Here is a 132,500-nt window from a genome sequence, read left to right as displayed (position 1 = left end):
GAACATTTATTACATTCGTGGCATCAGTTATATATAGCTTAGAGCCAGAACGGGACAGATGACATTATAGTAAACAGGCAAGTCTGTTATGATAAAGGAAAAACTCCTCCTCATCCTTTGACTGATGTAATCCATATCTCCAATTGGTTTGAAGAAATAAATAAAGCATTGAAGATTAACTGAACCTACTTCTCAACTAGTCTTTGCTGGAAACCTTTGGCACAGCAGTACACTATATACATACTTGCAGTTCTCAAGAATCATTTTCACCGAAAAGGAAAACCCTCATACATGTTGTACAGTATTACCGGTTTCTGTTGTTTGTTAATCACATTAAGTAAACTAAAGTAGTTAACTATCTGTTGTAAATTGTAATGTAGACATTATAATGTATAATGAGGAACCAGGATATGGAATTAAATGTTAAATGCTCAGTACTTGAATACAGAACTCTTATAGTACTGTATAGCTAATTAAAGAATTACTAAATAACAAAAAGCATAGTAGTTGTTGGCATTCTTTCAGCTAATTCTTACACCAAGAGAGGAGCGGTAGGAAGAGAGGAGCTGTCAATATAATACAGTAGTAACATAGTTTACACTTAATCCAGAGAAAGAATAGCTGCCAATTGTGAGTGAACAAGTGCCTCCCCTTTTGCAGGAAGTTCCCTATCCCAGTAATGACATACAGTACTCCCACTATAGTGACTTCAATTTCTGATTCTATGTTTAGAACCTATGTACTTTTACATTAATAGTTTTATGGAATAAGGCAGTCTTATTTGTGTAGGAATGCATGATTCAATTATAGCTCTGCAGATTTTTATGTAAGTATCTTTGAGCCTGAATGACTGCCAGAAATATGGCATAAATGCAAGAGTGTCATAATAAAGAAATGAGCCACAATATTTACATGAAAGACTCGTCATATAATTAAACTAAGAATATTTATGGCAGCACTGAGGGGCGACATGCATTATCCAACTAAAGCTATTTCAGATATGATTGATAACGTGGAGGGATTGTAACGTAAATTTAAGGAGTATATACACTGGTGGAGGGTTACTATAGGTATTGTACCTTAATAAAGATCAGCATGAAAGTTCTGTGAAATACAAATCTCTGCAATTTAAAGGATGAAAGAAGCTAACTCCAGTTATTATTGCAAAAAACTTGGATTCATGATAAGGTGAAACATGCTATACTAAACACTAGAAGTATATTGGAATTATGGAAGAATGGGCAAAGAAGCAAGTGAAGTTTACAAGGGTTTCAGGATGAGTGATGGTTGGCTTAAGCTAATGCTTTCATGGTGTCAGGCTGGGTAGTGGTAAACGGGTCCTCTGGATAATTGTTTTTCAAATATGTTGATTGATTGTTAGCAAGTAACTTACGTAAATGCTTGCTTTTCTGGATGAGAGAGCTTTTCCTTGCTAAAAAATATAAAGTACTAAAAATAAGACTAGAAGTAAGTCATGAAAATTTAACAACAGAATGCCAAAGCCTTATATATGTTTATTGATCGCTTATATTGTTTATGTTTTTCTAGCTTTCAGTATGAGATGCATTGTAGTTTTTCATCGTTCTTTTCAATGTTAAACAGGAATCAATTAGACTTAAATGTGATTCACATCACCCACAAAAGTACAAACTATGTACTACTGTTGATGTTATTTTACCATACTGTAATTTCAAAGCTATAAAAACTAGAGTATGATATTTACTTTGCAATTACAAAATGATATTAATGGAATGCTTTTATTCTGAGTTTCATGCTGATAATTATAGTTAAGCTTCATTTCCACCTCCAGGGATCATGGACAACAGCTCCTTAATGCCAGCCTTTTACCGGGAAGAAGCCAATGCCCTTTTGGCCAAGTATTACCCAATAGAGATAGATCCTCACATGACTGAAGAAGAGAAGATCCCTTACATGATAGAGTGGTATGGTCAAATTCACAAACTCATTGTGAAATGCAAAGTTAGTCAAGGGTCTTTGGCAGAGATGGTTGCTGCTAGCAATGCAATGTTAAGGTAAGAGCAATTGACCTCATAGTTATTCATTACTGTACTGTATATATGTGTCAGATTTCAGGACTCATAGGATTAGCTTGAAGGATTCAATCTTTAATGGTATGAGAATTAAAAAAGGAAAAAGGATATGAACATTATCAAGCAAACATTAAACTTTTGATAAGAGTGAAGCTAGTGTTAAAAGTTACACTTTGTGTCCATTACACTCGGTAAGAGAAACCCCCCAGAATTGAAAGCATATTACTGTGAAATTTTTTTGAAGTATTGAGAAAAACTGTAAAAGCTCGGGAATTAGAAGGGGCAGCAGGCTGCTCACAGTAACATGGCCCACTGAAACTCACTAAATACTAGGCTTGACATTCCAATTTTGAAGAAGTGAGATTAAAATGCACTAATATTGATAATCCAAGAAATGCACAGCACAATAAAAGCAGTTAACACTTGATGTTCTTGGGATGAAAGGCAGCATGTCTTAACAACAGCCAGGCTCACAGAAGAATGAAAAAGCTTGGCATTGTGGACCTGATGGAGTTGGTTAGGCATGTTCCATGGGAACTGCCTTTGCAACATTTCAGTTGTGTGGGTCAGGATGCAATTTATGATGAGTGGGTTTGTAATAAAGTAAATGTAGAAAAAAGAAAGACTCATTTTATATTGTACTGTATTATAGTAATTTGTTGTATCTGTTCAGATATACATGTAACTGATAAATGTGGATACTTTAATATCACAATTTAAATTAAATGGTGTGTGAAATGTTTCTCCTTGTTCTTTTTATAGGAATTTCATTATTGTAGTTAAGATTTCATTTTTTTATTTTTGAACATACTGTACTTTCAATTTTACTGTGAGTCTTTTAGTACCTGTAGCAGATTGAAGCATTGGGTTCCGAAAACCATGGAATTTTACCCTATGTTTCCTATTAACTTATGATGGTAAAGCTTTTTGGTTCAAAAGTTTATTGACTGATTTTGTCAAAGAGTAAATACTACAGAACACCTAAATTAGAGCCATCAGCTTGTGTAACCAACAACCATCCTAAAAGTTTTGAAAAGTTTAGGTGCTCCTCAGAGTTAGCCTTCTTTAAAGTAAACTTTGTACATTATATAATAGGGTGAATAATTGTAAAATAAAAACTAAAACCTAAAAGACATATAAAATTAACATCCATGCATGCTTAAAATCTTAATTGGTACTACTAACAGGGGTTCAATGAAAAAATAGTAGCTGCATAGATAAAACAATAGAGGCAAATTAGAGAAAGATTACATTAACTTTTGCCTACCACAGTCAATCACAGTTTCCCAAAGCAGGCATGGTCAGGAAGAATACATGGTCACTCTAGGAGATGCAGATACTTTAATCAGCTGAAAAGGTTTGCCTTTGTTTAGTGGGTTAGGACAATGTTGTATGGGTTGCATTACTCATTTGAAGGTGCTTTCAGTGTCCCTGGTTAAATTGAGATGCATGCTTGAACAAAGCACCCCTTGTAGCACGTGTTACACTTCTGATCTTCTTATCAGTTAAGCAATGCTTAGTTTGGTCAGTACTAGGATTGATAATCACCAATGATTACCAGGAACTAAAAGTTTGCTACACCCCTAGTCTGTCAACCATTGAAGTTGAGCAACATTGATTCTGACTATTGGAACTTTGTGTAGGTAATCAAAAAGTTGGAGTTCTAGCTTTGGTTTTTAAATGTCTGAGATGCCAGCCAGGAATACATTAGCTCAGGAAAAAAAACATTGATTTGGAACTTGTGACAGATACAATGGCTTTGTATCCAGTTCCAGCTTGAGGATTATGCTTTTATTCAAAAGAATCAGTCAGTGTAATGAGAAGTTCTATGTTAGTGTTTTAAAATATTTTCTGTTAATGATATGACAACTGTTAAAAAAAGGAATACTAGTTTTCAGGAAAAAAACATTGATTTAGTAACTATGGAAGGTCTACTTGAGGAGCTTGATTTTACAATGCTTTTGAACTTTTTTCATTCATTTACCATTTTCCATCCCTTGGGATGGAATTAAGACCTTTAAAAACCCAAAAGAAGTGTTCCAGTATGGTCTTTTCAGCAGGAATGAGAACAAGTGTTACAGTTCAAGTGTGATAAAATTATTTTCTCTTTAATGATAAATGACAAGGTTGTAATATATGATTTTTGTGGAAAAAAAAATTTATTTTCAGACTTGAGTTTATTTTACAGTACTAAGTGTTTTGACATCAGCTGGTATGAAATGGTTACAGTGCATAGTTTTTCTGTGACAAAAGTGCCTTGCTGTGACAGCTGCTGAACGTATTTTTATTTTCATTTATGAATTTTTCCCATTTTTTGGGCTGTTAGGGATGGAACAGAAGATCCCATTCTTGCAAAAATCTGTCACCCACACTCCTTGTGTTCCAGTGACTTCTGTATACTGTCTTAACATGGTTAATGATGGTGACATCCTAGAACATTAGTTTTGAGACAGTTCAAGTCACCTATGTCATACCTTCATTTGCAAGAAAATGTGACATAAGTTTTGTTTGAACTCAATTTAATTAGAATATAATGAAGAGGTTAGTAAAATATGATTTTAAATGATGCAACCTAGTTTGTAAGCCAGCCCAGTGCTGTTTTACAGTATTTATGGATATAAGTACTGTAATGAAAATAATATTAAGTAAGGAAAATAGTACTGTATTAAGTAATGAAAATAGTATTATTTTGTAAAATGCCAAATTATTTTCAGTGTAGAGAACTGACTTGTTGAAATTTATCCTTCATTATTACACACTAATTTAATATTTCAGGGTGTTATGATTGGATTCAAGGGAGACTTGATACACATGTTTAATAAGAATGAAAATGCAATCCACTCCTCAAACTATTTTGACAAGCTGAAAGGCCGCAGCAACGTCATCCTGATGGGCGATTCAATGGGCGATATAAAGATGGCTGTTGGAGTACCTCAACCAAATAATGTCCTAAAAATTGGCTTCCTTAATGATAAGGTATTCAGTGAAGTATTTTTGCTTGTGTGATATAGTTTATACTTTAGCTGTTTCATTCTATCTGTTTGCATTTGGATTTTATTATTCCACTTACTGTATTTTGAACATTTACATAGTAAAGTCCCTGTTATCAGAATACCTTGATACTTGAACGGTGTTGGATAATAAAAGTAACACAGTGGAACCTGGGTTCTCAAAGGTCTCTCATCTCAAGACAGTTCAGTTCTTGAACATATTTGAGAAAAAAGTCACAACTGTCAAACTTACCCTTGGTTCATGGTCAATCAGGTGCAGTTTGCTTGAATGTTTTTTTGCATTTTGGAACCTGTATGAGATGGCCTTCAGTCACACTTGCTAAGACAAAGGCAAGTTGGAGCAGTTTGCCCATTGCAGTTATTCAGTGTATACCTCCGCTAAAATTTGTTGTAAAGCGTTCAAGTTTTTCTTTGCATTTTTTTTTTTTTTTGTAACAATAGACATTTTAATTTTAGTTCAGATTTTTTTATTTGGAAAGGCAAAACCTTACATATAGAGCTTTTTTGGTGTTGAAGCTTAGTAACAAGGTAGTTAACTGTCAGCAGAAAGATGAATGGTTAGGGAATAGCATACTCTCATGGCTCTTTGGTGGTTTTCAAGTCAAGAAAATTTTGTGTTTGGTCATGTACCTTGGCTTGGCTGTGAACTTATTATTACAATACTTTTATTTTCATTGTTTGGTGGTTGTTTTACTATGTCAGGGGTATTAGCACAACAGTCTAGGTGTGCATTTGTGTTTCTCTTGTGGGAACCTGTATAGAGGTAGATTTGTTATTTTGCAAGACCTTGAGGTCATAGTAATTCAAAAACACACCTCTGACGTGCTTCTTATACAACTATGTGTTTCTTGAACAAAGTTGGCTGTTAGAAACTTAAATAATATTAAATGTAAATTAAATTATTTAAGTAAAATATAGACAGGCATAGTAGAAAGGTAAAAGTGTATGAGTATGTAATGGCATTTGTCTACAGACCTTGTCGTATGGTGTACGTGTTGCAAATACTTAATTACTGTAGTCTCCAACTTGGCATTGAAGTAAAGTTGCTTTATCAGTTATGCTATTTGTAGCATTTTCATAAGTCATCTTCTAAAATCTTTATTGTTCAGATGAATAAGCCATATGACCAAATCCCTGAATACAGTGCCACCCAGTTTTTTCACACTTCACATTTTCCGTGCTTCATTTTGTCACGGATTTTTATGGAACATCTTTCATTTTTCCACTGGGAAACTTTCACTAATTTGTGAATTTTTCTATGGACCTTATCTCTAAAATTATCACTACATGTCATTCAGAAATAAAAATACCAAATTATACTGTACTACACTGTACTTAAACAAAATTTTTACAAAGTATAAAGTAAAGTTGTTTACAGTACACTACCTTCAGTACAGTACTGTACATACTGTATACTACTTGAAGTTTTGACCCTTGTCGTAGCTTTCTTGCAGAACTTGCCACAGCTACAAACAATGTAGAATAAAAAAAATAAGGTAAAGTAAAATGCTTATAACTGCCTATTTTAATAGTTCAAACAAAGATACTGTATACCTTGGGCTTTTAAAGTTTAAGATAACTGTTAAGATTAAGTCACATGGGTACTCTCCAACGATGAATGTTAATTAAAGATGATGATGATGAATTAGCTGTGCAGTGCGATGAATGACAGTGATGATACTGTATGACTGCACAGCAAAGCAGAGGAGTTACATCTCCTCTGGGGGTGCCTCTTCCCTTTTTCAGGAGGCTCTTCTTCCACCAATTCCACCACTTGCACTTCAGGGGTTTCAAGAGGCTTTGGAGGGTCCTTCCTTCCTCTCGAAAAACATGGTGATAGCAGTTGCTGTCGCTGCTTCTTCATGCTGACTTGGAGGCTACTGTAGGGCAACGTTGCCACTTCAAGTGCATTCTTAAACTTTAGGGCGTGTTCCATATGAGTAACAAGGGATAAAAATTTATCCTCCACCTCGAGTGTCCTCAAAAGTTTGGACAGAAATTCCAAAGACAGGCTCTCATCCTCCTCCACTTCGTCCCCTGAACTTGGAATAGATACAGTACGGGCAGTTCCCGGTTATTGCCAATCTGGTTTTACAGCACTTGTCTAGCGATGACAATAGCTGAATTTTCGGCATCGGTATGTGCCGATCTCTGCTTATTGGTGCGCTGTTCAACAAACAAACAAAAAATCATAAATATTATCCTAAAAAATTCCATACAGCAACCATTCATGACAAAACCCCAAGAAATAAAAATTGATTAATGATAGGTGAGAAAGGGAAGGTGTGTGTGTGTGTGTAAGGAAGTTTCTTAGCGTTCTCTCTCTCTCTCATGTTGTGCATGATTGTTATTAAAAGTTAGTATGTTCTTTAATAAAATGTGAAAAACATAGAAGTGAAAAAAAAGTATTCTTGCTGATTAAGTTTATGAAACTTGAATGTAAACATTGGGATTTGCAAAACAACATTAAGAGATAAAGTTAAAGATTAATGATTGAGCTGAAATATAAAAGATTAATGATTGAGATGAAATATATCAAGTACTAAAATATTCTCTTGTGAGCTGTTATGTCTGACAATCATATTGGTAAAAAGTAAAAGAAGCTAATGGTGACATCTCTGATGTAGCTGTAAAAGCACACACACATGCGTAAAGCTTCCATATTATGTGGTGAAATGAAAAATCATTAATAGCAATAAAACAGATGATGAATTATTTTTTATTAGTGTTCTTAAAATGAATTTGCCTTGAAATCATCAATATTGAAAAACAAGATGTCAATGTGGGGATGTTTTACAAACACATACACACAGTTTCTGTTAAAAGGCAAAATGAGAAATGTGTTCATAATAAAACAAAAGGTTAGTGATAACTTTTTACATAGTGATCTTAAAAATTTTGTATTTAAAAGGGCCTAGCCTATGGCACAGTATGAATTATGTAAGTGAAACAAGTAAAATATAATAGAGTATGGTAACAACAAATAAGAAAGTTACTGTGTAAAAATACATTGTGATAAAACAATGGTAGGCTGTGGAGTACCCCATTTGTGTGTTTCATATAAGAAAAAACAAGCTTGCTTTTTTTATGAAAAATGTTTCTTAAATGTTATACAGTATTTTTTCACAATTAGGCAAAATACAGTAGTTAAAACAGAGAGAGGCCCGTGTTACTTGGTAGTGTACTTTACATTAAATACAGTACACCTACTGTCTTGTAAGTTGTCTATGAGAGAAGAAAAAAAATTTTTTTTTTTTTACAAAGTATTTATAGAATATGATTTGTTAGCAATATGGGAAAATAAGCTAGCTAATTGCTTTTTACATCAAATTTTCAGTTTAAATGTGATGGCTGATGTTTATGAGCATACTTAGTGTTTATGTTTATTAGGTGTTGACAATGTAGAGGGGAATAAGGGTATTGATTTTTCATTTTATCATCTTGACCTTATCCAGGTGGGCCTTGGTATATACAGAGGTAATCATTAAGCTGTACCATTTTTTCCACATTCTTTTTAGCTTAACACAGTACTTCATTTACCACAAGCCTTTGTGAATTGTAGTGCATACCCAAATAAAAAAAATATATATGGTGCAAATTATATATTTTCACCATATATATATATTCTGGATAAGAAATTTACATTAAACGGACTAAGAATTCTGTTTATATTCTTGAGGGAGACTTCAGTGCAGCTTTTATCTTTGCTGGTGCTTGGGATGGTTCTGCCCTGTTCTCTATATGGAAACTTTAGCATAGAATAACTGGACTTCCATGCCTGGTATAACTTCACCACTTCTGTCAGGCCGTAGTACCTCTATTGCTTCCTCTTTCATGCACTGGCCAACTAGAAGGAGCTTTTCCGACCAGCTGGCTGAGAGAGAACTGGTTGATCCACAGATCAGCATGTTCACCTGCTTCCGGGATGGAAACCAGTACCTGCTCCAAAGGAGAGACCACTAGTAAAACTGAAGCTCAAGAATGTGTCCCGGATGGAGACAGCATAGCTGATGGACTCTGAACTGACAGGGATCCTGACAAGATGCAGCTGAGAGCAGGGGAAAAGGAAAATCTCAGTGCAGCACTCCTCCATGGTGGGACGATGGTCTCGTCCAAGAGCGGGCACGGGAGGACAGATCTCTCCCAAGAAAGGGACCAGTCCCTATGTGCCCTGAGAGCAGTGAGACCGTCCTGAACAACGAGTCCAACAGTTTCACCAAAAAGAGTTCACAAGGGAGTACTGAGACTCCCTCTGCTTCCAAAGTCCACGGACTGGAAGTGATGGTAACAGCAAGAATGCCGATCCCATGTTCCTTAAGTGGTAGTAAGGGCTCCAGGGGGAATGACTCTCCCTCAAGGAGTATCTGCTTTGAGAGCATTGAGAGGAACAGAAATGCCTATGGTGCCTGGATTCTGAAAGACCCCATGACCCTGCTCAGAGGGGCAAAGGAAAGTGATTTCTCCAGGAAGGTCAGTCACTGGACAGAGACCGGCTGGATTTGCTCCGGTTCCTGGGAAAGAAGCAGCGATAGGGAGAGTAAGTTCCCCTACGAAAATGCTTGGTCACCTTCATATTAGCTTTTCACCTCTTTCTTGTCTGGTGAAGGTGTAGCTGGCTTCAAAAACTGTGCAATGGGGGAAGGGGGATAAGGTTGCAGGAGGTAAGAATGTTCTAGAAGGACTTGGCATGGGGTCTCTTCTAGACTTAGCACCTGTCTTAGCTTCCTTCTGTTCCTATAATGTTTCCATTGTGAAGAAGACCATGCAGCACATTCAGGGCAGGGGGAATCATGAGTGCACTCTGCCCCTGCAAGAAATACACACATCTACCACAGTAGGTGATAAAACAATTACAAGGTCAACCTACCACCCTCTTGCATCAGTCACCAGGCTGTAAAGATGTTACAGGAGTCAACCTTCCTCTGCTCGTGTACTGTATATGACTGGGAATTTGGCATTTCTGGGTGGGTGTTTGACTGTCCCTAAAGTCTTTGGCTGTAAGCACAGACATGACAGGACATAGCAGAGGTCACAACCTTTCATATTTATTCCTGTTTTAGAACAGCACCAGTCAGTCTGGGGTGACAAAACCTCCCACCAAAAGAGCAGGTCTCTTAAATATGAAAGTTGCTATTCCTATAAGAACATAAATACAAAGGTTTGTATCCTGTATGAACATATATCAAATTTCTAGAGATGCAAACACAAGGATTTACACATAATTCGCACATTTGTCCTTGGTTTCAAAGGAAAAGGGAGTTAACAGTAAAGTTTTGACTACCAAACCAGCTGTTGCTAAAGGATACTCCCATGTAAATACTGTACATTGGTTTGTATACTGAGGAAAAAAATTATCTTTTAAATTTATTACATGTAATAAAGTATATAGGCTTGGTAAATTTTTAATTGTAATTTTTCTTATTTCAGATTGAAGAAAGACTTGACACTTACATGAATGCTTTTGATATAGTTCTTATTGATGATCAGACAATGGATGTTGTGAACAGCATAGTAAATTTGATGGCATAGTTTTAGTTCATCCTAGGCAATATGACATTATTCCAGTAATGAAAAACCTATTGCAGACATAGTATGATTGATGTTTTGTACGGTTAAGACGTTAAAGATAAGTTTATGATATCTGTAAAGTTTCTAACTATCACACGTAGAGAATTTTAAATAAATTTATGTAAAGTTTTACACAAGTCAGGGTATCATATCAAAAACAAATAAAGTAGGAGTTTGAGTTTAACATGGAAACTTGGTTGTAGTTTTATTTTTATAAAAAAATACTTATAGTGACAATTGTCAAAACCTAATGATTAATAAGGTAGAGTGTAGTCTTGAAAGAGTAGATCTTTAATTTAATTTGTGGTTTGTGGGTTTACCGGCTTTATTTTTTTTATTTAATTTAAAATTTAAATCATCTCTTTATATTGTTGTACGTAAAGGTAAATTGTATAAGAGTAGAAAATATATTTTTTCATGTTTGGTAAAGTCTTAAGTTTTACCAGTACAGTGTAGACGTGGATTATGTATGCATTTTCCCAAGTACTACAGAACCTATTTTAATTTACTTTCTTTTACATTGCAGTCACTGATTTTTTTATACAGTTCCAATATCTTTTTAAAACTACTTCTGTTCAACATTTGAGTGTAGCACTAGAGGCTTGAAAGACCTGTATTCTAAAACTTCAAAATGCATATTTTTTAATAGAAATGTTTTTGTATACGTTATTTTATGTCAAGCATATTAGAAATTTTCACTCTGCCATTGATTTGCATCAAGCCTACATAAGTTTGACTGTAGCGTAGCAGCATAAGATACTGTACTTTTACATAAAGAATCCATACCATTAGTAATACTATAAGACCTTTATTTTTTTTTTTAAATAAGATTGGATGTTAAGTTTTTCCTGAGTTGATTTTTATAACAATTTTGTTTATGCACACGTTGCCTAACTTAAAATGGCAAATTTTTTGTCTTATTTAGTGAACATTAATTTCAGAATTTTTTTCATGCATATTTTCCATCACTGTTCCTTGTATCACCATACGAGGCATTCATTCTTAGTACAATTTAGCTTGCAGATTGAAAAGCAAATAAAACTGCCACTGTATGTGTAGTAATGAAATTGTTAAGTTAATGAGAAAGAAAAAAATTAATATTGTCATTTACTTATACCTCCAAAAATATACTGTACAACAAAAGAGACCCAATACACTGAACAAAACAATAAAGGAGATAGAATTTCCCTAAATATAAATCTCTTAATGCTTATACAAACTCACTGATCATACAAAGCTCAAATGGCAGTGGTGGTGTCTGCAAATCATGTTTGTAAACCAGCGGAGGATAGAAACTATGTAGTTCATTCTCTTGTGTGTCACAGTTGCAGTCACTTTTGCCCCCAAGCCTTGCTATGACAGTCTGGAATTGTATAGTGTGTTTCTTTTAATACAGTTTTTGATTCATTATTTTTCCATAAAAAAATTTTTTTTTTACGTAACTTGTATTTTTCCTAGGTAAAAAAACCAGAGCATTTTGTATAGAAGCATCCTCAGCATGACATGGAGCATTCATTGAACTTGGTTTGTTAACTGGTGGTTATAGGGAATGAAAGGGAACGCCCCTCACTCACCTTACATCACTAACCACTTCTCCTTCAGCCACAAGAACAACGTTGGGTGGTTGAGGTGATATTATAATAAAAGGCTCTGGTTTGTATACCTATGAAATATACAAATTACTTTAAAAATTTTGTAAGGAAATACTTATGAGACATATTACCTCTGACAACTAACTGGAATTGGGTCCTTTCCAGAAATTTTCATGCTCCCACTTGTGCATGCAAACAGGCTGCAATGACTCCTGGGACCACCTACTTGGCCTGGCAAATGGAGTAACAAGGCAGTAGGGCCTTGGGCATGAGTGAGCCTCTGAGCTAGGGAGAGGACTCAACTGAGTAAGGAAAGACATTTGGAGATTCATGAAATCCCCCAAAGGGAAACTGAAATTTGTAGGTAGATAATTGTGCTTAGTATTATTATTATATTATTATTATTATTCTTCAAAAGATGAACTTCATTCATATGGAACAAGCCCACAGGGGCCACTGACTTGAAATTCAAGCTTCCAGAGAATATGGTGCTCATTAGGAAGTAAAAGATGGTAAAGGGAAATACAGAAAGAAGAGACCTTGCTTATTAAAAAGAAAAAATAGAGAAAAATGTATTAAAATGCAAGGAGAATAGCATTAGGGTTGTAATGCACTGCATCTTTGCTTGAACTTTTAAAGTTCCAATTGCAATACATCCTCAAGAAGACTGTTTCACAGTCCAACAGTGAGAGGAATAAAGGACCTCTGGAACTGAAGTTCGACAGCGAGGCATATTTACCGCATATTGGTGCTGCTGTTCAGCAAATCTGGTTGCTCTCAGCAGGGAAAGGGAATCGCGGATCAATTGTGAATGTGAAAGAACAACTTACGAAAAATTGACAGACAAGACCATCCATTGATGGTTCAAGTTATAACTGCTAACATTAGGAAAGAGGAACCTACCAATATTAACCACTCTATGTAAAAGAGGTAAATCTTTGGCGGAAGCAGACGTCCTTATCAGAGAACAGTATTCTGGCAAAGGAAGCACAAAGGACCTAAAACAGGGGGGGACTCTCTTGGTGCCTCGAAAAGAAGAGCTAGCAAGTCCGGATACCATATGGCATGTGGCCATTTGGGAGCCACCAGGGTCATTCTGAGATTTGGGGTGATCATTACCCTGTACCGTCCTTCAAAATCCTACGAACAGATAACACCTTAAAGGCTAACAAAGGGCATAAACCCCAAATATCATGTGCTCTTGCATGCATTGTGTTAGAATTAGAGGTTGTAGAAGAGCTATAAGCATGAATAATAACCTCGCATAGCCAGAAGATGATACTCTTGGAAACTTCCATCTTGTTCCGGCCTGTTTCTATCTTATTTCCTGTCTTCAACACCTTGGCCTAAGCTGGCGAGTCCTTTTCAGATAATCATGCAGTGCCCTAACAGGACATAAAGTAATTTGTCTGGGTCGTTAACAAAATCTCTTAAGGATGGAATGGAAAAGGATTCAAATCTGTCATTATGAACTGAGGGATTTTGAGTTTTAGCGATGAATTCCAGGACAATTTCGAAGGCTACAGACCCCCAACCCCTCGAGTGTTTAACATTAGAGGAGAGACCATGGAGTTTGCCCACTCTCTTAAATGAAGCTAGAGCCAGCAAGAAGACCGTTTTAAGGGTCAAGTCTCTGACAAGGAGAAATTTAGCCAGAAATCAACAAAAATAACAACACTGATTCACATGTCTGTGGAAGCAAACGGCAAGAAGAATTCTGACTCAATTGTTTACATTCCAACACCACCTGGTGGGAGAAGCGACTAAAGACAGTCCTAATGGGTCGGCCAAGTGTAATTTGAATTTTTTAAAATTCTGATCAAACCTGATGGCACAAAGATGTAAGCTAACTTTAACAGTAGGTAAGATTCATTCCAAATAATACTACAATACACTTTCTACATTACTTGTCCAAGTAGCTGATGAAACATGCAAAGATTGTAACTTACCCTGTTGATGGTACTATATAAGGCACTTCTGATCCTCTAAGTTATTGATCTAATATGTAATGATGCTTGCTCACCAATGTGTATCACAGATGAAGCTCCTTCAACATTCTGGACTTGAATATGTGGCTTCTAAAATCAGAATTAAGTATTAACTTATTAACACTTTACTAATTAATCAACAAGAGCAGGGCATTTCTGCAAACATGGAAGTCTTGATTCCTATAAAGCTGACCGTTGTTGATTAAAGAAGGATAAACTGTTGAACATCAAACACTAACAATGCACATTAAGAGAGAAGTGAAAGCACACACAATGCATGCAATGTAATTAGAAAAAATTTGAATAAAAAGCATTTTTCACATAAACCCATTAATAACACAGCATGCCTTTTACCATGCAACAAGCCAGTTGCACCTGCTTGTCTTCTACCACATAGAAAATTTACCAATGAAAAATTACTATTCAAAGATGAAAAGGACATGGAAAATGGAGTGAACAATGGAAAATGAAGGAACACTAATATAAATCACTTGGAGCAAAACCTTGTGAGAGCACTAAAACCAAATCATCACTACAAGGAGTCACATGAATGAATGATTGGTAGCTGCAGCATCAGACTCGGGGTGTGCACAGGAAATTTTGTATATTAATCACAGAAGTGGTGCAACTGGCTCCACTGCATGGAGAAAACAAAATAAAGATCATGAGCTTGTTATGACTGAATACGCCTTTGCAAATAATGATGATAATATTAAGGAGGAATTGAAGAACCAAGATGAATTAACATGCAAGATAGATTCATTCAACAAGAAAGCTAGAATCTAATGGTGTAGATTTTGAGAGGCAGGATGAGTTAAAAGAACCCAAGAACCAGAGGCAGGATGAGCTACAAGAACCCAAGGATCAATCAACTGACATGATTTATGTTGTGATGATGACCAAGATGCAATTAGATATTTCAGATGTAAGGGGGATTTATAAGTATATATCCAGCAGCAGGGAGCTTGATTTGCTATCAGCTATACAACAAAGCACATTACAAGTAATACAGGCCCAAGCACTCAACTGCTCAATTATTTCTAGTTTATATTATGAACTCAGCAACATAAGCATGGCCTCTTGTGTTGCTGTGGAGAGTCTTCTGTTTTAATGCCTTTGCAATAATGCTAAGCCCATGCACACGACCAAACTTAGTCCGCCGGCAGACAAAATCTGTAAACAAAAGTCTGTTGTCCACATGGCCATGTCTGTCCAAAGTCTGTGCGGAGGTGTGCACAGTACAACTGCAGCATGGCTCATAGCCAGAACAGAAAGCGACAGCACTCTATGCCTTATTGATAGGCAGATGTGTGAAAAAGAGAAGAGCACTGGGTAAAAGGGAATTGTGTAAAAGCTAGCTCATGAAAAGGAAAGCTCTAGGAAGTCATATGACCCTTGTAAAAGAAATGGAGAAGGGACCAACAAATGCTTCCAAAGTTATGAAAGAATGGACACTAAAGACCTTCCATTCTCTACTTGACAAAGTTACCCCCTAGCATACCAGTAAGGAAAAATGAATAATAGTATGATAATAGAAAATTAATAGAAAGGAAAATGGATGTAAAAAATGAAAAAAATAAATATTTTTTAAATAATGCTTGAAGATCAAGGACAATATAAATCATAATTTCATAAACCAAATAACTATATATACAGATTAAACACATATATAAAATAGCTAACATTTAAAATAGAAAATTATAAGAATAGATATTCCCATGGATATCAAGCAATATTTGATTCCAATAATAGATTATAATCCTTATACTCATGACCTCTGCATATTCCTGTAAATATTTTCATTCATGTATAATATATACTTTAGCAATATAAATATTACTTTTATGCTTGTCATATACATGTTTCTTATAATGAAACTAATGCATTGGCTCCTTGCACTTGTCTCTGTCTTTGGTGTCTTTGAAAATTTGTTTCAGTGAAATTCAGTAACTCCAGTGAATCTCGGTAACTTTTAAGTCCATGTAAATCTACTTTGGTGTTTTTCTTTCACCTTGCTCTTACTGAGGTTTTTGTTTGCTCAGTGACGTTTAAATCTTTTTCCACATTATCGGTTGCCTTTGGTTCTCAGTTCCTTGTTAGCTTATTGTCATTCTTTTGTATTAATGTCTTAATGTTAAATTAATGAATTTCTTGCATCACTGTGTTCATTATGCCTTAACATACTTGGGGTAAAGGCTTTGGTCTTGTAGTATGTTATGGTGGCCAGTATGTACTCTCCTGGTTTTTTGACCCCAGTGATTTCACTACCGGTATTTTGACTCCCTGTAAACTGAAATCCAGTTTCGTTAACACCCGGTAATTTGACACCCAAAATAAACATAGTCTATTTAGGAAGGCTATTTCTTTGAAATAGCATAAGGCAATTACCTTATTTTGGAAATGGAAATGACAATTTGATTGTTTCATAAGTTGAAGGCTTAGTTTGCGTATTTTTTTTTAAACACTAGATGTGACTTGTTAAAAATGTCAGGAAGAAGTGAGTCACTGTCTTGCAGGACCTTTCCAGGTTGCTAATTGGAGCAGTGCTCTGCTCTCTGTGATGGAGCTCTTGGCTCCTGATCTCTTCAGAAGACTTGGTTCTTGGGTTGGGGAACAAATTTACCTACACTGCTTTTATGTCTATGACAGCTCATTCCACTTTCCAATCTAAGCCCCCTTATCATCAGTGATTTCCCTTTAAGTAGTATCACATTTGTGCGCCCCATGTTCTCATCAGCATCACTGCTTTCTGCCCCATGGATCCAAGTACCCCTTTCCAGCTTCAAGTTCCCTCACATAAGATCCAGCAGATGAAGTCCAGTTGTCCCCCTGTCCTCTCCTTCTCAGATCAGGAAACTGCCTTCAGAGGTTCTGAAAGGTCTGGAAGTTTATTGATGTGGAGCCTTGGGTGCTGGAGGTCCTCTGACACGGTTAACAGTTGCAATTTTTAAATGTGGAACCCCATTCCCAGCAATATCTCATCCGATTCTATTCAACTCCTACCTCTCCCATCCTGCAAAAAGGCAGGTTCTTAATGACAATAGTAGTATCCACTGTGCAGAAGTGTGCCATTGAGGAGATTCTGACGAGTTGATAGGGTTCAACAGTCTACTCTTCATTACAAAGTGGCCAGGACTGTTGATCCTGGCTTCCTTAAGATGATCTGAAAAGATATCTACAGCTTCATCTGGAGTTGTGTTGGTCCTTGAGTCTGCAAGACAATTTGGATATCAGGTGTGTCTCCGTTCATGCAAGCTATCAACCTGGGTATGCTCATGGACACTTTTGGAACTGGTCTGTCCACTGGAGAACAGGGTTCACCATTTATGGGAGATCATCAGTCAGTTCTTTTTCCATCCTTATTCAATGGCCAAGTATTGGCAGTGTTGATCAGCCACCTTACTCTGGTTAAATTGGTTCCACACAGTTACTTTTGCATTCACTCTCTCCAGCTTCAGTTAGCCAAATGTCAGAGTCCTGACCATGGATTCCATCCTACTTGATCTTCATTGGTGGCAGGATCATTGGAATCTTCTAAAAGGGGGTTCTTGATCTCTTGCTTTTGTTGGATGCCTTAAACAGAAGATGGGGGAGCACATCTGTTAGTCACGAGCATAGGGATTTTGGTTTAGGGAGGAGCGCTGAACACACTAGTTTTAATTTCTTCTTAGGCCTTCTAGCAGTCACGGTCATCTTGTTGGGTCAATGTGCCGGGGTCATGGCCAACACCACAACTGTCATAACTTACCTGAGGCAATTATCAGTAGTAGTCTCATACAGACTTTTCAGTGCAATGAATAGGGAACTTGTCCCTTTGGGGCCTCTATTCCTGCATTAGAAGACTTTTTCATGTGTCTGAGAAATGTTAAGAATTTCTTCTCTCTCTCGTCTTCAATCCTTCTCCAAAACAATTTAGAGCATGGAAATGACAAACATTTTTTTATATCTTTTGTCATTTTAGCAGATCTGTTTCTTGAGTTTCTGTGAAACCAAGTTGTAATGCAATGCAGCATTACATGGCATCCTTATGACCCTCTATGGGATGCCTTCTTTAGCATCTGGTACTGAAGACTGTGTTACTGATAGACTTGGCCTCCTCTAAGCATGACAGTGACCTCTATGTCCCTTCTGGGCGGGGTGTCACATTTGAGTTATTAGTCTTCAGTGGGTCTCTTTCCCTGAAGTTCTCAGCCAAGATTCAAATCTTCTAGCAGAGTTGGATATCTCTTCATTCCTTCTGTATACTGCGAGAGCTTTCAAGTTATATTGTTTCAGCTATCTTATTTGCATGTAGGGCTTACAGAATGGCATCATCTACCTAACATGTAAGTGGGGTTTGAAGTATAGTTTAAAAAATATGACTGATTTTCTTTCTTCATTCTCTTGCATATCTTCTTCACTTTATCAGGCCTCTTCTTTTGATGCTACTTGCTATCAGGTCATGAATGCCACATAATTCCTTTAATGACTCACTCTAGTAAGTGATAACTCACCAATTTGACAATTTTTTGAGGCAAATTCATAATCAAGAGTGAGAAAAGTAAATTAAATTACATGACTCCCAACAATAGAAAATATACAATACAGAGAAAGAACATTTTAAATTTCTCACTGAGCATTTTTATCATCACTCCACTGACCCAGATTTCATATACAACTATACCAGTTACACCTATTATGCATACAATCCCAATAAGGCACTTCATAAAAATAACTTTTGCTCAAACGTAACTGTGTAACATTTGTCACTAACTGCAAAGTATAAGCAGATTCACAAAACATACAAAATGGATGCAATGGAAATTAACAGGTTTGTTTCATGACACTTTTCATAAAAGAGGAAATAAAAGGGTGCCACTTCGTATCCCAGTCAAGATTTTCATATCTGAGCTTATGCTTTTAAGTTTAATTTTTTAAACCATCCCAGTTGTTTGTTTTACTTCCAGCACTTCTCTTTATGAATAAGCAAAGATCCATAATTTACAGTAAAATGAAAAAAAATCTTTAGCTGTACATTATATATTTTGACAAACACGGAGATTTCCCCTTTATACAGTAAAGTATATTCACAAATGACACATGGAAAGGATATACTTCATACAAAAAAAGAAAATTTGTTGGCATCATTTAGTGTTAAGAACTTACTTACCCACTTTCATTTAACATGATTCTACTGATATTTCAGGTCTTACATTCACTTTAACAATAAATACAGTTTTTAAATTTTGACAGTCAAATTAAGCATCATATACAGATGCCAGAGCTAGTTCTGGTTTGTCGTAACCCAACTCTTCTGGAGTGCTGATTCCCAACTGAGCAAGCGTTGGCTGAATCTCCTGCGAATAAAAATAAATATGAATTTTGGTTGGAGCTGACCAATCTCCATATCTGACAATCACTATCCAAAAGTACACATTTTTGTTCATGGTAAAATGAAAAAGGCAAATATATACTGCAAATGAACCTAAACATTGAATATGCAAATCCTGAACAAGTACAGCTTCCCTACCTTCATAACATAAGGGTAAATTTCCTTTACTTTTGGACCACACTTGTCCTTAACACTCTCGAGAAATCTCACTGCTAGAGCAAAATCATTTAATCGTCGGCAAGCATGAAGTGCAGCAATAATGATTTTAGGCTCTGGAACCAAATCCATTCCACTTAAGTCATTCATGGCCTGAAAGTAAAACACATGTCAGGCCAAATTTGGAAAAAGACAAATCTTCACAAAGTCAGTCTTCACCAATCTCTATGGCCCCTCCTACATCTTTACAATCTCACTGAAAATCAAAAATTACAGTAGACCAATAATTATCTTTTTTCATCTCTCCTTCCATCTTTACGGAGGCAGACAACTCACCTTGCGGATTTCCCATCCATCAATATCAGGCCTGCTGAAGTAAGCAACATATCGAGCATCAAACTCATCATCAGTCTCAGTGGATACCTTGGACATGCTACGAGTCGTCATAGCTGTAAAAGAAGATGATGATGATGATGTATCATAATTAAAAACGTTTCTATTATTACAGAAAAATTCCTAATTATTAGTAATGAACAACTCCAGCCACCCCAGTTCAGCTTCTGATATTATTTAGCTGTCTCAGGTGAGTGACATCACGAAGAGCCTTTAGTCCCTACCAGACATGGTAGCTGATCTACATCTGACGGATAAATGACAACATAGCTCTATCACTCTTATGAAGCAAGAATGCTAGTTCTAGTCTTACTGAAGATGTATTGCCTCCAATCTTGGATGAGTGAATGCTGCAGTAGGCCTTTACAATACTGCTGTACCTCTATTTAATTTTGTGTTGAACATCATTTCTGAACTTCCAGTAAACTTTGTCTCTCTTGTGAGAATTGTAGTTTTTTTTTAAGGGCTCTTCAAGATAGTAAGCATACCAGGATAATAAAGAGGCACCCTAATAAAGTACAAGATTACCAACCTCTACTCACAGATTTAAAAAAACAATATGATATTTTTATGGTAAAATAAAGTTTTATATATACAGGCAGTCCCCGGTTTACGAAGGGTCCGGCTTACGACATTCCGAGGTTACGACGCTTTTCAAATATATTCATCAGAAATTATTTCCCGGTTCACGACGCATGTTCCAGGGTTATGACGCACCGTACGCTGATCCAACGGAAGAAATATGGCTCCAAAATGGCAGAATATTCAAAATTTGGAGGTTTTTTTATGAAAAACTCAATAAAAATGCAGTTTACATAGTTTTCAATGCACCCAAAGCATTAAAAGTAAGGTTTTCTTAGGATTTGTGATGATTTTCGACGATTTTTCGGCATAAAAACGGAACCCGGCATAAAAACGGAACCCCTCAAGTAATTAACATAGCTACTAGGGACATGCCAGTCTAACAAAATTCAAAATTTTCGCAGTGGCGCTACCATTGCTTGTGTAGGTGACAAGGCCCTGCCCACATTCGGGACTGATAGGTACAACTCAGCAGAGAGCTTCAATTTGTTTGATGCCCTATGTCCATTGAGGGGAGGAGGGCAGGCTCTGATCATGTAATTACTTGGAAAGTATATATAAAACCTTATTTTATCATAAAAATATTTTTATATGAGTGACTTACCAAATAATTACAGAGCTGATTCCACATTGAGAGGAGGTGGGATATATGGACATATTCTACTCCAAAACACTAATAAGAGTAATGACTTTGAAATAGAAAAGTTGCTAGCATTAGTTTAATGCTTTTCCTTACCTGGTAAGAGAGCTGCTTCATCCTAACCTGTTGGTTGCTTTTCTCTTCCTATCCTTCTCTGGCTTTGACAAATGAGAACTCAAAATTTTCCACTGTTTTGGATCCCAACCCTCACACTCAGTACATGGTTTATCTTTTGAACAAACCTGACCAACACAAGTCATGCACAAAGTATGAAAATCATATTTAGCAGAGATTGATCTCATACTAAAGCCTTTGCTGCAATACTGAGTACTAGTCGTACTTGTGTCTGACATCGTAGCTAAACAAGTCAAGAACTAAAGTACAAGCAAGTCAAGAAATAAAGTACAGTCACAATCAAGAAGTCAAATCTGTGAAATTCCAAGGTTTTAATAAAAAACCTATCTAATTGCCAAAAGGCTACCGAAAGTAAAAAATACTTCACCAATCAAGATACAACCAGAAACCAGCTAAATATTGAGTTCCAAATCCAGCTGCTGTTCACAACCTATGTTGTAAGCCAGCAGAAACAAATTTGATATCATTTGCTCAGTTGTTCCTCTCTTCCCTGAAAGTAGGCAGGGTTAGACATCTACACCAAAACATAAGAATCACTACCGCGACTTTCAAATTTTAGCTGCCAATACTAGAAACGTTAGCTATGTAATTACTTGGTAAGTCACTTAGATAAAACTTCCCAACAGCATTAACATCTGTCCTGCAAGAAAGTAATAAACAATGGGGATCCACCTAAAAATGGAAAGATCGATGGTTCAATATATTCACGCTAACACCTTTCACACCTCCGAATATTACACTATATTCCTGCATTACGAAACATTCAAAACAAAAGTTCAACAAAGCAGTTAGGAGTGCAGGAATACATCCTCACTTGATGTATGCTTCAGAAAAAGGGCTTACTGACAGCAGGTGAGTGAGAGCTATTTCCCTGACTGACCCCCATAACCACCAGTTAATCACCTAGTTCAATGACTGTCTCCAATTCTCACTCATGTATTCTCCTACATAAAGGATGATTGGCTTGTATTTCTGCAGGAGCAATTATGGATGGCTAATTATACTGTGGTCAATAAATTTTCCAAAGTCCCAATTCAATGTGAACTGTGACCACTAGCGCACCTCTCCAACAGACCCTAAGATTCTTCTTTGGTGGTGCAACAAATACTCAATGAATAAGCCACATGAATTTTAAACCTGGTCAACTTTATGCCTAGGCTCACTCAGGCCACACCCTAAGCATCAAGATTTTTTTGTCCAACCAATCAGAGTGATATATGTCCTTGCTTTGATATAAATGATTCTTTCTTTTACTTTCATACTGACACAATGGAAATAACCCAAGCACCATAAAATTCGACCATATCACTGACTGACAAAATGTTATAAAGAAGTGAACATTCTACCAAATTTCTACTGTAAACCATAATTGTAATCTAGAAATTAAAACAGATTTTCCTATGTTGTAGTGTACATATTTTAAATGTTTACGACATTAATTTTAGTTGCAAATTAGTGGGCTTGGCCTGACTTTCAGAGATACTGGCCCCATCTGATATCCTACAATTATGGGGACCACAGTGGGAAAATGGGACTTTTGGGTTGGGGAAAATACTAAAAGACTGAAATACAACAATGTATGCTAACATGTCCATGATACTTCTGCTAGTTCTGATTGTGATTAAGGGAAAAACTACTGAAAGTTTTCAAAGTGACATATGTACTAGGTAAGGATGTACAGTACCTAGTAACCTACATTATGGCAGTGGTGGATAAGGTGAGGGCCAAGTGCAACAAGCTAGGTTAGGCAAGGTGCATGTATATTATCGCAAACCCTATTACTTTTTTACAATGCCTAAATTAGGTTTGGTGGGGAAGAGGGTCTAAGAGGGGATAATGGACCCTCACCCCTGCTAAGTAAGGCCCCAGTACTCTAGGTCTGGTTACATTGCAACCCTATCATTTCAATTTACAGCAAGGTAAGACTGCAGCACCCTCACTTAAGGGGGGGGGGGCTGTCTAGTGGGCCAAAGCCCCCTGGCTAGGCAAGAACACAGACCTCTCCTAGGTTAGGTTAAGTCTACCCTTGTATTTCACTAGCTTTAACACTGCGGTCTCCCAAACTGCAGGGTATACACGGGAGGGTGGGAGGTCTCATATCTCTAAAGATACTCATTTGCTAATGAATAAACCCCAGGAACATTAAAAACATCAAAACATGAGAAAATCATATTTTTAACTCTGGAATACGAAAATTATTTCAACTAAAAATTGCCACTACTGTACTTTAAACCATTTACTTGATATTGGAATTATATGGTTAGTATGAAATTCATGCTTAAATATTGCAAATTTCCTGTTTTCTAAGTTATGTTACTGTTTGCACTATAAGAAGTAGAGCTCCCAATCTGCTTTTGTTTCTCCTTATTGTCACTGAGGTGCAGTAATGTTTTCCGCTATTTTCACCAAGAGGAGCAGGTACGTGGGAAATGCTGCAACCTCATATGTTTCTTTTATTTAAAGTGCCAGCAATCAGGTAGATTTTGGAAGTCTGACACTGCTGTACTTTGAAAAACCAACTTCATTTTATAGTCATGCTTTGTCCAGTGCAGATATGTAAGTTTTGTGAATTAGTACCACAGTGGGAAACTGGTGATTTCTGGATGAGGATAATACAATGGAGGATAATACAAAAGCGAAAAAGTAGGTTATCTGACACCACCATGATAAGTGCCTAATGTAAGTTTTGAATATGATGACGGTGGTTATAGAAAGTTTTATAGTTTGCTAAATTTTTACTGTAAACCATAACTGTATTCTGAATTTGAAAATATGATTGTTGCTGCCCTATTATTTTAGGTAAAACTTTACTTTAGCTGCGCGGCCTGATTCCCGCCAGTCGTCGGCTGGGACAGGTTCATCACACATAAATAGACAACATTTCTTTCCTATTATGCCAAGTCCTGACCTAACCACATCTGACCCACTTAACCTAACTTACAGTTTCATGCCCTGACCTGGCAGTAACCTGTCCCCGACTGGCAGAAGTGAGGCCATGCAACTAAAGTAAAGTTTTACTTTATTTTAATTTACAGTTTCCTATATGAGCCTCTGGGTCAGGGTGCCAAACTTTGGCATTCTTAGGAAGTGCAAGGTGAAGGGGTGACACATTACGGCCATCTTAAGAGCCACAGGAGTGAAGTGCTGGGTGATAGGGTTAATGTCGGCGGCTTAGCCTAGACAAAACTAATTTTCGGCTGCAAAATTGGCTGTCGACGATATTCCAGAATCGACTGGGCGAGTGATTTTAGGACATAATAAACATATTTTATTCTGGTAGAACTAAGTATTAGCTCCGTGTTGGGTATTACCTTGGAAATTGACTTTTCCTATATTATTTTGGTTGTTTATCAAGAATTTACCGTTATTTTTTGTTGCTCGACTGTAATTAACCTCAGAAATTATTATATTTTTGTAATTGTGCATGCAAACTTATAGGGGAACTTTTGGTAAAAAGTGGAGTTTCCTTCACTGGCTAAGTAACATGGTCTACTAGGTTAGGTTAGGTACATTAGGTGAGAAAGGTTCCTTTTGTGATAACTCTCCTTAGCCAATCCCTTCTTGAACATAATGTGTCTCGTATTCACAGAACCGTTCCATATCCCCACAGCGGAGCTAATGCTTAGAAATACCTTTATTCTATCCAATATTCCATTTGCAGACCTAACCCCCTTTTATTCCATACCTATTTTGGAGGCAGTAGAACGGAGATGAGAGCCTTATTCCGTCGTTCTATCAACTACCTGCAAAAGCTTGCCCCAGTGCCAACGTGAACAATACACTGGGCATAAGCACAGAGCTATCATTTCGAGAGAGGGGGGGGCGCTGAAGAAGTTTCTGGGTTACCTCTAAATCCCTATGCTACCCAATCTATACCAAGGTATCTTGGGCAAGCCAATTCAAATGTAAAATGTACGTGGGGTATTTAAGAGACGCCTAAACCTACTGGATAAGGGGTGCGACCCACTACAATCGGCCTCTGAACTACCCTAGGGTGCAACATCCCAGGAAGGGGTCACTCGAAGGTAAATCACATAAAAACCTTATTTAAAAGCTCAGAACTCACCAGCTGGGACTCTGACCGATGCATCGAGGACTGTGCATCTTGCAGCGCCGTTTAACCTCACAAGGGCTGAACGAAACATGGTTTTATTAAGTTCAAGAGAGTCAGCCGGTTGCACTAATGGAGGGACGGTTGTCGAGAGTCAGCTGTGTGCTGGGAGGAAAGTCTCTAATAATCCACTGCTTGAGATGCGATGTTGCGCAATTGACTTCCATTGCTTCTCGCTACATTACTATACTAAAAAAAGGCCAGTCAATGTTGTAGCTCTCGCATATACTTTCAAATATTCTACAGAATGTTATTCTCGTTTCATTTATCTAGAGTAACAGCGTGATTTCGGACAGAGATGCCCGATGCTAGCGACGGAATACGTGATTTCGGACAGAGATGCCCAATGCTAGCGACGGAATACCTCCTGTCGTTTAAATTTTCATCCAGTTATCACATACCTTTCATAAATAGTCACTATGAAACAAAAACAATAAATGATTTTGCCTAGATGCGTATCATTCATGTTGAACATTTGTTGGAAGGGTTTTTACGGCGAGAAGCCACACTATAATTTCCAAAGGTAGAACTTCGAGAACCCAATGACGAAATGATGGACCTCTGCTAGCTATTGTATTTCGGAAGAATTTTGAACAATCAATCTCACTGCGTTAATACAGTCGTTTCCCAGTGGTTAACATATATTCTTGATACAGAATAAGTGGCAATGCAAGATAATTTACATAACCAAAACTTCTTCCGTTTTAATCAATTTCTAGTACATACGTGACTTGCGTCACCGTGTTTATTTTGGTAGACCTCGACTCTAAACAGTACAGATTGTACCCAAGGCCCAAGGAATCATCATTGCAAAATTTCACAGGAAAAATTCTGCATTTGTTCGTGCTAAATAAATAATTCTGAAATTTTCAATAGAATCATTAAACAACTCGAAATCACATCATGATATATATATATATATATATATATATATATATATATATATATATATATATATATATATATATATATATATATATATATATATATATATATGTACTGACCAACCCAGCACTGCCCGGAAAAACTTGAATAACAACCTACAAGTAGGTCCGTGAAAACTCTAAACAACAGTCTACGGGTACTGGGAGGGAAGAGGGGAGGGGGAGGGAAATGGGGAGGAAGGAGGGCGAAGGGGAAAGAAATGAAAATGTAGAGGAAGAGGGGGAATGGGGAAGGGGAGGGGAAAGGTAGGGGAAGTGGAAGGGGGAGAAGGAAGGGAGGAGGAGGGAAGATAAGGGGTTAGGGGAAGTTATGTTCCCCTATCAGAAAAGAATAAAAGAAATCACTGAACAAAGACTATAAATAAAAAATCTTATACTTCTACAATACTTGCTCAGGTGTGTCTGCGTATTTGTGTGGGGCAGGGGGGGGAGAAGGTCTGCCTCCCTTTCAACAGTAGATGGACTTTTTGTCAACTGTGTGAAATTCACTGCACAACAAACCAAAGAAGATACATTCTAGATATGATGATGGTGATGCCTCAATGTACTTAATAATTTGTAGTTTATTTGCAGTGTGTAATTAAGATATATTTGGCTTAAGATGAACACTGAAAAAATGTGGTAATTTTGTCGTGAGTAACTTTTTAATGAGGGGTAGGTCTGTCACAGAAGCATTTGGTTTTGAGTTATAAACCTTTTTGGGGTGACACAGGGGCCACATGCAAAATTTTGTCTGGGTCTGTCAAACAGTTCAGAATTCTATAGCATCCTAACATACAGACATTCACTTTTATCTATATATTATATATATAAATACAGATAGATATAGCTATATCTATATTTATATTATATATGTCTATCTATCTATATATATACAGTATATGTACATATATATACACACCTACTCATAGAGCTGGAGGAAGGAATAAAGCAAGAAGTCTACCAAGCGCTTTCGTGTTCTCACACCTCCTCAAGGTCACTTGACCCTGAAAACACGAAAATGCTCGGTCGACTCAAGGGGGTCGACTCCTTGTTTTATTCCTTCCTCCAACTCTACAACTGTATAAAACACTGCAAGTTCTAACGACAGACTGTTTATATATATATATATATATATATATATATATATATATATATATATATATATATATATATATATATATATATACAGTATATAGCAACGATTTTCGTCATTTTCTTGAAGATAAGAAGAATTATAGGAAACTGGAAAAGTATTGTATCAAAGTGATTAATGCCTTATGTGAATTTCAAGAAAATTACTAAAATCATTGCTATGTTTTCCATCTGTTTAAAGTCTTCAGTTGTTCCAGCCACTAACCAATGGCTTTCTTCAGTCCTATACTAGCTTTACAGTGGCTAAAACAGTTTTCGGCTTTAAATAAATGGAACAACGCAGCAGGGTATTTAATGAGGAAAATGAATGAATTTAAATGACCTTATTAGAGACAAAAATTGTTCACTAGGAGGACTGCTATGATTGGCTTGTGGTTTAAACATCAAGGTGTCTTCAGATTGTGACCTCGCAGCCGTTTTACCAACCAATATCTGAAGGATTAGACTTATTTTACGTGGCTAAGAACCAATTGGTTACTTAGCAACGGGACCTACAGCTTATTGTGGAATCCGAACCACATTATAGCGAGAAATGAATTTCTATCACCAGACTCCGCCCATCTTCTCCAGCAGGTGGAAGTTCTGCACAGACCATTAGGACTCGCTGGAACTTGAAGAGCCTGGCTTGTATAGCTTCACGGAGAATAATCTGGATCTGTGGAATTTTTCTGTGTTGATTTTTCCTTGTTTCTTTTCATCGAGATTTTGTTTATGTGTTAATCCTTAATTAATTTTGACTCTACTAAACTATATATTGTAGAAATGATGAAGGCCATGAATGAAACAGCTTTCGACAGAAGGAAATAGATAGAGCAGCATAACAATGCTTTTTTCTTTTCCTTTATAGTTTTGGTCCTTTAAACGAAAGCCAATCAGATTAGTGAGGTGTCTTAATACAGCGAACGTTATGTGCATCAGCACTCAATGAGAACTGCTTAAGAGAAAGAATGAATCTGAGGGCAGTGTTTGATATTCCTTTAAGGCCGCACATGCTGTGGTGGTTCCCATGGATTCTAATCGGGTGTACAGACACGACTAAGGTAAATCTGGCTAAAATAATAATGGAAACTGCTACTTACAAGACAGAAAAAAATATATTTTCAAAATACAGATATTTCGCCGTTACATTTGGGTGGTAGACTGACGGGATGATATATATTCAGTGTAAGTGGGAAGCCATAACACATCATGAAACGACAAATTATTCCCATCAAACACAAATCAGTAAATATAAAGGCAGATGGCACTATGCCAAATAAATCGCCAGGGTAAACTGCAAAAAAAAAAAAAAAGAAACAGTTGTTTTATTGGCTCACAATGACGCCATTTCTTCTCAAACCTCCCCAAACATCCACTAATCAGCCCCAGCTATGTCAGGTCCGCGTAATCTTAGATTTTTCTATTCCATACAACCCTATTTTAAATCTCTCGAGACCTTCCTTCTCTCCTGATGACAGTACTCGGTGCCAGAACCAAGAACCAGATTTTAGCGAGTCACTCATCAACGCCTGCAGCTGTTTGCACTGTAAACAGAGAGGTCTCTGCCAATTCCATAATCGAAGGCGACGAGAGAAAGATGCCCACTTTTTCTACCTTTGACGCGATATAACCTGTACAGGTTATTTCCTTAATCCATCTGTAAAACGATATCCTTTCTTTGTAATACATATATATACATATATATATATACACATATATATATGTGTGTTGTGTGGTTTAAGGTGTCACTGTAGTCACGAGTTGTTGTTCTTCCGTGGTTCGAGCCCACGAGACGACGAACTTATTATCAACTAAAAAATTCCCCTTCGGGTAACATAATGAAAATATATTTCTGAGGTAGAGCGAACTGGATATTAAAGGACGTGTGTAGCTTAATGCTTGTATATGAATCACGGTGATGCGATAAAATTCACACACACACACACACACACACATATATATATATATATATATATATATATATATATATATATATATATATATATATATATATATATATATATATATAGGAAGATTCTATTTCTCCTAAGAAACTTTTCACCTTATCTGCATGAAACCACAATCTTATACAATAGTGCGTGAATTCTCATTAATCACCAGCTTTTTGTTAAGTTCTCATGTCCACACTTTCTGAATGGCAACTTAAGAAATCCCTTCAAGAAAAGGGAATTTGAAAACATTCGACCGTCCTAGAGCAGCTTAAGGTTATATCTGCTCACCACTAAGATCTTTGGTTTGAGTAAATAATAGAGAAATATAATTAATTACCTTTATGAGCAGAATAGAAGACATCTTCTCTAATGCCATGGACACTCATTAAAAATTCAGGTTCAGATATGCTCATTTCTCCACGACCGAGGAACATTACTGATGGAAAGACTCCCTCCCTCGTTCGGTTTGCTTCTCTGTTTCATTGTGACCCATCGCCACTCACACCAGACTTTAAGGCCTGTTGCAAGTTTCCATGTATTGACGTTTGGTGGGAAGTTGCTATTATGTCTAAATTCGTGCTTGAAAAGACAGCTATTACTGGTCTTCCTGTTGTGCTAAAGGAAATGTAGACAAAAGCCTATCATCAGAGAGAGAGAGAGAGAGAGAGAGAGAGAGAGAGAGAGAGAGAGAGAGAGAGGGTTTGTTTGACTATGTAGCTGTCTGGCCACTACGTTCGTGTGTGAGTGCAGTCGTGTAGACAGAGCAAACAGCGATTCTTTTATGAACGTCATGGAGCAGACCAGGCATTGTTGATTGGCCCCCTTGCGGACTCCTCGTGTTATCTCGACGATCGCATAATGCATTTTTCATACGTGTCTTCTGACTTGCATCCAGCGAATCTCACGCCATTTTATTCCTGTTATTCTTTGGTTGAGAAAGAAATACGGAGATGCTTATGTTTATCCGAAAATTTGCGGGAATCCAGCACTCTTCTGCAAGCTAGGCAGAGATATCAATCCGTGGAACTGATGTCATTTTCCAAGACGCTCCTCTTATGGTAGGGTAGTCACCTGGAGTTCCTGGTTTGGTTGTTTCGACAATTTTTTTTTTTCATACTAAATAGTTAGAGGATGATGAAATGCTGATGGACTGTGAATGGAACCGACTATGATGGTTGAATGAAAGGAAGTCAAGTGGTACAAAGATGGAAAGCCATCAAGAGTTGATGTTTTGCTAAGGTAACATTTTAGCAAAGGGACTTACTTAGAATTAAAAAGTGAGGATAATCAAGGGAATGGTTCTTTCAGTCCACGCACACAGGTACAAGGGAAACTACAAGTGAGGAGAGATCAAGGACTAAGTGGGTATATCACTGTAATATTACAAACTTACTTTTGACTAATACAGTAGTTAAAATAAAGGTATATATATACATATATATATTATGTATATTCTATATATATATATACTTAGCAGAAAATGGCTTTGTAATAAAACACCGTTATACCCACATAGTTCTAGTGCTCTCTCGCCTGTAATTTCCTTATCTTTTTATACATGGTTTGAAAGAACCATTACTCTGATCATTATTATCTTTTACTTCTTTGTAAGTCGTTCTGCTGAATTGCTCCCCTAGAATAACATTAACCTCTGATGACTTTGCATCTTTTGGTCATTTAACTGCTCTTCCTTCAACCATGACAGCCACCCTGTCTCTCTTCCAAACATCCTCTAACTTTTTACCAAACCCGGAAAATGCTACCATAAGAGCTGGAGAACATCAACTCCATCGATAAACATCTCTTGCTTGGTAACGGTAAATTCGTTGTTTAAAAATGATATTAATTTAATGATCTGGAAATGCGAGAGAGGGCAAAGAATTTGAAATTGTTCAAGTCACAGGTGATAACAAGTGTTCAGAACAACTGACTTTGAGTGAATAATTCCCCGCCAGATAACCCTGAAAATTTAAAATTTATATGTGCATCACATTGCCGTGGATGAGGCATTCACCAAATGAATATTTTAGAAAAACAATAAGTTGATTTGTGTCTAACTTTACTTAATTACATATGGCCAAAACGACGCGTAATTTTTCGTCTATCCAATGTCAGTGATGGAAATTACATCTTTTGGTTGATTTCGTGGGGGGGAATGACCAAGAAGCCAAGGTCCTGGAAATATCACACGGGCCAACTTTCGGATTCACTGGGCGAAAGCTAAGAATGGAAAAACTATGTAACATATATCGTCATATGAATATATGCAGTCTACAAAACATGCCAGTGTTTCTTATTTTTTTATTTATTATTTTTTGCACGCTGGCAATTAACATTTCAAGGTCTCATGAATTCAAAATTCCTAGTCTCAGTTTCATCCGCACGCTCCCTAATCGCTGGTTCCTTGAAGCTCGCCCCATAAACACTTGCTGGCAGAATACATTTATAGAGATACTGCAGAGCTCATGATTCATGATGATTCATACAAGACGACTGTTTCAAGTCCACATCAATTTTTCAAGTTTCTTTCAATGTTCAGTATTTCATCCCTTCTTTGATCTATCACTAATTTCAGTCAGTATCTATTCCTTTCGTTTCCTGATTGGGAATTTCTTGTTAACTTTAAAGGCTGATTTATCTCTAGTACTAAAATGGTTTTGAAATACTTGCAATCGCTGCACGCCATTACACACTCCTGTAGACAATACATCTTGCCGGTTATTCTGTGTCAATACATAAATCCTTAAGTAAAATAATTCTGGGCCCTTTGGGTCTAACCCCTTATCCAATCTTTTTTCCTCTTCTTCTTCTTCAGGTGCTTCAACTCCAAAGGTTATTAGCCCCTAAGCCTCCCACCTCATGAGTTGAACGATAAAGTCTTCATGGAGCCAAACATTGGGAAAAAGGCTGAATAACTTGCAACCATCATCTATAAAAACTGAAATAAAACAGTTAACTTTCACGCATTACTCCTACCGATTATAGAAATGTTTTGTTGGTAATTATCATGCGCTTACGTCTGATTCACCAATTTTTTTTTCACAGAGACCAGAGAAATTCCGAACGCAAGAGAAGCGAAGGTGATTGGTCGCAAACACTAGAGAAAGACTCAAGGCCAAAAGAATCCACTATGTAAATAGAATGATGATGCGAAGAAAAAACAATATCATGTGTCCTATCACGTGTACACAAGATTGAAAGATAAACAACATGCTGTCAAATATTGATTCATGTTAAATATTAAAATCAGATGTGCGAGGATAAGTGGTACTCGAGCCAAAGGTTAGGTCCTTTGGTACTGTACCGAAGAGACATCTATTATCATCGAAAATATTCGAAAATATTCTAAAGGACGACATTTTATCCTCGAGTAGGTATTAGTTCTCGAAGTGAAGTGGCGCTTGAAAGAACTGAAAATATTCTTAGATTGTGTATTTTTAATGTTCCTTATCTCTTCTAAATTACTGGACACAAAAACAAGATAATTACTTTGAAGGGCCATTTAATGCCCTTATCTTGCCAGGCTGGGAAACGACACAGTCCCCCATGAAGAATGGAAAACCTGTAAAATTGGGGGAATATTATAGTAAGAATCAGGGAAACAGAAGCAGAAAAAAAAAGCATTCGAAAGCATGAGAGCAGAAAGAGAGAAAGTTACGAAAAAAGACTTTTTCAGCTCGACAGGAAACTGAACAAATTACTACCAACAGGCAAGAAACTGGGAGGATCCTAGACTTATGTGACAGACTATTTTTATCTAACCCAAATAACAGATAGCTTTCGCACTGGTGAGTCATTTCAAAAGCTTGAAGTAGCAGCTATAATTATGTGGTCTTCCCAGCTCAAGTCTGGAGCAGTTTGAACTCAAAACAGGAACAGAAAAGAGGTCGGACTTCACTTTCATCCAAAAACAGAATAATGGGTGTCAAGAGCCAAAGCTAACTGGTCAAGTGACGCCAACCTCTACTCACTATCCCGAGTACAAGGGGTGTGGAAGAGAGAGTCCGGGACGTGATTTTGGTCCGTCTCATGACAAATCTATGGAATTTTGTTAATTTAAGCAGTGAAATATGTATCCAATAACTAGCTGACTGTTATGAGCAGCAGCTGCGACGGAAATGGACGGAGTCATAGCCTCCTTCCAAAATACTTGCTAAGAACTGGAAGGCTAGCGCCTGCTGAAGCACTCCTAAAAGTGAAAGGTGTGTACACACACACACACACACACACACACACACACACACACACACACACACACACACACACACACACACACACACTGTAAACTATATATCGTTTCCCAGGTAAAGTGGAGTGTTTTAGGGACTCTGTTAAACCCCATTGAGGCCTCGCTGATCAAGCATATATGGTGGTAGTTGCTCAACTGTGGCAACCAGGGGGATAAGCATGTGAAGTGCAAAACTTGAAACTATGCCCTCTAAGGGAAATGGCGTTGGGTAATACATACATATATAGTACGTACATACACACATACACACTCACACACATATATGTGCTGAAAAAATGCTCTCAATGAGTACTTGAATGCTCACATCATGTTAAACGTTGCTTGAAGTGCTAAAAAAAAATTCACTTTTTGATAAAAAACTTTCTCAGTATCACAAAAAATTCCAGAATATTAATAATAATAATTTCATTGCTTAATTTTCTTCGTGATCATATTTCCTCCAGTGCGAACAACGATTCTCATTCCAGCCTAATGTCTTCCGGTTTCATGCTGTCCCTCCATCTTTCCTCGCGTTTCTCACCTCTTCCCTTTTTCCACTGGTTCTTCAGGTCAAGAACCCCCGAAAATGTTTGAATGGCAAACACTCTTCGGTACCCGGCTGCTTTCTTTTCATCTATCCCACGCCGTGTCAAACAGGCCCCTCCTCCTCCACCAATCCTCGGCGTCTCTCCTTCGGGCTAACAATGAGTGGAACAGACAAACACTGGCCTCCAACTCCACGAGTCACCAGTGCTACGCTCCCGCCGCTAAAGCAAATGGATTACTAGTTCGCTGGCCCCTGCAAAGAAGAAGAAGAAGAGGGAGAAGAGGGGAGAGAGAGAGAGAGAGAGAGAGAGAGAGAGAGAGAGAGAGAGAGAGGGAGAGAGAGAGAGAGATTTGATGGGTTTGACCTGTGGTTGAAAGCGGTTGGTCATGGTTCAGATTGACGTTCATCCACTCCGGAGAATAATAAACCATTTACGTGACTGTTTAAACTATGATCCTAACGTTTAGGAATGGTATTAAATACATTTTACTTTACGATTATCTTCTGCTTTTTGTTTGTCTCAGGAAGGAATAATGAGTTTAGGTTCTTAACGGAAGTTTCAACAAGAAAATGCAGGCCTACTATTGCTTTGCTCAAAACTTTTTCTTTATATTTATGTATAAAAACTTTGAATCAGAATTCCAGTGTCTAAATCTCGGAAAATACTGTATTTAAGAGATCTGCTCAGAGTAAGAATGATTATTTTCTACTGCGTGCCTGATTTCTATGCAGGAATTTAGGGTTCTCAAGCTACAATTCAGGGCCAATGTATTTTTTAGTTTCTCACATAAAATAATCCATAAAGGTGCCTTTCAAAAACAGTTACATTTCAAGGGCATATTACAAAATCCTGTTCCATATCATAGTGTACAAATTATTGTTTCTGTACCAGTTCTGTTAATGTACAATTTTCATGCAGTTCTTCTGTTCTTTTTGAAACTGTTATTTTTTTTCTGTCAATTTATATTACGCTACTACTATCGATGGGCATTTTTGCTTTGATATTTTCTAGCAATTAATTACTGCGATTTCTTCCTGCGATAACCAACAACTCTACTTTTCAGGTAAAAGAAGGTCACAAGAATCTTCTCTTAAGATTTTCAGTTTGTTCACAAAGCTAACAAATAAGAAAGGACCACTGTCAGCTAACCTGCCAGTATAGATCCCTCGGCTACGTACACAACTTGTAGAAACCTTTGCAAGGCAATTGTATTATCGCTTAAAACTCTGAACGTATTACTGACCAGGGCTTAAAACGCTAAACATATTTCTGACTTCGCTTAAAACGCTAAAAATATATTTCTGACTTCGCTTAAAACGCTAAAGATATTTCTGACCAGCGCTGAAAAGGAACTTAGTATTGACAATGAACTAATTATTCTCTTTTTTTCAGTTTCGTCTTACTCACATATTCGGTTGACTGCTAAGGGCGCATTTTAAATGATTGTGCGAGAATTTTCTTACGGGATATCATTCACAGCAGGTTGTTCATCATCAATGAATACTTAATAAAGACAAATGAATAAAATACGTGAAATGGAATAATTTTGCCAGTAACATCTGTCGCTCTCTGCAACACACCATGAACTTCAGACCTAAATGCACATAACAACAATTTCCTTGAGAATAAGCCTTGTTATTATGTCTGAAGTGTTTGTACACGCATATACACGTGAAACAGCGGCAGGAATGTTAAAAAATGACCGGAGAGGTCACCTGCTTAACTTATATTTACGGTGATAAAGTAGGCCTAATTTTGTATAGAGTATCATTTCTTATTTAGTCTGTGTATACTATGGTTATTCAAAGGAATGCTATCTAGAAGAAGAAGAAGAAGAAGAAGAAGAAGAAGAAGAAAGAAGAAGAAGAAGAAGTCCAAAATGAGGAAAGGAGATAATGGTCGTACGTTAGACATTTTAATGTCCTCCCATGAGGGTAGAGGACGAAGCATTACAGGGCAAAGAAACTTATTAGGAAATATGTCTGTAGGTGATCTTAAAGGTCAACTAGGATTAGAAAGAGAGAGAGAGAGAGAGAGAGAGAGAGAGAGAGAGAGAGAGAGAGAGAGAGAGAGAGAGACTGCATGAAAAAATAAATAAATAATCTAGTCCTGGAGAGATGGGAGCATATCATCTGGTTGTCATACCCAGTAAGATGCGAAACGATGACGGGATATCTTAAATCGCCCGTAGGGAGAACCGCGGAAGTACGAACGCCCCCTTCCCTACAGCCCAAGAGCAGGGGTCAGCGCCCTGAGATGTGTGCATACAAAAGGCGTCCCGCTCGGGAAGTCCTGGTAAACAGTCCCTCAAACAGACGTGGGAAGGTGGGGCGTTGCAAAGTGTAACAAAGAGTAACTGGCATTCCGCGGACTAGGACGTAAGAAGAAGTGGCTTAGTGTCCTCGAGGTTGAAAGACTTTTGGTTTTCAGGATTCGGTGGAAAAAAGAGCTTTTTTTTTCCTCTCGGAAAGCATGAAAAACTTGCAAGACGAAATGGGTTTAAGTATATCGAGTGTATTAGAAAACGCTGACACACAGAACACTTCAAGTAGACAGTAGAAAATGGAGTGAAGTATTCAAAATCAGTGGTTTGATTCTGAAATTTAGGCCGTTAAACTCAGGACTGGGGAACTTTCAGTGCTTTATTAAATGGTTCTGCACTTGCCACTTGCCTGAATAAGGTTTAGTGAAAGAGCACTCGAAAATCTAAATGTCGAAGCATGAATTAAAATCCGAAATTATTCTTTCTGGATACGTTTTTGCCGGAAAGTTCAAAAATGAAAATGTTTAAGCTAATAGGTAAACCGGATCTATTAGTCGTGCATGTATGCATGTGGAACAATTTCAGTTTTTCATCGAATAATCTAAATTCCTTGTGTCAGTTCACGGTGCTCATTTTTATTTATTTATTTTTTATTTTTATTTTAAGTGGAACCAATTTATGGTTGAACATTCTCAACTCTTCTAATTTTAAGATGTTATATTTCAAAATCTATACACGCTCACAAGTATATTTACATATAATTATTTATATATATATGTATATATATTATAAATATGCATATATTTATTTATAATATATATACATATATATATTATATGATATTATATATATATATATATATATATATATATATATATATATATAATATATATATATATATATATATATATATATATATATATATATATATATATATATATATATATATATGCCACACTTCCGGTTTTCATCAAGCATTTTTGGATGCTGTTAACTCCATGACTTGTCCACCCTGGGTGAGACTTACAGAGCGGATTATCAAGCACATAATCCACCGCTTAGGTCAACCAAGGAGAAATGAGACTGAACTCTATATTGCCAGGAAATCAGACACTGGCCCTTGCTGGTGAAGAGTGTCAAGACTATTTTGACATTTTATATATATATATATATATATATATATATATATATATATTTATATATATAATTCGATAGTTATTAGTCATTTGTGGCTTAATGCATACAAACACACACACACATATATATATATATATATATATATATATATATATATAAAGCCACAAATAACTAATAAATATCAAATTAATTTTACTTTGATAATAGCTTACATCCAGAGATATAGTAAATATATATATATATATATATATATATATATATATATATATATATATATATATACATATATAATATATATATATATATATATATATATATATATATATATATATTATAATATTTGTCTGTAGTCTTAATAGTGCAAATACTATATACATGATCAGATGATAAGTTAAAACTTAAGTGAAGACACAGACGCATGCAAATTTAGGCAGTGATGGGACTTCTTTCACAATTTTGCAGAAAAACAAATAATTTGATTGGGCAAGAGCAAAAACAAGAAACGCAAAGGGACCCTTAAATGCTGAATGCTATCGCCTTAAATTTAAGCAGCGACTTCCGGAATGACTTCCGACAGACACAACTGAGCACAACACACCGCTTTGAATCTAAGACTCTGAGGAAGAATCGCAACGCAGAGAACTAAATACTCCCGGCAGTCTGTTTCAATCGCGGCTGCTAAGACGCCCTCGCCAACCGCGACCATGCACTACGGTTCAGTCGTCGCAACTTCTATGCGCCTCGTCTCATTCGCCATTGTGCCGTGGCTTCTTCTTCTTCTTCAGTGGTCAGTCCCGGCGCTCTCTAATCCCACACCTGTCGCCCAGGGTCAACGGAATGCATTCGCCCAAGGGGGTTCCCAGGTGGCAAAGAAGGATGTGGACAATACTCAGGTAAGTCTTGATCGGTTGGTTTTTATCCAGTCAGCTCAGAGAGAATATGTTGTATTTAAATTGGGTTAATCAGAGTTAGTATCTGAGAATATCTAACTGATACATACATATATACATACATATATATATATATATATATATATATATATATATATATATATATATATATATATATATATATATATATATATATATATATATATCTGTAGTGTGGTGCTTCTGTCATATGGCAAGAATGGGCTACGACAGGTTGTTGAAAATGTATAATGCACGGGTATTAAGGAGGCAGGAAGGAATATCCAAAAAAGAAGCTGGACAGGTGGCCTGAGAGAAGTACTGGAAATGACGGTCCTTAATTTCCAGGAACCCCAAGAATACGTGCAAGTTGGGGGTGAATGACGAAGCGTGTTATATTTCAAAATTAACGATGCCCGCTGATGAGCTATTGGTGTAAATGTGTGAAGTGGCTACTGTTTTGTAGAAGTCTTACAGACCAAGGGTTATATTATCCCTTTAGGGTTTATTTTAATAATGAAGCCAATAAGACGAAATACTTATTAATGGCCTTCTCATCCCTATAGTCATATGAAAGAATTGCCTTTTAGGGAAAGCCAGTTTTAGCTTTCTGTAAAAGAAAACTATTGAGATGGCTTTGTCTGTCCGTCCGCACTTTTTCTGTCCGCCCTCAGGTCTTAAAAACTACTGAGGCTAGAGGGCTGCAAATTGGTACGTTGATCATCCACCCTCTAATCATCAAACATGCCACATTGCAGCCCTCTAGCCTCAGTATATTTAATTTTATTTAAAATTAAAGTTAGCCATGATCGAGCGTCTTGGCACCGCCGAGTCCAATTCCGGAGGCTTCGCCAACGGACCTCCACTTGACCGCATCTGGGGAGTAACTGAGCGCTCCCCGGTCGTAGTTGTAGTTGGGAGTTTCACACTGCAGTAAATCGAGTTTCATACAGCTGTACAGAAAACTCGATTGCCTTCGGCGCATTTTTTTACTTGTTTATTGTTGGAGCTAAAAAGCAGTGCCAAATGTGAGTAATAATAAAGAAAAGCTCTACGTCTTTTGTTTATAAGTTCAGACCTTTCATTATTTTCCTTCGGTCCACTGTCTGCTCTGCACTGGCGCGCGCAGGCACACAAACAAACACATATTTATATACGTTTGTCTTTATTTATGTGTGTGTCTTTGCGTTGTCTGTATGCGCAACCATGCAGGTTTATATCTCCAGGACAATCCTATTCTTTTCAGAGGGCTAATTGAATTAACGAGGACCCGGGAAATACGACAAAGTAAATACACCTGACTCTGAACACCTAACCGCATTAGCCGCAAGAACGCCTAATGGTCACAATGCGATCTAACGAAGTGAAGGATAAAAGCAAGATACCTCTTTCTAAAGAGCTTTCGAGACTTCTCGGTACTCCCTTTTTTAAGAATTAAAAGCACGCTTGTATAATAATCCTTTAACCTCCCTGCAATTATTTCCATGTGGAATGGGAAAGTCAACTTTGTTTAGTTATCAGTAATCATTCCTCCTCCCTTGATAAATGTCACCATCGCTAGATGCTTGTTGCGGTATATTTACATAAAAAAAGCGATGCGGATTCCATTACGTAGTGGCCCGAGGTAGAGGGTTAATAATGCAGTTGGATAACCGTTGGCTTTAATAGTATATATCTTGCCACATCATGTGGCCATCAGATTTGGCGGGGCTTCTAATCACAACCCACAATGCACCCCAGACAACAGCGCTTCAACATGCGCAATCTGTTACCCATGGTTAATTACACAACAGATTCCTTCTCTAATACTTCACCACTGATTTTCTTGCACGCATATGCACACTATACTATACCGTACACGAAGGAACAGTGCGGCTGTCTATGAGTATGGCACCAAATTGATAAAAATGGGGAGAATGTATTTCCTTGGGGATATAATATCCGTTAGTACTGTGTTAGTACTAGGTGCAGAAAAGGTGTTCTTGAGATAGCCTCTGCATTATAAATACGGTGCGTCAACTTTCGCCATTTTAAAACCTTTCAAAGCGTTTTCCCCTCTTCAAGAGTTATGAATTATTACGTTCTAAGCTTTTTCTCGAGACTCATTGGTTTTCTGCGTGATTAGTGTTTGCCTTGTGGTTCTTAATCTTACGACAAAATTTAGTAAGTTTCTCCTCTCGAGTCATCAAGTTTTTACTAGTATCTGACAGTGGATCAACGTTCTCTCTCTATTTTTGCAAATATGCTTGAAAAACGGACAAAGAGTATATTAAACCAAGACTTTATGTTTTGCACAGCATCGAGACTTCATAACCTAAGAATAGATAAGGTTTGTATGTCAGGTCTACAAAGCTTTACAACAGATATAATCTTATCCACTTACCTGAAAGGACTGATGCCTAATTGCAGCAACGTTCAGAAGTGTACTGCAAACACTGTAAAAAAATTAAATTAAATTAAAAAGCTGGAATACGTATTTTTGTAATAACCTGATTACAAAAAAAGAACGTGACTTTTATCATTTTTTTGTGACGAACCTCTTTTCATTAATGATTACCGGCACCTTCACAACACAAACAAATTTGTTAAAGATGGCACTTGAATATTTTATCAGATATATATATATATATATATATATATATATATATATATATATATATATATATATATATATATATATATATATATATATATATATATACTGCTTTTTCAAAAAAGCAATACCATATAGGACGTATTGAAACTACAATAAAAAGCATTCTTAAATAGACAATGCTTACATACAAATATATTTACACATTAGCAGATAATAAACTATTTTTTACATAACTAATCTGACACTCATTCATCAACTTGCAGAACAACGAGTGCTTACCCACATGCATCCAGGAGGGAGACCGCTTCCCAGACCGTACCTCCTGCATCCACTTCTTCGTCTGCACGACCGTTTCCAAATTCAACGGAAGCGAGGACACTGGCGTCACAGCTACGGAGGTCAATTCGCCCTCTTCCTCCCGCCGTCAGCTGGTTCTCCTGAGATGCTCCTGCCAGAGCGAGGGAGATGTTTATAATAGGTAACATTTTGATGTCTTCAGAAAAATGCTTCCGTCAGTCTGTGCTAAAAATCAGCATATTTTCCATACTGCAAAGATACAATGAGAATATTGTCAATAAATCAGATTCACTGTGAATTACGTATATATTTGATCCACTTTCTACCTAAGGCAACCTCCATCAAACAATATTGCCAGAGTACTGAGAGGAAACTTTTATTTTTAAGTAATCTTTCTCATTTGATATTTATCCGTTTTTAATGGTGATACATTCCAGTTTCAATGATATTTTACTCTTTGATATTATGGAACATCTATCGATAATCGTCCTCTTAAAACCTCGATTTCATCTCACTTTTAGTAGGCTATACATCCATTATTACGAGCCTTGAACCCAAATAAAGAAACAAATTCTTAACTCCTGTGGTGGGATTCAAACACTCAGTCCATCAAGAAAATGGTTATAAGTGAATAAAGCCGTATAACAAAACGGTTATAAATAAATAAATAAATGTTAAGCAAGGGTTTCCTCTTCCGCTCTCCCAAATGTTTTACGTAATCTCCTCATTTACTGGAAAAATGATTAGTTCATGAATTATCAACCTTTTCCTGAATAAAAGGCTATACTAGAAGCCAGACACATCCAAGCTTTGTAAATGCTTTCTGCCTTCAAAGACAACGTTGCAGCTTAGAAAATGTTATGTCAATTCAATATCAAAATAATTTATGGCACATAGTTTCATCTGCGGTTTGACAAAAATTGGCGTTTTTCCCGTGGTATGGCCGATTACTGTTAATGAACTCTTCACATATCCACCTGATTTTTTATTTATTGCTTCTCTTACTGCTTAGGTGTTTACACTTTCTCAACTTGTATTATAAAACAGGCCAGTGAGTCAATATGAGGAACAGTCCAGTTCTGAAAAGCTCCAATAGACAAAAGCTCGACTTTATACCTATCTCTGCCATTCAGTCTTTTTTGCCTGTAGATAGGCAACTTACTTGGAATTTTCAAATAAGGTTGCCAGGGGTTTAATCCTGCCGTCACTTAAGAAGTCGTTCTTTTCATATCACAAGGATAGGATTGAAGTGGCGTTTAATGCTAAAAGGAGCATTCAGAATTAACGTATCGTCTAAGCCTGTTCACTACAAAATAATTAAATAGGTTTTGGTATTTGGCATAAATTCCAACATTCTTTTTTTGTCGCATGCTACGGTTAATCTAGATATATGGTCTATGCTTGTTAGACATTACTGTATTTATATACTTGCACTCCTGCTGACATATCTAAAAACTAAACCTAAGAGTGAATAAGAGAAACTTTAAACGGAACTATAAAAGAACAAAATTCAGATTACTTGAACAACTAATATTAGTTGGTTTCATCAACTTCATTATATCTTAGATAATACTATCTTCTTGAAATTTTCATGTTTCTCACAGAGTTAATTTTTCTACCATTATTATTTAGTTTATTTCGAACAGGTAAGCTTCTTTACATTTTTGTTAACGAATCATTTACATTGTATGTTTCAGGTACCTGCAGAGGTGCTCACGGAGAGGCCACTGTCATGTATCTTGCAGTGACCACAGTCTTTTCTTCAGTGCGTGGAAAAGTGTCAGATACAATGGCCATCATTGTTCTGCAATGCCACTACTTTCTACCTCCTTTGATGCAGCAAATAAAGACCATCCACTGGCAAATCCCCATGTTAGGGCCAATGATGTTATTACGAAGTTAATGCCTATTCGAAGAAGCCCAGTGCAGTCAGTGACTAATGTGCATCTTCTGAAGGAGAATGAGTCTTCAGACTTTGCATATTCGGTAGCGTCTCTCCTCCCCTCTGTGAGTGTAACAGACATTCCAACATCCACTTCCTCCAATACCCAGGCTCCTCTTTTGGCTACATCTGCATTTTCAGTTAATATATCGGGCACAGTTACAGCAACAGGTCCACAAAGTAACTGCAACACGACCTTGGGTCACGGACAAACAGGTACAGTCGAAAGCACTAATAGCACTGGAGGCACTCACGTCACTGACACTTTGCCAGATACAGCATCACAAATATCACAGAACAACAGCTTTATAACTGGGGTGACTCAAATGCCTTTTACCATGACAGATGAAGTCCCATCACAAACCTCCCAAAGTTTTCCTTTAATTACTGGAGTCACTCAAATGCCTATTCCAACAAACGAAAGTCAGTCACAGTCACCTCAAGGTTTTTCTCCCATTACTGGGGTCACCCACATACCTACATTAACAACTGAAAGTCAGTCACTGTCATCTCAAGAATATGCTTTCATTACTGGAGTAACTCACATGCCTTCTTTAACTACTGAAAGTCATTCGCAATCGTCCCAAAGTTATTCTTTCATTACTGGGGTCACTCACATACCTACTTTGACCACTGAAAGTCATTCGCAATCGTCCCAAAGTTATTCTTTCATTACTGGGGTCACTCATATACCTACTTTGACTACTGAAAGTCAGTCACAGTCATCCCAAAGTTATTCTTTCATTACTGGGATCACTCACATACCTACTTTGACTACTGAAAGTCATTCGCAATCGTCCCAGAGTTATTCTTTCATTACTGGGGTCACTCACATACCTACTTTGACTACTGAAAGTCATTCGCAATCGTCCCAAAGTTATTCTTTCATTACTGGGGTCACTCACATACCTACTTTGACTACTGAAAGTCAGTCACAGTCATCCCAAAGTTATTCTTTCATTACTGGGGTCACTCACATACCTACTTTGACTACTGAAAGCCATTCGCAATCGTCCCAGAGTTATTCTTTCATTACTGGGGTCACTCACATACCTACTTTGACTACTGAAAGTCATTCACAATCGTCCCAAAGTTATTCTTTCATTACTGGGGTCACTCATATACCTACTTTGACTACTGAAAGTCAGTCACAGTCATCCCAAAGTTATTCTTTCATTACTGGGGTCACTCACATACCTACTTTAACTACTGAAAGTCATTCACAATCGTCCCAAAGTTATTCTTTCATTACTGGGGTCACTCACATACCTACTTTGACTACTGAAAGTCATTCGCAATCGTCCCAAAGTTATTCTTTCATTACTGGGGTCACTCACATACCTACTCTGACTACTGAAAGTCAGTCACAGTCATCCCAAAGTTATTCTTTCATTACTGGGGTCACCCACATACCTACCTTAACTTCTGAAAGCCAGTCACAATCTTCCCAAAGTTATTCTGTTCTTACTGGGGTCACCCATATATCTACTTTAACTACTGAAACCCAGTTACAGTCTTCCCAAAGTTATTCTTTCATTACAGGGGTCACACATATAACCACATTAACTACTGGAAACCTGTCACAATCCTCCCAAAGTTATTCATTGATTACTGAAATCACTCATATACCTATTGTAACTACTGAAAGCCATTCATCCCAAAATTATTCTTTCATTACTGGGGTCACCCACTTACCTACTTTAACTGACAGCCAATCACAGTCATCCCAAAGTTATTCTTTTATTACAGGGGTCACTCATATATCTGCTATGACAACCAACCCGTTGCAATCATCGGAAAGTTTTTCTTTTATTACTGGAGTTACACACATGCCTACAACTTTGATAGATGAGAGCCATTTGCAACCTCCACAAAATTCTTCTTCCATTACTGGTGTTACAAATGTACATAGCACTATGACAGATACAATACAACCAGTGCACACAATTCAGACATCATCTGTTTTAGCTGGAGCTACCCATATATTTGAAATGGATTCTTCAGTTGTCATTAGCCCAGTTTTACCAGTTGTTACACAAACACTGGACAGCCCTTCATTTACTTCCCCTCCTAGTTTGCCCACATCAACAGATAACCCTATGTTTCCCTTTACTACCGTGCAAACTGCAGACGATGCACCAGAAACACCTCAGGATTCAGTAGACTGCAAGCCCAAGGAGTGTTTAATTCCTAACACTCGTTTCCCCAACCCTACAAACTGCTCTAAATATTACAAGTGTGTACTATTCCGAGGGCAGGTAGTTGCAAAATCTTATATATGCCCCTCTGTCATGCCAACCTTCAGCCCTACTCTTATGATGTGCCTCAGAGGAATCAAGTGCCGTCCAAGTTGCCCTCAACAAGAAGTTTCCACTACTTCAGATGTGCCGCTAGCAACTACAACAAAGGCAGTAAATACACAAGGTATGATTTCAGAAACTTTAGAGTATACTGACCCAAATCTATTGCCTCCAGGTTTTCTTATGGATGATGTACACTCGAAAACAGTGGTAAGTAAAGTTACGTTAGGTACAGCATCTGTTTCAACTGGGTCGTCATATGATTTCAGTTTAGATACTGCACATACACCATCAAATCAAGCATCATTAAATCCATGTGAGCTCACCTGCAGTGAACCACACACGAAGGTTGCAGACCCCACAGATTGTCATTACTACTATTTGTGCAAGTTGACAGAGGATCTGACTTCACATCCCATAAGGATCAAGTGTCCACAAAGTCATCCTGTCTTTATTTCAGAGACTGGAGAGTGTGCAAGTAATGCTTCATGTGAAGTGAAATGTCAACTAAATAATATTTATGTGACCACTACAGTAATTCAGCCAGAAATATCAACATCATCATCATTATCATTGCCATCATCAACACCCTCAACATTAACTATGTCCACTGTTCTTACTACTCTCCCCATTATAAATTCAGTTATGACCACTCTTAATCCGCCTTCAACTTCTAATTTCTCATCCTTTGATGAGGGTGATCTTACATACAATAATCAGAACAAGGAAGGTTATCAGAATATTCCTGTTACTTCTACCAATCACAATTACCAAACTATTTTATCAGCAACAAATAATCCATCAGAGTGTAGCCCAACATGCCTAGTTCCTGATTCTTGGCTACCAGACCCTACAGACTGCCACTACTTTTATGTCTGTCATTTTCTAAATGATATCATATCAAAACCTAGAAGAATAGCTTGCCCTACAAATCGGCCTGTTTTCAGTCGTGAAGAAGGTAGGTGTTTAGCAGAAGCTCCATGTGTTGTAACATGCCAGAAACCTGTTACTATTTCTACAACAGAGCTCATGAATACAGACTGCAACCCAAAGTGTTTGGTACCCTATTCTTCTGTGCCAGACCCATCTGACTGCACTCGCTACTTTATATGCATATTCCTCTATGACCTCACTCTTGAACCTGTTCGTGCCAAATGCCCAAGAACTAAACCCTTCTTTGACCCTGTAAGTAAGAAATGTGAAAAATGGATTAGATGCATTACAGGATGCTCCAGACCAACAGTGTTTCCAGCCATATCAACAGTGTCTTCCACTGCGTTTAGTCCAAGTATAGAAGATACCTGCCTTCCACAATGTAGAATACCAGACACCTTAGTACATGATCCAAGAGACTGCCAAGCTTACTATATCTGTACATTTACCAAATCAGGAAGCCTTAAACCTATCAAAATGAAGTGTCCTGAGCACAAACATATTTTTGACAAGATGACTGGAAGTTGCACTGCAGAAGCTGATTGTAACACTCATTGTTCAGACACCAATAGTTCTAACATAACTGCACTTGATAGTTCTCAAACTGAATCCCTCTTGGTTCTGACTGATATTCAAGATAACACTCATATAACAGCTTTATATTCAAATGACAGTAGTGTAGTACCTGAAATGGAAAATATCACAGGTATCACACCTCAAACATCCACTGAAGAATCAATATCTTTAAACACAGATGACTGTGAGCCAATATGTGAGAGTCACAACTCAATTACTTATGATCCATTGGACTGTCACTATTACTATGTTTGTATGTTTACAGGAGGTAAGAAATATGTTTCTAAAGTCAAGTGTCCATTAGAGAGGCCTATTTTCCATGTGGATACCAAAAGTTGTCAGGGAAATGTTCCCTGTATCCAAATATGTAATAAAACCATTACATCACAACTGAACCACACTGAGGAAAGTCACAGCATTTCAACCACCTCATCAGATATTATAAACCCAACAGCACATGACCTCACAACTACCATTCCTCATTCACCAAGTGGAATAGAGGAAACTTTACTTTCTCCTGCTTTGCTCAGTACTACTGTTCCATCAGCAGGTGAAGAAACCTTATCAACTAATGTTTACTTTACTGAAATTCTTGCAGATATCACAGATTACACTGAAGACCCTAAAACAATGGCATCACTAAATGAGAATAATTCAGATGATTTAATTACCTTAACTCTGAATACTACCACACTTAACGATATAACTGCGCATCCACTAGGAACAACGGTGTCTTCATCATTCACAGCTTTTACAAGTTTCCAAGAAACAAGTCCTTCAGATTTTACCAGTATAACTCACCCCAGCCAAGTTAAATGCTCTCAAGAGTGCAGGAAACAAGGCATACTGCTTCCTGATTTAACGGACTGCCATTATTACTTTGTATGTATACATCTTAATGGTCTAATACCACAGCCTGTTAGAAGTAAATGCCCTCTTCATTCTCCCGTATTTGATACAGGCACAAGTCAATGCGTAGCCAATGGTGTGTGTCACAACCCGTGTTCTAATTCATCATTTACCCAAGATGAATCTTCTAAAGAAACTACAACAACAGCTGTTAGTCCTACTGTTGCTCCTGACCCTTGCTTACCATCTTGCCAGACATTAAACTCGGTGATTCCTGATCCAACGGACTGTCATTTCTACTACTACTGTTCTTTGTCCAAGGGCATCTTATCTCCAGTTCGTATGAAGTGTCCAGCAGGAAGACCAATATTCAATATTAATTACCTGACTTGCAGTAGTAATATACCTTGTGTTGCATCTTGTAAAAAGCCTCAGTCCCATGTGTCAAACCCCTCGTCACAAATCATATCGCTTACTTCAAGCATAACATACTGTCCTTATGCTGGCTACTTTGCCAGCAGCGAACGCTGCATTTCATCTTACGATTACTGCTACCATCAGGGAGACAAAATATTAAAGACAAGAAAGCTATGTCCAGAAGGACTGGTATTTAATCCAATATCTACATATCCTTATTGTGTGTCACCACATGATTGTCCATATGATCCCCAGAAGTATGGTCCAACAGCCAATATTACTTACTGTCGCCACCCAGGTAGGTTCCCAAAGTGCAAAGATTGTTGCTCAGATTTCATACAATGTCAGCCTGCTCCACAAGGTACATACAGGCCCGTAATAGTGCAATGTTCCGGTGGTCTCGTGTTTAACACTGACCCGATTTATCCCGTGTGCCTCCGTAGAGCAGACTGCCCCACTGGCAGTCAAATTATCAGGGAGTGTGAAGTACAAGGCAATTATCCATCTTGCCCTCTTGGCAACTGTTGCAGAAATTATAATCATTGCACTCATGACGGGCGGCTTCAGCAGAGGACTTGTCCTTACCCCTTTGTATTTAATAACCATCCCTCCTACCCATACTGCATTTTAGCATGGAATTGTCCTTATATATCTCCTTTATAACCTGGTTATTTTCCTTTTGGTCTTTTACCCCAATGCTGTTGCAGTACTTTTTAAATTAATACTATTCACGAAACTGAGCATACATAACAATGTCCAAAAGGTAAAACAAAAGACACGAACATTATAGCCTATCCATCATGGCTCATCGTCGGTCATCGGACCAGAATCTACTATTCAAGTTTCTCCAATTTCTGGAACACTTCCCCTCTCTATGGACAATTTTTATACAGTAATGGTTCGATTCATTTCTTTGTTGCCATCTTCATGCTCAACTAGTGTTAGTAACAGGATGTATATAAAGTTATGTAATTAAATTGTAACATATCGACAATGTGCAGCACAATTATACGTTATGCATCTTTACTACAAAGTATACCTGTAATTTGCAAGTCGTAATCACTCGAATGGAAGTATTATGAATAAGTGGGAGACTAAATGACTCTCCTATTTATGTAATCGCCCTTTTCATGACACCTCTTGCATCAAAGACTCATATTCCACTATTAATTTTAAAGTTGGCTAAACTGCTCATAACATTCAATGAACTTTGACATCCGAGATCTGGCTTTTGCTTGTCCCAGAGCGCACAACTATCATCAGTTATCTCTTCTATCCAGTAAGAATGTTTTCCATGTCAACTACCCCAATGGCCAGAAATAAGAATTGGCCTACAGACCATATAGGCCAACCCCTCTACTGTACACTGAGGTTTCTCTCCCTAACAAGTTCTTCCAGTTTACCTCTGAGAACAGCATCTTTCCATTAAAATGTAATGATGACTTTTTTTTTCTTTTTGTCTCACCAGTTACATGCAGTGCAAATATCTCTGATACCATCTCTTCATCCTGGTGCCAACATTGAGGCATTTATCAGTTTCCAGATCATGATGCCTCTACAGTTCTTTGGGTCTATAAATTCTGTTGGCCTCATTTTGACCTAGTTAACAAAACTTTATGATCGAAATTCACAATGCACTAACACCTTCCATTTCTTAGCTGAAACGAATAAGATCACATCTCAGCTTTAGCAGGCCTCATTATCCACTTTTATAACCAAACATTTATTTTTTGACATGGTCTATTCAGAGGTTTTCTCATTACAAATGTCTTAGGCTTTTCATTTGTAAATTTCCTGAGTTTACTTTCCATGTTGTTGCAATTGGGCGTTTTCTTTGCAAAGAGGCCGTTTTAATCATTCTTTTGTCATAAATTTACCACCAACACACACAACAAGTCTCATCTATTATATAGCCCTTCAAAGTTTGTTAGTACCCTCTTCCCAGTTCACCTCTTTATCACCATGAACGATAAAAATGAAATAAAATAAAAATAAAAATGGCTCTTTTACATCGAAAACCCACCTAAATTCTTCTGGCCTTCTTAAAATGTTCACTGATCTCATGTTGCTACTGAACAGCTGCATAATAAAGAAAATGTTATGAGCAAGATATGGGTTTTAATACTCACGGGTTACATTTTAGGTCTTGTAAATCAATACACAGTATCAAGGGAAAATTACATAGTAAAAATATTTGGAATGTTTATCATAATTTTCAGCATAAACTTTCAAGTGTATAAATAGGTTTGTTCAGCGATCACCAGCCACAATATTTATCCCGTATGTACTCTATTGACGCGTCGGCTAAAACACTCGTTACTCACTGAGGCTAGACATGGCCCTACAAATGGTAGCATGTTTGCCCACATATAATTGTTTGTATATATATAACTATATATAATATCAATAATAGCCTTAGCCTAACCAGTCAAAATAAAGATAATGTATCATTCTTAGCTATAGATGGCCCTTGGGGTCGAAGATTGATAAATCTGATGATGAGGAATGGAAACACTCAAGTTGCTTCTTTAAACCTTCCCAGGATTTACATTGGCTTACTTTCTGTCCGTAATCTTTCTCTTGCTGACATGTTGTTACCATACAATCATGTTATTCACTTCGGCTTTACGCAGCCTTACAAATGGTTGCGTACAGTTTGGGCTATACATGCCTACCTTCTATAACTGACCTATATAGGGTATGATGTATACATATATCAATTCTAGCCTCAGCCTGCGCTGCAAACAAATAAGATAACCTCTCAGTCTTACATGTGGTTGGCCTTTTATGTCAAAGACTGTGGGCTGCAAGCTGTTAGGCACAAGGATACTATCGTTCATAAACATTTGCATCACATGGAACCAGTACAAAGAGGAATCAATTAAGAATAAGGCTCCTACCTTTATATATATCCAAGGGAATGCGAGCCACTGTAAACACTGGAAGGATTACGGAAACAACGTGAGTCTACTGTAGTGTTTCCATTCCTCAACCTTACCCATCCTTAACCTAGAACATGAAGATTCGGCAGTCCTCAGCCATCTACAGCTAAAATTGAGGCATTATCTTTCATGTTTGCTAGCCAGGGTTTGGTTAAAATTGAGATTAGGTTTATATCACAGCCTATTTAAGTCAATTGTAGAAGGATAGTATACAGTATATAGCCCAAACTGCAGGCTACCATTTGTGGGGCTGTCTGTCATGAGTAACAGCGTGTGCGGTAACCACATCATTAAAAGTAACAGCTGAAAATACATCACTTGCAATGACATGTTTCCTACCTGATGATCTGAGCTTATGTAAACGTTTATAGTTGAAGATAATGGATGAGTGGACGTAGAATCACGCTTCTCGGCAATGTTTCAACCAGCCACCAAGTCACTGATGTTTATTATAAATAATTTCACTCCTTTCTTTGAAAAATTTTACACTGGTATGTCAACACGATGATAAAAGGTTTCATTATCTATTACTGTACACCATATCCATTGCACTTCATCGTGAATACATGGTAACTGGGAGTGGGAATGAAGGCTTCTAACTGTGAAGCTTAAATTTTTTGACTGACATCTCGTACAAGAGCAATTTCCCCGGGAGTTCCGTGGTACGACACCAGCCCTCCAAGACGGAAACTCAGTAAAATAACACAGAACCCATTATTCTAAATGCATCATATTTATACCTTAAGCCCAAATCAACTCCACACTGCAACTGTCATTTTTTAACGCAAAGAATTATTTATCATATTCGTAGATCCTGCCGCCGGGAAGATTTACTAGAGCGAGACAAAGCTTAGGTGGCTGGTAACCATTGCAGCAAGGAAGAGGATTTCATCACTTGTTGAAGAATGTTAGCCTCAAGCCAACATGAGCATTCTTTCTCAAAAAATGTCTGTCAGGAATGCCATGTATTCAAACTGAGAACTATCTGTCTTAGCCTTAACTGATATATTATAGTAGATATTAACAAATTAATATTGGTTTTAAGATTGAATCACCATATTGTAGAGGAGCGATGTATTCCAAATGAAGCAGTTGCCATAGCTTTAAGTGGTCAGTTAACTAATCATAATTATTTAAGATAATGTGAACTGAATCTTGTAGGACAATTTGCTCACAGCCATACAATCACACACACGTTTACGCCTATCTCTTTGTGCGTGTGTGTGTATTAATCAGATACTGTATACGATTAAATTGCCCTAAAGAATCAGTAATTTATAAAGTTTTTCCCAATGAAGAACTACTTTTTCCCGGAGTATTATACAAGGGAAGAATATGAATTTATAAACAAAACCCATAATAAACCAGAACATTGTGAATGCTGTCAAATTCACCTTGAATTATAATCCTGTACTTATTATTTTCCCAAAAAATATAAGCAGTATGCATAATTTTAACCTCAATGGTGGTTATTCTCATCTTTTATTTCTTGGGCATTATGTATACATTGCACCTGTTTCTTTTAAGTATTCTTTGAACAACTAGTATGAAATGGTACGGGCAATTATTATGTAACTGAATAATGAGACTGGATATTACTGTTTGCCTAATGATGTAAATTAACTTAAAATAAATGGGATTAGTACAGTGGACTCTTTATTGATAAACCTCTATTCAAGGTATTTTAACTGAAAAATTTACTTAAGTATCGTAAGTTACGAAAAGGTAGCCCAGATATTCCCAACAGAAATTTAAGCGCGCGGGAGCATATGGCAATGCAATGCTTCCATCCCTCCCGACAAAGAATGATTTTTACCAGGCAAGAAGGGGAGAGAGATAGAGAGATTACCCATTTCCTGTCACTGGTATTTTAAACTGTCCTTCAACTGTAAGAATGGATGATTTCCAAGGAATACAACGAGCGATGCCTTATCAGTTTAGGCTATATGAAACTCATCTCTCCCTTTGGGCTTCTCGGACGTGACAGCGGAAATTGTTCACTTTTCCATTAACGAGTACCTTTCCTGAAAAAACACGAGCAAAAAGAACGCATTTCAGTAAAATTTATCTATTTATCATAGACCTTTCACGGAAAAATTATCTTTGTATATATAATTAAACTTTTAGGAATGTATGCTGCCTTTGATGGTATGCATTAACATATTGAGAGGAGGTGAGCGTAATCCCGATCTCTTGATGCAGGACATTGCAGTTGTGTCGTCTAGAACCAACAGAATATGTCTCTCCTGGGGTTTAAGGTTTTTTGAGAGACAAAAAGACAGCCATCAGCTCCAGGAAACTGATATGACAATTCCTCAGAGTAGCTGACCACCTCCCTGTCAATTGACGAGGCATCTGTGTATTGTCACTGTACTGATGGAGGAGTCAGGGTGACCTGCCCTCTTATCTTTGAGTCCACATTATACTCGATCATGTGTCATAGTGTTTTCGTTACGACACAATACCCGGCTACAAGATACTCTTTGAAATTGGTCTGGTCACCATGAAGTGCTGGCACACCATGGAGGGTTACGGCAACTCCTTGACGACGAAACAAGAGACTACACTTTTAAAAATAACAGTATTGCCGTTATATCTTAAATAATCCCTATAGGTGCTCGCCCACACATACACACACAGACTTGCATGGAATGCTTACTGGTTTTTTAATGTGGAAATACCAAAACGGTACCCGACTGCTGAGTGTAATATCAGCAGACACGCAGGGCCCATATATGAACCTATGCATTTAGTGCACTTCCATTACAAAAACAAGATGCTATTTTTTTGCATGGCCACTGGCACCTCAAAGTAGACACAAGCTACAGTTTGCATTCATGTACATTTTCCCCAAGTAGAATACACACCTTTAACCTGTCAGTTGCATAGCACATGAATTATTCCTCACTTTTCAATGATTCTATTTAATATGTGCATCTTCAGTTTGGTCATAAAATCTACCTAAAGTTCTTAAAACCTATCTTTTACAAGTTGTAAATGTATTAAATTTTTTTCTGAATAATAGTCAATGGAGAAAAACTTAAATTTCCTATACTACTTTTAATAAGAGTACCAAATTAAAAGTTTTAAAAATTTTTTCATTTTGTTTTAAATATAGGCCTATATATATATTAATAGAAAACGACTCTGGGCAGATATTGCACACTAAATATACCCTGGTACAAAAGACAGTTCTTATTTCCATGAAAAATATCATTGTATGTTACAGGAGATGTATATGTACTTATTCACATTAGTGGGATGCTCTGGACACATTTAATATCTGCAGAGGCATTCTCTTCTCACCCAAAGACAGCTGAGCATTTGGTATATGGCCTTAGCATAATATCTACTTGCGAAGGCATCGTTCTAAGAAACCAAATCCTCTTGCATTACTAGTACTAGTTGGCAATGCTTTTTCTTTAACTAACATTTGACAAATCTGTTAAGTCGTCAGGTCACATACATACCCACCCTCCAACTAACCTAAAATAGATTTTAACATGTTCATTGGAGTTTAGTTTTGCTAAAAAAAATATATATATATGTATACTTACCTTTCTATGTCTTTCAAGATGAAAACATTAATGCTACCGTCTTGTATCTTACAGTTTCAGCAGCCAAAGGCAGCGGAATTTGCACCAACCACATTCACGTTCCTTATGTGGTAGTTTGCCTCGAAATTGGCCTCTCAACCAGTCACATCTAGGGTATACAGTACTTTTCTCTATCATCCCTGCATTTATTGTTGCATTCTTTACTGTATTCAACGGCTTGCAAGACCCTTCTCCATCGTCGTTTTATTGGTACCTAAACAGAGAAGGCATTTCATAAACGTTACTGCCATGAAACTGTAACCTTCAAACGACATATATATTTTGTATTCCATACAAGTTTTGGAATTTTCTCTCTTCATTTCCCTCATTCTCATAATCTTCCATCTTTTAAGAAACTGATCAGTTTGCCCCTCACTTTTTGTCATTTACACCCGGTCTGGGTTAGTTAAAGGCATTAGACTGCTCATCCAATCAGTCTTGAAGCAAATAATTCAATGGTACTTCCTTACATGAAGTCATTACTTCCACTTGAGGACTTTTGCAGATTTGAGGACAACCTCTAATCATGAGACATGGGTCTCATACACTGGAAATCTCTTGAGCAAACCCTCTTGAACTGCGACCATGCGTGGTAAACTAACATTTTACAACTAAAGACAGTAAAAGAAATATTGCTAAACAACACTTAAAATTCAAAACAAGGGTAAAATAATTTTTCATAATTTTAGTTTTATTTATTACAATTTTTACAAAAGCATGATATATTACAAAATCTTAACATTATCGTTCAGGTACATATTTGCATTGGCCACTATACTGTACTAACATACTGCACTGTACAATAAGAAAATACAAAACTATGATAGAAAGGAAATCTTTAATGTTGAAAAGGTAAACATCTCATAAACAGACTGTACAACCTTATAAAATATATAAAATGTTTCACAGTATCAAAGAAAAATCAAAGATGTTTCATCCATTGGTCAAAACGAATTAATACAAATACGAAAAATTTCCAGTTGCATGGTTAAAGAAAGACTATCTTACATATTATTTATTTGAAAAGGAATAGGCCTGAAAATAATACTAACAGACACCTTGGAAAGAAATCTCTACTTAAACGATTGCAACTTTTCCTATTATTTGGATAAAAGCATGACTGCCTTAACAGGATCTAATAACTGTTATTGTCCCTTTTCAAACATCTTGAATCACACAATAAGGATCATAGAAATTAGTGTACACCACCTCAAACTAACAACCTCATTCTCCAAATCTCCAAACCTCTTTTCACTTTTGGCAAATTTCTTTCCTTAAACTGATACTTGGCAACTCTATATTTAAACCAGAGCCATTTTAAGGAAACTGACACAGTGGGCAGTTGTCCAGGGACCCCATGCTGACACATTCTTCATGAGGGATTATTCTCAACCACTCACTAGAAAAGCCTGGAATTAATTTTGTTTGCACAGAAATGTTCGTGTTTTTCAAGGCTTATATATATTATTCAAAAGTTTATATTGATTAATCTAAACTTTACAGCATGTTTTCGTGTTTAACAATTGGTTCTGTAACAAGTTTAGATGATCATTTATAATCTTACTGCCACAAGTAGGGAAAAGCATCAGTGCATTGCTTTTCTCTGGGCCTACATTGCTGTCAAGAAAGTACTGACTTACACCCACAATTTCTAATGGGAAGATCACAGAAATGCAGGAAGTAAGAGATCAATTCCAATACTCAGAATAGGTTTTTCTGATAAAAAAGAAAGCGCTTCCCCGCTTGGTTACCTCTTGGGTGATTGACATTCGCGACACGTCTCCAATGCAGATTCTTGCCTTTTCCTGAATTCCTTTGTCTTTTGAATTCTCACACTGCATATAGTTTTTATATGCACTATGAAAATTGAAAAGACAAAAGAAATCAGAAGAAAAGGCAAGAGTCTCCAATGGAGATATGTCATGAATGCCAATCACCCAAGAGGAAGCCTAACAGGGAGCACATTCTTGTCATCCAATTACCTTGAAAATTTCAGGGGATGTTTCTTATCGAGGTCAAATTTACCCTTATAATACATCTCTTCTTTGCTCCTCTTATGACAATAAATTGTACTCAGAAATGCACCAAAAAGCCAGGCGTGACGTGACTCATTCATGAAGTACACTTAGTAAAATGAGGGGTTTATACCAATGTTTCTTCAAATTTTCAATGTTGAATTTTTCCACCATGGTCTTCAAAAATGCATCAAATGAGAGTAAGAACCCACCAATACTATAACCTGTGATAATATTTCCAACTTATCATTCCCTCATCCTGAACAGTGTATGAAAGTTTTTCAAAAGTTTGTAAGAGTAATGCTCTATAAGAATGTAACTTGAGGTGTCTTTTGGTAGCAGAAGTGGCAAAAGCCACTTAAAACACTGAACAACCCCCGATAACGTGTATACAGTAAAGCAGGTATGTTCAAGACATTAATCAGTTGTTATGATCTTAAATGACCTGTAATAATAAGCTGAAAAACCAGTATGTCACGCCTAAACAAACAGTATACCAAAATTGCTGGAGAAAACTAACATTGTTACAATTCCTCTGCAAACAAAATATCAAGGATAAAAACCATACATACAGAATGTGGAAAAATAACAAAGTGAAGATGATACTGTGAAACATTGCTAACACTTCTGAAGACAAATTAAAAATCTCATCTTTTCATAGTGGTTTTATCATCATGTTCTTTATGCTGACCTTTTACTGGGGAGCACTTTGGTTTACATTTCTGAGGAGACGTTGACAGTACTGATGTAACCATAACTCGGGAAGAATCTGAAGTAGAGAAACCCAAGTTTAACTGCCGTCGAACATTTTTCCTCTTTATACGGACAATTGTTTCTTCTTCTGATCTGTTGCCACTGTGCCCCGTTTCAACATAATTTTTTTCTGTTCCTGAAGGTTTCAAGCTATTTGAGAAAAATTCAGTCTTACTTTTGAACATGTCAGATGACGTAGCAATTGGGCAATCCTTTTCAACTGGGTTCATTCGGGGTAGTTTTCGCTTTTGAAACGATGCCTCCACTTCTTTGGCAGGTGTGACAGGTCTGGACCAATCTGAGTTTTCGTCATTTACAACTCTGATAAGGCTAGCAGTTGTGGTAACTCCAAGCTTTACTGTCTTTACTTTCTGACTAACAACACAATCTGTAAAAGCCACTGGTTCAGATGTAACTTTCAAAGATGAATCAGTTAACTGGGCATTTTCACCTGGTAAACATTTGGCTGATGTACTTTGTGCTGCTTCATGTTCTACAAACATAGCATTTTTAACATTCTCTACAGAAGTCTTTGTATCGATATGCTCTGTATCTACACAAGGTTTCCTGTTGAAATTACTTGGAATCTGCTTAACACTTTCACTGAATGCAGAACTGGAGGTAGATCTTAATTCATCATTTTTTAATTCATTAGATTCTTTACCAGATGCATCCATATTCCTGCAGTTTTTTTCACTTCCTGAAAAAGCTGGAGAAGACTTTGCTGGAGTTTTATTGATTTTCTTACAAGGTGTCTTCCGTGGTGTTTTACAAGGAGTTTTTCTTGGAGACCTATGGGAGCTCTGGTGAGATGCTTTGATTGGAGTTCTGCCGGATTTGCTTGGTGATTTTTCAGCATCAAGAAAATGAGGGTAAGTGATTTGTTCTTCAAGACCTAAATTCCCACCTCCTCCAACTCCAATGTTTGAATCTGAATCAACACTACTTCCACTACTGTCACTGCTACTGCTATCACTATCTTCATTGCCACATTTGCTACATCCACTGCAACTGCTTCCTGAATCTGAACTGTCTGAATCTTCATCTGTTGGTGGAGACCCTGGAGGTGTTAAATTTGTCTGACAAGGTAAATTTGTCAATGCTCCCGTATCTTTATTTGAAGATACGTGAGCACCTTCTGATTCTTCGCAAGGAGGCGTTTGAGAAATCTCCACGATGTCTTTGGCTAAATTAATTGGTCCATCCTGAATTTCATTTTGCAGCTCCTGGAGGTCTATCTGACTGCTCTGTGGTAAACTACTAGAACGTTCTGAAAAGTCAAGACATGGATCCTGAATATTTCTGCTAAATGCATCATCAATGTAGCCATCTGTCATCTCTTTATTTTTTTGGTAACTTTCAGAATCTCTTATAGGACTCTTATTAAGATCAAAATGTGATGATATACAAATTTCATTTTGCTTGCTTACTCCTGAACTCTGAGTTTCTGTATCCATTTCATGATTATTTTCTTCTTCTTGGAATATTTTTCCATCGTCCTCTCCAGGTGATGTTAGTGAATTACTCAACTGTAAGTCAAGTTCTAGATGGCAACCATCATTTACATTTGTTTCACTCTCTGTTAAATTTTCTTCTGCTAACTTTCTACCTGATTCTGATCCTGGAAAATCTCCCAGTTTCTCTGAGCACTCTGTAGTCAAAAGATCATCATCAACTTTGGTGTTCGAACTGCTCCCTTCATCAAAAGATCTGAAGAACTCTGTAGCGCCTGCAGGATTACACATTTCTCTGACCTGATCATTGTTTTCCTCTTCACTAGACTCTCTTTCGCCTTCTCCATCTGTTTTGTCATCAATAAACTGCAACAGAGACATTTCAGAGTCATCACTTGAGTTCACAACATCTTGAGGCCAACTTTCGTTGTGTTTTTTCATTATCATGTCGATGGTATCATCGCTTCCTGATGCACGATTATTAGAAGAAGTGTTTGGCTTTGTGACGTAATCAGCTCCTTTTATTTGGTATAAATCATTAGGGTAAAAAGTGGTCTCTTCTTCCATCAAGTTTTTCAACGGTTTTGAGCTTGAATGGACAACATTAGTTTTTCTATCACAATTAACCCTGGTATCTACATCTACTATGTCTTTATCTTTAGCTATACGATTGGTTTTAGGTACACATTTTGCAGTTTCAGAAATTAAGCGCTGGTGATTTCTATCACAAGTTAAATCTTTCAAGCCAATCTCACTATTGGTGGACTGTAAATTATCTTTGCCCTGTTTGATCTTACTGAGGGAATCCCCCCTATTTGAAGAAATATCAGTTGATTTTTCACCTTTATCATCCTTGCTTATACCTTTAGGAGCACATTCTTGATTACCACAATCTACTCTATTCTTAAATACTCTGAAACTTTGGCTATCATCAGTGGCCTCTTTGCTTCTCACTTTTGCTGATGATTTAGAAAGATTTTTATTCAATTCCTCAACATTCTCTTCCTCTTCATCAAGTTCACCTTCCTCTTTTTCAGAGTCAAGATATCCTTGAACTAACTGATGTAATTCTGCTTGTAGAAGCTTCTTATCTACAGGAAGAACTTGAGATGTCAATTTTTTACAATTGGTGAGTTTGTTCCCCTTTACATCTAGGTCTTCTCCTTTCCCCTCCTTGGCCTTGTTTACATCTCCCTTACGAGACTTTCTCTTTGCGTCTTCTGAACTCTCAACTATATCTTTTGGAGAATGTCTCTCTTTACTCCTCAGCCTTTGGCTCATTCTTCTTCGACTGGCTTGTTCTTTGCTTGATCGATGGTACGGTCTTTGTTCAAGAGACTCTTCTGACTCATCATCTGTCCCAAAGATTTCACGGTGAGTGACTTTAATATTAACCTTCTTCTTTTTTGTTGGCCTTTCCATATCACTTATTCTTTGATGTTCTTTAGGGTCTACAGAGGGACTGTTTCTTCTTGGACTTGGACTTCTCCTTCTCTTCCTGCTTCTCTCATGTGCTTTACTTCCTTTTGAATGTACACTGCTACGAGTTGCGGGTCTCTCGGGACTTGGAGATGTTGGACGCCTTTTTTCCCTTGGTCTCAAGTTTCTTTCTTTCCTATTTCTGTGTTGCAGTTCACTTCTTCCTGTTCTCCCTTGCAATCCATCTCTTTTCAAGAGCTGACTCCCCTCACTCTTAGTTTCTGATACCAATCCTTCTGGGTTTGAATGTGATAATCTTGTCCTATCAGAATTTCTCAGAGGTGAGAGCTTTCTATCAACTTTCACATGGTGAGTCTTCCCCTGTGATCCTATTTGGGGCACAGAGTTTAGAAGACTATGGGACCTTGAGGTTTTTGAGCTTAACTTTTCTTGGGATGAGCATCTCTCAGAATTTTGTGGCTCTGACGGTTTAACAGGTGACCCTCTTGTTCTTGGCGGAGAAAAACTTCTCCTCTGGGAATTCTTTACATCTTTAGCAATTTTGTTCCTGTACATGCTTTCTGCGCTTAATAATGGACTCTGACTTTCCATTTGCATCTTCTGCTGCTCCTCTTGGGCAGCTTTATTTAGTTTCTTTATTCTAGGTAGCTTTGCAACTTTTAACTTGGGTAAGTTGCAATATGCTTTTATTGTATTAGATAAATCTGCATCCATCCCACAATTTTTAAGGTCTAGAGGATCCTTATTTCCTGGAATGGGTTTTGATGAACCACCATGTGACTCAGGTTTACCTTGATCACCCCTTTCTTTTTCACATGAGGTCCTCATCTCTTTCGCTTCCTTCTTCTTGGGTACAATCGCTGTTTCAGTTTCATTATTGTTTCTGTGTGTGCCTTCCATATCTGTAGTGATTAAAGTCTTAGACACAGGGGGAAATGATTTCAGTCTACTCTGAGTACTAAGGAATGCTCTTCTTTCTCTTCCTTCTTTTGTCTTTTGATTTCTTATCTGAACTTCAACTGATTCTTCCATAGGTCCCTCAACTGCTTCCTCAGGAGCAAATATGGAACTTGCAATACCAAAAGACTTTTGCCTTTCATGATCTCCACTTTCCTTCTCCATTTCTTGTACCTCAGAATGACACGCAACTACTTGTTCAATTATGTTACTTTTATGTTTTACATGTTCTTTAATCATTTCTCTGGACACAGAGGTTTCAAGGATGTTGCAGTGCTCTTTGGGTTTGCCTACACACTCATTTTCAGTGTCATTAAATTCATTCTCAGATACAAGAGTGGTCTCCTCCAATTTTCTGTGTCTCAGTTTATTGTCTGGATCCAGATCAAGTTCTTTTCTGTTATGAATGTTCTGCTCTATATTTTCAGTGCTTACAACGCCTTTTCTATCACAAAACTGATCATTAATATCCCTACCCTTGCTGACACTAGTCTCTTTGACACTCGGTTTCTTTTGATCATGGACTACAAAGCTTTGCTGCACTGCTTGGGGACATACCAAAGCAGAATTACTTTTTTCTACTTCATCCACTGTCCCTCTTTCATCGGTTTGCTCATATTCACTTGCGCTGTAATCATTCATATACAGATTTTCAGTATCTTTTTCTCTAATGGCTCCACTTTTATCAAAATTCTTGTCACTTCCACTTGCTTTGGTACTTCTACTGACTGAACATTCTGATGTCTCTGCATCTGAAAGTGTTTCAACATCTACCCAATCACAATTAGCATCTTCACTGGGAGTTATAACTTGAATTGTATCTAAAATGGTTTCCATAAAAGTCTGATCAAGAGTTTTTTCCTCCTCTTGAATCTGAGAGAGTGTCATTTCTCTACTTGATCTGTCAGTAATTTCTTGAGGTATTATCACTGGATTTACGTTCATCTTACGACTTTTCCATAACCTAGACAATGTTTTCTTATTCACTATAACTTCACACACTACTTCAATATCAGGAGGATCTTCCTCTGAAGAGTTTAAATTGGTGGGTTCGTTAACATCAGCATCAGTTACGTCCATGCTCTCATCACGAACATCAGAATTAACAGAATGCTCACTGTAATAACTTTCCTTTTGTACTAAATTTCTTACACTGTCAGAATCACCTTCAGCAAACACTTCTTCTACATGGTGATTGTTATCAAATGTGGTTCCAGATGATTCACCATGACACCTCTGGACACATCCCATCTCTGTAACTGTGAACTGCGACACCTCTTCACTATTACTTTGAGAGGTTAGAGCTTCGTCTCCGACTATACCTCTTTGCTCCCTGTCTGAATTGGATGTTTGTAATTCACATGTTTTACTTGATTCTTCTGCTACACCTGATTTACTTGTACTTGTTCCTAAAATGATTTGTGTGCAGTCACGTCTTTTACATAATTCTGAAGAACTCGGACTTCTTTCCTCTGATGAGTACACTGTGTCTAACGGCCTGATTGAGTTTTCATTCTCAGTACTCGCATGATCAAATACTTTGTTATTCGATTTACAAGACTCATGTATGCTATTTTTTAAAGTCTTTTTGTCAACTTTATGAACTTCATCAGGTATAAAATTTTTTGCATTACTACATAAATCTACTTGCTTCAAACATATTCCAGCTTCTTTGCCAAACATCTTTTCTCCTGTAATTTCATTCACAACAGTATTGGCTTTTTGTCCAATTTCATAATGATTTTCAGGGTACTTCTTGGAAGATGATTCTTTTCTAATTACTCTTTCTGTCACAGCATTGCGACTAATTTCACTAACCTTATTTACCATCTCTGCTTCAGCGTCTTCTCTGAAATTAACTTTGTCAGCATAACTTGTATTAATTTTGTGTGAATTATTCTCAGTTTGATTCTCCTTCAGAACATTCGTTGTACCAGCAGTTGGTGTTTTTTCCACAAGTGTATGACCTTTAATTTCTCTCTCATATGACTTTCTCTGGTTAGAATCCTGTTTCTTCATCATCAATTTTGACTCTGATCTTGCTTTATCTTCTGAGATGCTTGCTATATCATCTACCTTACAAACTTCTTCATGCATAACTGATGTTTCTTTTTTCTCCATTTCAAGTTTTTTTAACATTCTCCTTCCAAATAATGTTTGGGAGAGTGCAGTAGTTTCTGCTAAAGAAGCTTCTAAAGCCTCCTGATGTGAAACTCGAATATCATTCCCACCAGAAGCATTGTCATTGGTCTCACTTTGATTTCCTAAATGCCTGCTATTTCTAATGGAGCCTTCATTATCCTCACCTACACAATGACTTCTAAAACTAATGTCGGTTTCATTGTCATGCGTATCACACTGCCTTGTATGGCTTTTCTTCCTGGATTCTGCAAACTCTTTCTCATCCTTAGATCTTTTGGTAGAATGAAAACTCTTCTTTGGTAGTACACTACTATGCTCATAATTGCCACATCTTTGCACATCTTTAGGTGCATCTCTAACATCTGAAGAGAAATCACTTTCATCTTTTCTTTGTCTGTCAAAGTGATCACTTTTATTTTTGCTGTAAGTGCCCTTATTTGAATGCTCTTCCTCACTTCTCCCGGACCTTGAGGATATACCTCTGCTTTTCCTTTTATCTACATCTTCTCTGGAATATCTCTCCACATTTTCATAATCTACCCTGCTTTTCCTGCTATCTGCATCTTCTCTGGAATGTCTTTCCAGATGTTCACGATCTGTCGTGTTTTTCCTTCTGTCAGTACCTTCTCTACAATATCTTTCCAAATGATCACTATCGGTCCTTCTTTCTCTGTTATTACAAGGGCTTTTTACACTCTCTGAAAACTTCTTCCCAACAGATTTTCTACAAAGTTTCTTTTTAAATTTATCCTTACTACGATGATTTTTATTTGATATATACCTTAAACAATTCTCTTCTTTTCCCTGATAACTTTTAAGGCTTTTTGGTGTTCGGCTCAAGTTAATGTTCATAGAAGTGGAAATTTTTTTACCTTGCTTCCCAAGAGACAACTGAAGTAAATGGGCTTGAGTTTCAGTAAGATCACTAATTTTGCTCCCCACGACAGATTCTTTAATTCTCTTCACTGTCATTTTTGACTGAGCAGGTTCCTTCCCTTTGGCTCCACAAGTGCAGTCTTGGCTTTCCTTCTTCAAGCTCTGAGATGAGAAAAACAAAAACTACAGTAATCAGAAACATAAAATAAGAAATTCGAAACACAAACTCATTACTTTAACATAACCCATTACATGCAATGCATGAATAGCCCAACTAACACTATGAATTCAAGTTGTCCCATGCTAGAAGACATGGAATATTAACACCAATGAATTAATGTTGTTCTATACAGGAGGACATATGGGACTGCCTTACATTAGTACAATGTGCCTAAATTACAATGATCTCTTCCTGAGGGAATGGAGAATTGCTGTACATAAACATTTAACTCCTAGGAATTAATGTTGTTGTTTCATTTTGGACGACTTGGTGAATTGCCTTATATATCAACATCAACATTAATGAATTACCATATCTGATAACATACAAAATCCCTTCCAATTTTAGAAAAGAACAAGAAGAAATAAATATTTTGAGTCTTTGCACGTAAGCATTTAATTTTATGAAATGTATGGCTGTGGTATGGCAGAAAAAACTTGGACAAAGCATGTAACCGGGACAGCAGGAAAAATCTTCATAATAATTCTACTGTGATTTACATGAGAAAACAAAAGCAGCTTAGCAGCTGAATACAAGTTAAAACACTCCCCTCCATCTCCTTTGTCTTTGATGAATAACTACGATGGTGACAATAAATTTCTGAGTGCTTCAATTTACAAAGATAAAAGAAAAACAAAATTGTAGGTTAAATGTAAAAATGCTCTAGGTTTGTATATTAGAATAAATTTTTTATGTAGTTTAAGTTATAGATGATTGTTTTTCACATGTAAAATTAATTTCAGCCTAGCTTATAGGCTAGCCAGCATGTGTCTACATACCTGCACGCACTGAATTTAGTTAACTAGAACTTACTGTGGGGTCCTCAACCTCTCTTTCTTTCTGGGACAACATTAATGTAGTACAGTACTGTACAGTATCGTAACTCATACAGTATGCATCACGTCAAGGAATACTATGCACTTACTGTGCAGTGCTCACCTCTCTCTCTGTCCAATATTTTTTCTTATAAAGAATATCCCACAGAGACAGAAGCGAGCAAATGCCAAATTCTTTAGGAAAAGGAGATTTTGAAGAGAGAGAGAGAGAGAGAGAGAGAGAGAGAGAGAGAGAGAGAGAGAGAGAGAGAGAGAGAGAGAGAGAGAGAGCAATGTATGTATCTTATATACTCTGATGTATGGATTTAAGCATCCTTCATGTTACAGAGTTAAGTGAGGCAGGATATTAGGTTTAAGAAATTAGGATTTATTCTGTAAGGAAACTGAAACGGGTATTATTTGTTGATAACGAATGACAAAATGACAGTTCTGGATACACATATGACATTTTAGAAGAACATTTCTCTCGCAACCAACAAATTCATATAACAGGTATTCCCTAGGACCGTGGGTGCCAGTTATGTGGGATTTTAATGTAATAACAACAGTAGTAATAATGATGATGATATCTCAGTAAACACCAGTAATTACAGTATTATGGAATTTGGCTACATTCAAGAACTGGTAGTCTATGAAACCTAGGTGCACATCAGCCTACCAGATACCTAAACTTTACCTATAGACCCAAGTGCATGTTTGAGCTAATCTTTTGGGGGAAGAACGGGGTCTCCAATGTCACCAAATATAGTAATGTTGTCCAATGCTTGAGGAGCCTACGGATGGTCTTCTACTGCTACTGACACCTTGGAATTCATGCTCTCCCAAGGGGGAGGACCTGTACAGGATTGCTGTATATATAAAAACTAACACCAAAAAATTACAGTATACTGTAGTCCCATTCTGGAGGACCTGGAGTACTGCTTTATATTGAAACTACCACTCAGAAATTATTAATATTATTCTATGTTAGAGGACTGCATATTGCCCTATACCTGCACTAACATCTAGGGCCTGATGTTGTCCCATACTGCAAGATCTGGAGGGCTGCTATTAAACAGTCTCTAAATTTCATAATTCAGATATCAAATACATAATACAGTAGAGAAAAAGTCACAAATTTTTCCTTGAAAGAAAACATATAAAAAGATGAGCTTTGAAGACTTAAAAAAATTATTTAATGAAACTGTAAAATTTCCATTCTGTGTCAATATACAGCCACTAACACTGTACAAGATCCATGAGACAAACTTGAAAGTACATGGATAACTATAAAACTGACAAAACACAATGAATTAACTTTGAGAGAGCAAGAATTTTCTTAAATGAAGATGCACCATGAATTATTAGGGGGGGAAAAAAAGAAGAAATAAATAAACATTACCTCCATAAACAGTGTAAACTCTTCATTGTTATAGGCTGCTATTCGAGACACAACCCTATCCAGTTCGTCACGAGGAACTTGGCGCATGGCTCGTCGAAATATAATGCTCTCTCGCCTGTAAGTTAACAAAATAATTCTACTACATCTAGAAAAATAACAAAAATTTGAAAATATATTTTTTATTAAAGAATTTTCCCACCAAGACAAAAATTTAGCTTGGTTGGTTCTACATGATACAAGTTACCTCAATATCTTGTTCTTATTATTAATCCATAGGTGGTACCATTTGATTCTAATAATATACAAAGGATAATGTAGATTTAATAAACAAATTTAAAAGTGCGCACATCTATAGTGATTCGAAGTTTGTGAGTTCTGATGTAATATCATTATTCACTAAAGTATGCACTGATTATTTGTTATGACCCTCATCTGAAATCCTAGATAATATTCAGGGGGATATACCTCCTCAGAGGATTCTTGAATAGAACTAATTAAACATTAAGTGTATATGATTATAAATTTGAAATCAACAGGAAGTATTCCTCTCAAAATTTTAGTATAGATATTGGAAATCTCCTCAAATCTGCATCAAATAACTTATACATGAAATAATTTGGGGCCCAAATATTAAGCAAAATTACATCGGATAAATATAAAATGGGTCAGATACATTGGTGATGTAATTTCAATTTGTCAGTGTACCAAAACACACACATTCTTTGATGGGTTAAATGAACTGATACCAGCGATAAATTTCAGCTGAGATCAACATTTACTTTATCCTTGCCATTTTGGACTACTGTACATATTCACAAAATTAGTTTAAATTTAGTATAGTATACTGTAAACTCACCAACATTTTGGCATATGTTAATTTTTATTTGGGCCACAAAGCTAAAAACCAATGTTAACTAATATGTAAATAACAGGTTTTGACACAGGAAAAACCTATTTTTGGTAGCTGCTCTGAGTCCTCAAAGGAGTTACACTTTCATGATCCCCCTAGGGCTCCAAAAGGCAGACCAACCAATTACAAAGAAATCTCTTATAATTGGTCTCTGTCAGAATAGTGCTTGTTGGCACAGTGATAGAATATAAAGGACTCAGGACAGGAGGGTCTATCTCCTGTCCTACAACAAGCTCTCTATACCTCAGCTCTCATTATATCTCATTTCAACCCAGTCACATGCCTTTTCGTCAGGGACATGACAGCATATTTCTAAGACAAAACCTGTTTTTGAAAAATGTATGTACTGACTTTGTGTATATCAAATTGTACTTACAAACAAATCAAGATAAGAACAGCCGTTCGCAACGTAACTAGTTTGTAAATAGAAGAGTGTCTGTACTGATCTTTCTTCTGCAAAGAAATTCTCCATGTTGACCAAAAATAGCATTCAAAAAAAATTTTTTGGGAATAAAACCCTTGGATTTCTGAACACTGGAACAGCCCAAACTGTAATGAGAAAAATGGCTGAAATGTCCACTGTTGCCAAATCTGTGTGAGAGGGGTGGGGGGGAAAAACCGAGACAGTTGCTGTACACTAAGAGAAAGAGCCTCGGGCAGAAACTTGGAAGTCGACAGCTCTCAACACAGGACGAAGTCAATTCAGCAGACATGGGGGGGAGAGAGAGAGAACCATTCTTCCTAAGCAACTTATCCTCCGAAACTGGAGAAGCCTGATGCCCCGTACTGAGGCCACTATGAACCTGTTTGCACATACTTGACAATTCCCACAGCATACGTACGGACATATGAGTGTCTCTATGCAGACTTGAAGCCTTCCACAGCCTTGACTGCCTAGCAAAACACAATGGACTCACGGGCAAACGCGAATATGTGGCATGCTTAACCTTCACTTTGGAAACTGTCCATAAAGGCCTTGGAAATGGACATACCGGTGGCCTTGTCAAGATCAAAACTCAGACCATCGGAGACAGAAGGGGAGACCTGGTGCAAACACCTACTACCTGACTGCCTATTTACAGACACAGGGCTCCTAGAGACAGCTGCGGAAGCAATGGTAGCACTTGCTACGGATCGCGAACGGTTACCTGGCTCTGATGAATCACTAGAGCAACTGTGGGATAACAGGGTTGAAAATAATGGTAAAGACCTTTTCATCCTACCATACCTATCCTTAGGGGAGCACAATCTACATTTGTCCATATAAGACCGAGAAGCAAAGGTAGGAGACAGAGGGCACAGTCCTTGAACATCCTGGAATGTTAGTCCTTGTCTGGAAACCCCAGGATTACCAGGCCCATGGCGGGGGGAGCCGAGATGACAGGCACAGCTGTGTCCACAGAGTGGCCAAAGGTACAAGGGGACACTGTCCTTGCCAATGTAATAAGACATAATCAATACAAAAGACTAAAATTTGTTATAAAAAACTCAATTCTAGATTTAAACAAATCAATATCTGACAGCATTAAATCTAATCAACTACCACAAGCTGATGTAATGGGTGTAGAAGGAGCTATATCCACCAGAGATAAATCTACAGACCTATCTCTATTCTTCTTGACCAAGTGTTAATTCTTAAGAAGACCATCATCTTTATCTCTTTCAAAGGCCAATCCTTACAACGACCTCAATGGTTCTCTGCATCACAAGTATAATACTTCAATGAACATAGCCAGGTCTTACAAATGCTTACCTTACAAAATCTAACAAATTTAGATAAGGAAGATTGAGTAGAGGAACCCATATAGCCAATAACAAACCAAAATCCAGGTGATCCAATTTGTTAACCAAAAACAACAAAATTTCAAAGCACTTGTCTACACAACTGGCCAGTTTCACTGACAAGAAAAGAATGACAACCAAAGCAAATGCCATCTTGCCCCTAACCTCTCCAGAGTGGGGGTAACTATTGGGGGCACTCATTAATGATTGTTTCACCTCAAAAATAAAAATCATGAAGGAAATAAACATATATGAAACAAATTCTGAGAGCAAAAACAAAGGTATATATGTATATATTCTATAATAGACAAAGGGAGTGACTACACTACCACCATGGGTGCTCGAGTGTCCTGGATGCACCTGTGACCAAGTGAAGGTGTTCTCCTTGGACTGTGTCTGTGAAACACTTGACACAGGAAAGGTTACTGTAGATTTATGGGGCTGTGCCAAAACAAATTACAACTATTTCCATATGAGGTTTCCACACAATACAGTAGTTTGTTGTCAAGTAGCAACAAATATGTCTATTATGTTCCATATGCTTATCTGTGTAGCTAAAGCATAGCATCAGCAGGTAAGAAGTATAATTTTAAGAGTAACAGCAAATAAAACTTGGGAAATAGCCAGGTGTTTTTGGTGCTGTCTGATTTTGTGTTTATTAAACACCAAATAGGATCCATACCTTTTAATTTTTTCCAGTACTATCTTATTTTGAGCTTGACTTACCAGTACGTACGGGCCTAGACTTGAATTATACTCAGAACATTAGGCATAAACATATCAAATCACATTACATTCATATCTGACTCCTGATATTTTCAAATTATTAAACAGAATCCATCACAAATCAAGGACCATCTGTACAGAACAAACGGGTAACATTACTTACTCTCTCTCTAGCTTGTGAATTACGTTACATTTTTCCTGAATCTGTGCCATAGCTGTCTTCCACAGAGACGACATGTTCGTGAGAAGAGTTTTGTTGTCTTCATCTAGTGCTTTACATCTTTCTTCTGCTTCAGCTAACTTTGCTTGAATAGCTGCAATCTCTGACTGCTTGGCAGACAAAGCTCTCTCTTCTGAAAAATCAAAGATTGTAGTCAGTTTTCAAAGCAATATGATTACAATAATAACAAAGATGAATGGTTTGAGTCAGGTAACTGATGACTGCCCTACACTGGAAATAAATCAATTGAGGAAATTTGTAAAAATCTCTATCATTTCCAGTTTAGAACTGCAAGAGTAAAAAAATTCAAATTCTATTATCTAAACTATCTAAGACAAACCCCTGAAGGCCAGTCATATGATTTAGGTATTTTGACTTAGTGGTCTGGTTAAACTAATTTAATAATAATAATAATAATAATAATAATAATAATAATAATAATAATAATAATAATAGTAATGTTGTTGTGTTGAAAGTGACAGTTGCATCAGCTGTTAATGTATTCTGTCAGTAACTCGTCGATGTTCCTCATTCTTTGGAAAGGAGAATGGTTAAAAACTGGGTTAGTTTTATTTAGGATGAATACGCTACTACTACAGTTTCATTGTTCTTGGCCATGTTTTGCTCAGGCCCTGACATTGTGAGTCCTGCTTATTATATAACAGACGGTTAGCAGGGGGTTGAATGCATGGTGGCTACTGATTAGCTCAGGACAAAACTCACAATGTGATTGGTTGGAAAGATGTCCTCATAGGCCAAAAACTGAGTGATGGTCGCACTGCTGCAGCCTTGCTGAGTGACGGGGCTGGTGCGTCACATCAATGTCACCAGGCAAATATTCTGGTTGGTTGCTCGGCAGCTTGTAGAATCTCAGGCATTACTTTATGGTCCCTATTTGGGAATGCCATTTCCTGCAGTGTCTGGCACAGGTCTATTTCTTTCATGGATAATAGGCCATCTAATGTTGGTAGGCATGAGGAACACTTCTTGCATGGTATTGAAGCAGGGCTTCTCCTTCTTTAAAAAAAATAAAAAAAGAACCTACATAATTAGAATAATTTTAATTTCCTTTAAATGGAATGTTATTTAGGTTGGCTACCAGGATACTGATTGCTCACGATATCCATTAGCAAGTGACTCGTTTGCTGGTTTTAGATTAGGCCAGATTTGTGGCACAGGCTTTTGCTCCAGGGCAACCTGTAACGGAGTGACTGAGAAACTATCAGTCTGTCACTATGGCACATCATACACCTATGCCGCCTGGCAAACAGTTGCCAGATAGTGCTTGCTGAATACTACTAGATGCCTTATGTCTGAAACATTGAGGGAACTGATGTAATATTTTCTGATTTAATAGTACATGGTAAAAGTTAAAGAAGATAGCAACTTAATACTATTTATAGTCCAAGAATATGGATGTTATTTAAAAGGCCTAAGGTAATGCAGGCAGTCCTGGGGTTACATCAAGACTTGGATTACATATTTCCAAGTTTATGTAGCTTTTCAAATATATCATTAGAAAAAATTGGTTCTGGGTTACAGCAGATGTTCCGAGGCTACATCGTCATCTTACGCTGCAGCTGAACAGTAAAAATACACACAGCTACAATATAAAGTAAAAATTTGGAGGTTTTTGGATGCAAACCACATCAGAATGCAGGTAAAATACTGTACAGTACACCCAGAGGATTAAATGTAAAGCTTTCATCACTTTACTTTTCATTTTTATACATTTTTCTTGTGATGTTCCGGGTTATGTCGTTTTCTGGGTTACAGCACGGCGTAGGAACGGAACCCCTTATGTAACCCTGGGACCGCCTGTACAGCCATGGCCAAAGGACACTACAAGGAATCTTGTGTTGAACACAGGGGACACTACAAGTGGTAAACCTCATAAGAGGACTGTGATGTAACAATCAGTAGGCAGGTGAAAATATGAGTCACATTACTTCTTGGGGAGTTTTGTCACCTTCCTGAAGGTAGAAGTGGTCTTCTCATGCAAATTCTTAAGAGTTTTCCTGTAGTCTCAAAATGATGAGCTCTACTGAAGCAATAATCTGCACATCATACAAGTACATCTGGCTGAAGACTCGGCATTACCAAACGAACTTTAATAAGCCCTCCCTCATTCATCATTTAAAAAGTAAGAGTCTATCAATGTGTTTACTAGTCCTGTGAAAGTGTGAAAAGTGAGCATAGATGAGATCGCAATGGGCAAGGTACGTCGTCTCAGGTCATGAAGTAACTAGGCCTACCCAATGGGCTTTTGTTCTTCTAGTTGGTCAGTGACAACTGAAGCACACCTTGCACGAGAAACTCCATTTATGAAAGTCTAGGTCTGCGTCCCCATAGGAACAATTCTACCATTCACTTTGCACAATCTAAGACAAAAGACTGAAATTTTCTTTAACATAACATAAAAAGACACTAACCTTCTCTTCATTTTTTGTGACTAAGAAGTCTTCATAAAGATCTAAGGATTGAGTAACGTTTTTTCGCTTCCTGGGGCTTCTTCTCAGAGACTGCGGTTCTATGACGTGCTTCTTTCGTGGAGATTTAGGACTGGAGATACAAGGTTTAAATTTAGACCTCTCTGTATCACCTTCACTGTTGCCTGGTTTTTCTTGCCCAGCTTCTATTTTACTGTGGAATGCCTGGAGAGTAGGTCTTGGGGTGTCCTGGGCATTAGCAATTTCTGAACTTGCTGCTATGTTACCAATGTTTAAATTTTCCAAACACGAATTTTTAACAGTGTTACCAAGTAATTTATTGATAGCCTGAAATGGATTGGACAAAACTCCTGCGGTCTCTGGTCGACTTTCATAAGAAGTGTTTGATGCCTTAGTCTGTTCGTTATCGGAAATACACACCTCCTTGGATGGCAATGGAATTTTGTTGCAAATGTCTTCTGCAACATTTTTGCTGCCAGAGCTCTGATTTTGTTCCTGATGGATAGACAGTTTCAGAGCCTGCATAGCTTGGATCCTTGGGCTAACCCTTACGCTTTCTTTATTGCATTTTTTCGTCGTTTCTTTCTCCTTCTGAGATTTTCTTGTAGTGACTCCATCTTCTTTGGGTAGAAGCATGAGACTTTCCGTGTCATCTTCCTTCCTGGTCTGACGTGCATTTTTGCACTCCGCTGGGTCCTGAACATTATAATTATCAGAATCTGCAGTAATTTTTTTGGTTAAACTGTCTTCTGCTGTCTGCTTTTTGGGAGAAACAGTTTTATGTTTGTGAATTTCCATAAGACGGGAATACACAAATTCCATGTCACTGTTTTTGGCCCTCGTCACTTTGTTTTCTTCCTTCGTGTGTGCATTATGTTTCTTTGCCGAGTACTGGTCATTTTCCACACATTTTGTTGACAGACGATCTTTCCCTTGAGTTTTCAGTTCCTCAGCTGCTGAATTTTTCTCTTTTAAAATTGTTCTCATCGAATACCTTGTAATGCATCCTGCGTCAGCACTGCTGCTTTTACTGTTTTCCGTTCCTTTTTTACTCGCACAGTTATCAGCATGTGCTTGATCGAGACTTCCCTTCTTTTCAGTGGATGGATCTTTTCTCTCATCACTTGCGTGGAGACACTCACCATCTTCATTTTCTTCATTTGAAATAACAACTTCGTTGGGCATTGACTCACTTAGTTCTGTCCCTTTGGTGTTATTATCAGATGGAGACATTTGTGGGGCATCTGTTCCTCCATCACTGATGGAATATGAACCAAGTTCAAAATATATATCAGTATCATCTACAGAGTTGCTCGCATCTTGGCTAGGGTCCCCACAAAGACTGCTGCTAGTACATGATTCTAAGATGTCACCATCACATGACTCATCATTCTCCATCTTCTCTTCATGAAGGACTTATCTTGTTGCATCACCATGTCTGTAAATAAAATAAGAGCATTAATATATGAAAATTTAAAATCTGTTCCAGTATTCTGTTGCTTATATATACTGTACTGTAAGTTGGTTTTGGAGACAGGAGTTAGAATTCCTTCCACAACTACAGTTGAAAATGACAAATTTTAAATAAATTGGTAAACTTTTCATAACTAAAAACCTGCAGTCTTAACATAGGGGAAAATTTCTCTAGCACCAGCTGGAGTCCGGTTAAAAAAAAATTTACAAGGAATTGGTGGCATCAGGAGATGGCCAAGATGGCCATGAGAGGGAGGAGGAGCCGACACTGTCGAATTAAGTAAAACAGGAGGCTAACTCCCAGAGAGAATACAAGTCAGAGAAAACACAACACAGAGAATCCCAAAACTTAGTAATATTGTGTTAGAAAGCCTCTTACAAGTGAAGTAAAGTTATCAAAACAGTGTACCATACAGAAAAAGCAGGGAGGTCGTCTGCTGCAAATAAAATACTAAAATCAAAATTTTTTCTTATACAACCCAGCTCATTGCTTTATGATAGCCTACTGGTGCTTCATACACTTTATAGGAGAGTTTCTTTTTCCACCTATTTGGGTATGCATTCAGAACCTAGAGCATACCTACAGTAGACAGAACACCCTAAGGTGAACACACACACTGCTGCCTCCTAAAGCTGTAATAGGTATGCTCACTTGTAGTCCCATCAGAGATAACCCTAGACTTCTCCCTATGGGAGAAGGCCAAGGGAGAAGAAGAGGGGGAGGATGAAGAAGACCTCAATGATGAACAGGAACAGGAGAAAGGAAAACACTGATGCTTTCTCGCCTTGCCTCTAGCTCGTCTTACTTTCCCCAAAGGAAAGCTGTCATGTTGTTGTGGCTGATGCAGATGGGGGGCCTCCCACAAGGAAAGTACTCGTTTGTAAACAACCATTGCAGTCAGAACAACTACACTGCCTCTTGAGTGAACCCCAAATTACACTCAATTGACCAGAAGGGTTTGAGAAAGGGGAAGTGGTTACTTTCCTGAGCTCATTAGCCTAAGCTCACCATGATCCAATTGATCTCCATTCAGATTTGCTGATGGGGGTCTGAACAAAGAAAATCCTTAAAGTTTTAACATATTCCCTAAAATATGCCTTGAGGAGCACTCCCAAATGTGGGCATGAACAATCAAATGTAGCGATGTTGATTGCCAAAAAACGATTTCAGGTAGTCATAACTGCTCGAAATTGTGGTCTCAATCCTGTAGACTACCATAAGATCGTTTGAAACTGAACTAGAAGCGAAGGATGCTCATTCCTGTAAGCTATAGCACACTTACACCTTTCCTGGGTTAAAATGGCAACATCCCCAATGTTTGTCCTATTACATTTGCATGGCTCATTACAATACCATGAGCACTCTCTTGCATGCACATGATGAGGATTGCTTATGCATAAATCAGTAGTTCTGAATGACTTAGGATCATATGAGGGTCCACACACTGAACATTAGAAACGTGTGTGAAAACCCTGTTTGTCCTAGCACCCACTGTTTGCAGTGGTGACTCAACCAAACATGTTTTGGGAGAAGCATGGGCCTGAGGTGTATGCGCATAGTCTGGGGATGTCCACGCAGAAAGTGAGAGTTAGTGGAGAATACCAGGTATACGGGCCACTGGTAATCACACATATACTCTGGAGAAGGTTACTGAACACCCTTCATATACACACTCACACAACAACAATGGCATATGATCAGCATCACTGTTACCAGATGTACTACAGGCTGTGTATACCCAGTGCATGGAACAGGGTTCCAAATTATGGTCCCCTGTCCAGCGGGGCTCCTTGTGTTCAGTGAAAGCTGAACTAATTGAGGCCATAGGAGAATATGCACGTGGAATCTGGTGCAAATGGCTAACCATGAGCAGCTGTGTGCAGTAAACAGATCATCCCAGTACCAGTACACACCATATAGTGAAAACCTATTGTGTGCAAGGCCACTGTCTGTATGCACATGATCCAGGCCTATCCACATACTGAATGCAGGGATTGTACTGGCTCTACCAAGTGTGCTTCTGGCAAAACACAGATGGTGAGCATTCCTTGTGTCTGAAAAGCATGGGTCAACTGGGTTACCAAGCTCACTTGATGAGACCTGGTGGCAGACAAACACCTTGTCTCCACAAAATGGGGAAAGGTGCACACTTGTATTCCTACAGGACTTCTCAGAATTCTCATTTTCTTCTTACATGAGGATGAGAAGAAGAGGAGGAGGATGAAGCACTCGACAAGGAGGAAAAGAAAAATGCCTACACTTCCTTCTCTTGCTGCTAGTCCGTGTCTAACTCTTTCCTGCATCAGCAGTAATTTTCTAGCTGCGAGTGATATGACAGGACACATCCCACAAGAAGAATGACTGCTACTGGAGGCTTAACAGCACTGGTAGCAGTTGACATGGTACAAGTAGGAGTACTGATCACTCACCTTTCCAAAGACCCTTTTTCCCATCTAACAATCTTGGGGGACCCCAGTGGGAACCGGGGTTTTTGGGTGGGGGAGCAGGAGAAAAGTGATTTCAGGGCACTACCTAACCAAACAACCACCTAACCTAACCTAGGGTGCTGTACCCCTACCTAGGCCTAGCGGGGAGGGGCTTCGCCCCTGCAACCCCCTTAGGGGCACTATCTTCCCTGCACACTTTGCTTTTTTGTTTAAGTCAAGACGGCACTTTTCCTTACATGTCGGGCAAATGTGTTCACTCTTGATTAAACTGTGATTTTGGGCAAATGTTACGAGCCTTTCCATATGCCCATAATAATAGTTTGTGAAATCTCTATAATTCACGTAACAATTTTCACACACTGTGGGAAACTTTCCTGGGGAACAAAATCGGAGCTTGTAGACGGTCCTGCTAATTCACTCATGGCGCTAGTGCAAGTAACGCTTAATTGAGAAAATAGGTGTATTTGCCGAAAAAATGAACGACTTGGTAACATAAAATATTTGTCATTGGCTGAAAACACTGTGCTTTCTTTTGTTTCAGAGAAAATTGAAACGTGCTTATTTACGATTGGGTATTGTCTAATGATGTCACTTTTTGGGTGGAGCTTTTTTCGTGATGTCATTCGGAAGGTGTGGTTTCCCCATGACAATTTGAGACTGCGCAGCACACAAACGAACGAACAGGAGCTCAGTAAAATGGGTGATACGACAGAGACAACAACATGAAGGACTTTGTTTTTTTCTGTAGGTACAAATATTCAAGTTGAGTTTTCTAGACCGATAGGACTTACCACCACTAATTTCCTTCTTCGTTAGAACATACTTAGTATCTTCTTTCAATGTATAAACACATTTATACTAAAAATCAGCCGGAGCACTTATTAAGATTTTATCATCCCTCTCCCTACTCTGCATATTACCCACCTTGTGACATCTTTGTCCTTCAAAGCCTTATTTGTTTTACAATTGATACAGGTCAAGGACAATCTGTGTAATTTTCAACTGGTTACCTTAGCAAATGGTTTATGCTTTTTTCCCAACAAAAAATAAAGTTTTGACCAAAACCATTTATCTTTCCAGCTCCTCATCTTGTGATTTATGCATTTCTGATCATTACTGTCGGTACGGTACTCATCTTGTGTTTTATGAATTCCCGATCATTACTGTTCGTACAAGTTGTTCGTTTTTGGTCACCCTCTGAGAGCCCTGGTTTTCCATTGGCGTACTCCCATAACTGTTGTATATAGAGGTTGGGAAACACAATAGCGCAGTTTACAGCAACAGCACCAGTTAGAAATGCTTGAGACAGGCTAAGGGGTAGGCAAAGTGGGTAAAACTTTACTTCAGTTGCACCGGCCTGATTCCCGCCAATCTCCTACCGGGACAGGTTAACGGCCTTTTTGGGGGTCCAGGGGGGAAACGGCCAGGTTAGGGCACATCCCCCTTAGTTAGGTTAGGTAGGTAAGATCTGGTTAGGTCAGGACCTAGCATTATAGGAAAGATGATGTCTGTTTATGTATGAGGAACCTGCCCTGGTCGACGACCGGCGGGAATCAGGCTGCGCAACTGAAGTACAGCTTTACCCCTATCAGTTTACATGCAATGGGCCCATGAACGTCGTGTTTAGTACCAGCCCCTTGGCGATGAATGCATAATAAGCAAAAAACAGTAAATAGCCTATCTTAAGCACAAAACAAGACAAAAACAAAACCCTTAAAGAAAAGGGGGTTAATATCCCGGTCGGCGATTGGCAGTAAAAAGACAGCAGGAGTATTCTTCAGTTTTTCGTGGGCCTTAGCCTATGTCTAGGCGTGTGTCTGATATAGAATAAATATATTAGCAAGAGAAAATGAGCCAATTTACCAAAAGGTGAGTTGGCAGCACCCAGCCAATCACCTTCCTGCCACCAATTACCCAATCAACCTTTTACCAATCGAGGACTATCCTAGATTCCACACACAGCTCAAAAGACACACTAATATTTAAAAGGTAGTGGTTAATACTCCTGTAAGAAAAAAAACAGCCACCACTATCCTACCCAATAAGCCTCGATTTAACAAGCAAAATATGACACCCATAACCACTCTCTAACAACTAGAACTTTGCCTAAGGATAGCCACCGCGAGTCGGACTTTCTCTTTTAGAACTGTCAAAACACCGAGCAATACCTACAACGCCATTATATATACATCGAAATCTGCATAACACCTTAATATAACTAGGACTGTACGGTACACTACTCGACTACACTGGCTACATACAACAATTCATCTCCAGTCCAGATGATCAACGTAAACAAAACAGCGCTATTTCGCGACCAGTTGGCGAGGATTAAAAACGTATTATTGAACAAATTGAAATTCCCGTAGCGTAAATACATTAAGGAAAGATAATTAAAGAATTTTTAATTGCCTAAAATTCTATCAATGCTCTTATCAATCACGTCGGAAGATTTTGGAATGATAAATATCGTGGGGCCACTGGGTGCGGGATAGCAGACCTTTGTACGTGTAGTGGAATAACGCGGGAAACCGCCACAAAAAAGAAAGGAAAAAAAGAAAAAGAAATAGATAACGACTCTTCACGGTTTCAGTCCATGGAAGACTTCTTACAAGCAAGCAATGAAATTCCGTTGCTCCGTCTTTATTATGTTTTGTTTCGCTGATATTCTGAAATGTCAACAAGTTCGTAGGTAAAAGTCATTCTAAATTGGTAACTTGGATACAGCCATTTTTTTTCGATGCTTGGTAAACGTAAAAAATTTGTTTTATTATTTTAACTTTTTTTTTTACCGAGTTTTTTGGTTTTTCCAATTTTTTTTTTACATATTTAATATATAAATTAGCATCTTTTCAGAAAAAATGCAGAGGATTTTTTTCATGGGTTGCTTAAGAGTAGGTCAAAGATATTCCACAAGGTTTTATCGTAACCTTATGTCATTGGGCTCTGTGCCCTGACCTGACCTTTGGGTTTGGGTTCTAACCTCTAACCCTGGAACCAGCAACGTGGCATTCTGCATCGTAGAACGGCGTGCGGACAACCACCCTACAGTATTACACTTGTTTCTGTAGAAAATGAGAGCAAGACTATATTTTTTTACTATCCTAGCTAAGTCAAGCCCAACAGGTAACATTTGAGAAACCAGAGATTATGTTGGAGAAAGGACACCAGAGTATAGGGTCATCATGAAAATGTACTTGAAATAGGATTGCCACCTGGAAAAGTAACAGTATGCTGGTGTTAAGTAACTTCAAACCACCAAGAGGAACTGCAGGAACACGTGGTACTGGTAATTACAAGGTTAGGCTGTATCCCAACCTAACCTAGCCTAGGCTGCCACATCCTACTCTTTACAGGCTGTTGGGTTTTGACTCCCCAGGATTTCCCTTAATCTTTTCTCAAGAGGGACAGTGGTATGTCAGAGACGCATCCTAACCCGATCTAACCTGGTCTGCCTTGCCTTTGTGGCCTGGGGTGCTGAAAAAAGTGAAAGTCTTATTTGCAGAGCTAAATCCTAACCTATTATAGGGTGCCATGTCATAAATGTCAGCAGGTTTTGACAGCCTGGAACCCATAACTTCAGCCTTAAAGGGTGCCAGTTTATGAAGGTCAATCCAACCTGATCTTATCAAACTGGTGTGCATTGAGCTGTTTGGCCAGAGGACGGAAGGCTTCGCGCACCTGGAACCATCCCAAACCAACTTCATACTGATTGCTTACAATAATATTTTTTCTTAGCAAGATTGAATTTGCTTGAATGGATTGTAAGTTCCAGCTTTCAGCAGGAACTCGCAAAATGATCACTGAGAAATGTTAATATACTTACAATGTCAATATACAATTGTTCCAGCAGTATTATTAAAGATATGGGCCCCACTGACACCTTATCCATTTTCTTTTGCAAACCCCCCTACCTTTGACAATGCCATACTTTGTCTTCAGAGTTCACTCATAATGTGTTTCCTGGCCCCAGCATTTGGCCATGAAGACCAAATTTTATACATATATATTCTCGCATAAGTTAAGTATAGTAGCAAAATAAAAAAAAAATGTACACATCCAAAAGCACAATCTGTACACTTCTTGACAAATGATAAAACGGAATGAATGTCCAGCTTGTTGGTTGATTGGTTTCTCTTGTAACTAAATTGAGCTGGCTTTGCGCTTATTTTAAGTGTAGGATGCTGAAGGAGTTTAGAGGCCTGATGTGGACGTCTGATTATATATAAATATTTATACATATGCATTATATGTCATAAAATCCACATCAGACAGTTGGTGAAAACAGGGACTTTGAACAAGTACTTTCGTTGTTTATTCTACATTTTCAAGTTCACACTGAATACAAAGGAAGTTGACAGAGCCTTATATACAAAAACAGAAGGGGATGTGGGTTACAGTTTGTTAATCTGGGCAGCATGTTCTTTAAACAAAAAAAGTCAGTGACAAAGGGTCAAGGGATAATCCAGGGTGGAGATTAACATTCCTGGTGGATGTAGCTTCAGTAAACACAGTCTCTAGCAGATTCCTTTTCTGATGGTTGTTGACCTTGTAGATTATTGTTGACTTATCCCAATTCATCATATGGCCTGTCTTAAGCCAGATGATCTGCAATGCCATTATTTGATAAGCCTCTTGAAATGGCATATTTGTGTTGAGAGCTTCTTTTAGTCCTTTTGATGTTTGACCAGTATTAAACTTATTACATTCTTTACAAGGACATTGTCAGAATATTAACATTTCTCAGTGATCATTTTGCAAGTTCCTTTTGAAAGCTACACCACTTTACAACTCATTCAAGCAAATTCAATCTAAAAAGTAGCAAACAACCAAAAGCAATGGCAAGCAACCAATATGAAGTTGGTTAGGGATATATATATATATATATATATATATATATATATATATATATATATATATATAAAAATATATATATATATATAGCAACCAATATGATTTATTAGTTACATCAGCATAAAGATAATATAGTATAACTGATTATGTATTATCGGTCTAACAAAACTATTCATTATGGTCTTCTTTAATTTCAGGACAGCATGTGGCTGGATTTTCAATATCAAAAGATTGGTTGGACTCATCAGCACATACTGTATATCAGCTACGTATGGAAGTAATGGCTTGTTTCCTGACAGATATGCATCACGTAAGTCTTGCGTGCCAAGTGAAACATAGGTTAAAATCTGTTCACTGACGATTGATGTCAAAACTTTTCTTATGATCAATGAAGTAATTTTGACGATAAGTTTTTTTAAATATTAAGAAACTTCCATTATTCTTTTGCTGACATCTGAGTTTCTGCTTGCTTCTCATTCTTAGAGCATGTACACTGAATTATGTTAAAATCACAGTAAAAAAAGTGATGAAATCACAAAAGGGGTAGTAAGCCCAGCCACCAGAGACAGATATGGAGGTCAGGGGATACAAAGGAAGGGAGAGAGCGTAGGGCTTTACTCCGCACCCTGATAAATTATGATGAAAGCGAAAAGTAGAAGTAGGAGTCTTTTCTCAATCAGAAAGCGAGTGCCATTATAATACGCACAACGTTAACCATACCTGAGGAGATAGACACTGGTACTTCTTCAAGCAATACAATTTGAAGACACATAGTAATCATATAAATGCAACTCTGTGGGTAACTATTTTTTTCTTCTTTTTTTCTTTTTCGTCGAGAATAATACGTTGAACTCATCCCGACTGTTATTGTTGCTGTTGCAGAGACTAGAGCAATGTTCAACAAAAACCTGGGCCGGGTCAGTGTTGGGTGGTACTGGAATCGGGCGCTCTTGCTTAATTTTCACATCATCAGCGGTGGTTCGTCCAAACCAAAGCCTTTTCAGTATGCTTTCTATACTGATTGAGAAAAGACTCCTACTTTTTTAGCTTTCATCTTAATATAATCAGGTTGCGGAGTAAACCCCTACGCCCTGCCCCGTCCTTTGTATCCCCCCCCCCTCCTGGCAGGGCTTGACTACCCCTTTTGAGATTTCATCACTCTTTTGCCTGTGATTCAAACACAAATCGGTGTACATGCTCTGAAGAATGAGTGGCACGCAGAAACTCAGATGTCAGCAAAAGAGTAATGGGAGTTCCTTAATATTAAAGTTTGTAAGGAATGTTTATTCGTATACAAGTGATCAAACTATCATGAAGAATATGAGTAAGTACGTCAATTGATGTCCAGTTGCCAATCCACATTCCCATGAATATTGCTTTCCCAGAGCAGTGTCGTTGTTAGGTTGAATGCTGAACGTATCATTATTGTCTATTCAGGATTCCTATCATTTCCGTCCATTCCAGGTAATTGCAGCGGTTTCGGTTGCCGTTGAAGGATGTCCCCCAATCAGCTCGGTGGTATGTAATTTATCTGTGCTGTTTATGTCTGGCAAACAACATTCGACTGATTTTGCAGTGCTGGGAAAGACTTGTTCATGATTTCTCTCTTTCTGCATTCTTTGATCGCTCGAAGCTCTTTGCCTTGCAATCATTGCATGATCGCTTCTCTTATTTTATGAATTGTGGCATATGCAAATTCTCCAGTATATTCTTTTGTAATCATGATTGTGGCACTGATGACAACAGCGCAGTAAATGTGGTAGCGGTGTTCGCGGTAATAAACTTGAAGGCACGCACGTTTACAAATTATTTTCGGAAGTAATAAGAACATTCAAGTGAACGCTGGCATTTTGACATTCACGTCCCGAAGTTAATATCTTCGTGCCATTTTCATCAAGCCTAGCTCTTGGTGTAAGACTTGGTTTGCTGTGGATGAGATGGGGTTTTATTCAAGTCAAGATTCATTGGTTAAGCGATCTTTCACCATGTTTCTCGTGGTGTTTGTTGGTAGCGTGACTTACATATTTTTATTGAAGCATTTGACACTGTACCTTTGCCTCGGAGCTTCTTTTTTTTTTTTCCCCCTCCAGCACTTTACAACTCCGTAGGGGGTTAGCGCCGTCAGTGCACCTCGTGAGGTGCACTGTTGAAGCTTAGTTGTTTTTAAAACCGAACCCTCTTGGTAGATTCCATCGTATTTAGTTTGTTTTAAAATGCCTTAGAGTAAAGATGGAAAATGTTGCATCCCATTGTTTCGATTACTTAGTGGCCATATATATATATATATATATATATATATATATATATATATATATAATTAAATTATATATATCTATGTATATATCTGTATATATATCTATATATATATATATATCTATATATGTATATATATATATATATATATATATATATATATATATATATATATATATATATATATATATATATATATATATATCTATATCACATCACTGTGACATTTTTATATGCACAAACATTGAGCTACAAAAGTCGTTTAAAATCCATTTCGCTTTACGTCGGTAATAATACCAAACGGGAATTACGACTGATAAGTGGTTCGTCACTTGCCAGACTCGATCCACCGAACAGCGAGGACCAACGACTACGGTGACGCCTTAAACCTTTTTTTTTTTTCCCTGACAGGTGATGTATATATTAAAAACAATAAAGAAAGACGTCGGTCACTGACGCATTTATAGTTCAACTGCTGAATCGTGACTGAAACTCTTTATAAAAATTTCCACAAAAGTAACTGGAACATAGGCCTACACAGAAAGTAGGAGTATTAAGCCGAACCTCTAACGCGGTTGCCATTCGCCTTTATTTGCATGCACTTTCTCCTCGATATTAAGGTCCTTTTTCAGTCATTTTCCGTAACCATCTACCCAACATTATCCAGTCATTTTTCTTATCCATCGACCCAACATTTTCCAGTCATTTTCCTTATCCATCTACCCAACATTTTCTTACCCATCTACCCAACATTTTCCAGTCATTTTCCTTATCCATCTACCCAACATTTACCAGTCATTTTTCTTACCCATCTACCCAACATTCTCCAGTCATTTTCCTTACCCATCTACCCAACATTTTCCAGTCATTTTTCTTACCCATCTACCCAACATTCTCCAGTCATTTTCCTTATCCATCGACCCAACATTTTCCAGTCATTTTTCTTATCCATCTACCCAACATTTTCTATGACTTCTTCTCCTCCTTCCTAACGTTCCCGACGCTGCTATCTTTTATATTTTCTCTTGGATCTGGAAAGACAGCCATAGTTGTCAAGTCAAACAGGCGGTGAACTTATGCGATGCTATGATACTAATAATTCTCTTTTGATTTGTTGGTGAAACAACTTGCACATATTTCATGAAATACCTCCTCGTAAGCTGTGCTCTTTCTCATCATCATCATCCATGCTCCTTCTCTCACCATCATCATCACCATAAATCTTCCTATTCCGTAGAACTTGTGTAAATCTGAAACCACTTAAGTGAGTGATCTGATGATGACATTTAAGCCTCTTAAATCGACCCCCAAAGGGGCCTTTAGTGCTTATGTTAATTAGGGCACTATATTAAGGAAAGATGGAGGCCGGACGTCTTATTAATGCAGACAATGCGAATAATCCCGGTGCGAAATTGGGGAGTGATAATGAGCTGAAAGAAGGAGAGAGAGAGAGAGAGAGAGAGAGAGAGAGAGAGAGAGAGAGAGAGAGAGAGAGAGAGAGAGGAGAGAGAGAGATTAGGGCAAATTTTCGAACATTAAGTGATTTTTTTTGTGACGAATTATATTAAGAAAACCCGTTTGTGGGATAAATTAACGATTAGCATAACTGCTAAAATGGCCTGATGTTAATTCCACGATATGAAATGAAGTTATTAGCGATTAAAAGTGTGAAAGGGTATATACTATTACACTGTATCATTAGTGACCAGTGGTATCTTTAAAACGATGCTGAGGGACTGAGCTACTTTTAGTTAATTTCATATTTTTTTATGATTATTATTATTGAAATTGAAAGTTAACGGACGAGCTTAGGTTTCTTCGTTTTAATTTGTATGGTTTTTTTTTTATAAATGTGGGGAAAAATAAACTGAATCGTTATGTATTTTACAAAACTAGCCTTTGACATTCATTATAATATTGTCAGGCCATTTGATGTCTGGAGAGTGTTCATGAGATGTATAAGATCTCATATAACTGCACAATAGTGTTACGATATATATATATATATATATATATATATATATATATATATATATATATATATATATATATATAAAAGTTTAAAGTCCTCTTGTGCCTCTGTAGGCTCATAGGGCAGGCGCTGATCTCCTGTTTTTTAGGCTGACGGCCACTGGGGGACTGGTCCCAATGCCCATGACACGAGGCCATTGCGTGGCTAGCACGCTGTTTAACTCCCCAGCCCGAGGGCTGGTACCTATTCTCCTAATAAACCTCTGAGGATTTTTCAGACCGTTAGGTTGACAGGCTACCAGATTTGTGTAGTGGCTCAATCCGAGCCATTAGTGAGTGGTGGGATTTAAAACACACACACACACACACACATACATACATATATATATATATATATATATATATATATATATATATATATATATATATATATATATATATATATAGGGCACCATGTTGATTATTAACGCTACTTCTGCAAACAAATCACAGTATAATGCAGTCTGTTTTCGTGATCAGCGGGCCGAAAATATTTGATGGAGGTAGAATCATCCATTGCAAAACTACGAGACTCTCTGTCATCCTCTGGCTTCTTCTATAAATTTCCTACTTCCTTGAGGAGTTCTGTAAAATGCTTTCATTGTTTGTATTAAATGTCACACAATAATCATGATATTTTTAGCTTCCCTTTAGATATGAAGTTTGAGCTTTTTGTAGTCACTGAAGCCCCTTGATACAAGCATCTGGCCACCTCTTTAACAATTGGATTGGTGTCGCTTCTTTCCCCAAGCTCACAGTGCTTCTAGAGTATCACTCCCGTAGTCATCTGTATGGCTTCTAATACGCCTTTAAAACCCCATGCACCATTCTTTAGCTGTTGTTGGTAGCACTGCTGATTTTATTGAGTGTATGTAAGTTGGTATTTTACCTAATTTATATGCTACATCCCATTTTGTTTTCTTCTTTTATGGTGTCTGGCTATTATATGTACTTTTAGCTTGTTTTATGTGGATATTTGCTTATGATGACAATAATAATATAAAAATTATGTCCTATAGAAATGATAGAATTGCTTGAGATGCAATGTGGAGGACACTGAGCATGGATGATATAGAATTATAGAGGATAAATTGCTGAGAAAGATGACAAATTCTTAAGATGAATGTGAAGCAGGAGAATGGCTGAGGCACGGATTTGCCATCTCTCCATGGCTGCTCAAGATTTTTATTGATGGAGTGACGCGAGAAGCCAGGGAAAGCGCAGCGGATGTGGGTGCAACGTTGTGCGATAGGAAGATGGGTCGCGAATGCAGACGGTTCAGCACTGACGGAGATGGTGAGGAGAAGCTGCTAAGATGAGTGAGTTGGGGAATGTTTGCTAACCAATTGCTTGAAAGTAGTTCTCCGTTTCGCCGGCAAATGTACTGTTGCCAGTCGCACGAAAGGTATGCCAAACCACACAAACGTGACGTGTCAGGGAGGACACAGTTGACATTGAATCTGCAAATTTTAACCTTCAGTGATAATGGTTTCATCAGCGCGAGTAATGCAGTGAAGATAAAGGGCTGCGAAACTTGATCCCTAAGCTAATGTATTTAACTAGCTTACAAGTTGCTTTCAAATGTCTATCATCTGCTGAACTTTACCGACGCAGGTTATATAATCCGTCCACTTTTTGTAACGCCAGGAATCACGGTCTCAAATGAACGCAACCTTGGAAGACACATTTAGTATCATTTTCTCCTGGTGTAGGCTGCATGCTGCGGGCAACTTAGGCGATCCGTGTTTCAGGAGAGAAGAAAAATCAGGGTGCAGAGACGTAGTGCTCCTGTGGAAGAAGCTATTTATGTTGACGCGTTTTGGACTGTCATTTTACGATCATCCACTTTGAGGATTCTCAGTTTTACTGAGACATTTATGAGTGGATTGTCAAGGCGAACTAGGACAGAACTTTGGGATTAGGTCACTGAGGATAGCATAATGTAATTGTGGGCAGCATTGTGCAGAGGGGTATTCAGATGCCATAAAAGGGGTTATATATATGATCCAATTTATGTACACTAGAGGGAAATTTTTGAAGCCTTAATGAAAGCAAACCTATCTGAAATAAAGGAATGAGTATGCTGTTCCATCTCCACTAAAAGCCACACAAAAAGGGCACTTCTGAGCAGTTATTTTGAGAAAGAAATCGTGAACTCAGTGCAGTAGGAAGTAAGGTCAACATCATTAAAGCAAGGTCAAGGTTAACATGTTTGTGACACTGGTTCTCCCTACAATGGGAAATGATATTCGGGAAATTTTTCTCCAAGGGGGGGTTAGGTTCGCCAGTGCACCTCATGCGATGCACTGTAGGCATTACTTAGGCTCTCTGTAGCATCCCTTCGGGCCCTAGCAGCAACCCCTTTGATTCCTTTTACTGTACCTCCGTTCATATTCTCCTTCTTCCTTACTTTCCACCCAATTCTGATGATTGATTCATAGTGAAACTTCTCGGTTTTCCTCCTGATACACCCTTCAAACTTTGCACTGTCAGTTTCCGTTTCAGCGCAGAATGACCTCATAAGTCCCAGCGCTTGAGGTTTGGACTAAATTCTGTATTTTATTCTGTTTGGGAAAATTTGGCAGTCGAAATAAGGAACGTACAGCACATGGACACATCTTTCTTAGCGTGAAGAGACTGCTTTGGAAAAACATGGGACGGGGGTCTTGTCGCTAAGACAACCCAATATCTATCAGTTAAATCATTATGTTAATATATTAACATAAATGGTACTTTTCTACGTTTTGTATATCTCCGAGGTTTAGTTTGCACATTTTTTCATGCGTGTGTGTGAGGGGAGAGGGAATAAATTTGAAGTAAACAGTCTCAGCTCATGTATGCCAACAGAACAGAATTTCCTACGATGTTTTCTGTAAACTTACCGAGTTAACTTTTTCTTTTACGACTGTAATATCATAGATAGGTCTCTCATACCTTGTGCAACTCAAGTGACCTTTTCGTCTCGATCATTTTTCCAGATCAAAAAACGACATTAACATTATGTATCAACCTCCGCTGTAAGCCGATTTACCTCTTTGATCTCCAGGTCTCCCCTCTCTCTCTCTCTCTCTCTCTCTCTCTCTCTCTCCCAAAAAAAACCACACTTCTCCTCCTTGTCTTTCTCGCCTTTTGTTGGAGGGAGACAAAGACAGGAGGAAGAAGAGAAACAGAAACAGAAAAAGGAATTTCCTTCAACTGTAATTCCGTTCATGTCTTGCGTCCATCTTACTTTCCACCCTCTCTTAACAGTTGATTCATAGTGTGACTGCTTTGAGGTTTTCATCAAATCTTGCACTGTCAGTTTCCGTTTCAGCCCTGATTGACCTCGTGGGGTCCCAGTGCTTGGCCTTTTCCCTAAATTCTATTTTCTGATCAGTTCTGGAAAGAGGTTTTCCTCCCGTCACACCTTTCAAATCTTTCGCTGCCAATTTCCGTTTCAGCCCTGATTGACCTCGTGGGGTCCCAGTGCTTGGCCTCTGGCCAAAATTCTATTTTCTGTTCAGTTCTAGAAAGAGGGTTTCCTCCCGTCACACCTTTCAAATCTTTCGCTGCCAATTTCCCGTTTCAGCCATGATTGACCTCGTGGGGTCCCAGCGCTTGGCTTTTCCCCTAAATTCTATTTTCTGTTCAGTTCTAGAAAGAGGGTTTCCTCCCGTCACAACTTTCAAATCTTTCGCTGTCAATTCCTGTTTCAGCCCTGATTGACCTCGTGGTGTCCCAGCGCTTGGCCCTTTCCCTAAATTCTATTTTCCGTTCAGTTCTAGAAAAAGAAAGGCAGAAAAGAAAAAGCAGGTATTGGACACCACGTACTCCCTCCCCACCCCCACCTACCCCGAAAGGACGCGAAGTTATCTGTCATCTCATAACAGTATTGACACGGCAGGGCTGCAGTAATGGTCGGCTCGAATGTTTGTAATACATTCCAGTGAGAGGAGCCGTTGTTTGATAGGGTTTCGCCTGCTGATGAGAATGGGGATATTTTTTTTGTAGTGTCTTATTAGATGGAGTCTGTTGGTACCCTACTGAATTGGTGTTTTTAGTGGTCGACTCTTTCCCCCTTTTTCCTTTTTCGCTCATTTTTGCGTAAAGTTGCGTATATAGACACATGCACACACACATACATACATATATATATATATATATATATATATATATATATATATATATATATATATATATATATATATATATATATATATATATATATATTACTAAAGGACCTCATTCAAACTGGATGGTATCTAATGGAGTTTTTATTCAGTTTTATCCAGTTTGAATGAGGTCCTTTTAGTAATTCTACTAATGCACAGAACAATTGTGTATGTGATAAAGTTAATATATATATATATATATATATATATATATATATATATATATATATATATATATATATATATATATATATATATATAGAGAGAGAGAGAGAGAGAGAGAGAGAGAGAGAGAGAGAGAGAGGGAAGTATATACATGTTTTGTAAAGTATTTGCTAACTGAATTTTTTTTTGGTATACATATGTATATATATATATATATATATATATATATATATATATATATATATATATATATATATATATATATATATATATATATATATATATATATATATATATATATATATAATATATTTAATTTATTTACTGGTAAGTAACGAAGACTTGAATATTTTCCAGATATCTTACAGCTAACAGAAATTTCCCCACAGTTCCCACCCTAAACTAAGTTGCGCTTTAGACTTAACATTCAATTCAAGGCACACATTTAAAAATGTATCACGTTTAAGATGGTAGCACAGCAAAATCCAATGGTAATATTCACTGAGGCGAGGTCCGCCAAATTAAGGTGTGACTGTATATGCATACATGAATGATCTTTCTTGGTTGTCAGTCCGAGACCCGCGCGAAAATGAATACTTCCATCAAATTCTTCCCCAACGTGGGGTTAAGGTTCTTGGATTAGAGAGGACCTACCCTGCCATTTAGGGATAGCATGCAATTTAGGCTTCCAGGCTGCATATTGTTCGTTTGTGAGTATAGGTTAAGTAGACGTTACTGCTGTATTAGAGTTCAAAACATATGAACCAAAAGCAAAGCTTTCTGTTGTGTCGTCTTGGAGGGAATGCGTTCGTTTAGACTTCAGTAAAGTATCCGCTCTTAGCAGTTGTGTGTGTGAGCGAAGAGGACTCCTTTTCCCCCTCATTGTGGTGTAGTGGTTTGGTGTTAGAGTTCGGCTTTCATGGACGCCGTTTCGATGTCGAAAAGAGAGCCTTCTTCAGTGATTCTCTGTATGGATTTTAGTTCTTTTAAAAACTGCTATAGGCATTAGGTTAAGATTTATTGTGGCTCTCTCTCTCTCTCTCTCTCTCTCTCTCTCTCTCTCTATATATATATATATATATATATATATATATATATATATATATATATATATATATATATATATATATATATATATATATATATATAAATAGTCATAATAAATCTTGACCTAATGCCAGTTTTTAAAAAGAACTAAAAATAGAGAATAAATATCCATATATATATATATATATATATATATATATATATATATATATATATATATATATATATATATATATATATATATACATATATATATAAAATCCATACATATATGTATATATATATGTATATTATATATTTATATGTAAGATGTGTGTGTGTTTGTGCATACGCATAGTTAAGCCACTTTCCCCGATATGTGGTGGTTCCAGAGATAGAAAGTGACAATGGACGTTACTACGTTCATACTTTAATTACAGAACTATTGTCGAAACTAGCTTCAGAAATGTTACACATAAATAACAGCTTTAAACACACGAAAGATTCTTCAGCAGTGCGCCAAACATTCACAGCGCAGTTTTTCTGAGCAGTCCCTTTAAACATTAACATCTCTGTTTTCATAAATATTCCAAATCTTTTCACAATCTTTTCCACACACTTCGCTTATTTATCTATCCTCAGATTCACGCCTTCTTTCATCCTACCACTTTTTTTTTTCTTTTGGTAATATTTATTCTTTGATACCTATGCGAATCAACTATTAATTTTCTCCCGCCATCCATATGAAAATTCATGGCTCCCAACCTTCCATGTTCCCATTTACCCATAGAACCTTACTCTTAATCACATGTATTCTCAATTTCACCGTCTGCAAGTATTTTGTAACTTTTTTTCTGATTTTGGCTGTTTCTATTATCACCAAACATGTGCTGTATCATCTACAAACATCAGCCATTCCATACCACATTCACAACCCATTTTCTTATTCCACCACTTTGCACTTTCGTCTAATTTCCTACCACTTATTTCCTGCATCTCTCCATCCATAAAGATATTAAAGAGCCATGGAACCCTAACACATGCTCGTCCCAAACCCACATTCACACCTAACCAGTCACTCTCCTGTCTTCACATCTTTCGTTACTTCATGGAAACTTTTAATTGCTTGCATCAACCTTCCTTTAATATTCAAAACTGTAATTTAGGAAGTATAGACAAAGCTGGTGCCCTGCTGATCCACTCACTCACTTTCAAGCCGAAAGCTGTTTCAGCCATGAACTTGGCCAACATGAGGTATGTACTAAGTTTGCAGTGGGACTGCACTGCAATTACAAGCGAGAATAAAAAAAGTGCAAATTGACAGATTAACTCTTGAGATAAAGAAAAATGAACATTAGCAGCTTTTGCGGGTCGGAATGGTTCTCCATTAAACTGATGAAACAAAGGCCTCACTCTTCTCGCTTATTTATGGGTAGGGGGAGGACCAGTTATGACTTGGAAGAGGGACAGCTGATGAAAACTGACTGGCTTTTTTTTTTATCAGTCAGATATTTGTTATTTGCCTCCTGTTTATACATACATACATATATATATGTATATATATTGTATACGTATTAGTATATATATATATATATATATATATATATATATATATATATATATATATATATATATATATATATATATTTATATGTGTGTGTATATATATACACTTGCATATGTATAGTACACACCTCCAGTAATTAATAGAGTAAATTTTATAGAAATTTATTTTCTCAACCCTCTCTCTCTCTCTCTCTCTCTCTCTCTCTCTCTCTCTCTCTCTCTCTCTCTCTCTCTCTCTCTCTCTCTCTCTCTCTCACTGTTTCATTCCTCATATTTCACCAGTTTACATTTTGTTCGTCATGACCATTTCCAACAAGGTTAAAAATGGGTCGGTTTTTATCATAATATGAGGATCGGAGAGTAGATAACCATTGATGGGGATACATTGTATATATATATATATATATATATATATATATATATATATATATATATATATATATATATATATATATATATATATATATATATATATATATATATATATATATATATATATATAGATATGTAATATATATTGTATATATACAAACTAAGTGTATATACAGTACACGTGTACGTGTATGTATATATTACATGTATAAACTTTAACATCATAGCTTTTTCTTTAGACATTTACTAGTATTTAGCGCTACTTAAGCATTACTCATTCATTTTGTCGTCGAAGTTTTCTATTTTTCTAAAGGCTTCGTTGACTTGGCCTGTAAATGAGGAACGAATTTTCAGTTACCAAAACGAAGGATAAAAGCAATTAATTTCTTACCAAAAAGGAGATGCTTTGCTGTACACACACACACACACACACACATATATACACACACACATATATATATATATATATATATATATATATATATATATATATATATATATATATATATATATATATATATATGTGTGTGTATATATGTATGTATGTGGAGCCTCGATGGCCAAGTCAGTTAGAGCAGCAGCCTCGAACTTCTCAGAGGTCTCTGGCGTGGGTTCAAATCCGCAGCCGGATACTTTGCTATCCGTGTAGACACCCCGGGATTATGTATGTAATCAACGGATAGGTTTGCTTAAAAGCAAATGGGTATTACAGACTAATACACAGGCAAACAAAGCCACTCCAACACCTTCTAAAAACATAACTGACACCTCACACGTCTCGACTGTCGACCTAACCGCGCAACGACTTCTCCCTGCTGGGAGAAAGGGCGCTGGTGACTGGTACACTACATGTACATACGCTACCGGGGTCTAAGCGATGACAGGCAGGGCAGCCGATTGAGACTACAAAGTCTACCCCAAAGCCAAATCAAAATCCTTCAAAAGAAGGCATTGTGCTTACCCCATTCAAAATGGGAAAAAGAATGTTAAAAGAAGATATTATATTATATATATATAGTATATTATATATATATATATATATATATATATATATATATATATATATATATATATATATATATATATATATATATATATATATATATATATATATATATATATATATATATATATATATATATGCATGTACAGGATCTGAGCAACTCCAGTTCCCAGAAGCTTCTTGTGACGGGAAAGAGAGGAAAAATAAAGCCCCCATGGAAAATCCCAACTCAGTAGAGGATAGGAAGGGGAAGTTGGCTAAGCCTTTGTGACAATAGCGCCTTTTTCGTCGAATTCCAAAGTAGTTTGCAAAATTCTTGTCTTTTTCCTGAGAGAGAGAGAGAGAGAGAGAGAGAGAGAGAGCGTGTACGGCCAAGTTTCATCAGAGGTTTCCAGAGGGGCCTGAAGGATTTGGGAAAGGCTTTATCATGCACATTAGTTGGGAAAGGGAACATTTCATCCTGTGGTAGACGTGATGTCATGAATTTGTAATTACTGTAGGTATATCTGGTTGGTTCTTCTCCTCTTTTATGTCTCAATTCGACGGAAGAGTGTTTGTCACGTATAACTAAAATTTGTAATCAGTTGTTGAAATACCGAACATTCGGCATTGAATGGATTTAGCATAGGAGGTTCACAAGTTCTGGGAGAAATAATGCAAATTTTGTTTCGAAAATTTCCATGTTTTGATTTCATACACTGTCTTGTTCCCGGAAGGTTGTCGGAAGATTATAATATGCAACCATAAGCGTGCGCCTTTGACAGTGGAAGGAACTTGTGATTATTAATTAAATTTCCAGATTTAAAGCTGGTGACAGTACTTTGATTATCACTCAGGAATTGAGTTAGCATTCCTCAAGGGACGTGTGGCGACGAGGTCTTTTAGGCGTGTCGTCTAGATTAAGCTGGCCACATGCCATCACGGACTCTTGCTCCTGGGTTAATGCAGAGTAGACGGACTTTATGCAGATTCTGAAGAAGAAGAAGAAGAAGAAGAAGAAATAGAATATGGTGCAAAAAGTGGATTCAAAGAAGACGTAGAAAATTGTACAAAGTTTCAACGAACTTGTGTTTGGAAGTTAGACTGACTCAAAATACCATTCAAATATCACTGAGGGATTCCACTAATTACTGCAAAGGTTGATGCCCTGCCATTCGTCAAAAGATCTCAGCACTTGGGAAACAAGACGCAAAGTATACAGTAAATAAATCTGTTTTTGCTAGCTACATAAACTGAGATTTGGATGACTCTACTTAAGGCAGCTTGCTTACCAAAATGGAAGCAGTTCAGGAAGCTGATTCCAACTCCAAGGCTTGTTTAATCTTCGTTGGGGATTACGATGCTCATCACACCGAGCGGCTAATTTCAGTAGTGGGGGGCTCTTCTGCCGTAACGTGGATGCTGTCTCAGGGCAAGGTAGTCCTTTGCGTCTTGATGTAGTGATAACTATTCAGGCAAATAATATTCATACACATTGTAAAGAACTTTTCTGAACAACATCGGCTTGCACGCTGATATACTTTTGATTTTCCTGCCCAAAAAAACTGGAGAGTAGCTGCCATCAGAAATGGCTCTGGAAACAAGATCAAGAAACGTAACACCAATACGGGTACGAAAGCCAGAAGATACCCACAGACACATCCCAGAGGAAAAAAAAAATCCTTTCCTTTTTTTTTTTTTTTTTTTTGTACCTTTGCACCTCTGTTAATCTTTTGGGAGTGATGGTTGATGAAGGTACTGACGTTTTCGTTTTATTCGTTATGGAAGGTTCTGCCAAATTCTTGATTGTCTGCCATTTCTTTAACAGCGCATTCATTTGCTCCATGGGAAGACCAGCATGTGTCTGATTTTCTTCTTCGCTCTTGCTGCAACATCCCGGGCCTCTCTCTCTCTCTCTCTCTCTCTCTCTCTCTCTCTCTCTCTCTCTCTCTCTCTCTCTCTCTCTCTGACGCTTTTACTTACTGTCTCATTCTTTATTTACGCTTAATCAAATCTGTCTGTCTCTCTCTTTCTCTGAGGTAGGTTTATATTCTTTGTAATGGTTGTCAACCTCACTTGTCAACTTCACATCGCCCGTGAGAGACCTGGGATCAATCCCACGGAAACGGGGGACGCCTTGGGTCCATTTCCTGAAAAACCCATTGTTGGCCAAAGAGTGAATTTTACATCGGTGCATAGTCGACTGTTGAATGAAGTTAAGTATACCTTAGTTTTACCAGACCACTGAGCTGATTAGCAGCTCTCCTAGGGCTGGTCCGAAGGATTAGACTTATTTTACGTGGCTAAGAACCAATTGGTTACTTAGCAACGGGACCTACAGCTTATTGTGGAATCCGAACCACATTATAGCGAGAAATGAATTTCTATCACCAGAAATAAATTCCTCTAACTCTTCATCAGCCGGCCGCGGGGAATTGAACTCCGACCCATCGAGTGACAGTCTGAAGCTCAACCGACTCAGCTAACAAAGGGCTAGTCGACTGTTGAGAGTCGCAACCTAATCGGAGAAGGGCGTGGGCCTTGCAGCTTCTTCCCAGCGTGCGATAGCTTAAAGACCTCCAGCTCAAAAAGTGAATTCGCTGAACAATTTTAACTAGCACCGGGTGAACGTATTAGAAAAGAGACATTCTCATCCGCTTCTGATGTCTGTACAGTTATAAACCAATAAGACGCACACAAGCTCGCTTATAATTGAAGGAATTATTCATAGAATACTTAATTTAAATTGTTTTTGATTATGATAACAGCATTTCTTCCTTGTAGGAATCCCAGAGTTGGCATTCAAGATTTGTTTGTGGAAAAATTTTGATGTTTTGGGGATTATATGAAATCTTGATATTTTGGGTATTGGGGAAATCTTGATGTTTTTGGTATTGAGGAAATCTTGATATTTTGGGACTAAGTTGGGGAAATCTTGATATTTTGTGGATTGGGGAAATCTTAATATTTTGGGTATTGGGGAAATTCGATATTTTGGGAATTAAATTGGGAAATTCTTGGTATTTTGGGATTAAATTTGGAAAATCTTGATTTTTTGGGATGAAATGGGAAATCTTGATATTTTGGGGATTAAATTGGAGAAATCTTGATGTTTTGGGATTATATTTGGAAAATCTTGATATTTTGGGATTAAAGGGGAAATCTTGATATTTTGGGGATTAAATTGGGGAAATCTTGATATTTTGGTGATAAAATTGCGAAAATCTTTCTATTTTGGTTATTAAATGAGGGAAATCTTTGGTTTTTGGGGATTAAAGGGGAATCTTGATATATTGGGGATTAAATTGGGGAAATCTTAACATTTTGGGGATTGCATTGGGGAAATCTTTATATTTTGGTTATTAAATGAGGGAAATCTTTGATTTTTTGGGGATTAAAGGGGAATCTTGATATTTTGGGGATTGCATTGGGGAAATCTTAACATTTTGGGGATTAAATTGCGAAAATCTTTATATTTTGGTTATTAAATGAGGGAAATCTTTGAATTTTGGGGGATTGAAGGGGAATCTTGATATTTTGGGGATTAAAGGGGAATCTTGATATTTTGGGGATTAAAGGGGAATCTTGATATTTTGGGGTTAAAGGGGAAACCTTGATACTTAGGGATGAAATTGGGGAGACCTTGATATTCTGGTGTGGAAATTAGGAAGAGCAACCAATAACTGCCCGAACGAAAGAAAGGACACGAAGTCGAGAGGGCGTCTTTCCTGTAGGTAATTGACTTTGTGAAGACATCCGTGATCTTGTTTGTCCACTTCATATCCATCAGAAAGCCTCCAGCAGAGGATGTCAGGAGATCTAGGAATTTCTCGGAATTGGAGAAAGAGACATTCCGGGCATTCCAGGTGCGTCCGGAATCCACTCGCTCATCCAGCAACGACAGGAGAAATATTTTAATTGAGTAGCCAGTCTCTCCGTTTCTATTCGAAGACTTTTAATGACGTGAAACGGAGAATAAAGACAGAGAAGGAGAGACGAAGTAAGAGATTGGTAGAGATGACTGGATTATCTTGCTTATATTATTCTAAAAAAAAAAATTAAAAAGATAAAAATTCAAAATTAAACATAGCGCGCCGTAGCTGAAGAGAAGACATTGGTTTTTCTCGACTTGCTCAGATCTCGATGCTGACACCAAAAGAAGTATACTTTAAAGTACTTGGGTCAGGTCACTCTACAAGTTGGCTGATACGGATGCTTAGAAGGGGGCCATACTAGGTCACAAGGGCTCTTGCAGCTGATGATAGCTTTTGACATCATTGCAATGTGTTCATAAGGCTGAGGAACGACTGATGAATATTATGGGTCCCTCTAGAGAGGAAATGCTCAATATTAATGCTTGGGTAATCGCATTCTTACTGCTTTGGAAATCTCACACAAACATTCTTACTATTTTAAAACTCGTGAATGCTTCTGAACGCACGCTTCAAGGAAGCTCCAGTCAAAGACGCTTAGTTCGTTTTATAGGTCAAGAAAGAAGGAAAGGTACGTGTTATTGGAGATTTATGTTAAGCGTGTATGGCTCTGATACACACGAGAAGGCTTGGAAAAATGGGTCACATAGAGTGTGGTGTGCAAGAGTCCGAAGCCCGATAGTCCTGTAGTCCGAAAGTCAGAAGGTTTGGGAGTCCGCAGAGGCAGTAAACACCCATAAAAATACCAACATAACACCTAGGGTGTTTAAAATTTTCCGTATTAGCTCGAGGGAATTAACCCGGCAATCTTGACCTAAGACTATCGGACCTCGGACTATCGGGCCTTCGGACTATCTTCGGACTAACGGACTGTAACATGGGAGTCCGCAGAGGCGAGCTACGTCCACCAAAATCGCTCACCCGGCAATCTTGGAAGCTATGAAAGCTATGTCGCAGACATCGGTAGCATAGCTTCGCACCCTGTGTAAGCAGCCGCGCTTAAAACAATGCCAGCAATCAAAAGCCATGTGTCGCAGCGTGGCTGCCATAGTGTGGCGCGCGTAGCATCGCATCCGGTGTGAAACGGCCCCAAGTCCTTTACTTGAAAGCCACGGAAAGATGAAAGTCGCAAGAATGTTTTTGATTGATTAATTTGTCAGCGAACTACTGTTTTAGTATTGCGTTTGCTTTTTCGAGGCCCACTTACTTAAAAATATAATTCCTTGTAACATTTTTGTATTTCACACTATATATAAATAAATACATAAAAAAATATATATATATATATGTGTGTGTATATATATATATATATATATATATATATATATATATATATATATATATATATATATATATATATATATAATTATACTGTATATGAGGTTTGTCTATTAAATAACTGTGATTCCACCTCGTAAACAAAGCGGTCAGGACCGCTCATAACTGGATGCGTGGTGACTCTGAACATGTCTGAACCTGCATGGCAAGCAGCACCACTCTGTGACGTTCAGTTGATTACGAGTCGCCATTTTGTTTGGTTGTGTTTTGTGTAGTGGGCCTCAAAAATGCTAAGTTTAAAAGTTGAGCATCGCGTCAATTTGAAATTTTTAGTAAAGTTGCACAAAACACCAGCGGAATGTTTTCAAATGCTTAGTGCAGCTTACGGGAATGACTACTTCCTGTCTCGTACGCGTCAGTCTGAGTGGCACCAAAGTTTCTTCAGCGAGGGGCGTGAGATCGTCAAAGATGATGAACGCCTTGGACGACCTTCCTTGCACCTCAAGAACCGAAGAAAATATAGAAAAAATCAGTCAGATTGTTCGAAAAGACCACCAACTCAGTGTCCGAATGATAGCTGAATCTGTGAGCATTGACAAAGATACCGCATGGAGAATTTTGCGCGAGGACCATAACATGAAGAAAGTTTGTGCAAAGATGGTCCCAAGAGGTCTCACACCAGAGCAAAGAGAACGTCGCGAGGAGCACTTTCTGTAGAGCAGTTTTTGATCGACAAGCACATTACTACGCTTGAACATCCTCCATATTCGCCCGATTTAGCACCGTGCGATTGTTTTCTTTTCCCAGAGGTTAAATCAGTGCTTAAAAGGACACTTTTTGGGTCAGTTGATGCTGTCAAGAAGAAAACGGCGGATGTGTTGAAACAGCCGACAGAAATTTATTTCCTCCACATGCCTCTGACCAGTGGAAGAGAAGACTGCAGCTTTGTATTAGTGCAAATGTGGGAAGTATATTGAAGGGGACAAGCATTAAGTTTGCAATACATACCAATAAAGGTGAGTTATTTGATCAGTCTCGTTATTCAATAGACACACTATATATATATATATAGACGTGTGTATGTATATATATATATATATATATATATATATATATATACATATATATATATATATATATATATATATATATATATATATATATATATATATATATATATATATATATATATATATATATTTCTGACTCACGTCAGGATCGAACCCAGGTCTCTCAGGTAGGGCGTTACCCACTGGGTTGCTCTCAGGTTCCGACTTCTTTTAAGACTTGTATGGCCCAGTGGGTCTGCTTTCCACCTGAGAGACCTGGGTTCGATCCCGACGTGAGTCAGAAATTTATTTCTGTTCCACACGTGATTGTGTGTTGATGATTTATATATATATATATATATGTATACAGTCTGTGTTTGGGTGGATGTGCGCCCTTGCTTGTGTGTATGTGTTTGTATGAAATGAGCGCAATTGCCCATCCTATCACCGTCTGCTTAAAATCCACTCACTCCCTTATCCGCCATCTGTCTCCGAGGAAGGAAATAAAGGACGAATAATCACGGAATGCCCTATACCCCAGCCCTGTAAAAATGTTGAGACACGACAGGAAAAGAAGTCAAAGTCTTCCGAAAATACGACGCAAATTGTCTTAAATTGCCTGGGAAGCTCTGGCATACTTTAGATTCCCGGTGATTCCTTCTGCTGAACTGGAATGGGCGCGGGGGTGGGCGGGATTCTTGGGGTGTGGGGGGAAGGGGGGGTAAAGGAAGGTTTTGGTAAGCGGGGTGGGTGGGGAGGTGGGGCTGTTGTGTCCCTGGTACACCAATTTGCAAGTGAAAGGAAAGTCAGTCCTGCCAAGGCTCTTGCCCTTGAATGCCGCGGACGGTAACCTTTCCTTTTGTCCTCTCTCTCTCTCTCTCTCTCTCTCTCTCTCTCTCTCTCTACTTTACATTTGGTGGTTTTCGTAACGTACTTTGAAAATAATTATCTTGATTATTTATGTACGATTTTTTTTTGTATTTGTACTATCTTGTTCGTGTTTATTTTCGTTTTCATCGTTATTATCAACTTCTACTTCTTCTTTTCTTAACCTCTCTCTCTCTCTCTCTCTTTACATTGGATGGTTTTCGTAACACACTTTGAAAATAATTATCTGGATTATTGCTATACGATATCTTGATGTTTTTTTTTTTTTTTTTGTATTCGTACTATCGTGTTTATGTTTGTTTTCATCATTATTATCAACTCCTATACTTCTTCTTTTCTTAACTTCAAAGTCACGTCCAGCATGTTCCAAAAACTTCAGGAGTTCTTTTTTTTTTTTCCATAATTGGACCTTTCCTTCGAGGGAATATATTTAATTTTAAATGCATGAGAAATTAGCATCTGATATACATACGTACACACATACACACGTGAGGATGATTTTCAAGCTGATATTATTCTTCCTCTCAGGAGATGAGTTTTTGGAAGCATTTTTCTCTACTTGCATTTACATTTGAATGTCTCTGTTAATGAAATCATCTTCCTCCTGGTGTGGGAGAATCCTTGGAATTGTTATCAACCTTTTTTGAGACATTTTTTTGCTTATAATAATTGAGCTCAATGTATTGTAAATGATAAAGATAAATTTAGATTATTCTTTCCTGCTGAGGGCAGGTTTGTCTATATTCAAGCTTAGTTTCAGATTCTATACATGCAAGATCTCTAATAATCTTAAGGCGTCAGTAACCTAGATGTTGTTACGCCAGTTTTACTAAACAATCAATCCATCAATCATCAATAGTCTTATCTCGGTTTCAAACCGAGCTCCACGCAAAATACTAAAATCATGGTTTGTGCAACGACCGTTTTAATTTTTCTGGTTTTAGTATTTTCCGTAAAGCTCAGTTTGAATCCGAGCTAAACCTTTTAGAGACCTTGTATATTGAGAAACTGAAACTGGTCTTGGAGTTGATATAGTAATCTTTTCTCTGTCTTTACTTAATGCCGAAGCACAGCAGATTCATTGCTTAGAATGTTAATCTTTCATCGTCATAACGTTTGCGACGCTGTATTGCATAGTTAGGTCCGCTTTAAAATGTACAGTAGCATGCCCTGCTGCCCAGTACTTCTGAAGGTGGAAAGGTCATCAGGAATAATCTAGATTTTTTTAGTGTATATTTTTGTGTTAATGCTACATTTTATTGGTATATTGTCTTTTTGTAAGATATTGTAAGATTATGAATATTTATAAGATTTTTAATTGTTGATTGTTCATTTATAAAAAATTGAAAAAATATATCTTCCAGTTAGCTGTCCGACCATTCCATAAAAAATTTTAAAAATATATCTTTCAACTCCCCCCCTTTTTTTTTTTCAATGTCTTAGCCGCTGTGTGGTAAAAAGCGCCCCAGTGATTGCCTTTGTAGCTTAATTTTCATAATATCAAATCAGATCTGCGACTCATAGCGATTATCCAAACATAGACTGTGTTAGTTGGCTGCCTTTAGTTAGACTGATAACATGCGATCAGAATGTTAAGTTAAGATGCTTTACAAAGATCGCTTAGTTTTGATTCAGACTGGAAAGAGAGAAGAAATTACATAAATAAAAAAAATGAAGGAAAGAAAGAAAAAAAGACATAAATAACAAATGCCGGAGAGAAAATTACCTTGTACCGAACCCTGGGCAAAAATTAAAGCTCATGTATAGCAACCAGAGACACGAAAACTTGTGTGGGTGTGTGTGTGTGTGTGTGTCTGAGAGAGAGAGAGAGAGAGAGAGAGAGAGAGAGAGAGAGAGAGAGAGAGAGAGAGAGAGAGAGAGAGAGAGAAGTTCGAAGTTTTTTCCAGATTCTGTGCTGATGAAGGTATGTTTGCAGTGTTTCGGTACTGGGCAATCAGAGCTTTACAGGGAGAAAAATACACAATTTATGCGGTTTTTGTGTTTCATATGAAAGTGGCTCTGTTGAATCTTAATTTTTATTTTACTTCAGATTCCTTTCTCTGTCCTTATATGTCTTTTTTTTTTTTTAATTTTAAGGTGATGAAATGAACTTGAAAGCGTTGTTTAGTGCCTATCCTCTTAACCAAATCACTAGAAGTCACTAATATTCTTTTATCGTCGTTTACAATAAGATCTAAACTACTATACAATTACACGGAGTAAACATTATAACATTATCTGAACAAAACAAACATTCAGTCATTGGGTTACATCAGTGTTGATACGAAGATTGAATAGCAAAGTTCGTCCTTAGTTTGTCCAACTGGCGTCAGCCATTTTTTTTTCTCATTTTGAGAAAATAGACTCCAAAGATTTTGATACCATTCAGAGCTTCTAATTAGCTCATCTTCTGGGAAATTTTTTTGGAAAACCTGACAGCGAAGACAGCTGAAATTTTGATACGTTATAATAAAAAAAAACTGAGACACTTTAACTTGAAAATTCAAAAACTTAAAAAAAAATGGGACACGATGTCAGTGTCAAAAACTGAGACACTTTCGTTGGAAAACTCAAAAACCTTTAGAAAAATGGGATACGGCGTTATAGAGTATAAAAAACTGAGACACTTTGACTGGAAAACTCGAAAACTTTTTTTTAAAATGGGATACAACGTTATAGAGTATACAGAAACTTATGACTGGAAAACTGAAAATTAAAAAAAAAATGTGATATGACGACTGAGACACTTTGACTGGAAAACCAAAAAACTTAAAAAAAAAAATGGGATACGAGGTTATAGAGTATCAAAAACTGAGACACTTTGACTGGAAAACTCAAAAACTTAAAAAATATTGCGATACGACGTTTTAGAGTAAGAAGAAAAAACTGGAAAACTCAAAAACTTAAAAAATGGGACACGACGTTATGAGTATCAAAAACTGAGACTTTGACTGCAAAACTCAATACTTTTGGACGTTATAAGTATCAATTACTGAGAAATTTGGCTGGAAAACTAAAAAATTTAAACAAATGGGATGCGAAGGATGCGAAGTTATAGAGTATCAAAAACTGAGACACTTTGACTGGAAAACTCAAAAACTTAAAAAAAAAATGATACGTCAGTTCCTCAAAACAGGGACGAATTAATTGTTGGCTTACTGTTTTCATTACCAACAAGGAAGGAATGTAATTTATCTACGATTGCATAAGCGTTCGTCCACTGCAGTGGAAAAACTGAACATATCTCAAAGTACCAAATAGGAATGTATAATTATTGAGTATTAAAAGTTGCTAAGTGGATTTTCAAGTCGGTAACTGCAGTTCGTGGCTGTATCTTGATGCCTTATCTCTTGAATTAGTCCCAGTATTTTCCATCTCTCTTAATCTGACGAATCAAATTTTGGTCATCAGATAAGAGAGATAGAGAGAGTGAGAGAGATTCAGCTGAATTAAAATGGGAGATGTGCGGAGATCGCATCGTATATGGCCCTCAACTTGCCCACCAAAGTTTTGGAGATCTGTATAAAAGGTTTAGGGGGTGGGGTGTAGAGCCATTTTTGAGGTAACCTTTCAGACTTTTAATTATGATAATGCCATTGCCAAGGACGGAGGAAGAAGGATGTCCTTATTTCAGCTCTCGTCGCTGCATATTCTCCGAGGAAGAAGAAGAAGAAGAAGAAGATCTTAAGAAATTATATCGCGAGGCGAAAGCATAAGGGTTTCGTGGTCGGGTGTGGACTGAGCGTTGTTATCGAGGGGAAATCAGCGCTGGTCCTGACGACAAGACGAATCAGACGATTGCTTTCAGTTTATTTTTAGTTGTCAAAATAGAACGACTGAACGATCTTCATTACGTCTTACACTAAAAATGGAGATATTCATAATTATAAACATTAACTATAGTCACACTAAAAATGGAGATATTCATAATTATAAACATTAGCCCAGCTATATATCTTATCTTCCTATATGTCTTGTCATTTCAGATTCCCTCTTGTTCATTTTCCCTATGTTGAATATGTTTATTCAAAACGCAGTCTCAGTCTAAATAGCATTTTGTTTCTTATCAACGGCCTTTTTCTTTCACAAACTCTCTCTCTCTCTCTCTCTCTCTCTCTCTCTCTCTCTCTCTCTCTCTCTCCCCGATAGCAGAAGATGGAAAATATTGGAAGCCGTCTCAAAAAGGCTATAAATTTGGTTAACGCATATAAAGTCCATAAGTCACTCCTGATTGATAATCCAAATGGCTCCTTAAAGAATTATTATGGGCATTTTGTCCCGTTATCTTTATTTATTAATCTATTAATTCGTGTGTTTATACATCTTATTTTTGGTACCGTTTGGCCGTACGCTGCTTTATTATTTTTATATTGTTTTCGTTTCTTTTGACTGAGATTTTTTTTTTAGTGATTTTCAGAACACCCTCATTTGCTCCTTAAGATTATGACATGCTTTCTGCTTAAGATTATGACATGTCTTTGCAGTGCTTAGAAAATTAATTTTGTCTTGTCAATGCAAAAAGGGGAGACATCCATTAATGAACATGTACAAATTTCAGTAACTTTAGAAAAAATTTTGTCTGGAAAAATTGAAATTTGGTTCAACTGGATCTTAGAAAAGGGGAGTGGTAGAAGGAGACATCCATTAATGAATATGAAAGTCACAAACTTAGATGTAAATTAAAATTATTGAATAAAAAGGATACAGTTTCACAGAGAGAGAGAGAGAGAGATGAGAGAAACTGGAAGTAATTAATTTTCTTCGAAAAATTGTAATTCTTCTACGTTGCTTTCCAACTTTAACAGTGAGGAGTTTTGCCTTGTTATTCAACTGCTGTTCTTTTGGGACAGTGGCTTTGCTTTTCCCGTCCGCCGTTGATGTTAAGTTATTGGAAATACTCAGGTATCCTGGATCATTTGCTTGATATTCCCTGTTGTGAATGTATGAAATCTTCGCTGTTTCTTTCACTTTTGTATCGGTACTTTCCCCGTTTTACGCTCGAGGAAAATCGCAAAGAGCAGGAAGAACTGATAATAAAGGGGCCAGTTAAAATAGAGTAATACTTGGATACTGAGATACAACTGAAGGAGGGAAACAGAGGACTGGACGTGAGAGACGAAGGGAAACATTGGGTGACATTGTATCAGGAGGGTGATGATGACGGCTGATTTTGCGTCAGTGAAATGGCACAAGAAAGAGATATCTAAATGACAGTTTATTTAGACATTTACGTCCACAAAGTACTACAGTAATGATATTGATGAAAATGCAAAAGTAAATAGGTAACAGTAAATAGGTAACAATGGCAATCACTATGATGACAGTTGATGATGATGCGATGAAGAGTAGACAACTGTCCACAACGTACAGTGTCCTTCATCTTGTTGATCATCAGTTTTTCAAATTCCCTTCTGTGTGCTCCAGACATTGATTCCTCTTCGTTCCCATTCTCGTCTGCATCTCTCCGCCTCTGTTCAGGAAATGTGGACTCAATATAATGGCCCATTGTACCCGACATTTCGCACCTACTGGACTATACATTTCCTCGCCAGGAAAAGTGGAAGGATGCTTCCCGCGGAAGAACCATTCTCTGTTGCTCTTAGTGGGAATATAAATAGTCAGATCTCCGTCCCTCGGGAGGGGAAAGACGACGGCCGTGGCAACTATAAGACCCCCCTGTGGCTACTGCGATCTCTCTCCCGGTGGCTATATTTGATAGCAGCCCGCTTGGCTAACTGCGGCGCGTTCCCAAACCCACCGCCCGTGACTGCTCTTCGGCAGCGCGGGCAGCTTTACCCAGAGTCCAAAGAAAAGGTCTTGGTTTTACCTTTCGGAGTTCAGTTCTCAACTGACTGATTATTTTAGTAAACCAATCTAATAAAACGAAAGAAAAGATGAATGTGAGTGCTACTTTAAAAACTGTACAGCATCCACGGAGAATGAATATTGAAATTAATCTGTGATTTTTACTTTTAAAAACCTCACTATACTCATACACATCATCCAAGAAGGTCCTCCCACGTCAGAATTTATGACATCAGAAATCCCGAACCCTTAGACATTATTAGAAACATCCAAACCAGTTAGATGAAAGAGGCCAAGTTTGTAAACAAACCCAGAATCAATTTGACCTAACGCACTCAGCCATCACAAGAAATATAAGAACGGCTTTTGACTCTTTTGTAGATATTCTTGTCGAATTCAGGTTCCTGAGTCGAAGTCAAGCTATCTCCACTACTTTACAATTAGGGTGGCCGTAATTGTAAAGTAGTCTGTCATTTATGATTTCAAATGTTAGTCCACAAATAACCCATTATTATTGAGTTCACTGTGCCTTGGGAGTGATGCGCCGCAAGGGAATTATATGAGACAAATGCTCCTGTGCCTTATTGGGATGATACGTGGGTAACAGTAGACAGTAGACGCAAGGCACTTTGATATCAATATCAGTATTATATATATATATATATATATATATATATATATATATATATATATATATATATATATATATATATATATATATATATATATATGTGTGTGTGTGTGTGTGTGTGTGTGTGTGTATGTGTATATGTATATAATAATAATATGTTTGTATATATTTATATATACACTATTTATATATGTGTATATATATATATATATATATATATATATATATATATATATATATATATATATATATATATATATATATATATTATGTATATGTATACATACTAACAATTACAGCATTAAGTAAGTATGCGGAACACCCCAGTAAACAGGTCAAGATTATAATTTTCAGTTTATGACGCTCATTAAAACAAATGATGGCAATTAAATAAAGATCGCAGAAATTTGAGAATTTCGAGGGGTCGTACAACCTCAGGCTTCCCAAGCGTTCGTTGTCTTGCCTTATCCCTATTCTACGACTCGGCGAGAAAGGGGGGAAGAAGGGAAAAACGAATAATTCGTTTTTCGTCTCATTTCCCATTAGGGGGTTAGTGTCGTCAGTGCACCTCACATGGTGCACCGTAGGCGCTATTTAAGGGTCTTTGCAGCGTCCCTGCGGCCCCCAGCTGCAACCCCTTTCATTCCTTTTTGCTGTACCTCCGTTTATATTCTCTTTCTTCCATCTGACTTTCCACTCTCTCAAACAACTGTTTCATAGCGCAGCTGCGAGGTTATCCTCCCGTTACGCCTTTCAAACCCTCTCTCTCTCTCTCTCTCTCTCTCTCTCTCTCTCTCTCTCTCTCTCTCTCTTCGTTTTTACCATTCACACTGATACTGAAATTATTTATATTACGTCTCCTCTAACTACATGAAGTATTTTTTCATTGTTTTCCATCGTGCCAAAAGGACTTCCTTGGAGAGGCTTTCGACTCGAAGAATTTTTTTGAAAGGGCCTCCCGGCTGACGTCCACCTATTATAACATTCCAAAATCGCTCTGTGGTGGGGCCCGGCGAAGAAAGGAACCCCTGCCAGGTCTATTAATCCGTTTAGATTTTTCCCTCAACCGTCCATTCTTTTGTGAGCGATTTTTGCTCAGGATTTTTATTTTTTTAAATTTTTTTTTATTTCGTTTCCTGAACGATTTTCTTGGTGAAAGGTGATGGGGATCTTCAGGTTTTTTTCACTGCAGCCCTCGTAGGTGGGTGGGGTATAGTGCCGTCAGTGCATGTCGTGCGGCACACTGTAGGCATTACTTGAAGTACTTTGCAGCCTCCCTTCGGACCTGAGCTGCAACCACTTCCATTCCTTTTCCTGTACCTCCGTTCATATTCCCTTTCTTCCATCTTCCTTTCCACTCTCTCCTAACAATTGATTCATAGTGCAACTACGAGGTTTTCCTCCTGTTACGCCTTTTAAAACCTTTTTACTCTTCAATTTCCGTTTCAGCGCTGAATGGCCTCATAGGTCCCACCGCTTGGCCCTTGGCGTAAATTCCATATTCTCCTCTGTTCTGCTCTTTCATCGCAGCGCTAATGAGAATGATAACAAAACAAGAACGACAGTTATAATAAGGAGAACGCGTTTGAAAGCATGGACACGTATTCATGCACACATGCGCTAAAGCACTCACGATTCGTGCGTGTCAAACAATTTAAGATTTATTTTCCTTTCATTGCAAGTTATTGGTCGCTTCAGGGATTATGCGGGTTTTTTAGAGCCTCTCGGGGTTGTATAAATCGTTCATCAACTTTAGGGAAAACACGCCTTTCTTAATATGTCATGTGTGTTTGCTTGAAATTCACGTTTGTGCAGATTTTATTGGTTTTGTTTGATTGAAGAAAAAATTGTTTGTATACGTACGTGACGTTTAGCTTTAAAGATTTTTGAATTAAATTAGTCTATAAGTGCATACACAAACACACACACACACACACACACATATATATATATGTATATGTGTATATATATGTGTGTACATCTATCTATCTATCTATCTATCTATCTATCTATCTATCTATCTATCTATATACACACACACACACACACGCTCTGTATGTAGAAGATGGTGGTTGACCTCATTGCAAGGTTCGGGAAAAGCATTAAGAGGTCAGTAAATTTATCAGTAATGAAACCTCCACATGCATCTTAATTCTGTAATTTTCTGCGTGCCTTATAGCTTTACTCCAATTATCCTGCGTCCTGACCACAGTGAGAGCGAATGTAGATTATTGAGTGACCTTGAAATGCCCATTCTAACTGTCAGGTCCTCGAAAATCTTTCCGTGTTTCCTTTTTCGTGAGAAGAATTTAGGTCTTCAATGAAAATGGCTGAGGTCAGCCACATTTCGAATGTTTATTATAAGCTAGTAAGTAGAGTTTAATGGTTTTTCGCTTGATGTAGGCTCAGTTAAGTCCAAACATTTGTCATAATAACTCTCTCTCTCTCTCTCTCTCTCTCTCTCTCTCTCTCTCTCTCTCTCTCTCTCTATATATATATATATATATATATGTAAATATATATAATATATATATATATATATATATATATATATATATATATATATATATATATATATATATATATATATATATATATATATATATATAATAAAAGCATAAAAATAAGATGACAATTCGTCAAACCTTTGATGAGTCGAGATTTGATTGAGGAATTAGTCAAATATCAACCGATACGTAACCATATGAGAGAACGATTTTTGACGCGTTTTGATACATTCCTTTCACTTTCCTAAGATCAAACCACTGTTTCATTGTAGCACGAAACTAAGAAAAGAACAACTGGAAAAGGCAGTGACTAGAAGGAAAAAAAAAAAAAAATACGCGTGGCACCGTAATAGTTTTACTATCAGGGTCAGTAGCTGTGTATCAGAAGCCTTCTAACAGAACACAGAGTAAGAAAAAAACCAACGAAGACTTTCCAAAGCCGTGATTAAAAAACGTTATGGGAAGAGAAGGCTGTAGTCTCTGCATTTCCTTTATGTTACATTCACAGCCACACTCCCAGAAATTGAGGAGAGCTTTGGCACGCTGTGTTCGGGAGACGCACTGTGACCTCAGGTGCTTATGTTTTCGGTCTAGCTTCATCCTCTCATGTGATGCAGTGTTTGGTAAACGGATTTCCTTCCCGGACATAATTGGCTTAACAGCGTAAGCGGCATATATCGAGAGCCGAATTCATTCACACGGTTGAGGCCGCTCCGTGTAATTCGGGCGGTGGACCGGTTGGGTAATATTGTATGCTTTTACTTTTTTCAGTTCATTTTTGTACCGTTTTTTTTTCTCTCTCTCTCTTTACGTAATGTGAACGTTGTTGTGTTTTTTATTACCTTTTAAAACGTTGCTACGTTTAGCAGAATTAAGAATTTTATGCACCGTGTGCTATTAATGCCGATGGATTTTTCCGAAATGAAAGTATTGCAGACTTGTATGATGAGTGATGTGTGTGCGTCAGGCCTCACACACATATATATATATATATATATATATATATATATATATATATACACACACACAGTTTCTCTTGTAACTCAGCGTCTTTTAGTGATTTTTAAATTATTTTGTCGTTTTTTTATAAGACTTTATATATATTTTATAAAATATGAAGATATATATATATCAGCAAAATATATATATATATATATATATATATATATACATACATAATATATTTTCAACGCAGTCTTTATACAATATCTTTATTTTTCTGCACTCTTGTTTCTATTTTTCTTGCCATAAATATAATTACTAGAGAACATAAAGCTCCCAATATAAACATCTTATATTCAGGTTCACGGAAAAGACATGCCCGAACAGTACGGTACTTTCACATTTTGCAGCCTCTGCCTTTGCTGATCATCTTCTTAGTTGCTCATCTGGTCTTTCCTCTAATATTTCTTCTTACCTAGTAATTCATTAGTTTCACTTTCACTGTACGAATTCCGAGTTGCCCTTAGCAGTCTGTCATCGACACGACAGATATGCTTCCCGTTATTGCAGGTGAAAATTGAAAAGGAAATTTAATTCGTAGACGCTATAATTACATTGACTTCAGCTTCAGTGTTCATTACGAGTTCATTGTCCATCATGTTTTTCATAATCACTTTTCCTGAAATATTAAATTGACTGTTGTTAATTTAATTTTTCTCTCTCACACATTTTCCTTTTAAGTTTACGGATAACGATTCGTCTCATTTACTATTTTGGACCTTTAGTTTTTTGTTGTTTATCTTATTATTCTAGTTAGCGACTCGATGATGTTTTCACCAGAAAGCTGCATCTCATCAATAATGTTCTAAAATCCCGGTACGCTTCCAAACTTATTGTCACTTGTTTTCAGGGCTCTAATCTTTTAAACACTCTTAAACTTCTTCCCTCTTCGAAATTTAGTAAGTATCAAGTCTTGTAGAGAATAAGTGTCTTCTCTTCGTCATACCTGAAACCAAAACTCTTAGGAGCATTAGTTCTCGTTTGGTCGCTTAGGGCAGCGGATTTGGTAACATTAAGCCCTCCAGGCAAATCCCAGTAACGTTTCAAGCATCCAGATAGGAGGTCCTTACTCAATCCTGTCCACTATACATTTTTGTTACTCCTGGAACGATTACTCTTCGTTCTTCTTAGTCCTTCAGTCTATACCTTTTCACTTTTGATTTTGATAAAATATTATTTTTGTTCTTCAAACATTCACGTCCTTTGATTTTGATAAAATATTTTTTTTCTTCAAATATTCACTTCCTTACGTTTCACACCTACAAAGGACATTTGAAACTCTAAGACACCTACAAAGGACATTTGAAACTCTAAGACACCTACAAAGGACATTTGAAAGACACCTACAAAGGACATTTGAAACTCTAAGACACCTACAAAGGACATTTGAAACTCTAAGACACCTACAAAGGACATTTGAAACTCTAAGACACCTACAAAGGACATTTGAAACTCGAAGACACCTACAAAGGACATTTGAAACTCTAAGACACCTACAAAGGACATTTGAAACTCTAAGACACCTACAAAGGACATTTGAAACTCTAAGACACCTACAAAGGACATCTGAAACTCTAAGACACCTACAAAGGACATCTGAAACTCTAAGACACCTACAAAGGACATTTGAAACTCTTAAGATATACATCACCTCGTTTTGTCTGAAGCAGTGATGCAAGGTAAGAGGCATAAAAAAAAAATTATGTCACTTGGTGATGGTAGCATAACTAATATATTTTCAGATCGATATCACTAATTATTATTAGAAAAGTATGGTTATCGATGGGCTTGAAAATGAAAGTTTCTTCCGCGATTTTGGGATCATTTGCTTTCCCAAGGTGAGTTCACAGTCAAGTGCCAGGTACTCCCTTGAAATTTGTCATCGAGTATCTGTGTCTCTCAGGGTATTAGCTCTTCTAGATATCCTCCAGTATATTTCAATATTACCACTGAATATTCGCACGTATATTACCTTGGGAGGTTAACTTTGGGTGTCGTTCTTATTATTTTTATAAAAGACAAGCCAAAGCTAGGACCCAATATAAATATCAAAATCAAAGATATGATTACCCAGCAACACCAGTATGTCACTGTAAATAATTTTCTGGGGTGTACAGAAGCACAGCTTTTCATTTTATAATTTTTTAGATTTTTTATTTGCCCTGCAATGCTTCCAGTGAAGATACTGAGTTAAAAATATCAGTTTGACATGTCTTGAAAAATCTACTTATTCAGAAGTCTTTGATTTCTGTAACGATGATTTTTGGCATTATTATTACTTTTGAATCATGCGATCATTTGTTTTTATGTTAGTTTTTATCTACCATTACTGTTTTGTTACTTTCATTCCCATATAAAGTAAATCATTATTCCACTATGTTTTTAACATATAGATCTCTATATAAATTTCTGACTCACATCAGGATCGACCCAGGTCTTTCAATTGAAAGGCAAGGGCGCTGCCCACTAGACCATACAGTAGGCAGCGCCCTTGCCTTTCAGTTGAAAGACCTGGGTTCGATCCTGATGTGAGTCAGAAATTTATTTCTGTTCCACACGTAATTGTGTTGATTATTTAGACGTCTATAAACGTTCGTAAGATATTGACATTTATGACAGAATAAAGCATTATTCTGTAGAATGAGACAAGGTGATTCTTTCAACAGATTTTAATGCGAGTCATAATTAATGACAAGAAAACATAGCAATGAAATGTCACAGCGGTGTTTATCTGACACGCACTGAGTAACACAAGAATCGACAGCGATTACAATTTACAGCATAAAAAGGGAATAAATTAATCTCAGAATCTAACACGGACTGTGTCTTAAGACTCGGATCTCCCGCTGAAGGCTACATCATGTCAGTTTCGCAGATGACGTAATGAGCAGCGCCGCAGTCCTCGTCGTCGAAGAAGTAGTGGTCGCTGGCGGTGATCATCCCGCAGTTTTCGAGGACCCCTCCCCTGGGGTTCTGGCTGCTGGTCCCGTAGTCTCCCCAGAAGGGCGTGCCCTCTCGAACTCTGCTCCCATCGTGCCAGAACCACTGGCCTTCTTGGTGGTCATCAGTAGCGCCGATCCAGAAATTGTGAGCCACACCTGGAACGAGAAACTTCAGGCTAAATGTGTATGGTTCAGGGAAGAGTCCGGATTAGCGCTTGAATTTTTTTTGGTGTCATAAATTGGTAATTTTTTTTTTCTTTCTTCGTTTCGTATGTTGAGTAGCCACATTGTTAGTTTGACTCTGCGTTCAATTCCTTATTTGAATGAAATTTTGTTTGATAACTGTTTGGCTTTGTCTGAATGAGGTTCCTCATGAATGAGTTGGCGTGGATTGATCCAGATTTGTTCATCCGTTCTCAAGATATTTTGTGGGCGCACAAAGACACTGGCAAAAACATTAGTTCCTCCGCTGGTGGTGTAATTAAGGGAAGAGAAAGTTTCCTAGTATACACTCCAAAAACGGAACTCGTACCCAAGATTGAATGCCACGGTACAGACCTAAGTAAGTATACCTTAGTTTTACCAGACCACTGAGCTGATTAACAGCTCTCCTAGGGCTGGCCCGAAGGATTAGACTTATTTTGCGTGGCTAAGAACCAATTGGTTACCTAGCAACGGGACCTACAGCTTATTGTGGAATCCGAACCACATTATAGCGAGAAATGAATTTCTATCACCAGAAATAAATTCCTCTAACTCTTCGTCAGCCGGCTGGGGGAATTGAACTCCGGCCCATCGAGTGACAGTCTGAAGCTCAACCGACTCAGCCAACGAAGGGCACAGAACAGTTGTCGTGCAGTTGGAACTTCAGAAGTTCAAGCGAAGATGCAATGCAGTACTACCCTGATGCAATTCAACCTTTCTTTTAATATTTTACTTACATTTTTATTTATTGAATAACTTGTTATAGTTTATCTGGTTTTCTAATAACTTTCTGTATTTCCAATTACCTTCAGTTACTTCTTTCGAATAAATACCATATTCTTTGGAGGCTTGAATTTCAAGTCAGTGGCCCCTTTGGACTTGTTCCATATGAATAGGGTTCATCTTCTGAATAATAATAATAATAATAATAATAATAATAATAATAATAATGCTAATAGATTCACAATTTCGTGAAAAACAATCTGTGTAATAAAAATCCACAGTTATATAGTAAATATATTACTTTATTTTACATATTTTACATAGCAATACATTTACTATATGATTGTGGATTTTTATTACACAATAATAATAATAATAATAATAATAATAATAATAATAATAATAATAATAATAATAATAATAATAAGTACATTTACTATATAACCGTGGATTTTTACCTGACTGCGTCAAGCAACCTTAGTCGAGTCGAAGACGGCTCCCAGCTCGTTGGCATCATTCAGCTTGATCATGTGACCGCCCAGACTCTCGCAGGAGGTCTTGTGGGACTCCCACGAAGTCTCGGCCAGAGTGTTGACGAAGATGCACTTTCCAGCCACAATGACGTAGGGGGATGGACAGCTCACTGGATGTGTCGGGACGGCAAGTTAGAAATTTAGTGCATAGATGGTGAAGCGTTCAGACCCAACAACGTGTGTATATATATATATATATATATATATATATATATATATATATATATATATATATATATATATATATATATATATATATATATATATATATATATATATATATATATATATATATATATATATATATATATATATATATATATACACACACAAATAAATAATATATGCACATATTTCTGTTTATAGATTTGTATATATATATATATATATATATATATATATATATATATATATATATATATATATATATATATATATATATATATATATATATATATATACATACACACACACAGAAATATATGCACACATACAAAACATATCTTTTATCTCTCTTCATTCATTACCCGCCTATGGAGGGAGGGAAGCAATTGCTTCCGAAATATAACGCTGTTATATTCATATGTATACTGTCATCATGAGAGCATTACACCTATTCAGAGGTAATTTGTTTTTGAATCAACTGATTTGTTGACTTCATTAGGTTTCGGGCATCCTCAAAATAATGATCAACCTCTCACGCAAGTCATGATTATTCAGAATGAAAAAAAATAATTCATTTTGAATAATAACGATAAGAAAGTTCTGTCCTTACTTTGAGTCACTGGTTTCACGACGTCCGTCTTACTGATGTCTGCTTGCTCGGCTTCTGTTCCCTGGAAGTCTGTAGGAAATAAAATGTTAAACAGTATAGGATTTCCATCTTTGGATTATTACTGGAATGTGGATAGTTATTGGGACGCGATTGTAATTCACAGCAGAACCAGGAAATTTTTCTGTAGTTTTTTATGCTGTTTAGTTTCCTACTGTGAGGCGTCTGTATCACAGGATTTATGCGTTTACGAACGACTTTAGATGTACACATATATGATATATATAATATATATATATGTATATATATAATATATATATATATATATATATATATATATATATATATATATATATATATATATATATATATATATATATATATATATATATATATATATATATATATATGTTTGTGTGTTTAGTGTCTGTGTGTATATGGGCGTTTGCATGTTTATAGGTGGCTTAGAGATGTGTTTGTTTGTGTTTGCGTAATGTGTCTGTGTGGATATTGAAAGAGTTTGCATGTTTGTCCAAGGTGGCTTAGAGATGTACAACAAGGTTGGGAGGGGTGGGGGGCCGTTAATGCTTGTAGTTTCAAGAAGACTGTGAGGATCATTGAAAGAGTAAAAACTTGCCTATCTTAGGATTATGAGGATAAGACTGATGGTGGTGTGTGCTGAAGCTTGGGAGACTATAACTCTGGATGACTGGCGGGTTAACTGCACATGGCGGGTTGGACTCTTAGACCATAATTGTATCTGCAAATCAGAAATCGTGAGAGTGAAAGAGAGAGTTGCTGGAGGAGTGAATCTGTGCCATAGCTGGTTTTGAAGGAAGAGAAGTGTTGTTGCGCCACTTCATTTTGAGAGAGCAGTGAAGTAGCTAAAAGCACCTGCTGCCGTGTTAGTTGACAGCTCTAAAGGTAAAGGTTATAGATCCTAGGTTATAGATCCACGAGTCCAGAATTATGGCCTGGTAGAGGATGAGCCCCAGAAATTAGTGACAGCCGGATGGTGGATAGGCTAAGGTGCTGAATGCTTGGATTCTTAGACTATAACTCTGGATGACTGGCGGGTTGGACTCTTAGACCATAACTCTGGATGACTGGCGGGTTGGACTCTTAGACTATAACTCTGGATGACTGGCGGGTTGGACTCTTAGACCATAACTCTGGATGACTGGCGGGTTGGACTCTTAGACTACAACTCTGGATGACTGGCGGGTGCCAGTGAGTGAGGACTCGTTTGACACAAAAAAAAAAATATATATCACTGCTGGAAAAGAAGTACTGGGATATGGGGTATCAAGATTGAAACTTAGGCCTAACAGAGATGAGTCCAGGGATACAACAAAGAATACAAAAAAGGGTTCAGTAGAAAAATTCAAGGGAAGAGATGAAGCAGAACGTGCGAATCACTCGGGTCTAAGTAATGAAGTCGAACGCAGAGCAAGAAGAGATTTCAGAGAATATCTGGGAGAACAGACGGATGATGCCGAAAGAGTCACGTAATCAGGGAATGGCGTTGGAATTAAGGTAGCCCAGAGAATTTTGATGAAATAACCGAGCAAAAGAATTTGGGAGTAAAATCGACCAAAAAGGTTTTTAGTCATTCTTTTGGGAAACAAATGAAAGGAGAATGTTAATGAGTATATAAATCTCAGAATAACAGATGAAATGGGAGTGATGCTCTCTGAGGAGAGTGTAATTGTGTCAGTGCATTGAGTGTTTAGGAGTGTTTTTGAATAAGAAGAGAGGCATACTTGAATGAAGCAGGAGTTGAAGAGGTGATGTAATGATGTTTACTATTGGTTATTTATTCTTGACTTCCGTAGCAATAAAACAGCTGCATGATAGTTTCTGTTCAGCATTTAAAGATAGAGAGAGAGAGAGAGAGAGTAAATGTAAAATATTCATCATGGTTACTCAGATAATTTTTTATATCTGCCAAGAAATTTGCATCCAGTGGAATTGAACAGTGAAAAGGCACCAGGAGTTGATGGGATGACTATCGAGGTAATTTGTTGGGAGAATAATTTAACAGCTGACCAGGGTGTGTAAGGTATGTTAAGATGAGGGGTGGTTTTCCATAGGGTTAGGCAAGAGGAATAATCAGTCTTGCTTTGATGGGTTAATGTGGAACCTGTAATTATTGGAGCAGAACATTTCTTATTTATGCTTAGGAAATCAGGTAGATAGCAGGAGGGATAATAGAGGAATATCAGAGAATGTCAGAGAAACAAGTAAAAAATGCGCTGAAGTTTCTTCGGCGCAGTCGAGTTTTCTGCACAGCCGCTACAGCGTATAATCAAGGCCACCGAAAACAGATCTGTCTTTCGGTGGTCTCGGTATAATGCTGTATGAGCCGCGGCCCATGAAACTTTAACCACGGCCCGGTGTTGGTCTAGCCTATATCGTTGCCAGAGGCACGATTATGGCTAACTTTAACCTTGAATAAAATGAAAACTACCGAGGATAGAGGGTTGTAATTTGGTATGTTGGATGATTGGAGGGTGGATGATTAACATACCAATTTGCAGCCCTCCAGCCTCAGTAGGTTTTGAGATCTGAGGGCGGAGGACAGAAAAAGTGCGGTCAGACAGACAAAGCCGGCACAATGGTTTTCTTTTACAGAAAACTAAAAACGTAATAGCACTGGTGGAAACGCAGTGTGAAAGGTGTAGAAGAGAAAGTGACCACTGAGAGTGGTTAGAAGTTTTTATGATGACAGAAAAGCAGGTGTTACATTGTATAAATGTGTGAGGGATAGAGGGTTGTAATTTGGTATGCTGGATGATTGGAGGGTGGATGACTAACATACCAATTTTCAGCCCTCCAGCCTCAGTAGGTTTTAAGATCTGAGGGCGGACAGAAAAAAGAAGGTCTGAGATACGGTGATGCTACGGCAACATGGCTGTTCAAACACTTTTTTTGGATGGAGTGATGCAGAAGTCCGAGGCAGGACAGGAGGGGTAGGTTGTTGCGCAACTCTCTCTCTCTCTCTCTCTCTCTCTCTCTCTCTCTCTCTCTCTCAGTGAAGTGTGTATGTTGAATGAATAAGAGAGAGAGAGAGAAAAAAGACGGAACTTGTAGAGATGAACTGCTTGCACAAACATATTTAGCATAAGAGGTATTTGAGAAGTTTGAGAGAGGTTAGAAGAAGTGAAAAGATGTATCCTAGTGTTATGAGATGATGTGGTCATGTTGGGAGACTGGGGGACAATGGGTAAGCGGGAAGAGTACATAATTCATCAGTGCTGGGAGAGGAGGTGGGGGGAAAGAAACACTTCAAATATGCTGGATAGATGGATCAAGTATGTGTGGGTTTAACGTGTAGATTTGAATGCAATATATATATATATATATATATATATATATATATATATATATATATATATATATATATATATATATATATATATATATATACTATTTGAGTAGAAATTATGAAATGGACAGCAATCACCTATTCTATCAGGAAATACTGAATCCATCATTATTATCGTTAAGATTATTGTTATTAATGTTATTATTTTTGTTCAAAATTTTATTATTCTATAATAATTTTTTTATTTGTTTCCATTTTTGTATCTCATTTGTCATTAGGATCTAAATCTTCAATATTATTATATTGTCATTATTTTTCATGTGGGGCACATGCCCAGGTGCCCCTCCCCTGGATCGGCTAGTGAACGTAAATATGCTTTTACTGACAATCGTGAACATAGAACAGGACTCACGGTATTGTTCGCAGATGAGCGAGTGACTGAGGCCGCAGGACTCATCGTGCATGAAGTAGTGATCTCCGGAAAGAAGGACGCCGCAGTTTTCCGCTGATCCTCCCGTGGGCTGTTGGTGCCTGTCGGAGAGGTCGCCCCAAAGAGGCGTTCCCAGTTTCACCTGGGAATGGTCGTTGACCCATTGCCATACTCCCTCTGTTATCTGGTCGTTGCTGCCCACCCAGTAACTGGGCCCAGTGTATCCTGTTTGCAGAAACAATAACGGTCTAGTAAATCAGCAAGCGCGTTGTGGCTTTGTTAGAACTGTCACCTGTCGTACTGAGTTGGCTTTCTCTAATAGATCTACTGTATTTGCAGAAACAGTAGTTATTTGCAGAAACAATAGCTATTTGCAGAAACAATAACGGTCTAGTAAATCAACAAGCGCTTTGTGGCTTTGTTAGAACTGTCACCTGTCGTACTGAGTTGACTTTCTCGTAATAAATCTACTTAACATCAGTTTTCTACTGGCAAAGTCAATTTGGATTATTAAAAGCCAGTGTCTCAGCCGCTAGGCTTTATATCCTAACAGAGGATAAAGACTTTACCCTTTGCATATGTTACTGAGAGACTCACATTACTTTGATGACGAAAATTGTGTTGGGGAACGTAGGCAACAGAGAATTAATCGTTGGTACATTGTTTAGAAGACTGGCGTGTAAAGACGAGGTAAATATAATAATCAGAGATGTTTATGATCAGAAGTATTGCACGAGGAAGAAAACAGGAGAGGAATATACCACTTCTTAAGCAAAGAAGAGATCGTTAAAATACTGCACTGGAAGTGCAGTGTTGAGTATCTCTTCTTGACTTCGAATAGTCTCATGTCGCTTCCTAGTCACTGTATAAAAAGCGAGGTCAGAGAGAGAGAGAGAGAGAGAGAGAGAGAGAGAGAGATTAACATACTCACCATGATTATTCAAGTAATCTTTTATATCTGCCAAAAAATTGGCATCCTGCAGGTTTGGTAGATCTCCCCCAAGGACGTGACACACATCCCTCATGTCTTGCCAGGAACCGGAAAGAGATTCGTCTACGAAAATGCAGTGGTCTCCGACCTCTTCGAAAATGTCTGTGCATCCTGGCGGACAAAGAATAAAAAGTGCATAATCGTAGGGAGGGATTATGTCGCCCACAGAAAAATGGCTCTGGTTTGGAATGAACAAAAAGAGCATTAATGGTGGATGTTGTGATCCCTCACTGGACATTTTGTTTTCATCTCTGAATATCTACTACTTGTTACTCAAATTTCCCTACACGTACTTCTTATCATTTCATCATTTCGTATTCAGTGATTGTATTAGCTCCCCCTTTTATTAATTGAACCATTTTCCAAAGGCGCTTTTACCAAGGGTAGTTGGCTAAGAATTTCTTAAGAATTTTCAAACAAAGTTAAGTATGGGAATGTCTATGATAAGCACTGGCCCTGTACCGAAACTTCTGTGATAACCTACTGCTTTCCTATAGGTATTGTGTGAGTCCAAGAATCATACCTTTCATCTATCATTTCACTTCCCCGGTAGGGTGTTAGTGCCGTCAGTGCATCTCATGCGGTGCACTGTAGGCATTACTTGAGGTTCTTTGCAGCGTCCCTTCGGCCTCTAGCTGCAACTCCTTTCATTCCTTTTACTCTACCTACGTTCATATTCTCTTTCTTCCATCTTACTTTCCACCCTCTCCTAACAGTTTTTCAATAGTGCAACTGCTTTGAGGTTTTCCTCCTGTTACACCTTTCAAACCTCCTTTGCTCTCAATTTCCCTCATATCTCTGAATGACGTTACAGGTCCCAGCACTTGGCCTTTGGAATAAGTTCTATGTTCTATTCTGTTTACTAGAAACGCTGTAAAAGGGTAAATGAAAAGCCTTTGTAAATCCCCTTCTTATGACCCCCTTCGTCCGTCGTGCCTGGGCTGAGATTAGAAGGTTACGTTACCTCTCCCACGAACTCTACATCTTACAGTAAAGGCAAAGAGGAGATACTGTACTTGATCCTGGTGTTGTTGTTTCATACGGCGTCGTATCAGTTCTTGGCCATGTCGTATCAGTTGTTGGCCATGTCGTGTAATATGGCGATGTTTCAGAATCTGTCAAAAAGAAAATAAATCCAAAAGTGTTGCGCAGATATCTCTCATTTCGTTTGAAAAATAATATGATAAGATATTAAAAGAATGTGATGATGATAATTTCTTTGAATAATAGATTACACAATTACTGTGAAAGGGAGGCGGGTCGTTGGTAAAGACCCCAATACTTTTTTTCAAGTTTTTTGAACCTGGAATGGAATTAGTCTGATGGCTTAGAAGTGGATTGGAAAAATTGTAAGAGTCAATAGCTCCCTTTTTGTTGAACAGTGAAAACCTGGTTCCCTGATACAATACTGGTATGTACTTTCAGGTTAAAAGAATATGGTTTGTCAAGTAAAAGTTCAAGGATATGGCATGTATTCTAAAACACATGAAACAGAGTTTTCCTAAAAATTTATGCGTAATTCTTAATCTTGCTCGCTTTTACTCTCAACTTTCTCCTTTCGCAAACACTCCGACTATTCCTATCTGTTACATTTTTCCTTCGCTATCCGCAGTCGATACTGCGTCATCTCAAAGTATCTACTATTCCACACTCCATCCAGATCTTCCTGTCCCACAATTTTGCCCTTACATCTATTGTTCTTCCTCTGACTTTTCACATTACTTCACCTTTAAGATCGTGAACGCCCATGGCGGTATGATACTCCCTTGGCTGAGCCCCACTTGCATACCCAACCAGTCACTCTCCCACTTGCTTGTCATTTTAAAAACTCTGAATCGATCTTATATATATATATATATATATATATATATATATATATATATATATATATATATATATATATATATAGGGAGAGAGAGAGAGATCTAAAAGACGGAATTACTCTAAGACTATGGATATAATATAAGACAATATATAGGCCTAGTCCAAAACATATGTAGTGAAGGGGAAGACATGCTGGTTTCCTGTGGATCCCATCAACAACATATTAAACATTTTAGCCGTTACTCCCATTTAATTGGTGATTCTGAACTCATATTTTTTTTGTGAGCACACATACAACACCAACAATGAAATTCAGGAGATATGTCCTAATTCATCCATCAAAATTCTACCAGAGACCTTCCCTGGATCCGTACGGTAGCAGCCATCCAATTATTGACCTTTATGCAGTGCAGTTATTAATCTGTTGTACACCTTTTCCTCTTTCTCCTTAACTAAATTCATATTTCCTCATCACACCTCTTGCTGTTTCAGTTCCTTTTCCTGCCATCATTATATATATATATATATATATATATATATATATATATATATATATATATATATATATATATAATATATATATATATATATATATATATATATATATATATATATATATATATATATATATATATATATATATATATATATATACATACATACATACATACATATATATGGATATATATGTATACATATATACATATATATATGTGTGTGTGTCCGTGTAAAATGTGTTTATATTTATATATATATGTATACATACAGTATGTATAACTGAATCTCGAAAATATGGAACGTGATGAATATATAAAGACAAAATCCACGAAGGAAAGAGAAGCACTGGAGTAGCCGCAAGGCCTTTCGATCGACTGGCATGCTAGCAAAGGACGACAGACAGTCGAAAGGCCTCGCAGCACTCCAGTGTTCTCTTTCCGTCGTGGATTTTGTCTTTATTTTTTATTTATGTATATGTATATGCTTTAGAATATGAGTGGTCTATTAATTAACTTACTTGGAGCTGCTGATGCGAAGGCTGCCTCGGCCAAGGTATGCGAACAGTTGCGTGAATGTTGAAAGATAAGAGATGAATTATGTTAGAAGTAATATCATTATTTATTACATCTCTCTTTTTTTTCATATTTATATTTTCTTTTTAGACACGTTAGCTATGGTTATCAACAGTTTAAGGAGCTGAAAATATAAAATCAATTACTGTACATTAGTTAAAAAAAACATAAGTGTCAGGTTTTGAACTTCAGTAATGGGCACTTGGTATTATGGAGCAAAGTTTAAAAAAAAAAAACATTTTAAACACACCTGAACATTTACCCGTAACAGGTGGAAGCATATACCGTCGTTACGAACATTTAGCAAAAATAATCTTAGAAATTTTGAACCAATCTCTCGAAGTTTGTAGGTGTTAGATTTCGGTTGATTAGGCTTTTTTTTTTTTTTTTTTTTTTTGATTTTCACTCCCCACGGAAGTTTCGAGATAAACCGGCGAAGAGAAACTGTATTTCCCACAACGAAATCGAGAGAAACCTCTGGACAACGTTTATCGAAAAGGAGATTGAAACTTGAGATTTTAGCATCTTACGCGAGCGTTTGTTACGCGGCCGGTGAAGCCTGTCTCGAAACTCTTATTCAGTGTTAGGATAAAAGCGTGAACACAAAACTCAGTTACATATATGAATGTAACTGGGTTTTGTAGCAGAGAGTGAACACGGATAAATGAAACTAAAAATGTACAAAGCGGTTTATAGAAAAGGGAGCGAGGAAATGTAAGATCCAAAAATAGTAGTATTGTGTGCTTTTTTTGCAGTTCGTAATAGGATAAAAGAGGTATTGGGAATAGTTGACAGGACGTTAGCCAACGTATTGTAATTACTTAATTTCGCTACGTTTTCCGCGAGAAACCGGTCGGTCATTACTAGATCACGACGTAGATTGGATACTTGAAACAACTGACAGAAATACGAAACAAAATGTATGAAAATACGGAAACTATCTCGTTAAAAAAATAATGAAACATTGAATTTTATGAGTAAGTTCAGGAACCATTCAAAGAAAAGTCACGGTCAAGAAATCTTTTCCCCACCCGTCCGAAAGTTAGTAGTACTATACATGAATGAATACTTACTGTCTGCCTGAAACATACTTCCATAAGAAGCTCTCTCGCACGTCAGTAATGATTACAAAATAATCACGTTTTTTACGTGATTATATTAATTACATAACTGACATTTACAATTAATATATATGTATATATTAATTAATATATTGTATTAATCAATTAATTGACAATTAATATATTATATTAATGCTATAACTGACAATTGCATGAGAGATTTTGTCATTCGCTCTTAAACAAGATTTCCCGTAGGGGGTAGTGCAGTCAATGCACCTCATGCGGTACACTGTAGGCATTACTTAAGATTCTTTGCAGTGTCCCTTCGGCCCCTAGTTGCCACCCCTTTTCATTCCTTTTACTGTACCTCCGTTTATATTCTCTTTCTTCCTGCTAACTTTCCACCCTCTCCTAATTCATATTGCAACTGCGAGGTTTTCCTCCTGTTACCCCTTTCAAACCTTTTTACTGTCAATTTCGGTTTCAGCGCTGAATGACCTCATAGGTTCCAGCGCTTGGCCTCAGGCCTGAATTCTATATTCTATTCTTTATTCAACAGGATTTGAACTTGTCTTAAAAGAGTTGGTGGCAGGAAGTTTAACACCACACTACCTTAGAAAACATTTTTTTTTTTTGTTTCCTTTTCTTTTCACCTGTTCGGAAAACAGCCTCACTTCCTGACATATTTCGCGTGAAAATTGATTATTAATGTCACCAGTTCTGACAAGCAAGAGAGCTTCCTAAGGCAGTGTACTTCAGGGAGACAGTACTTAAAACGGCACTGACTTTCCAAGAAGAAGGAAAAAAAAAACTTTCTTCCGTAGTGGGGTCAGTAAAGTTTTGTGCTTGAAACTTTTCAAGACACCGAGTTCAAATTCTGCTTGAGAGCTGAAGTTCAGTTCTCTCATGTGATTGTAAGTTTTAGCATTGATATATATTACGTGAAAGCGTTCTTTTACAGTGTATTATATTTGTCTTTATAATATAAAAAAGTTAAGTATATCTTCGTTTAACCAGACCACTGAGCCGATTAACAGCTCTCCTAGGGCTGGCCCGAAGGATTAGAGTTATTTTACGTGGCTAAGAACCAGCTGGTTACCTAGCAACGGGACCTACAGTTTATTATGGAATCCGAACCATATTATGACGAGAAATGAATTTTTATTACGAGAAATAAATTCTCTAATACTTCATTGGCCGGTCGGAGAGTCGAACGCTGGGCCAACAGCGTGCTAGCTGAGAGCTCTACCCACCCCACCAATGAAGAACTAATAGCTTTTATATATATATATATATATATATATATATATATATATATATATATATATATATATATATATATAGTATATAATATATTACACACCAGTTAAAGTAAAGACCTGCTAGAAACATAAGCGTGCATTACCATGCTTCAAGAGGAAATCCTAGCGATTATTTCGATATAGTGACAATAAAGACGCGTCTGCGTCACCATACCTACCCAGAAAAAGCCACAGAAGGTACGCGGCCCTTTCCATTTTCGGAGGAACAAAAGCTAATCTCACTTTTCCGTGATGGCCTGAAGCCGCAGACGCCCGAAAAACCTTCCGAGGAGTGGAGGAGACGAACGGTGGCAGGCTGAATAAGTCGAACTTGCTAGTTGTTTATGAATCTGATCGGTTGTGGTGGAAAGTTGTTTGTAGGTGTTGCTTTTATACGCTCGAAACGATAGCAGATAACGGCGGTGGGAAGTACTGCTGTCCGGAAGGGGGCTTCCTGGGGTTGAGATAAATCGCGCGACGGGGGCGGGGGGGTTCGGTTTGAGGTGCTATACGTATATCATTTTTTTCATATTTTGGTATTACCTATATGTAAAGGGAGGTAATACCTCCATGTCAAGAGAGGTAATACCTACTTGTCAACAGAGGGAATACCTACATGTCAAGAGAGGTGATACCTACATGTCAAGAGAGTTAACACCTACATGCCTAGAGAGGTGATACCTACGTGTCAAGAAGGGTAATACCTACATGACAAGAGAGGTAATTTACCTGTGTCAAGAGAGGTAATACCTACGTGTCAAGAGAGGTAATACCTACATGCCAAGAGAGGTGATACCTACATGCCAAGAGAGGTAATACCTACATGCCAAGAGAGGTGATACCTACATGTCAAGAGAGGTAATACCTACATGTCAAGAGAGGTAATACCTACATGTCAAGGGAGGTGATACCTACATGTCAAGAGAGGTGATACCTACATGTCAAGAGAGTTAACACCTACATGCCTAGAGAGGTGATACCTACATGTCAAGAGAGGTAATACCTACATGACAAGAGAGGTAATTTACCTATGTGTCAAGATAGGTAATACCTACGTGTCAAGTGAGGTAATACCTACATGCCAAGAGAGGTGATACCTACATGTCAAGAGAGGTGCTACATGTCAAGAGAGTGATACCTACTTGTCAAGAGAGGTAATACCTACATGTCAAGAGAGGTGATACCTACATGTCAAGAGAGTTAACACCTACATGCCTAGAGAGGTGATAACATGTCAAGAGAGGTAAAATTACATGACAAGAGAGGTAATTTACCAATGTGTCAAGATAGGTAATACCTACGTGTCAAGTGAGGTAATACCTACATGCCAAGAGAGGTGATACCTACATGTCAAGAGAGGTAATACCTACATGTCAAGAGAGGTGATACCTACGTGTCAGGAGAGGTAGTGCCAGTTGTAAATTAAAAAATTTGAACTGACCCAATTGTAAATTAAAAATTTCGAACTGGCCCAATTGTAAATTGAAAATTTTGAACTGGCCCAATTGTAAATTAAAAATTTCGAACTGGCCCAATTGTAAATTGAAAATTTCGAACTGGCCTAATTGTAAATTGAAAATTTTGAACTGGCCCAATTGTAAATTAAAAATTTCGAACTGGCCCAATTGTAAATTAAAAATTTTGAACTGGCCCAATTGTAAATTAAAAATTTGAACTGGCCCAATTGTAAATTAAAAATTTTGAACTGGCCTAATTGTAAATTGAAAATTTTGAACTGGCCCAATTGTAAATTAAAAATTTCGAACTGGCCCAATTGTAAATTAAAAATTTTGAACTGGCCCAATTGTAAATTAAAAATTTTGAACTGGCCCAATTGTAAATTAAAAATTTTGAACTGGCCCAATTGTAAATTAAAAATTTTGAACTGGCCCATTTGTAAATTAAAAATTTTGAACTGCCCCAATTGTAAATATGTATAACTTCTAGCCTGACCTAAAATGTACTTTACACTTATGTAGCCCGTAAGTAAAACATGATCTTTAAGTAAAATATGATCATTTAAAACAATCGTTGTAGAAGTGTAAACATATGAAATTATTTGTTTATCATCGGTACACGATTACTCCGTCTTTGTAATGAAACTGAGGAGTTTAGTATGTCTTGATTATGTTGTTTTAAATAGCAGTTTTTAATAACCATAAATTTTTCCCCATAACATTAGTCCTGTCACTTTGTAGGAATTGTCTCCGTAGTTGGTTAGTGCCGTCAGTGCACCTAACGCGGTGCACTGTAGGCATTACTTAAGGTTCTTTGCAGCGTCCCTTCGGCCCCAAGCTGCAATCCCTTTCGTTACTTTTACTGCATCTCCGTTCATATTCTCTTTCTTCCAGCTTACCTTCCACCCTCTCCTAACAATTGTTTCATAGTGCAACTGCGAGGTTTCCCTCCTGTTACACCTTTCAAACCTTCTTACTGTCAATTTCCCTTCCAGCGCTGATTGACCTCATAGGTCCCAGTGCTTGGCCTTTGGCCTAAATTCTATATTCAGATTCAGATTCAGCATCAGGAGGACATCGTAGATTTATCATATACGTTCTTGGCGATATCCAGAAGGCGAACAGCTTGCATTTCATACCCTCCGTCCATCCCGTTTCCCCTTGATGGAAATTTTATTTTGCTACAAAATTAAACTCTTGGTTTACTTCTGATTCACTGCTCGTTTTGAAGTGCTATTATTTTTAATATCTGTTCCCGATATGGTCGCCGGGTGGAAGCGAGCAAATACCCCGCAACATGTGTGGCGTACCCAGGTAAAGGTATTGCCCCATCTAAATTGTTGAAAACCCAAAAGATTAGATAAGACTTCTATTTCCCTCGTGGTTTGAAACGTTATCAATATCTTTGTGGACGTTATTGTGAAAATGTGGTTATCAATGTGGTTAACAGTTGCTTCATCACAATTTAGCTTCATAGAGTTTCCTCTAGTCAATGCGTGCCATCGCCTAACCGGAAATACGCACTTTGGAAATGACAAGAGAAAAATAGAGCATAATCTTGTTCCGTTCAGCTCTTCCGATTTTTATTACCTATAATAATATTTTGCAAGCACATGCTGTACCATGACAGTTATTGTTTCCTTCTTGCCCTATTAATAATTGCTTTGTCTCTTATTTTATGTTGGTATTTTTCAGTTCAACAAATAGAATTACATGAAGCTTATGTGGAGAAATAATTTAGCAATGCTCGTCTGGTCTGGTACTAGTTGACCTCGTACAGTGGGCGAACATCTCGCGAGAGAATTTCTCTCTTGTTTGCGCACCTGAGGTCAGTTTTAAATACACGTGGCTTACACCTCCTCCTGAATCTTGTGTCAGTGTGAATCAAATTACTTGTAGTAAAAGAATTAATATATATATGTATATATATTTATATTTATATATATATATATATATATATATATATATATATATATATATATATATATATATATATATATATATATATATATATATATCTGTATATATGTAAAAATTCTCCACACACACACATATATATATATATATATATATATAATGGCAATTTATTGAAATACTATATCAATCATCTTCATATTCTCCAGTTCTGCATTGGATATTGAAATACTCAACATTCATTGGATATTATGGAAGTTATGGAAACTTTATAATTAGAACTCAGTACGACTGACTGACAGAGAGAGAGAGAGAGAGAGAGAGAGAGAGAGAGAGAGAGAGAGAGAGAGAGAGAGAGAGAGAGAAAGTATTTCCTCTTCATTCATACCTGATGTTATGTTGCCCTGAAGAGACGAACTTCTTTTCTTCTTGAATTTCATTCATCATCCGTCTTCGTTTTTCTTCCGTAAGACCATCTCTCCATCAAAGTCATCCCCTTCCTCCTTTCCATTTGCCTCCCCCTTCCCCTCCTTCTTCCTCCCCCCAACTTCCCCTCATGCCATCCTGGGCCTTCCTAAGGCCATCTGTCTTGGAAGAAAGAATTTCATTGCTAGAAGTTCCAGTGTTACAGATGGCATTACAGATGGCGCTATTTTTTCATCTACGATAAATTCTGTATTTCTTACATCACCCTGAAAAATGTTCAGGAGGGAGAGAGAGAGAGAGAGAGAGAGAGAGAGAGAGAGAGAGAGAGAGAGAGAGAATGAATCCAAGTCACCAGCACGTCTTTTGACGAACCAAGAATAGCATTCTACTTGTTCGCATTCTTGGAAATTTTTATTCTCACGTATTTATAGGTAGCGTGGTTCTTTATATTCAGGTGAATAAAACGAGAAAATTCCTCAAATTGATAAACTCGTATTAATTGCATTCCGATACCCACTGGTCTTAGCTGCCTTGAAACTTGAAGTCACTATCCCTAATAGCAGAGGCATTTCCTTAATTGAGCCGTTGATTGGCTGCAACAATCCCTGGCAGTTGCCAAAAGAGAAATATACAATGACCACAATACTCTCTTAGAATGGCTATTGCTATAAAATGCTTTAAATGTTATGGCTTTCAAAAAGATGGCCAAAATGAACGGTCTTGCGTGTCTAATCAGGCGCAGATTTTATTCACTAAATTTTTGTGCTGAATGCGTATTGACTGGCTCTTTGTTAGGACTTATTGTTTGTTTTGTATATTTTACAGTGAATTTTTAATTTTTTTTTTTTTAGTTAGGTTTTCTGTACGTAATATGAAGTCGTTTTCCCCCGTAGACGGGTTAGTGCCGGCAGTGTAACTCACGCATTGCGCTTTAGGCGTTCCTCAAGGTTCTTTGCAGCGTCCCTTGGGCCCCTAGCTGCAACCCCTTTCATTCCTTTTACTGTACCTCCGTTCATATTCTTTTTCTATCTTCTCTCTTTCCACCCTCTCCTATCTATTGTTTCATAGTGCAACTGCGAAGGTTTTACTAAACTTCATCAAATCTTTACATTTTACACATTTCTCTTATAAATCCTTTTTAAGGCTCAAATCTGTTATAATTCTTTCCAACCTATTGTTAAACTTAAAGAACTTTTATCCCATGTCCAGTATGATTGTTATATTTTTTTTAACTTAACATGAGCAACAATGTCAGTTTTCCTCTGCATATCGTGTAAATTTTTTTAATGCTGTTCTAGTATCTTTTCCAATGATTTTTAAGTTTGTTCAGTCCAGATGTTGTTACACGGCTTACGTGGGATTTGATACAAGTATCCATTGTTTAAGAACACCTTGATAGAATTGATTAACCAGTGTGTAAAAGATTTTGAATTCAAATTTAACTGGAAATATTACCTCAAACTCTTGATATACATAGAGTAACTCTTGAATGAAATTTTTTCTACTAGACGAATATTTAACACAAGTATTGCAGTCAACGTAACAAGGTTCATATACACACACACACACACACACACACACACACACATATATATATATATATACATATATATATATATATATATATATATATATATATATATATATATATATATATATATATATGTGTGTGTTTGTTTATTTTACACCAGTTCAATATGAACCAATCAATCAAAAGAAATGGAAATGGCGCCCAATTTTGAGCAAGCTGTCATGGCAGCTTCATTGCAGCAACTGAAAGTAAACCTCAGGGACACAAAAGAGGACAGTAATAGATATGATGGATAAGGGT

At 37.4% G+C, this 132,500-nt stretch overlaps 6 protein-coding genes across 11 annotated transcripts in view; 3 read left to right on the top strand and 3 right to left on the bottom strand.

The window, feature by feature from the left end:
* Nucleotides 1-11,728, top strand: part of cN-IIIB (cytosolic 5'-nucleotidase IIIB) — a 69,412-nt gene extending 57,684 nt beyond the window's left edge. The window contains exons 5-8 of the mRNA XM_067087456.1: nucleotides 1,811-2,033; nucleotides 4,378-4,436; nucleotides 4,816-5,027; nucleotides 10,490-11,728. Of these exons, the coding sequence (XP_066943557.1) occupies nucleotides 1,811-2,033; nucleotides 4,378-4,436; nucleotides 4,816-5,027; nucleotides 10,490-10,591 (596 nt within the window). The 3' untranslated portion in view covers nucleotides 10,592-11,728. The remainder of the gene's footprint in view (nucleotides 1-1,810; nucleotides 2,034-4,377; nucleotides 4,437-4,815; nucleotides 5,028-10,489) is intronic.
* Nucleotides 11,729-19,209: 7,481 nt separating this feature from the next.
* COX5A (Cytochrome c oxidase subunit 5A) lies at nucleotides 19,210-41,706 on the bottom strand. Of its 2 annotated transcripts, XM_067087230.1 has the most exons (5): nucleotides 41,567-41,706; nucleotides 41,075-41,126; nucleotides 20,074-20,186; nucleotides 19,720-19,890; nucleotides 19,210-19,546 (listed from the first exon to the last, which is right to left on the bottom strand). In XM_067087230.1, the coding sequence occupies exons 3-5, from the start codon at nucleotides 20,182-20,184 to the stop codon at nucleotides 19,448-19,450; spliced, it is 381 nt and encodes a 126-aa protein (XP_066943331.1). In that variant the 5' UTR covers nucleotides 20,185-20,186; nucleotides 41,075-41,126; nucleotides 41,567-41,706; the 3' UTR covers nucleotides 19,210-19,447. The 2 variants fall into 2 exon arrangements, with proteins under 2 accessions (XP_066943331.1, XP_066943330.1); XM_067087229.1 differs by lacking the exons at nucleotides 41,075-41,126; nucleotides 41,567-41,706 and adding an exon at nucleotides 25,554-25,726.
* On the top strand, nucleotides 38,246-53,190 carry LOC136828908 (extracellular matrix protein A-like). Its single transcript, XM_067087228.1, has 4 exons — nucleotides 38,246-38,676; nucleotides 41,551-41,765; nucleotides 43,282-45,950; nucleotides 52,355-53,190. The coding sequence occupies exons 1-4, from the start codon at nucleotides 38,488-38,490 to the stop codon at nucleotides 52,378-52,380; spliced, it is 3,099 nt and encodes a 1,032-aa protein (XP_066943329.1). The 5' UTR covers nucleotides 38,246-38,487; the 3' UTR covers nucleotides 52,381-53,190.
* LOC136828907 (mucin-2-like) lies at nucleotides 46,008-53,190 on the top strand. Its single transcript, XM_067087227.1, has one exon. The coding sequence runs from the start codon at nucleotides 46,010-46,012 to the stop codon at nucleotides 49,262-49,264; it is 3,255 nt and encodes a 1,084-aa protein (XP_066943328.1). The 5' UTR covers nucleotides 46,008-46,009; the 3' UTR covers nucleotides 49,265-53,190.
* A 2,622-nt stretch (nucleotides 53,191-55,812) lies between these two features.
* Nucleotides 55,813-79,541, bottom strand: LOC136828906 (titin homolog). 5 transcript variants are annotated; one of them, XM_067087224.1, is made up of 5 exons: nucleotides 79,395-79,541; nucleotides 73,284-74,739; nucleotides 70,795-70,984; nucleotides 67,214-67,328; nucleotides 55,813-64,938 (listed from the first exon to the last, which is right to left on the bottom strand). In XM_067087224.1, the coding sequence occupies exons 3-5, from the start codon at nucleotides 70,866-70,868 to the stop codon at nucleotides 57,802-57,804; spliced, it is 7,326 nt and encodes a 2,441-aa protein (XP_066943325.1). In that variant the 5' UTR covers nucleotides 70,869-70,984; nucleotides 73,284-74,739; nucleotides 79,395-79,541; the 3' UTR covers nucleotides 55,813-57,801. The 5 variants fall into 5 exon arrangements, with proteins under 5 accessions (XP_066943325.1, XP_066943324.1, XP_066943323.1 ...); XM_067087223.1 differs by having other exon boundaries at nucleotides 73,280-74,739; nucleotides 79,484-79,532; XM_067087222.1 differs by having other exon boundaries at nucleotides 73,280-74,739; nucleotides 79,395-79,525.
* A 34,961-nt stretch (nucleotides 79,542-114,502) lies between these two features.
* LOC136828902 (C-type mannose receptor 2-like) lies at nucleotides 114,503-127,230 on the bottom strand. The gene is made up of 9 exons (XM_067087220.1): nucleotides 127,052-127,230; nucleotides 124,456-124,476; nucleotides 122,633-122,731; nucleotides 121,557-121,727; nucleotides 120,608-120,850; nucleotides 116,871-116,939; nucleotides 116,039-116,205; nucleotides 115,224-115,230; nucleotides 114,503-114,791 (listed from the first exon to the last, which is right to left on the bottom strand). The coding sequence occupies exons 1-9, from the start codon at nucleotides 127,086-127,088 to the stop codon at nucleotides 114,547-114,549; spliced, it is 1,059 nt and encodes a 352-aa protein (XP_066943321.1). The 5' UTR covers nucleotides 127,089-127,230; the 3' UTR covers nucleotides 114,503-114,546.
* Between the last annotated feature and the right edge of the window lie 5,270 nt (nucleotides 127,231-132,500).

Source organism: Macrobrachium rosenbergii, chromosome 43 (assembly GCF_040412425.1).
Source record: "Macrobrachium rosenbergii isolate ZJJX-2024 chromosome 43, ASM4041242v1, whole genome shotgun sequence".
NCBI classification, from domain to species: domain Eukaryota; kingdom Metazoa; phylum Arthropoda; class Malacostraca; order Decapoda; family Palaemonidae; genus Macrobrachium; species Macrobrachium rosenbergii.
This window is presented reverse-complemented; position numbering and strand designations above follow the sequence as displayed.

Excerpts from the sequence above, each read along its gene's own strand:
- LOC136828908 (XM_067087228.1), top strand. The coding sequence starts at position 38,488 with ATGCACTACGGTTCAGTCGTCGCAACTTCTATGCGCCTCGTCTCATTC. Across the intron at positions 41,766-43,281 it reads GAGGGAGATGTTTATAATAG|GTACCTGCAGAGGTGCTCAC; the intron begins GTAACATTTTGA and ends TGTATGTTTCAG. Across the intron at positions 45,951-52,354 it reads AAAGGCAGTAAATACACAAG|ATCCTGCCGCCGGGAAGATT; the intron begins GTATGATTTCAG and ends TCATATTCGTAG.
- LOC136828906 (XM_067087223.1), bottom strand. The coding sequence starts at position 74,699 with ATGGAGAATGATGAGTCATGTGATGGTGACATCTTAGAATCATGTACT. Across the intron at positions 70,985-73,279 it reads AAAAAATGAAGAGAAGGTTA|AAGAGAGAGCTTTGTCTGCC; the intron begins GTGTCTTTTTAT and ends TTGATTTTTCAG. Across the intron at positions 64,939-67,213 it reads AGTTTACACTGTTTATGGAG|AGCTTGAAGAAGGAAAGCCA; the intron begins GTAATGTTTATT and ends TTCTCATCTCAG.
- LOC136828907 (XM_067087227.1), top strand. The coding sequence starts at position 46,010 with ATGGATGATGTACACTCGAAAACAGTGGTAAGTAAAGTTACGTTAGGT.
- COX5A (XM_067087229.1), bottom strand. The coding sequence starts at position 25,632 with ATGTTTCGTTCAGCCCTTGTGAGGTTAAACGGCGCTGCAAGATGCACA. Across the intron at positions 20,187-25,553 it reads ATCGGTCAGAGTCCCAGCTG|CTATGACGACTCGTAGCATG; the intron begins GTGAGTTCTGAG and ends CTTCTTTTACAG. Across the intron at positions 19,891-20,073 it reads ATGGATGGGAAATCCGCAAG|GCCATGAATGACTTAAGTGG; the intron begins GTGAGTTGTCTG and ends TTTTACTTTCAG.
- LOC136828902 (XM_067087220.1), bottom strand. The coding sequence starts at position 127,088 with ATGGAAAGGGCCGCGTACCTTCTGTGGCTTTTTCTGG. Across the intron at positions 122,732-124,455 it reads CTTCGCATCAGCAGCTCCAA|ATTCTGAAACATCGCCATAT; the intron begins GTAAGTTAATTA and ends TCTTTTTGACAG. Across the intron at positions 121,728-122,632 it reads AACAACAACACCAGGATCAA|GATGCACAGACATTTTCGAA; the intron begins GTACAGTATCTC and ends TTTGTCCGCCAG.